General features: G+C 38.3%; 3 protein-coding genes and 1 pseudogene across 6 annotated transcripts; 1 reads left to right on the top strand and 3 right to left on the bottom strand.

The window, feature by feature from the left end:
- Positions 1 to 20,481: 20,481 nt before the first annotated feature.
- On the bottom strand, positions 20,482 to 57,619 carry IMPA1 (inositol monophosphatase 1). Of its 3 annotated transcripts, XM_046024663.1 has the most exons (10): positions 57,525 to 57,594; positions 56,955 to 57,221; positions 54,395 to 54,460; positions 53,885 to 54,018; positions 51,790 to 51,894; positions 50,018 to 50,063; positions 47,419 to 47,527; positions 45,590 to 45,698; positions 25,964 to 26,115; positions 20,482 to 24,082 (listed from the first exon to the last, which is right to left on the bottom strand). In XM_046024663.1, the coding sequence occupies exons 3-10, from the start codon at positions 54,455 to 54,457 to the stop codon at positions 23,967 to 23,969; spliced, it is 834 nt and encodes a 277-aa protein (XP_045880619.1). In that variant the 5' UTR covers positions 54,458 to 54,460; positions 56,955 to 57,221; positions 57,525 to 57,594; the 3' UTR covers positions 20,482 to 23,966. The 3 variants fall into 3 exon arrangements, with proteins under 3 accessions (XP_045880619.1, XP_045880601.1, XP_045880610.1); XM_046024645.1 differs by lacking the exon at positions 56,955 to 57,221 and having other exon boundaries at positions 57,525 to 57,619; XM_046024654.1 differs by lacking the exon at positions 56,955 to 57,221 and having other exon boundaries at positions 54,395 to 54,457; positions 57,525 to 57,605.
- A 4,843-nt stretch (positions 57,620 to 62,462) lies between these two features.
- LOC123927923 lies at positions 62,463 to 62,553 on the bottom strand (annotated as a pseudogene).
- A 2,875-nt stretch (positions 62,554 to 65,428) lies between these two features.
- ZFAND1 (zinc finger AN1-type containing 1) lies at positions 65,429 to 90,621 on the bottom strand. Of its 2 annotated transcripts, none has more exons than XM_045997085.1 (8): positions 90,495 to 90,621; positions 82,915 to 82,957; positions 81,350 to 81,389; positions 79,410 to 79,537; positions 79,231 to 79,322; positions 78,221 to 78,342; positions 68,266 to 68,421; positions 65,429 to 68,172 (listed from the first exon to the last, which is right to left on the bottom strand). In XM_045997085.1, exons 1-8 carry the CDS (start codon positions 90,619 to 90,621, stop codon positions 68,002 to 68,004), a joined length of 879 nt encoding a protein of 292 aa, XP_045853041.1. In that variant the 3' UTR covers positions 65,429 to 68,001. The 2 variants fall into 2 exon arrangements, with proteins under 2 accessions (XP_045853041.1, XP_045853122.1); XM_045997166.1 differs by having other exon boundaries at positions 65,430 to 68,172; positions 90,567 to 90,621.
- A 12,008-nt stretch (positions 90,622 to 102,629) lies between these two features.
- Positions 102,630 to 129,458, top strand: CHMP4C (charged multivesicular body protein 4C). Its single transcript, XM_046023176.1, has 5 exons — positions 102,630 to 103,005; positions 122,089 to 122,266; positions 124,915 to 125,029; positions 127,921 to 128,086; positions 128,518 to 129,458. The coding sequence occupies exons 1-5, from the start codon at positions 102,816 to 102,818 to the stop codon at positions 128,580 to 128,582; spliced, it is 714 nt and encodes a 237-aa protein (XP_045879132.1). The 5' UTR covers positions 102,630 to 102,815; the 3' UTR covers positions 128,583 to 129,458.
- The last annotated feature ends 14,721 nt before the right edge of the window (positions 129,459 to 144,179 follow it).

The following is a 144,179-nucleotide window of genomic DNA, read 5'->3' as shown; positions in this document are numbered from 1 at the left end:
CCCACTGAGCAGGGAGCCCCACACAGGACTCCATCCCAGGACCCCGGGATCGTGACCCGAGCTGAAGACGCTTAACCAACTGAGCCATGCAGGTGCCCTGAAGATTTAAAATCCTTAAACAGAATTTCATTTGCCTCCTCTCCTGAATTCTACAGCGAGAGGGGACAGGAAGAAGCCAAAGCAACATTGATGCTGGGCCAAGTGGATCCCCCTTTCAAACCCCACTGATGCTTTGCGGAGGAGAGCGGAGGAGGAGGGCGGAGAGAGATGGTGGAGCTGCCCCTAGGCCTGCAATAAACAGGTCAATTTCCATGGTATTGGTTATTTATTTTATAGTAGTTATTCCTGCAATGGCTATACACCCTGCACCATTGTTTGCCACTTGCCAAGTGACTTAAGAGCATGATAGCCATCATTCAAATCTATTAACCTTTCTTTCTGTGTTTGAAAGTAATCAACAGCGTTCTGGTCACAGTTGCCCAGGGCAGAATGGTAAATATTGAAAGAGTAATCTTGCCATTTGAAGTGCTTCTGGCTGGAATAAATGTTTGCTCAGGTTGCAGCAATGCCCAGGTCATTTCTTGGTGATGAAGCAGGAATCACCTTCAGGCGCTAGGGAGAGCAGGAAAAAAGTACTAGACGCAGGAACTGCTTGTAGGGTGGATCTCACTCAGCCTACCCTTTAGGCTTCTATTTTAAAGAGGAATTGCTGCTGTCTGCTCCTAGTAGACAAGACCTAGTAAATAAACCAAACCAAAAGGAGAAACAGAAGTTATTTCAGGCTGACCGTTATTACACAACCACAAGAAACAACCCAAGGGAATCCTGAATATCACAAGTCAGGAGGCCCAGCCTGTCGTCCAACCTTTCTTAAGATCACAGGGATCTTCCCTGTTTAAGTATTTGTGTATAGGGAGTAGTTCTGTAAAGGTAAGTTTGCCAGTTAATTCTACATGACAGTTCCTTCATTGCACACTTGTTTTTTTCTTCCCAGCCAGACTGTTGATAACCACCATCTATTCTCTCAATCTCTTCCTTCTGCCTTTCTGCGATTCCATCTTCTCCTACAGTGCGAAAATTCTCCTATGGACCTCTACGCAAACATTTCTCACATTTTACTAAATCTCCTTTTCCCAACTGTAGGGGGCTATCCCAACTGCCTTCTGGGCCCCTCTAAGTGAATTTCCCACTCTTGCTTGAAGCTCAACGTGTCCCAAACTGAACTCTTCCCCAAATCGGCTCCTACACTTTCTAATCATTACCAAAGTCCTGAGTTGGGGTTTTGGATCTGTCCCCTCCCCATGAGTTCCTGCTGCCCACAGTCAAGTTGCCCTCACTCTTTCTTCGGCATCTTTGAAATCCTTTTAATTGGCCTCCATGTTTTTCAGATACCATTCCGGTATGTAATCTGTGCATTCGCCTTTTTAAGCACAACTGCTGTCAATCTCTCTGCTGCCCAACACCTGTGAGTAGTCCATTAGCAAATTAGAGATACTCCCTGGCCCAGCTGCGCCTCCAGAGCTCTCCCCAATGGGCCCTTGGACTTACCCTGCATGCCCACTAAAATGGAGAACTGCCCCTCTCTTCAACCAACCAGTCCTCTCCTGTCTCCAGGTGCCAGTCTCCATTCCATCCTTCCCAATCCCATCCATTTCTTATGGCCTTCGACTCCATTCAAAAGCCAGTTTCCAATCCTTCCTGAGAGTGTCTCCTTCCATCTCTTCATAGCACCGTGTCGGTGTTTCTCCCATCATAAATCCTTATTTTCTTCCTCTCGGTATTGTACTTATTGAGTTACATACCTTATTACACACGCACACACGCCCCCCCCCCGATGCGCATGCACCCCACACACACATCATGCTGGAAGGGGTGCCTTCCATTGGTTAGGGGAAAATAGCAGCTCTGGATCCTATCTCTAACACCTACCTACATGGCTTTGGGCAAGCTTCTTATCCACTCTGGACTTGATTATCTTATGGTAAAAAGTGAGTAATGCTCAAATTCTTCAAATTAAATATGTGTATTAATTGCCAGTTTCTCACTAAATGCTGGCTAATGCTGGCTCTTGTTAGTAACTTCATGCCCTTCTTGCCTGCAGATCATCTTACATAGCCCATACCTTATACAAAGTAGGTTCTCAGAATGTTGGCTGCATCGAAGGATCTTGCCTTCGGGTGGCCCTTTTGCTTAAGACTTATCTCAAAATTTAGTAGCAGCTTGACAAACATTGTGTTGACCTACAGAGCACTGAAGAACATTTCCCAATTAGATTATCAGCCTCTGGGGTTTTTAGCTGGATCACACTGACCCAGTTCTTAGCCAATTCTTATAAATCTGATCTTGGTGTGGTGAAGACTGGCCATCACTTATGTTTCAGAACAGATGGAGCTGTGTGACAAATAGATATCCAAAAAGTGAAAAACCAGAAAATGCACTGGAGCCTAACAGCCTCAAGCCTGATTTCTAGACCAGAGAGCTGGTGTCTGGCTACATCAACCCAAAGGCTCCCTGAGGTCATTTAGCTGAGATGTCTCAAACTGTGATTTCACCAGAGCCTCCTCCTGGGAATGACTCAAGAGAGTAAAAGAGGAGAGAAAAATCTGGTTTCACCCAGCCACAGACACATGATCAGTCACTCAGCTAAATAAAGCAAACAGTTACCCATATGTTACAGTTCCCAGGCTCAGCCCCAATTACAGTAATTCTAAAAGGCTGATGGTTGTAGTAAAGACAGAAGGTTGTAGTAAAGACAGAAGGGCAGAGGGTGCATTTCCCTCATTGAAACATATCAAAACAACCTACAGTCCCCCTCCCTTCCGGTAATTCTGAGAATTGCTCTCTAAAATTCCTATAAATCGGTGCCTTCTTTGCCTTCTTTGGGGATTCAGTAAAAGAAGACAAGGCAGGGATTAAGATGCAAAGGGTTGGGACCAACCCAGAAAGGGTCCAGCGGAGAGAAGCATAGTCTAATCAAAACACCCATCCATGTTACTGTTTCAGACGTGAGTTTTCTAGCTGGTACACGTACCACAAATTTAATGAGGCGCAAAGAAGTACAGTTGCTTTTTGATAGAAAAATTAAAAAATGATTCCCTGAAAAGCTGAAGTACAATAGTTCTTTAATTCACACGCGTGGCCTCCTCTCCCCTTTCCCCCAACATGACTGAGTGTGTATGTGTGTACACGTGTGTGTGTGTGCACACACGCATGGGGCTTTCTCCACGTCAGCCAAGGATGGTAACTCTCACCAGCTGCCAAGAATATTTTTTTCTCTACAGAAGCTGAGTGTGATCATTATTTACATATTTGTCTGGCTCCTTGCCTATCATGCTCCTTGTCGTGGTCCAAAAAGAATTTAAGATGGCTTATGTGGTTATGTACTATGACAAGAATTTAAATCGGAACTGAGCTGAAAGAAGAAATAAATACAAACCAAAGACACAAACACAGGGAGACAGGAAAATAATTAAGAAGTATAATAAAATGGTCCATAACACCAGTGAACTATAAATTTGCTTTATAAGCTTTCCAGTGGCTGAATTTGAAGAGAAAATTATTCAATTACATAATTCTCATCTCTTAGAGGTATTCCCAAACTTCTGTGTACACCTGAATCACCCGATAAGCTTATAAAACTATAATCACTCAGGGCCCATCAATAGAATTTAAAATTTTACATACCTGGGGTGAGATCCTGAGGTTTATAATTTTAATGCATTCTTATTGAACTGTCAGATCAAAGGAAACCAGCTTCTCAGGACAAGAACAATTATTCTTGATATTAAGAACTGCAGGACTCAGTCGGTTAAGTGTCTGACTTCCACTGCGGTCATGATCTCAGGCTCCTGGTTTCCTTTTATCTGACAGTTCAATAAGAATGGAAACCATTGGGCTCCACACTCAGGAGTCTCCAGACTCAGGAGTCTTCAGACTCAGGAGTATTGCTTGTCTCTTTCCCTCTCCCTCTCTCCCTCCAACCATAGTGCTTTCTCTATTTCTCTTTCAAATAAACAAAAATCTTAAAACAACAGCAACAACAACAAACTACAGGACTTTCTTCTAGGGAGTGACAAAGAAGACCTTGCATTTCACAATGAATATTCTTAGATCCAAGATAAGTTTCAGAGGTCCATGGGCTGCTGCTTATAATAACCTTCAAAATGACTTTTATATAGTTATAGGAAAGTAAATTATGTTGAGAGTTGGTAAAGAGGGACCAAGAAACCTAATAATGTTCTCCAGGAACTTGATTTTTGCTAGTTTGCCTTGGCCCAGAATAGACACTAAAAGGATTTTGAATCTATTCAATCCCATTATCTTTATATGGAGCCAAAAATTAAGAACTCCTTAGTAAATATGTCAGCAAAGTATGCAAGCTACAGGGCTAGGTCAGCTCTGAGGCTTCTCTACAAACCATAATATGAGTTTGAAGAAACATAATCTAGTTAATCTTGTCTTTTATATTTATTCTCGAGGAATTGTATTGTTTCCTGGTTTGAACTGTGTAGTAGAGGAGGGAGGCAAGTGCAGTGTGGGGGCGGGGGTGGTGAAAGGAAGTGAGCTCATCTGTATTATGGAAATTGTTCTTTGTAAGACCTGAGTCTGTTTTTAGTGAACCCAAATCACTGAAAGTTCTCGATGTGGTGAAATTCTTGATACTCATAAACTTTGTGTGATCTTGTAAAGTTTCCTTTATTTCAATTTTGTAACAAAAGAGACAGGTTTTATTGTATTTTTCCTGTCTCCCATCTTGTCACCTTGAATCTGAAATGATTCATGATTTGGGGGTGTTGCATACATGTTCTGTCTTTCAAATCAACTAGTTGGGATGCTCTTTTGTTTTTCTAGGAAAGGGACCATTTGGGCTGGTTTTAGGCAGTTTATTGTTTGCAGGTGTGCATAAAGTTACTGCTCTCAAACCTGAGACATAAGAAGGGTGCTATTAGGTGTTGAGACCTTCCCTCACTTGTTCAGTAAATATCTATAGAGAACTTGGTATTTGCCAAGCACTGAGCTAGATAAGAATAAAAGAATAATTAAGAATGCCTCCATGGTGTTTGGGGTCTTTACAGAGAGGAAAGAGGTGATTAGAGCATAGTGTGGGAAATAGTTTGAAGGGGAAAATGCAAAATACTCAGGAAACAAAAGCATACTTCAGTGGTCAGGAAAGGCTTTCTGGAGAAAGTTACTTGTAAGCTAAGACCTAGATAGACATAAAACGTGTGAAGGTGGGGTAAGCATGGGTTGGAATGAAGTTCGAAATGGAAGATGGGACAGAAAACCTAAAAATCCCTCCCAGCTCGTTGTGAACGTTCATGAGACAGAAGAATGTATGTTGCTGAAGCTGAAATAAATCTGGTCTGACCTCTACATGGCATGTGTGGGATTGGGAGTGAAAAGTTTGGGAGAGAAGAAAGGGGGGCTAGATCTTGAATAACCTTATAATCCATATTAAGGAATCCAGACCATATCCGTGATAATGGGGGAGCCATTGGACTGGTGATCATTTACTTGTATTTAGGAAGATTACTTGAACTAAATCTCTCCAGTCCTATCTTTCATCCTGTGTAATTTTATTTTATTTATTTTAAAGATTTTATTTATTTATTTGACAGACAGAGATCACAAGTGGGCAGAGAGGCAGGCAGAGAGAGAGGAGGAAGCAGGCTCCCTGCGGAGTAGAGAGCCCGATGTGGGGCTCGATCCCAGGACTCTGGGATCATGACCTGAGCCGAAGGCAGAGGCTTTAACCCACTGAGCCACTCAGGCACCCCATCATCCTGTGTAATTTTAGATGAAGGATATTAATTGTTTAACACTTCAAAACCTAAGGTAGTGAAAGAAATTCAGAATGGAGAACCCCACTGCACCTTGAAAACGTCCAAGATAGGTGTACCTTGTCTTGGCTGCCCTGGGTATGCTGTCTTGCAGGTGGCTGGATCCCTTTGAACTTAGGAATGTGAAGGTACTTTGCTGGTTGTGAGGTCCTAATAAATGATCGTGTTAATGTACTCATATTGAGTCTCACATACCCCACTTTTGTAGCTCCATTTTCCAAGCAAACACCGCCTCTAAGAAGGGAAAATGGGTATATGGAACTAAGCACCCTCTGCCTTGCGGGCTGGAGATGTGACAAGATCCCTAAGAAAGTTAAGCAGAATATTTGTAAATGTTTTTATAATGGGCCAATTATTTGACAGGAACATTGAAATCTACTGGTGGAAAAGTATTCTCAAGTATAATAAGAACAAATATTTCATTTTATATATGTTTATGATGAACAAAACCCTTTTTAAAGCTCAAGTTAAAAGAGGACTAAAATCCAGGCCGTGCTATATACAGGGTATTCATGTCTCTGCTTAAAGTAATACAAATTGACCCATAATACAGAGTAATTCAATTTATGAAAAAAGTTACCCTGATTTTAATACTATATTGTTAAACTCGAAAATTGGCTAATGAAGTTATTTAAAGGAAAAATGTTTCTGAAATGAAAATGCTTAATATGATTCCCTATGTATTGTCTGCCATCTAGTGTTGATCTGTGGAAATAAAAAACGGCTGGTACGATAATTTTCAAATCCAGCTCACCAGGTGACAAAGGGATGACTCAAAACATTTCAGTGTTAAGACATCAGATTATATTCTGAGACTTTCTGAGGTTTATGGAAGCGAGAGAGTGGATGGGGGAGCTGGCTACTTAAAAGACATCAATTACTTCTGGGAAACAGTAATGTACAGCTAATGGTTCTCAGTTCTGTCCGTCAAATAGAATGGGAAACTTAAAAAATACGGATGGCTAAGATATACTGCACTAGAAAATCAGATTCACTCAAGTGGGACCCAGCAATGGTATATTTAAAAACTCCCAGGTTATTTTAGGGGCACCTGGGTGCCTCAGTAAGTTATGTGTCTGATTTGGCTCAGGTCAGGATCTCAGGGTCCTGGGATCAAGCCCCACATCAGGTTCCCCTCTCAGTGGAGATCCTGCTTCTCCCTCTCCCTTTTCCCCTCCCCCAACTTGTGCTCTCATGCATGTGTACACACTCTCTCTCTCTCTCAAATAAATAAATAAAATCTTTAAAAAAAAAAAACCCAACCCCCAGATTATTCTAGTGTGCAACCAGGGTAAGCAGCATCAGGTAATAGGTTAAGACTGTGGAATTTAGGGGCACCTGGGTGGCTCAGTGGGTTAAAGCCTCTGCCTTCGGCTTGGGTCGTGATCCCAGGGTCCTGGGATTGAGCCCTGCATGGGGCTCTCCGCTCAGCAGGGAGCCTGCTTCCTCCTCTTTCTCTGCCTGCCTCTCTGCTTACTTGTGATCTCTGTCAAATAAATAAATAAAATCTTAAAAAAAAAAGACTGTGGAATTTAGCTCTACCTCTATGAGTTTCATTGCTTAGTTGTGTGACTTTGAGTAGGGAAATGAGGCTACTTAACATCTCTGTGCCTCAGTAAAATGAGGCTAATAACCTCTCCTTGGGTTATTGTGAGGATTAAATATCATAAATGTCAAGTATTTAGCATAATGCCTGGTACACTGTGTTCAACAAATGCCAGATATTAATAGAAATTTCATTATCAAGGAAAATATTTTATGAGTTATTTAAGGGAATAAACAACCTAAGGGATATGAACTCATAATGTAGAGCGTATTAGAGATTAGAACATATTACATATGGCCTATTTCTATTCTTCTTAAACTGGAAGCCTTGTGGGATTGAATGCTGATGCCCAACTCAGCCACCCCTGAGAAGCATGTGACTTCTTTAGTGCCAGCCTAAAGTGTTTTATGGCATAATAAATTATTCTCAGTCACTCCCAGTCTTTATCACTGGGTTCAAGATGCCCAGTTCCCTGGTATATTTCATTTGTCCTGCTTGGGTCAGATGTCCTTTCCTAAATTAATAAGGGGACAGAACCACATTTCTATCTATGTTGTAACAGTAGTCACAGTCCTAGGTGTTGGTGGTAGTTCCTAAGGAATGGGAACTCATTGTGACTTAGGGTCTCTTTACAATCAAAAAATATCTATTATTACTATCATTACTAAAAGATCTACTACTATTATGACGATTTGAGGTAGAAAGAATATCATCTGAAAAGATTTAGAAGAGCCCAGTGAAGAACGAGAGTTTATTTGGCTGGGTATTTGATAGGAATATTAGGTGGGACCATATTATTAAAAACTTTGGTTATGATAAATTTGATGTCAGAGACTAGGGTCAAGGAAACATCAAATGTAACTGATTCTAAAAATGAATGAATGAATGAATGACAAATCTAACCAGTTCTAATTTAAGAGTGACAGGAGGTAGTGGTGGGGAGGAAATGCATACATTACAGGAAAGTAGCAGAAAATTCTGAGGAGAAATTAGTTTGGTTAGAGACTTGTGGAAGTGAGAAAAGGAGCAGTCATTCAGAAGGGAATGTCCAGCAAGGAGATGGAGAATCAGGGTGAGGACTCAGAAGGGAAATGTGGGCCTTGCCTCAAAATTTGGGAATCAGTGAGGGTGCCTGGATGGCTCAGTGGTTGAGCCTCTGCCTTTGGCTCAGGTCATGATCTCGGGGTCCTGGGATCAAGTCCTGCATCAGGCTCTCTGCTGGGCAGGGAGCCTGCTTCCCCTCTCTCTGCCTGTCTCTCTGCCTACTTGTGATCTCTTTCTCTCTGTCAAATAAATAAATAAAATCTTTAAAAAAAAAAGATTTGGGAATCATTAGGTGTGGTAGTTGAAGTCATGGGCATGCATGTGTTTCCTCAGGGACCTGAGAGAAGACCAGATGCGCTATAGAGCAGTGTCACTACCACAGAAAGAGAAGGCAGTAAAGGGGCTGAGAAATAGTGGGCGAAGAGCCTGATTTTAAGTGTGATATTTAAAAACACAGAACAAGCCAAGGGAAAGAACTACAGAGGGGTCAGGTTAAAGGCAGGAAAGATTTGGCTTCTGTAAAATAGGACCTCACTGCCAACTTCAAAAAGGGCGGGACCACTGGAGGGATGGATATATGCAGTCAATCACCTCCCATCCTTACCAGTTCTTATCACTGAGGGTTTATTTGGTTTGTTCTTGATGTTGCTGGGTTTGCTTCACTCTAATCACTCTGTGGTGTGAAGTGGTATATTATTATTTTAACTTGGATTTCTTGGATAACATATTGAGCACTTTTATATTTGCTTATTTGCATACATATTCTTATGGAGTATGTGTTCAAGTGATTTGCCTATTTTGTAATTATCTCTATCTTTTTTTCACTGACGTAGAGTTGGATACACAATGTTACATTAGTTTCAGGCATACACCATAGTGACTGGATCAGTGTGTACGTGATACTCAGCTCACAAGTGTAGCTGCCATCTGTCCCCATAGAGCCCTATTACAGTACCAGGGACCATATTCCTGATGCTGCACCTTTTAGCCCCATGATGTACTCATTCCATAACTGCAGACCTGTACTTCCCACCTCCTTTCACCCATTTTGCCCATCCTGCACGCCTCCCCTCTGCAACAATTAGTTCTCCATATTTATGAGTATGTTTCAGCTTTTTGTTTATTCGTTTGTTTTGCTTTCTACATTCTACATACAAGTGACATCATACGGAATTTCTCTGTCTGATTTATTTCACTTGGTGTAATACTGTCTGGGTCCATCCAAATTGTTACAAATGGCAATATCTCACCCTTTTCTATGTCTCCGTGATACTCCATTTACATATGTACCGCATCTTGATTCATCCATCTGTCAGTGGACACTTAGGTTGCTTTCATATCTTGGCTATTGTAAATAATGCTGAATTACACATAGCGGTGCATGCATCTTTTCAAGTTAGTGTTTTTATTTTCTTTGGATAAATACTAAGTAGTGGGATTACTGGATCATATAGTAATTCTGTTTTTAATTTTTTGAGGAAATTTCATACTGTTTTCCTCAGAGGATGCATCAATTCACTAGAATTTCTACTAACAATGCACAAAGCTCCCTTTTTCTTCACATCCTCACCAACTTCACTATTTCTTGTCTTTTTGATTCTAGATATTCTGATGGGTATAACTGCTATCTCATTGTGGTTTTGATTTACATTTTCCTGATTATTAGTGATGTTGAGTTTCTTTTCTTGTGTTGCTTGAACATCTATATATCTTCTCGGGGGAAATGTCTACTCAGGTCCTCTGCCCATATTTAATCAGATTGTTCAGATATTCTTCATCAAAGATTAGTTGATCATATAATTGTGGGTTTATTTCTGGGTTTTCTATTCTGCCATTGATCTTTATGTCTATTTTTGTGCCAGTACCACACTGTTTTCTTGTGGAGGAATTGTGATACCTTCAGCTTTGCTCTTCTTCTTCAAAATTATTTTGGTTTGTGCAGGTCTTTTATGGTTCCATCAAAATTTTAGGATTGTTTGTTCTAGTCTATGAAAAATTCTGTTGGTAGTTTGATAGGGATTGCATTAAATCTGTAGGTTGCTTTGGGTGGTCTAGACACATTAACGATATGCTTCCAGTCCGTAAGAATGGAATGTCTTTCCATTGTTTATGGCATCTTCAATTTCTTTCAGCAATGTTTTATAGTTTTCAGAGTACAGGTCTTTCACCTCTTAAGTTTTTTCCTAGGTATCTTATTATCTTTGGTATAGTTACAAAGGCAATGTTTTCTTAATTTCTTTCTGCTGCTTCATTATTAGTGTATAGAAATGCAACAGATTTTTGTTTTATGTGACTTTACTGAATTCATTTATCAGTTCTAGTATTTTATTTTTAATGGAGTATTTAGTATTTTATATACAGTATCATGTTATCTGCAAATTGTGAATATCTTACTGCTTCCTTAGCAGTTTGGATCCTTTTTATTTCTTTTTGTTGTCTGATTGGTCTGGCTAGGACTTCTAGTACTATGTTGCATAAAAGTGGTGAGCAAGGTGCCGGGGTGGCCTAGTTGAGCATCTGAGGTCAGGTCATGACCTCAGGGTCGAGAGATCAACCCCTGCATCTAGCTCTACACTCAGTGGGAAGTCTGCTCGAGATTCTTTCCCTCTCCGTCGCCCCCACCACACTTGTGTGTGCTCTCTCCCTCTAAAATAAATAAATCTTAAAAAAAAAAAAAAGTGGCCAGAGTAGACATCTTTGTCTTGTTCCTGACCTTAGGGAGAAAGCTCTCAGTTTTTCCCCATTGAGTATTCATATTCACTGTGGATTTTTAATATATGGCCTTATTATGTTGAGGTAGGTTCCCCCTAAACCTACTGTGTTGGGGGCTTTTATCTTGTTGTACTTTGACAAATGCATTTTCTGCATCTATTGAAATGATCACATAACTTTTATCCTTTCTCTTAGTAATGTTATGTAATACATTGATTGATTTGTAATATTAACCACTTTGCATCCTGGGAATAAATCCCATTTGATCGTGGTGAATGATTTTTTTAAATGTATTATTGGATTCAGTTTGCTAGTAAGTTGTTAAGGATTTTTGCTTCTATGTTCATCAGAGAGATTTGCCTGTAGTTCTCATGTTCTTTTTTTTTTTTTTTTAAATGTCTGTATCTGGTTTTGGTATCAGGATGATACTGGCCTCAAGAATGAATTTAGAAGTTTTTGTTCCTCTTTCCTTTTTTTTGGTAATATTTTGAGAAGAATAGGTATTAAATTAACTCTATTAACTCTTCTTTAAAGTTTGTTAACATTTTCTTGTGAAGATTTCTGGTCCTAGGCTTTTGTTTATTGGGAGTTTTTTCAATACTGATTTGGTCTCCTTGCTGGTAATCAGTCCGCTCAAATTTTCTATTTCTTCCTGCTTCCTGCTTCAGTTTTTGTAGGTGATGATGTTTCTAGGAATTTATCCATTTCTTGCAGGTTGTTCAATTTGTTGGCAAAAAGTTTTTCATAATCTCTCACAATTGTTAATATTTCTCCTATTTCAATTATGATTTTATGTGAGTCCTTTCTCATTGTGTCTATTTTTCCTTTTCTCTAATGAGTCTGGTTAAAGGTTTATTAATTTTGTTGGTTTTTCAAAGAACCAGATCCTGGTTCATTTATCTACTCTCTTGGGTCTTTTTTTGTTTGTTTGTTTAACAGATAGTTAAATCCATCTGGTCCAACGTGTCATTCAAAGCCACAAGTTCCTTGTTGATTTTCTGTTTGGATGATCTGTCCATCGATGTAGAGGTTAAAGTCCCCTACTATTATTGGATTACTATTGATTAGTTCCTTTATGTTTGTTATTAACTATTTTATGTATTTGGGTGCTCCTATGTTGGGTTCATAAATAATTATAATTGTCATGTCTTCTTGTTAGACTGTCCCTTTTATTACATAATGTCCCCCTTCTTTGTCTCTTTTTATAGACTGTTTAGAGTTGATTTTGTCCAATATTTCTACTCCTGTTCTCTTTTGACATTCATTTGTATGATGAACGTTTCTCCATCCCCTCACTTTCAATCTGCAGGTATCTTTAGGTATGAAATTCATCTCTTGTAGACAGCATATGTATGGCTCTTGTTTGTTTTTTGTTTGTTTTTAATCCACTCTGTCACACTATATCTTTTGATTGCAGAACTTAGTCCATTGATGTTCAAAGTAATTATTGGTAGATACCTATTTGCCTTTTTTTTTTTCCCTTGTTTTGTGGTGGTTTTTGTAGTTTTTATCTTTTTTTTTTTTTTTAAAGTAGGCTCCATACCAATGTGGGGCTTGAACTCACAACCCTGAGATCAAGACCTGAGCTGAATAAGAGTTGGATGCTTAGCTAACTGAGCCTCCCAGGCACCCCATTTGTATTTTTCGATCCTTTCTTCCTTTTCTCTCTTTTGTAGTTTGTTGACTTTCTTTAGTCATGTACTTGGATTCCTTACTCTTTATTTTTTGCATATCTATTACTCTTCCTGGATTTGTAGTCACCACTGGTTTTATACATAACATCTTCTAGTATAGCAGTCTATATTACGCTAATGATCACTTAATTTTGAACTCATTCTTTATTCCTTTCCTCCACATTTCAGATATTTGGTTACCTATTTTACATTGTTTTATTTATGAATCCCTGGTCTTATTTTTGTGTTTTTTACTTTTTATACTCACCTATTCTCTTTCCACATAAAGAGCCCCCTTTAAAATTTATTATAGGACTGGTTTAGTGGTCATAAATTTTGTTAATTTTTGTTAGCCTGAGAAACTCTTTAACTCTCCCTCTATCCTGAATGATAGCCTTGCTGAATAGAGTACCCTTGACTGCAAATTTTTCCCTTTCAGGACTTTAAATATATTGTGCCACTTTCTTCAGGCATGCAAAGATTCTGCTAAAAAATCAGCTGATAATCTTATGGGGGTTTCCTTTGCATGTAACTGTCTTCTCTTGCTATCTTTAAAATTCTTTATCGCTATTTTTTGCCATTTTAATTACTATGTGTTTTGGTGTGGACCTCTTTGGGTTGAATTTGTTGGGAAATCTCTGTGCCTTCTGAATCTGGATCTCTGTTTCCCTCTGCAGATTTGGGAAGTTTTCAGCTATTAGTTCTTCAAATACATTTTCTGCACCTCTTTCTCTCTCTTCTTTGGGGATCCGTATAATGTGAATGTTACTACACTTAATAGAGTCACTGGGTTCTCTAAGTCTATTCTCATGGTGCAATATTTGTTTGTCTCTCATCTGTTCAGCTTGATTGTTTTCCATTATTCTATCCTCCAGATCACTCTTCTTCCTGTAGCCTATTGTTAATTGCATCTGTTGTATTTATTTCATTTATTGAGTTCTTCATTTCATCTTTTTTATCCCTTTGTCAAGGGTCTCACTGATATCCTCCACCTTTTTCTGAGGTCCAGTGAATATCTTTATCACTTTAAATTCTCTATCAGACATACTACTTATCTCTGTTTTGCTCAAATCTCCTGCTGTAATTTTGTCATGTTCTTTCATTTAGGATTATTTTTCTGTCTCATTTTGTATTCTCCTCTGTGTCTGTTTCTTTGTGTTAGGAAAGTTAGTCATGTCTTCTGCTCTTGAGAGTAGTGGCTTTATGAAGAAGAGGTTCTATAGGGCCCTTCAATGCATTGTTCCCTGTTCACCAGAACCTCACACTTCAAGGGAGTCTCCTGTGTGTGTTGTCTGCATTTTACTATTGTGTCTGAGTCACTTTTCCACTCAGTTGAGACCTCTGCACTAACTCTGTGCCTGTTGTGGGTTGTGTTTGCACTGTGATATTAGTAAATGCCAAACAGGCTGGTGGGGTGGACCACAGAAGGGCTCAGGAGTGGGCAGGCCATCTTAGAAAAATTTGTGCTAATCCATGAGTCCCAGGCCAGATGGCCCAGATCTCAATGGCCTCTGGGAGTGTAGAGCATGGAGGGAGTGGCTGGGTGAGTTGCACATGGTGTTAAAAATTTTTGCATTGAGTCCAGGGCTGAGGCCAGCAGGCTTGAAGTAGGTGAGTCCTCAAGAAAATTCATGGGTGGGGTACACTACTAGCAGGTTAGATAGCAAGTATTTGTGCATTGTCACCTCCCACAGCTGGTTCTGTGTAGATGGGGGTTGGGGGGAATGGCACCTGCCAGTTCCTTTTTTCTGCAGAAGTCCCCCAACATGGTCTGAAATCCTTATAAACAGGTCTCCCTCTCATTTGTCTCAAGTGTTGTACAAAATATTGATTCTATGTTGCCACTATGTGGGCTGTTGTCTCTCTGAGAGTAGTAACGCAGTTATCACTTGCCCTCCTAGCTGTCCCTGCGCTGAGTCAGCTGACTTTGAAAGCTCCAGGCTCTATGTCCTGCTGGTTATACAGACTCCCTAAATTCATCTTCTCTGTTTTTTCAAAGCCAGATGTCATGGTGATTCATTTTCCCCACATGGGCTCCCTGGTGCTTTCCCCTTTCCATGCCAAGCCCACAGCTTCATCCCTCTTGCAGGCAGCTCCCAACTACCATTTCTTCCCTTCCTAAACTTTCCAGTGTAGCCTCTTCTCTACATTTAGTTGTGGAGTATGTTCTTCCAGTCTTCAGATTACTTACTAGTTTGACTCAGATGTCAGCAATATCTAGTTGTAAATGTGGGACAAGGTGAGCTTAGGGACCTCCTACTCTGCCATCTTCCCTCCATTCTGGTCCTGGACTCTTGTTTGTTGAGAGTTTTTTGATTATTGATCCAATTTCGTTAATAATTGGCCTATTCAGATTTTCTGTTTCTTCCCTATTTTGGAAGGTTGTACGTTTCTAGGAATTTGTCCATTTCTTCTATGTTGTACAACTTGTTGGTACATAATTATATATCAGTCTCATAATCCTTTGTATTTCTGTGATGTGGTTGTTACTTCTCCTCTTTCATTTTGATTTTACTTGTGTCCCATCTCTTTTTTTCTTGATGAGTCTGGCTAAAGGTTTATCAATTTTGTTTATCTTTTCAAAGAACCAACTCTTGGTTCTTCTTGTTGTTTTGGATTTTTTTTAAAGTCTCTATTTCATTTATTTCTTTTCTGATTCTTATTATTTCCTTCCTTCTATTAACCTTGGGTTTTCTTTGTTCTTTTTCTCATTCATTTAGGTTTAAGATTAGATTGTTTGAGATTTTTGTTTCTTGAGGTAGGCCAGTAACATTATAAGTTTCCCCCTTACCACTATTTCTCTGCATCCCAAATATTTTGGACTATTTTTATTTTCATTTGTCTCCACGTGTTTTATTTCCAGTTAGATTTCTTTGACCCATTTTCTGTTTCGTAGTATGTTATTTAGCCTCCATCTGTGTGTGTGTGTTTTTTCTTTTTCTTTTTCTCTTTTTTTTTTTTTCCTTGATATCTAGTTTCATACCTTTGTGGTCAGAAAAGATGCATAATATGATTTCATATGATTTCCATATTCTTGAATTTATTGAGATTTGTTTTGTGACCTAACATGATCTATTCTGGGGAATGTTCTATGTGCACTTGAGAAGAACTTGTGTTCTGTTGTTTTTGATGTAATGTTCTGTATATATCTGTTAATTCCATTAGTTCTAATGTGTCATTCAAAGACACTGTTTCCTTTGATTTTTCTGCCTGTATCATGTATCCACTGATGTAAGTGGGGTGTTAGAGTCCCATACTATTATTATATTAATGTCAAATTCTCCCTTTATGTCTGTTAATAACTACTTGATGTACTTAGGTGCTCCAATATTGATTGCATAGATACTTAAAACTGTTATACTCTCTTATAGGATTGACTCCTTTATCATTATGTAATGCTCTTCCTTTGTCTCTTGCTAGTCTTTGTTTTAAAGTCTACTTTGTGTGATATAAGCATTGCTATCCTGGCTTCCCCCACCCCATTTCCACTTCTATTTACATTGTATATCTTTTTCCATCCTTTCACTTTCAGATTGTATGTGTCTTTAGGTCTGAGGTCTTTTGCAGGCACCATATAGATGGGTCTTGTGTTTTAATTCATTGTGCCACCCTATATCATTTGATTGCACCACTTACATTTAAAGTAATTATTCAAAAAATTTTTCAAAAAAATTATAGGAATGTATTTGTCGACTTTTTGTTAATTGTTTCCTGGTTTTTGTTTTTGTAGTTTACTTCTTTTACTCTCTTTCCTTGTAATTGATAACTTTCTATAGTGTTTTGCTTGGCTCTCTTTCACCTTATCTTTTGGGTACCTGCTATAGGTTTTGGGTTTGTGGTTACCATAAGGTTCATATATAGGTTCCTAAGTATACAGCAGTCTATATTGTTGATGGTCATTTAAGTTTGACCACATTGGCCATATTATAAAATATATTTCATCCTCCTCTATACTTTTTTTATATGTAATATTTTTATCTTTTAGTTCATAATTAATTCTAATTATAGCCTTTTCCACTTTAAAGAATTCCCTTTAGCATTTTTTTTACATACAGCATGAGCAGGGGGAGGGGTAGGGAGGTATAGAGAGATAAAGAGAGAGAAGCAGACTTCCCACTGAGTGTAGAGCCCAGCGTGAGTTTCAATCTCATGACCCTGAGATCATGACCTGAGCTGATATCAGGAGTCAGATGCTTAACGGACTGAACCTCCCAGGGGCCCCAAATTCCCTTTAACGTCTTTTAAGTCTTATTTAGTGGTGATGAAGTCCTTAACCCTTTTTCTGTGCAACTCTTACCTCTCTTTCACTTCTGAATGATAAACTTGCTGGGTGATTATTCTTGGTTGTACATTTTTTCCTTTAAGCTCTTTAAATATTCTGTGCCACTCCTCTCTGGTCTGCAGTTTCTGCTGAAAAATTCGCTGATAGCCTTATGGAGTTTCCTGTGCTTAACTTTTTTGCTTCTCTTGATGTTTTCAGAACTCTAGTTTTATCTTTAACCCTTGCTGTTTAAACTATTATGTGTTTTTGGGTGGACCTCCTTGGGCTCATCTTATTTGGAACTCTGTTTCCGGAACTGGATGTCTGTATCCTTCCCTAGGTTAGGGAAGTTTTCAGCCATTCTTTCTTTCAAATGAATTTTCTGCCAAATAAATTTTCTTCAAATAAGTTTTTTCTAACTCCTTCTGGAACACCTATAATGTAAATGTTCACTTGATGTTGTCCAAAAGCTCCCCTAACCTATCATTTTTAAAAATTCTTTTTTTCTTTTTGCTGTTCAGCTTGGGTGCTTTCCATTACCCCCCAAATGGCTGATCCATTCTTCTGCATTCACTAATATTCTTGATTCCCTGTAGTGTATTTTTCTTTTTTTCTTTTTTAATTTTTTTTTCTCAAGGATTTTATTTATTTATTTGACAGATTGAGAGAGAGATAGCAAGAGAGAGTGGAAGAAGGAGAAGCAGGCTTCCTGCTGTGCAGGGAGCCTGATTTGGGGCTCGATCCCAGGACCCTGGGATCTTAATGACTTAATCATTAACTGCTTAATAACTGAGCCACCCAGGCGCCCCTCTTTTTTTCTTGATTATTAAATTTTATTTTTTCAGTGTTCCAAGATTATTTATGCACCACACCCAGTGCTCCATGCAAGATGTGCCCTCCTTAATATCCACCACCAGGCTCACCCAACCCCCCACACCCTTTCCTCCAAAACCATCAGTTTGTTTTTCATTTCAGTTATTGTATTCTTCAGCCCTGTTTTTTTCTATTTTTTTGGTCTCCTTGTCGAAGTTCTTATTTTATTCTTACACTCTTCTCCAGTCTGATGAGCATTACAATCATTGATTTTAAACTCTTTATCAGGCATATTGATCTTCCCTGTCTCATTTAGTTTTCTGGGTTTTGTCTTCCTTCATTTGAAACATAATCTTTTATCTCCCCATTTTGCTTGACTTTGTTTCTATGAATTAGTTAGAACAGCTACTTCTCCTAAACTTGAAGGAATGGTCTTGTGTATGATCATCCCCTGTGCAGATTGTGTGCCTGTTAACTTTGGCTGGCTGCCTTGAGCTGTGTGACTGGTATGGGGGTCCCTGGACACTCTGCTGGGGCTGTCCTGGTGGGATGTCCAGAGCTGAAGTGGGCATGGGCTGGGGTGACCCTGGGACTCTCTGCCCAGAGAGTGCCCTGGCAGGTCAGCTGAAGCTGAAATGAACATGGCCTGGGGTAGTCTCTGGATATTCTGTGTAGAAGCCATCTTGGCAAGATAGCTGAAGCTGAAGTGGGTGCAACCCAGGTTGTCCCAGGGTTTTCCACACACAGGGCACCCGGGCAGGTCTGCTGGAGGCAAGGTGAGCCAAATGCCAAGAAGTCCTGGGGCACTCATCATAGGGCCACCCCAGGGTGCGGGGAGCTGAAGCGGAGATGGGGCAAACTGGACAGTCCTGGGGCACTATACACAGGAGGAACACTAGGATACAGCTGAAGATCAAGTGGGTATAAGCCAGAGTGTGCTCAGCACAGGGGGTGCCTAGCAGAGTGACTGGAGCCAAGGGTGGTGCCACATTGGGTGTCCCAGGACAAGGTGCATAGGGGGCACCGGGTGGGGTAGCTGAAGCAGGTGTGAGCCAGGAGGCCACCTAGAGCCAAAGTGATATGGGCCTAGAAAGTTCTGGGTTGGCTTATACCTATTGCACCTTGGTGTAACTGCTAGAACTATATATAGTGAGCACTTACTAGGAGTGTCTCAGTGTTTGTCATGCTGGGGCCACCTGGTGAGACAGCTAGGGCTGGTATGGGCTAGGGACTGGGGACTCACTGAGGGGGATAAGGCCAGCTATGGTACCTGGACATTGCTCCCATCCACACTATTGAGGTGGAAGAAGAGAATATAAACCATGGTGTTCTCCAGCCCCTCTGACCTAGAGTGTTCCAAGCAGCTCCCTTACTATATGGTAGGATGCTATATTCTAGTTGCTCTATTAAACTGTTGCTTTTTTTCTGGGTCCCAGGGCTCACAATTTGCTCAAAGTCCTTCAGTAGTATCTCTCCCTACTGCAGCATGGGTCCTGGGTGGGAGTTCCCTTTATTACTATCTCCATCCCTCTTGCCATTCTTTATGTGGTCTTTTGTACAGAAGCTGTTTAATCAGCTCTCAGTTCTTTATGAGGAATTGTGTTACATATGAGTGTAGACTTGGTGTGTGAGCTGAGTTCAGGATCTTCCTATGTAGCCATCTTGGACCAGAGTCCCAATTATATTTTTCATTGATAAGGAGTTATTTGTATTATCTGGATAGAATTTGTCAGATGTATTATCGCAAACTTTGGGGGGCTGCCCTCTGACTCTCCTACTCGTATATTTAGATGATTAGCTCGATCAATCTTTCTTTAGGATTAGTGCTTTTTGTGTGTTTTTGTTGTTTACCACACAGACAAGAAGCTATTTTCTTATGTTATTTTCTAGAAGCTTTACTTTCATATTTATGATCCATTTGGAATGGATTTTTGTGCATGTGGATCAAGATTTTTCCCACTTCAGATATTCAAATTAATTGATTCCACACCTTTACTAAAAAGACCATCTTTTTCTTATTCTATTAATTATCATAAACTAGATAGCTCTGTATGTTGGTCTATTTCTGAACCTTATTCCACTGGGTCTATTTGAATATCCTTGTGCTAGTAGTACAACTGTTTTAATTATGGAACCTCTATAACAAGTCTTGATAACTAGTGATATAGTCTTTTAACTTCACTATTGTGCTTTAAGATGGTCTTTGCTATTTTTGGCTCTCTATATTTCCAGGTAAGTTGTTAGCCCTCACGCCCTCACCCAAACCATTAGGATTTTGGTGGACTGCATTCAATTTACATCAATTTGACAGGAATTAACAATGGAAAAGTAGTGTTCTAAACAATAAACATGTATATTATTACTATTCCAATCTTTTAAAAATTTGTTATGTTTTGTACTTTTTCTGTGAAGAGCTCTTGTACATCTTTCATTAGACAAATATCGGGTAGTATTTAATGAAGATCCATAGTATTTAAAAAGCTATCGTATGTGTTTCTAGCTTACACAAAATGATTTTGGACTTTGACCTTATCTCTAGTAACACCACTGAAGACACTAATTAGAAAGAAAATCCAAAAGGATCTGCAAATCTAAGTGGGAAATCAGACAGTGAATTATATTTATTTCTCCAATCAATCCATTTTTTCTTCTCATGTAATTTCTTACGTTAGTCACCATATAGTATGTCGTTAGTTCTGATGTAGTGTTCCAAGATTCAATGTTTACATGTAACACCCAGTGCTCCATGCAATATGTGCCCTCCTTAATACCCATCGCTGGGCTCCCCGAACCTCCCACCCTTTTCCCCTCTAAAACCCTCGGTTTGTTTCTCAGAGTCCACAGTCTCTCATGGTTCATCTCCCCCTCCAATTCCACCACCCTTCACTTTTCCCTTTCTTCTCCTTCTCCTAATGTCCTCCATTGTTATTCCTTATGTTCCACAAGCAATCAATCCTTATACTGTTTTTTGTTTTTGTTTTACCTTGCATTGAAGGCTATAGATTTCCCTATAAGCAGTGCTTGACCTGTACCCGCAAATTTTACTGTTATATTTTTCATTAAAATAAACCCTGAAAACTGAAGAACTTTCAAGGGATAATGACAGAGATAGAATTAAGGGATAGTATAACATTAAAAAAGTAAATAAAAGGGTAGGAAGATAAAGTTAAGGAAGTCTCTTAGAAACAAAAGCAAAGAGATGTTAAATAGAAAATAAGAGGATAAACCTAGGAGGTCCAATACCTGAATAAGAGAAATTCCAGAAAGAGGACAGAGAATGAGGAAGGGAGGAAACAATGAAAGAAGCAAAACACCAAAGGACTTAAATTCCCAGAATGAAAGGATATGAATAATTAATTAGCATAATGGATGGGAAAAAAATCCTATCACTAGGAAATTTAGGGTTTTCTTTTGATTTCTGGAGTTTTCTAAGATTTTCAATTAAAAAAGACTTGGTTAATGGATTGAAAATTGAAAGACTTCTCATCCTCAATTCTGAAGTAAGGCAAATTCTGAGGGAAAATTGTTTTCAAGCTAGCATTTTAGAACTACCCAAACTGGGTGCCTGGGTGGCTCAGTGGGTTAAGCCTCTGACTTCTTCAGCTCAGGTCATGATCTCAGGGTCCTGAGATAGAGCCCCACATTGGGTTCTCTGCTCAGTGGGGAGCCTCCTTCTCCCCCCCCCCAACCTGCCTGCCTCTCTACCTACTTGTGATCTCTCTGTCAAATAAATAAATAAAATCTTAAAACAACACAAAACTACCCAAACTATCAATGAAGGGATAGACATTTTCTTGTGAGATTCCAAAACCTTACCTCTAAGTATCTGGAAGATGGGCGCACCAAAATGAGAGAATGAGCAGGAAGATAAAGGACACAGATGACTGAACATAAGAGAAGCAAAGAGAAGGTCCAGGACTGTGGTGCAGCATACTTAGCCAGTAACCAATTTACACTGGAAGAAAAGGAAAAGGGCCCCCAAAAGTGTATCTATAGGAGGAAAAGAAAACAGTGCTAATAGAACAGAATACCTGATTAGGGTTGGACAAGTAGGAAACAAAGAGGTTTTACAATCCTGGGGAAAATATATTAATTTCAGGAAGAACAAAGGTTGCACAGGAGAGAAGATATAATCATAACACACTACTCGTTAGCTAACCAGTGAATAAAAGTCCTAAGTTAAACACGGAATATAAATTTAACAGTAACAAGAAAGATATTATTGTAAGAGGAGGATGAAAAGGAAGAGGTAAAGAGGTAACTCACGGGTGAGTTAAAAGTACAAAATCCTTATCTTCTACAACAGCAAGTTAACAGATAATGAATAAAGCCCATAAATATGTAAAATATATCCCTCTTTAAAAAGATGGAGGTAAATACTAGAAGAAACTGCTAAAAGAGTTGGAGAGATGGACTACTACTGAAATTTTCAAACTATTGTTGGATAACTCACTTGTCAATCCTTTTTCAGCATCCAAAGAAATTTCAGCCACTGATTATCTAATTTCATTTAGAATAAAAAATTAAGTCAAGTCTTTTAGAAAAGCTGGGAAAAAAGCAGGCAAAAAAACCCCCAAGAACATATATTCAATCACAACTGCAAATGTCAAATATTTACAACTCAACACAAAACACCTACAAGTATTTTAAATTACAAATTTTAACAACATCCAATCATACTGATTTAAAATTTTTCATCAGACTTAATTAAAATAAATTTAATTGAAAAATTAACCATAGAGTAATATAGTACAAGATATTTTTACTGCACATGACCAACAGCACAAATACAGTAACTATAATACTCAAATCTTAGTATATTTTTAAATATATTAGATGTGCACAACAATAAAATAACCTCCTACTTTACAGATGCACTTTTCATTCTATCAAATACAAGGCTCACATGAGACCATAACAAACCTCTGTTCAAGTGCCCAGGGACAAGACTAAGTAGTCAATTAACCTTTTAAAATATCTATGAACCAGAATAATTTTCTTTGAGTTTCATAAGCCAAAGACTATTAAGGAATATTTTAAGACTGAATCGAATCTGGTGGCAAAGAAATTAAGAAATTTGGGGAAAAAACATAGTTCAGTATTAACAATAAAGTATATCTGCCAGGTTCTAGGTTTTCCTTGGCATAACCATGAAGTATGAACATCTATAAAACATGAATATTGAATTCAGTACAATTTTACAGTGTATCTAATTATAGCAGAATAGTAGATAGCTGATGAGAATGCTTTTTTGAAACAGCTTCTTGAATCCAAACAAATACTGTAATGCAGGGTCTTAGAATATATATTAACTATAGAAATGCCCACAATTAGAAATGATATCTGGCAATATGGTAATTGAAATGGTATGGCAATGTGAAATGTTAAAAGGAATGATAATGTAAAATATGAAAACGATGACGGGATCATTTTTACTTTAAAACCTAAAGTAAAAATAAAGAGTGGTGAGCTCATTACTTTATGTATGTTATAATTAGGAATTGTTACCTCCAAAATATTTATTCTTTCAATGCTTATTTTTTAATTGCCCATATTTGACAGATACTCTGCTAGGTGCTATGTGTACACTGACGAGTAAAACTAGGTTCTCTGCAAAGAAAAATACCTTGGTCTAGGAAGTACCCATTATAGACTTACAAATTTAATTAAATACGGCTTTGGGAACTAAGGAGAAAATCTTTTCCAAAAAGTTACCTCTCTAATTAAGAATGCTATGCACATAGTCAATTTCAGAGGCTCATACATACTTAGAAACTCTAAATTGCTAACTATTGCAGTTGATGTGATTGATACCTTGTCTCATCAACTGCCTGTGTGTTTTTCCCCAAAGCACATTCTTACACACAAAATTTTTTAAAACAATGAAATATTTCCTCTGTTCTCTCATACTCAGTCTTAGTAAAATATACAACAAACTGCAATTTTTTTTATCTGGATATCAAAGAATTTAAACCGAACATATTACACAGGCGAAACAAACATCCTAAGTTTATAACACCGTCAGTGTGTCAGGAAGTATAGGGAGAAGCAGTTGTGACTACGTGGTGCTGCTGCAATTACTCTTCATCGTCTCTTTGAAGTGGTATCACCTGAATTTCTTTGGCTATCCTTTCTGCTAAGGTTTTATTATTCGCAGCAATTATTCTTCGTGACATCAAGTCAAATGGCCCACCTAAAATCAAACCAAACATGATTTCTGTAAAACTAGTATAGCAGATGTGCTATTGGTCAATCATAACATTTTAATACTTTCAGTTTTCTTAAAAAAAAAAAACTTGTCATTATCATAATGTTTAAGCTTTGGCAATACATAAATGAGTTTTAAGAATCGTTTAGTAAATACCAGAGTTTTTTTCTTGGGGGGGGGCGGTGTATCTCAATCATACCAGTCTGAAAAATGTCTTTTTTTTTTTCTAAATCTAAATTCATGAGTTAACATGCAATGTAACATTAGCTTCATCTGCTTCTTTCCTGTGTTCTTTTTCTAATCTTTTTATTACTTTTATTACCTCTTTCATGTTTGGGAATCTATGGACAGGAAATCTGACTCCACAGCACAGCATTTTCGTATCACTCTCCTTCCCATTTCTTTATTTCTTCATTGCTTTTCTCCCCGATCACTAGTGAATACTTTTAGCCCAGGTTCACTCTTCACTTAAAAAAATTTCACCATCAGTTCACAGAAAGAAGTTAACCTCTCTAGGCCCAAGGCAGAAGGGACAAGTTCATTGTCAACTACCACCGTGGTCACCAAAAAGCTCTTGGTACAAACCTCAGATTCAGTGACCTTCTATAATTTTCAGTAGCTTCTCAAGAGTTCCTGATACTCGGGCAACTGGGTGGCTCAGTGGGTTAAAAGCCTCTGCCTTCGGCTCAGGTCATGATCCTGGGATCCTGGGATCGAGCCCTGCATCGGACTCTCTGCTCAGCAGGGAGCCTGCTTCCTCCTCTCTCTCTGCCTGCCTTTCTGCCTGCTTGTGATGTCTGTCTGTCAAATAAATAAAATCTTTAAAAAAAGAGTTCAGTGTACAACATTTATTTAACCTGGACTAATGGGAAAAGAATAGAGGCAGCTTTCATATTTAAGTAATGTGTTCACGCCAGGGACAAAATGAAGATTTTGACAAACTGAGTCACGCTCCAGCTCACTATATAGAACACACATCTGAAAGTAAAAGAACTATGGCCACAGCAAGCACTGTTACAGATTCTGGAAAATATTATTGGTCATATTGAATAAATATTATACTTTTGAATTTTCTTTGTTGTATAGCTTGGTTTATTTTTAATTTGAAAATGTTTTGGCTTCATAGTCGTATCTTAAATTTGGTTTTATGTTTACACATGTATAACTGATTTTACTTTATTTTATTTATTTATTTTTTTTTAGATTTTTATTCATTTATTTGAAAGACAGAAATTACAAGTAGGCAGAGAGAGAGAGGAGGAAGCAGGCTCCCCGCTGAGCAGAGAGCCCGACGCGGGGCTCGATCCCAGGACCCTGAGATCATGACCTGAGCCGAAGGCAGAGGCTTTAACCCACTGAGCCACCCAGGCGTCCCTAACTGATTTTAAAATAAAGTAATTCAAGATGGAAAAAAAAAAAAGTTCCTGATACTCATGTCTGAAGAGGCTTAATCATTTATCATTATTAATCCCACATTATAATTAGCTTCTTATCCTTGCCTCTATCTCTCAATTTTTTTTTTTTAAGATTTTATTTGACAGAGATCACAAGTAGGCAAAGAGGCAGGCAGAGTCAGAGAGGGAAGCAGGCTCCCTGCTCAGCAAAGAGCCCAATGAGGGCTCTGATCCCAGGACCCTGGGATCATGACCCAAGCCGAAGGCAGAGGCTCAACCCCCTGAGCCACCCAGGTGCCCCTCAATTTGTTATCCTTATTTTGCAGAAAACTACATACCTTGTTTTTATTTTGCCTTTAAGAATTTATGTAATAAATATTAAGTAATATATATTCAACATTAAAAGAAAAAAGCTACATATAAAGGAAAGTCCAACAGAGAGAAAAAGGCTTTTACTGTTCCATAATTTTACCTGTCACGTCCAATAGTACTCCACCAGCTTCGGTAACAATAATGCCAGCTCCTGCCATATCCCAGCAGTGAATTCCCATTTCATAATAGGCATCTGCAACTCCAGCTGCCACAAGGCACATATTAACAGCTGCTGTTCCAACACCTCGGATCCTAACAAATAACATTTAAAAATAAGATTGAAAAATATCATTCAAAAAGGCTCCTCCTCTAGTTTAATTGTTGAGAGAATTTACAAGTTAAAAAAAAACTTATCTAATTATCATGATATATAATACAGATGACAAAATTAATCCCCACAGAGCAATCATTTAGTAAGCTAAACACTAAAAGATATTTTCAAGGGAAAAAAAATGGAAGAAAATGCCATCATTCTTCTACAATGGCATGCATGTATATTCATATTTGTCTCAACGCAGGGACTATAGCCCCATAACACAAGCAGTCTCTAGGAGGAGTAAAATATGTTATTGGTCATTGCCACATGTGTGCACATCAGTATGTGTGACTAAAAGGGTAACAGCACACCCAGGCTCTGGTGAGACAGGAGCCTACCTGAAAAGAGTTTACAGGTTTGTACCTCTTCCCTGGAAATATCAGTGTAAATATGGACACTACTTTGATAGCCATTACAGTAATAACCGATTCAAGAAAGAATCACTAATAGATGCCAAAATGAGCAAGAACAAGACTAGTATTTACATAATGTCAAATTACCTCCCCCTAACATACGTAATGCAGGCATATATCACTTTATTGTGTTTTGTTTTATCACATATCATATATATTGATTTTTTTTTTTAACAAACTGAATCTATTGGTACTTCATGTCCCTTTATCACATTTTGGTAATTCTTATAATATTTCAAAATTTCTCATTATTATGCTGATCAATGATTATGACTCACTGAAAGCTAAGATGATTAGCACTTTTAGTAATAAAATGTTAAGGTATGCACATTGCTTTTTTAGACATAATGCTATTATATACTTCATATACCATGGTATAGTAGAAACATAACTTATCTGCACTAGAATACCAAAAAATTCATTTGACTTGCTTTATTGAGGTAGTTGCTTTATTGCTGTAGTCTAAAACCAAACCTGTGATATGACTGAAGTATGCCTGTACCTATAATGGAAAAGCATCTTTATAATGGTCTACCAATATCAAGTGAACTAACTTATTTTCACCAATAATGGGACAAAAAGCTATCAAGTGCCTCCTCCTTTGATGCACTGAGAAAGATACAACATTGATTGCCTCTCTAGCATTCCTGACAAAAACGTGTAACTCCAATCTTGAGGAAACCAGACAAACCCAAATCAAGAGACTTACTACAAAATAACTGGCATACATTTTTCAAAAATAGCAAGATCATAAAAGACCAAGACCAAGCAACTGTTCCAGATTTTAAAAAATTGATGATAAATGAAAACTAAATGCAATGTTTGATCCTGGGTTGAATCTTGGATCTGATTTTTTTCGAAGTTTGAAGAAAATGTCACTGTATTAGGTAATATATCACTGTTAACTTCCCCATTTTTACAACTGTATTATAGTTATGTTAGTGAGTATCCCCTTTATTAAAGGACACTGAAATACTTAAGAAAAAGTGTTCATCATGTCTGCAAGTAATTTTCAAATGATTTTTACTCAAATTCCTTTTGTAATTATTTAAACTCCTTCATATAAGGCTGTGAGATCTGTTCATTAAAAAAGGAAATAACAGGAGTTGGGGGGAGCAGGAAGATGGAGTGGTAGGAGCATCCTGAGCTCGACTCCTTCCACAGATACACCAAGATAAGAGCTCTATCTGTGCAAGTCACTCTGAAAAATGACCCAAAGTCTGGCAAAACAGACCTTTCAAAGTTAACTGTGGAAAGACCAAATCTTCTGCCCTCTTTAGGGCAGAAGGGGACAGAGCTGCCATGGAACCAAACCCCCGGGGTGAGACTAACACAAACAGGAGCGACATCCCAGGTGTGGAGAAGTGAGATGATCAGACTCCATGGCAGGTACCCCAGGCACTATGGAACCACACTGCGAAGATGAGCTCCCATAACATTTGGCTCTGATAACCAGTGAGGCTTAACTTTAAAAGCTGTTAAAATCAGCAGGGTTTAACTCCAGGTACTTTAAAAATCAGCAGGCTTAGCTCTGGAAGAAGTGAAGTGCAATGGGAAACTGTCCTTGCCCTAAAATAACCCAAAACAAAAAACCTATAATAAATAGCCCAGCCTAGATACAGCATAGAAGCAGCAATTTGAATAGTGCCTGTAGTATACACAAAAAGAGACTTATTTACTAATCACAGAACAAGTGCTGGAGGGGCAGGAATCTTCAGGAAACTTCTCCAAGAACAAAAGTATAGGCAGGCACCACTTCACTTCCTCTCCCCTAGCCTAAGTAGCCTGACATGTGTGGGAATGTGTGTAAACCCTGTCCACCTATCTCACTAGCACTATATACCTCACCCTCCCATTCACCTGCAGATCTACCCCATATAGCCCCCACCCCAGAACTTGGTAGGTATCCCTGAAAAGCAGCTCCTGCCTACCACAACCAGCAAACAGCCTCAGCAAGGACTAGCATCACTGCAAAGTGACTCCTTGGCTAGAGGCAGGGATAACCCCACACACCAGCACAATCACCCAGCAATCAAACCTTTGAGCTGGCCACCCCAGGAGAGTGCCCTGCACTTGGTGTGCCTGCAACTACAGCAAACAGACTGGGTACAGATATCTACTCTGACTGCCCACCCCTCCCACCAAAAAAAGCTTCTCAGGGAGCCCTATAGGGAAAGTGCCCTGCCTTCTGAAGTGCCCATAGCTAAGGCAAACTAGACATAGACACCTCCCACATACAAACATACAGTAGTCTCAGGCCTCTCAGTGGTGCAGAGACAAACCTGGTATGATGTGTCCATAGCAAGCAAAATAAGCAAAATAAGACAGGTCACTGTAGCCAACTGGACTAAAGGCAAATGTGACTGGGCCACAATAGTAGGGTGCACAGAGCCCACAAAGACACCCCTGTAGTTCCTGGTTCTCATGACTAGGGGCACTGGGCTCCAGGGCACAGAAACTTTTCTTCATAAGGCCACTACTTTCAAGACCAGGAGACAGAGTTGACCTTCTTAATACACAGACCCAGAGTCTGACAAAATGAGGAGAGAGAGGACTATATCCCAAATGAAAGAGCAAGAAAAAAAAATTACAGCAAAAAAGCTAAATGACATGGAGATAAGCACTATGCCTGATAAAGAATTCAAAGTAATGGTCATAAAGATATTCCCCACTCAAGGGACTTGAGGAAGAAAAAAAAAAAAGAAAAAAGATCGCAGATCTTCAACAAAAGATAGAAGATAAAAAAAAAAGAACCAAACAGAGATGAACTCAATAATGGGGGGGTGGGGTGGAGAAACACACTAGAGGGAATCAACAAAACAAAGGATGCAAAAGAACAGATTGGTGATCTGGAAAACGGTAATGGAAAGCAACCAAGTTGCACACACACACACACACACAAAAGGAAGATAAATAAATTCCATGATTTCATCAGGCACAATAACATAAGCATTATAGGGATCTCAGAAGAAAGAGAGAGAAAGAAAACTTATTTCAAGAAATAATAGCTGAAAACTTCCCTAACCTGGAGGAAGAAACAGACCTCCATATTCAGAAGGCAGAGTGCCTAAGGAGATCCACATCTCCCTATATTATCATTACTTTCTGCCACATTATTATTAAAAGAATTGTAAAAGCAACAAGAGCAAAAACAGTTGCATATAAAGGAAACCCCATAAGGCTATCAACTGATTTCTTGGTAGAAACTTTGCAGGCTAGAAGACAGTGTCATGATATATTCAAAGTGCTTAAAGGAAAAAACCTGCAACCAGAATACTCTCTCCAGCAAGATAATCATTTAGAATAGAAGGAGAGATAGAGTTTCCCAGACAAACAAAAATTAAAGGAGTTCATTACCACTACCTAGCCTTACACAAAATGTTGAAAAGGAATTCTGAGTGGAAAGAGAAGGCCCTAACAGTAAGATAATTATGAAAAGAAGAAATTTCATGAATAAATACAAATAAATAATAAAGGTAGGCAAATCTCTTAAAAAACCAGTATGGAGAAGAAAACACAAAAGCAGTAAAATGAATTATACATACAATAATGAATCAAGGATACACAAAATAAAATTATATAAAATATAACATTCATAAAATGTGGGTGGGGAGTAAATATTTAGTGCTTTTAGAATCTGTTTGAACTTAAGTGACCCTCAACTTAATATAGACTGCTATAACCATAAGATGTTATATATTATCCTAATGGTAACTGCGAATCAAAAACTTATAATAGATAAACACACACAAAAAAGGAGATAGGAATTAAAAGTATAACACCAAAAAGCCATCAAACCACAAGGGAAGAGAATAAGAGAAGGAATGGAGAAAAACAACCAGAAAGTAAGTCACAAAATGGCAGTAAGAACATACCTATGAATAATTACTTTAAAGGTAAAAGGACAAAATGCTATAATCAAAAGATACAGGGTGACCGAAAAGATTTAAAAAAAGAAAAAAGAGAGAGACCTATCCATTTGGTGCCTATAAGAGGCTTACTTTAGACCTAAGGACATGTATACACTTAATGGATGGAAGAAGATTCCATGCAAACAGCAGTGAAACAAAAAGCCAAGGTAGCAATATTTAGATCACACAAAACTGTCTTTTGTTACAGTCTCTGTTTTAAAGTCTAAGAACGGCATTATATAATGATAAAGGGAACATTCTAAAAAAAGGATATAACAATTGTAAATGTCTATGCACCCAACATTGGACAACCAAATATATAAAGCAACTACTAACAGGCATAAAGGGAGAAACTGACAATAATGGTAGGTGGCTTTAACACAACACTTACATCAGTGTAAGACCATCCAGAGACAAAATCAACAGGAAACAGTATCTTTGAACAACACATTAGACCAATGGACCTAACAGATATATATACAACATTCTACCTGAAAACAGCAGAATATATATGTTCTTTTCAAGCGCGCACAGAACATTCTCCAGAACAGATCACATGTTAAGCCATAAAACGTATCTCAGTAAAATCTGCAAGACTGAAATCCTATCAAGCATCTTTTCTGACCACAACAGTATAACACTAGAAATCAATTACAAGAGGAAATTGAGAAAGAACACAAATACACAGAGGCTAAACAACATGCTAGTAGACAATCAATGGGCCAACCAAAAAAAAAAAAAATCAAAGAGGGAATAAAATCTATGGAGATAAAAGAAAATACAACTGTCCAAAATCTTTGAGATGCAGCAAAAAGCAGTTCTAAGAGGGAAGTTTGTATCAATACAAGCCTAAATCAGAAACAAGAAAAATCTCAAACACCTAGCCTTACATCTAAGAGATCTATAAAAAGAACAAAGCCCAAAGCTAATAGAAGGAAATAGTAAGGCTTGAGCAGAAATAGAGACTTAAAAAAAGAAAGAAAGAAAAAAAGAAAATGTCAGTGAAACTAGGAACTGGTTCTCTGAAAAGACAAAGCTGATAAGCCTTTAGCCAGATTCAGCAACAAAAAAAAAAGAGAAAGGACTGAATCAGAAGTGAAGGAGGATAAATAACAACTGATAGCACAGAAATGCAAAGGGTTATAAGAATATTATGAAAATTATATTGGGCAACCTAGAAGAAATGAATAAATTCCTAGAAACATATAAACGTCCACACCTGAATCAGAAGAAATAGAAAATTTGAACAAACTAACTGCTAGCAGTGAAACTAAATCAGTAATCAAACTCCCAGCAAACAACAGTCTAGGACCAGATGGATTCACAGGTGAATTGTACCAAACATTTAAGGAAGAGTTAATACTAAAATAAATTTTAAAAAATAAAAAAATAAAGAATACATATTCTTCTCAAACTATTCTCCAAGAAAATATAAGAAGGAAAGCTCCCAAATTAATTCTCTGAGGCCAGCATTACTCTGACACCAAAACCAAAGACACTACAAAGAAGAAAACTACAGGTTAGTATCTCTGATGAACACAGATGCAAAATCCTCAACAAAATATTAGCAAGCCAAGTTCAACAACACATTAAAATGATCATTCACCATGATCAAGTGGGATTTATTCCAAAGATGTAGGGATAGTTTAATAGTCACAAATCAGTATCATACACCACATCAACAAAATGAATAGTAAAAATCACATGATCATCCCACTAGATGCAGAAAAGTGTGACGAATTTCAACACCTGTTTATGTTAAAAACCCTCAGCAAAGTTGGTTTACAGGGAACATAGCTCAGCATAATAAAGGCTATATATGAAAAACCCACAGCTAACATTATACTCAATGGTAAAATACTGACTGATAGCTTTTCCTCTAAGAGCAGTAACAAGACAAGGATGTCCACTCCCATCACTTTTCTTCAACATACTAGGAGTCCTAGTTGTAACAATCACACAAGATAAAGGAATAAAAGGAATCCAAATTGGTAACGAAGAAGTAAAACTGTCACTACTGGCAGCTGCCCAGATACTATACATAGAACACCCTAAAGACTCCACCAAAATACAGTTAAAAATGAGACACGTTTACACCAAATCAATTTTTTTAAAAAGATTCAAATTATGTGATGCCTTTGATTTCAAATATGCTCTCCTGCCTATTTCTTACTGCATGTCAAATTTAAGAAAGAACTAGTAACAAATGTTAAACAGACACTTGACTGCTTTTCAAATACATAAAACCAAATGAACTTTAGTGGCTTTTGATAGTTTATATAAAGAATGGCATATGGAATTTCCCCTGTTTCTCATGGGATATGTGATAGTTCATAGCTCATGTCCTAGAAAGCAAATATCAAGCTCTTTCATAAATGACCCCTTGGTATTTCTATTCAGAGACAGAACTGTAGACTGGAAGAACAATACTGTTACCTACTGGCAATGTTTCTGTTCATTTCTAATAAATATCTAATAAATATCACGGGCTCTCAGGCAAGGGGCCTGATAGTCAGAAAAGAACATATTCTTTTATGGACAAATATTGCCAGAGAGTACTTACTTATCAAATAATCAAGACTGTGGTATATATTTTACAAATGTGTTCTGAATCCTATCTTAGTCTGATCCTTCTAGACAATTATATGGCATAAAGTAAAAAAGGACTATCTTTGGTATCACAGAGATTTGAGTTTGCACCCCTACTTAGCTGCTTAAAACTGTAATCTTGAGAAAGTTTCCTCTTCAAGTTTTACTTTTCTTGTCATCAAAATGGGGATACCAACTTACTCTGGACACTGTTGTTAATGGTTATAATAAATACATGCAAAGCCCCTAGGAGAGTGCCTAACATCTGAAAGGTCCTCAAAGGCTATATTTAAGATGAAATTATTCCCTAAACCATGATGCCAGAAGACATTACAGAAGCAAATGGATGTGCATTCACCTAAATAAGTCCCTAAAAATTAAACTAAAGGAAATAGACCTGTAATGATTTAACTTTGCTACACAAATATCATTTACTAGTTAGGAACTTATTAGACTGTTCCTACTTGTTTAAGACATTCATTCAAATTATAACTCTCTTTAGTTTCATGTGTATGTGTAAATAACCCTTTCAAATTCACACTGAAAAACTCAATCAGCAGAATGCAAAAGATCACAGAAAGAAATCAGTAAGTCAGCACTTCTTGGCAATATTTTCCTTGTTCTACCTTTAAGAAAATACAAAAATAAAAGGGCACTGTTTACTTTTTACTTCAGACCATGGAAGTAGAAAAGGTTAAAGTTATAAAGCACTTATAGCTCTCTTATGAACAACATAACCATTTTATTGCCCACAGTTAAAGTCCTTGCTTTAAAATAGTGCTGTAGCTATAGGCTTTTTTAATCATATTGCTCTTTCCTCAAAGACATCATTCTGGGACATTATATACCTTCTTTTCTTCTTCTTTTTAAGTAGGCCCCATGCCCAATGTGGGGCTTGAACTCATAACCCCAAGAACAAGAATTGCATGCTCTAGACTGAACCAGCCAGGCACCCCTAAGTCCTATACCTTCTTGTCAGGAACTTTTTTTACTTATTACAAAACAGATCACAGATCTACAGCCTAGAATGACTATTTGTATGAGGCTAAACTGTACATGTAATGTCCTGACTCCTAAAATGAAAGTCTAATGTTGGAGAAAGAGAAATGGTCTGGAAGCCAGGGTTCTAGTCACATCTGTGTGATCTCAGACTGTCACTTTACCTCTCTGAACCTCAGTCAAGTCATCTACAAATAAGTCTGGATTATCAGATGTTCTTTGGTCAGTTCTAAGAGTCTTTTAAGTCAATATTTTCAGAAGGCAAAAGGTAGGCAAAATTGGTAGTGAAATAAAATCCCCCAAATCTGTGGTTATTATTTTTCTCTATTTTTCTTTCTTTCTTTCTTTTTTTTTTTTTTAAGATTTTATTTATTTGACAGTCAGAGATCACAAGCAGGCAGAGAGAGAGAGAGGAGGAAGCAGGCTCCCCACTGAGCAGAGAGCCCGATAAGGGGTTCGATCCCAGGACCCTGGGATCATGACCTGAGCCGAAGGCAGAGGACTTAACCCACTGAGTTACCCAGGCGCCCCTCTCTATTTTTCTTCATGAAAACAACCATAATAAAGGTCAGGGGGATTCTACTTAACATACACATTAACTACACTAAATTTAAGAACCTCAAAACCCTAGTTTCTCTTTTAAGGACAAATGTATATATACCTGTTTAATATTTGCTTTTAATTTCTTCATCTACAAAATTTCCACTATAGAAGGACTCTGAGGTTTGGAACATAGCAGTGGCATTCTGATTTAAAACTCACTATTATCTTCCCCCCAAAATAAAAATAAAATCAATGAGCACAAATAAAACCTACAGGAACCATTCCTTCAGCAATTCTAGGAACTAGAAAACATAAATTCTCTGTAATTAGTGGGAAAAACAGAAAAATCCTAATAGAGCACTGCAAGCGTGAGGATACACAGTTGGGGAGGGAGGCAGAAAAGACTCCGTCACAAGGGGGAGAAGGGAGAAGAAAAGCCAGAGGGAACATAGACAAAGCTACCTTAAGAAAGAGAAAGTGAGGAGAGGAAGCAAGATGACGGAGGAGTGGGAGACTGAAATATCATAAGGTCCCAGGAGCTCAGCTAGATAGTTATCAAACCATTCTGAACACCTACGAACTTAACAGGAGATAGCAGAAGAGCAGCAATTCTAGGAACAGAAATTTGACTACTTTCCAGACGGTAGGACATGCGGAGAAGTGAATCCGAAGCAACAGGAAGATAGACTATGGGGGGGGGAAGGCCGGCTCCTGGCAAGTGAGAGAGCAGCAGAGCACAAAATTGAAACTTTTAAAAGTCTGCTCCACTGAGGGACGCCACTCCAGAGGCTAAGCAGGGGGTAGAGCCCTTGCAGGGACAGTGTGGTTTCAGGACCCGCAGGGTCACAGAAAGACCAGGGGTGCCTGAGTGTGGCAGAGCTCCCAGGTATCAGAGCAGGAAAGCCGGCTACAGAGATGGAGCTGAGGAGTACAATCTCAGCTTGGGGTTACCTTAATCTGAGATCCAGGGCACAGTCAAGCCACTGCTCTTCCAGTAGGGACCCTACAAGTGGCATATCCAGAAAGACCCCCTCCTTCCTCCTCTGGGAGGAGCGGCACGGGAACTCACTGCAGGAAGCTGCTGGGTTTGGAAAGTCCAAACGGGACCATGCACCAGAGACAGAAACAGTCACAGGCGGGATGAGCACAGAGTATGGCCAGAGACCAGGGAGATGGGAGGGACTGACTGCTTTTCTCTGAGGGTGCACTGAGGAGGGAGGCCCCAAGCTCTCGGCTTCTACAGGCTGGAGATTGGGAGGCCACCATCCTCACTCCCGTCCTCCAGAGCTCTATGGAAAGCGTTCAGGGAACAAAAGCTCCCGAGAGCAAACCCAAGCAGATTACTTAGCCCAGCCCCTGGCAAGGGCGGTGTAATTCCACCTCAGGCAAAGATATTTGAGAATCACTGCAAAAGGCCCCTCCATCAGAAGAGCAGCAAGAACATCCATCCAAGACCAAGTTTACTGATTAACGAGAACTGCAGAACTCCAGAGCTAGGGGAAAACAACACATAGAATTCATGGCTTTTCCCCCATGATCCTTTAGTCTTTCAAAAAGTTAACTTTTGTAAATTTTATTTTTTTCTTATTCTACTTTTTTAACTTTTCCTTTTTCCTATTTATACGTTTTTTAACTATTGTATCTTATCAATACCTTTTTAAAAAAATCTTTTAAAATTTTCATTGTTGTAGTCATATCCTCTCCCTTCATTGTATTTAACCTTATTTTTTGTATACATATAGGGTTTTTTTTCTTTAAAATTTTGGAATACAATTTCTTCTAATAGATTAAAATATACCCTAAATCTAGCACATGGCTTTGTTCTAGTCTCCAGCCTGATCACATTCTCTCTTTTTTTTCTTTTTCCAACCAACTTCTTATCAATTCCTTTTTCAGAATCATTTTGAATTTTCATCTTTACAGTCATATTCTAACCCCTTACCATGTTTACCCTTATTTTTGTATGTATATATATATACATATATATATATACATACATATATATATATATATATATATATGTTTTTCTTTCTTTAAAATCTCTTCTAACAGACCAATATACACCCAAAATCAAGTGGTGGCTCTGTTCTACTCACCAGCCTAATCTTTTTTTTTTTTCCCCTTTCTTCACCCCCCAGTTTGGGTCTCCTCCAATTGGGTTAGTGTACATTTTTCTTGGGTCATTGCTACCCTTTTAGTATTTTGTCCTCTTATTCATCTATTCTTATCTGGGTAAAATGACAGTAAAAAACTCACCTCAAAAAAAAGAACAAGAGGAAGTACTAACGGTGACTGACCTAATCAATATGGACATTAGTAAGATGTGAACCAGAGTTCAGAATAACAATTATCAGGGTGCTAGCTGGGCTCAAAAAAAGCATGGAAGACACTAGAGAATCCCCTTCTGGAGAAACAAAATCCCTTTCTGGAGAAATAAAAGACCTAAAACCTAACCAAGTTGAAATAAAAAAAGCTATTAAAGAGGAGCAATAAAAAATGGAGGCTTGACTACTAGGATAAGCGAAGCAGAAGAGAGAATTAGTGATATAGAAGACCAAATGATGGAAAATAAAGAAGCTGAGAAAAAGAGAGATAACTACTGGACCATGAGGGGAGAATTTGAGAGATAAGTGATACTATAAGATAAAACAATATTAGAATAATTGGGATCCCAGAAGAAGAATAGAGAGAGGGGCAGAAGGTATATTGGCACAAATTATAGCAGAGAATTTCCCTAATTTGGTGAAGGGAACAAGCATCAAAATCCAGGAGGCACAGAGAATCCCCCTCAAAATCAATAAAATAGGTCCACACCCCTTCATCTAATAGTAAAACTTACACATCTCAGTGGCAAAGAGAAAATTTTGAAAGCAGCTCAGGACAAGAGGTCTGTAACATACAATAGTAGAAATATTGCACTGGCAGCAGACCTATCCACAGAGACCTGGCAGGCCAGAAAGGGCTGGCATGATATATCTAGAGCACTAAATGAGAAAAACATACAGCCAAGAATACTATATCCAGCTAGGCTATGATTGAAAATGGAGAGATAAAAAGCTTCCAGGACAAACAAAAATTAAAAGAATTTGCAAACACCAAACCAGCCCTACATATTGGAAATATTGAAAGAGGTCCTCTAAGCAAAGAGAGAGCCTAAAAGTAACAGACCAGAAGGGAAAGGAAACAATATACAGTAATAGTCACCTTACAGGCAATAGAATGGCACTAAATTCATAACTTTCAATAGTTACCCTGAATGTAAATGGGCTAAATGCCCCAATCAAAAGATACTGGTTATCAAAATGGATAAAAAAAAAACAAGATCCATCAATATGTTGTCTGTAAGAAACTCATTTTAGAACCAAAGACACTTCCAAAAAAAAAAAAAAAGAGACGCTTAACTGACTGAGCCACCTAGAACCAAAGACACTTCCAGATTTAAAGTGAGGGGGCAGAGAACAATTTACCATGCTAATGGACATCAAAAAAAGCAGGAGTGGCAATCCTTATATCATTATCAATTAGATTTTGAGCCAAGGACTATAATAAGAGATGAGGAAGGACACTATATCATACTTAAAGGGTCTGTCCAACAAGAAGATCTAACAATTTTAAACATCTATGTCCCTAACATGGGAGCAATCAATTATATAAACCACTTAATAACAAAAGCATAGAAACACATCAACAATAATACAGTAATAGGGGACTTTAACAACCCCCCTCACTTAAATGGATAGATCATCTCAGCAAGAGATCAACAAGGAAATAAAGGCTTTAAATGACACATTGGACCAGATGGACATCACAGATATATTCAGAACATTCCATCCCAAAGCAACAGGATACACATTCTTCTCTAGTGCACATGGGACATTCTCCAGAATAGATCACATCCTGCATCACAAATCAGGTCTCAACAAGTACCAGAGGATTGGGATCATTCCCTGCATATTGTCAGACCACAATGCTCTGAAGCTAGAACTTAATCACAAGAAGAAAGTTGCAAAGAACTCAAATACATGGAGGCTAAAAAGAGTATCCTACTAAAGAAGGAATGGGGTCAACCAGGAAATTAAATAAGAATTTAAAAAATTCATAGAAACAAATGAAAATTAAAACACAACTGTTCAAAAAAAAAAAATCAAAAAACAACAACACAACTGTTCAAAATCTTTGGGACACAGCAAAGGCAGTCCTGGGAGGAAAGTATATAGTGATGTAAGCCTTTCTCAAGAAACAAGAAAGGTCTCAAACACACAACCTAACCCTACACCTAAAGGAACTGGAAAAAGAAGAGCAAAGAAAACCTAAACCTAGTGGGAGAAGAGAAATAATAAAGATCAGAGCAGAAACCAATGAAATAGAAACCAAAACAACAGTAGGACAAATTAACAAAACTAGAAGCTGGTTCTTTGAAAGAATTAAAAGATTGATAAAGCCCTGGCCAGACTTATCAAAAAGAAAAGAGAAAGGACCCAAATTAATAAAATCACAAATGAAAGAGGAGAGATCACAACCAACACCAAAGAAATACAACAACTATAAGATTATATTATGAGCAACTCTACACCAGCAAATACGACAATCTGGAAGAAATGGATATATTCCCAGAGACATATAAACTACCAAAACAGAACCAGGAAGAAACAGAAACCCTGAACAGACCCATAACCAGTAAGGAGATTGAAGCAGTCATCAAAAATCTCCCAAGAGACAAGAGCCCAGGGCCAGTCGGCTTCCCAGGGGCATTCTACCAAACATTTAAAGAAGAATTAATACCTATTCTCCTGAAACTGTTCCAAAAAATAGAAGTAGAAGGAAAACTTCCAAACCCATTTTATGAGGCCAGCATTACCTTGATCCCAAAACCAGACAGACCCCATCAAAAAGGAGAATTATGATCAATATCCTTGATGAACACAGATGTGAAAGTTCTTACCAAAATGTTAGCCAATAGGATCCAACAGTACATTAAAAGGATTATTCACCACGACCAAGTGGGATTTATTCCAGGGCTGCAAGGTTGGTTCAACATCCACAAATCAATCAATGTGATACAATACATTAATGAAAGAAAGAACAAGAACCATATGATATTCTCAGTAGATGTTGAAAAGCATTTGACAAAGTACAGCATTTTTTCTTGATCAAAACTCTTCAAAGTGTAGGGATAGAATGTACACACCTCAATATCATCAAAGCCATCTATGAAAACCCACAGCAAATATCATTCTCAATGGGAAAAACCTGACAGCTTTTCCACTAAGGTCAAGAACATGGCAGGGATGTCCACTATCACCACTGCTATTCAACATAGTACTAGAAGTCCTAGCCTCAGCAATCAGACAACAAAAAGAAATTAAAGAAATCTGAATCAGCAAAGAAGAAGTCAAACTCTCACTCTTTGCAGATGATACGATACTATGTGGAAAACCCAAAAGACTCCACTCCAAAACTGCTGCTAGAACTCAGACTGGAATTTAGTGAAGTGTCAGGATATAAAATCAAAGCACAGAAATCAGTTGCATTTCTATACACCAACAGCAAGACAGAGGAAAGAGAAATTAAGGAGTCAATCCCATTTACAAGTGTACCCAAAACCATAAGATACCTAGGAATAAACCTAACCAAAGAGGCAAAGGATCTGTAATCAGAAAATGATAGAATACACATGAAAGAAATTGAGGAAGACACAAAGAAATGGAAAAACGTTCCATGCTCATGGATTGGAAGAACAAATATTGTGAAAAATGTCTATGCTACCTGGTGCAATCTACACATTTAATGCAATCTCTATCAAAAGACCATCAACTTTCTTTCAAAGAAATGGAACAAATAATACTGAAATTTGTATGGAACCAGAAAAGTCCCCAAATAGCCAGAGGAATGTTGAAAAAAAAAAAAAAAAAGCCAAAGTTGGTGGCATCACAATTCCAGACTTCAAGCTCTATTACAAAGCTGATATCATCAAGACAGTATGGTATTGGCACAAAACAGACACACAGATCAATGGAACAGAATAGAGAGCCCAGAAATGGACCCTCAACTCTATGGTCAACTAATCTTCGACAAAGCAGGAAAGAATGTCTAATGGAAAAAAGACAGTCTCTTCAACAAATGGTGTTGGGAAAATTGGACAGCCACATGCAGAAGAATGAAACTGGACCATTTCCTTACATCACACACAAAAATAGACTCAAAATGGATGAAAGACCTCAGTGTAAGACAGGAATCCATCAAAATGCTTGAGAAGAACACAGGCAGCAACCTCATCAACCTCAGCCACAGCAATTTCTTCCTAGAGACATCGCCAAAGGCAAGGGAAGCAAGGGCAAAGATGAACTTTTGGGACTCCATCAAGATCAAAAGCTTTTGCACAGCAAAGAAAACAGTCAACAAAACCAAAAGACAACTGACAAAATGGGAGAAGATATTTGCAAATGACATATCAGATAAAGGACTGGTATCCAAAATCTATAAAGAACTTATCAAATTCAACACCTAAAGAACAAAGAATCCAATAAAGAAATGGGCAGAAGATATGAACAGACATTTCTCCAAAGACGACATCCAAATGGCCAACAGATACATGAAAAAGTGCTCCATATCACTTGGCATCAGGGAAATACAAATCAAAACCACAGTGAGGTACCACCTCACACCAGTCAAAATGGCTAAAATTAACTGGTCAGGAAATGACAGGTGTTGGTGAGGATGCGGAGATAGGGGAACCCTCCTATACTGTTGGTGGGAATGCAGGCTGGTGCAGCCACTCTGGGAAACAGTATGGAGGTTCCTCAAAAAGTTGAAAATAGTGCCACCCTATGACCCGGCAATTGCACTACTGGGTATTTACTCTAAAGATACAAATATAGTGATCCAAAGGGGCACATGCACCCAAATGTTTAGAGCAGCAATGTCCACAAGAGCCAAACTATGGAAAGAACCTAGATGTCCATCAACAGATGAATGGATAAAGAAGATGTGGTATATATATATACAATGAAATACTATGTAGCCATCAAAAGAAATGAAATCTTGCCATTTGCAATGACATGGATGGAACTAGAGGGTATTATGCTGAGGGAAAGAAGTCAATCAGAGAAAGACAAATATCATATGATCTCACTGAAATGAGGAATTTGAGTGGAAGGGTGGGAGGTTTTGGGGGGTAGGAAAGGCAAAAATGAAACAAGATGGGGTCAGGAGGTAGACATACCACAAAAGACTCTTAATCACACAAAACAAACTGAGGGTTGCTGGGGGTGGGGAGGTAGGATAGGGTGGCTGGGCTATGGACACTAGGGAGGGTATGTGCTATGGTGAATCCTGTGAAATGTGTAAGCCTGATGGTTCACAGACCTGTACCCCTGGGGCAAATAATACAGTATACGTTAATTTAAAAAAGTGAGACAAACATAAAAATGCTGAACAACATGTAAGGATTGCTAATTCATAGTCCTGCTATAGGGAAGGGGCTGGGAAAAAAAGCAGAACCTCAACTCACAGCCACAAGGAAGCTATACTTCTTGGGGAGAGTCATAAGGTTGGTTATTCTACATACATGTGCAATCTAAAAACAAAACAGGATAAAAAAACAACCTAGCTCTTAGAGAACATATTGGTGGGTGCCATGGGTGTGAGGTTGAGGGGGTTGGTAAAATGGGTAAAGGGGATCCAAAGGTACAAATTTCCAGCTATAAAATAAGTCATGGGGATATATTACACAGTGACCACAGTTAGTAATTTTGTATTGCATATTTGAAAGTTGCTAAGAAAGTAGATTTTAAAGGTTCTCACCACAAGATGAAAAAATCTGTATGTGGTAATGTTAACTAGACTTTCGGTGGTGATCGTTTCACAATATATCCAAATATGAAATCACTATGCTGTATACTTGAAACTAAAATAATGTGTCAATTTATTGCAAAAAAGAGAGAGAGAGAGAGAGAGAGAAGAGACGTGGCACCTCTTTTAGACAAAGAATTGAAGAGAAAGAATTAGGCATGAAAAAATAAGGATCCTGCAGAAATGAAAGAGAAATAAGACAGGCCGTGCTCGCTTCGGCAGCACATATACTAAAATTGGAGAAATAAGACAGGCCAACCCTCACTGCCCACCACAATTTAATATATTATCAGAAAGAAATTGTACAAAAGGTCAGAACTGACCGCAAAAACAGGTACCAGAAACCCTGATCATAAAATAGAATAGAAAAAAGGAGACCATAATCACATAAAACTACTATAAAATATCAGATATTTGCTAATGAAAGTATTTGGGATTTTTTTTTTTTTTTTTGCCTGATACAGTCTCCCCCAAAAAGTCAACAATGAAGCTGTAAAAAACTGAAAATGAAATCAATCCAACCTGAATTAAATATCCTCAAATAAATATTGGTAAATATGGGGGCAGGGGAGGGTGTTAAATGAGAAATACAAAAACTACTGCAGAAACTGCAAGGGGAGGATATGGATAAAGAAATAAAACAAGAAATGAGTGAACCCAGAAAAGGTGGTGGAGGGGAGAGACAAAATTAAATCAGGAATGAAAACCCAATCATAAGGTACCTGAAGGACAACATATACCAATAAAAACCTAATCAAAGGCAATAAAGAAAAGCAATACAGGAAAGAAATAAAAAGGGCTAGAGAGAAAGTAGCTGAAAAAGAAGACCCAAGGGAAACTGAGCATTCCTACTAGTGCCCTGATGAAAATGAAAACAGAACAGAAAATGAAAATGAGAACTGAACTAGTATTTAAAACTATACCTCAAAAAAATTCTCCTGGATGAAAAAAGACCTGAATATACATGTTAAAGGAGGAAATTCTGCCAAAATGAGCAATTCCAAGATCTGTCCTTGTAAAGCTATTAGCCATGGAAGATTAAAAGAAAAAAAAAAAATTCTCAGAGTCTCCAAGTAAAACATGAATTTTTTTTTTTAAGATTTATTTGTTAGTCAGGGAGAAAGAGAAAGAGCACGTGTGAGCAAGCATACAGAAGCAGGGGGAGCAGCAGGCAGAGGAAGAAGCAGGCTCTCTGCTGAGGAAGGAGCCTGATGTGGGACTGAATCCCAGGACCCTGGGATCATGACCTAAGCCAAAGTCAGACGTTTAACCAACTGAGCCACCCAGGCATCCCAAAATATGAATTTAAGAGCCAAGAAAATTAGAATGGCACTGGATTTCTCAAAAGCAACATACAAAGCAAGGCAACAGTAAAATAGCATTTTCAAGACATTTAGTTCATACTGTTTCTTAAGGATATTATATCCAGCCAAGCTGTTCAAGTTTCAAAGCCAAAAAAAAAAAAAAAACAGTACGGAATGTGCTAGAACTCATGGAGTCTTATGCACATGTGCTCTTCTTAAGGAATCTATAGAGGATGAGCACATACAATCTAAGGGTGACTTGTAAAAGTATAAAATGTTTGCCGTCCTTTCCTAAAGTCAAGCAAAAAACTAAGACCAATGTATGAGACAGGTGAAGTAGACAAAAAAATAAACAACATAACAAGGTTCCTTTTTAGGCTATGTATCAAACACTATACCCTAATAATGGAGAATATACTTTTTTTAGTATGTACAGAACCATCCCCAAAATTAATCATATACTAGGCACAAATAAAATATTAGTAAGCTCAACAGCAGATTCATTACATTGTAATAAAACTACTAAAATTAAAAATGAAATTTTAAAAATATTCCTTATGTAAATTTAAGAACACAACTCTCAGGTAAAAGAGGAAATAGAAATTACAGATTTTTTGAAAAATAATTAATGAAAACCCTACATATTAGTATCTGTGGGATACATTTAAAACAGCAGTAAGATAAAAATTCATAGCTTAAACACTTATATTAATAAAAAAATTAAAGAATAAAAATAAATTCGGGGCGCCTGGGTGGCTCAGTGGGTTAAGCCTCTGCTTTCGGCTCAGGTCATGATCCCAGGGTCCTGGGATCGAGCCCCGCATCGGGCTCTCTGCTTGGCAGGGAGCCTGCTTCCTCCTCTCTCTCTCTCTCTGCCTGCCTCTCTCCCTACTTGTGATCTCTATCTGTCAAATAAATAAAAAAAATCTTAAAAAAAAAAAGAATAAAAATAAATTCAAGGCAGAGAGGAGAAAAACTGTATATCAGATTAATAAATCATAATCCTGGTTCTCTAGGGGGAAAAAAATGACAAAACACTAAGTAACTTAATTAAGATTTCCAAAAAGAAAAAAGCACAAATATAAAAAAGAACAAGTAATAAGGGAGAAGTAACTATTGATAGAAACCAGAAATAAATTATAAGAGTCTACCTTGTATTCTTCTATGCAAATAATTTGAAAACTGAGAGGAAGTGGGTAATTTCTTAGGCTGTGGAAATATTCAGATCAAAAGTGGCTGAAGAGATGTGACAACTATATTCATGCTTAACCGTACACTGACTTGCACTGGAGAAGAAAATGCTACAAAAGACACTGTTAGGTCAACTGCCAAAACTAAATATTGATGGTAGATTAGATAAAATGTAAATTTATAAAGTCAACAATTGTATTGTGGTCATGAAAAAAAATCCCTAATCTCAGGAAATAAATTGAAGTATTTGGAGTAAAGAGCCATAATATATGTAATTTACCCTAAAACAGTCCAGAGGAAAAAAGGTGTATATGCATTTGTTTATGCACGCATTCATGTATGTACACACACACACAGAGGAAATGATGAGATGATAAAGCAAATGGAGTAAAATGTTAACAACAGGTGAATCGGAGTAAAGGGTATCCTTTTTTTCCCCATTATTTCTGCAAATTTTGTTAAGTCTGAAATTGTTCTCAAATAAAAAGGTTTTTTAAATTATATTACAAAATTATAAATATGGGAGTGATCCCAAGCCTGTTAATGGAAAATTTATTCTGAAAATGTTAAATTCTCTGAAGCTTTAGGGAAGAAATGAAAAGAGCTTACCCATGAATAGGAATGCACAAAAGCTTTTCCAGATTAGAAAGAACAATTCTTACAGTCTCTGGTGTTCTGGAAGAGCCAAACTCTGTCACCAAAAGTGATCTGGTAATATCTAAAAGAAAATGTTTTAAATAATCACTAAAGTTTAGTAATAAGAACTCTGATTTAAAAATGTGATACTTGTAATTCAAAATAAAAGAGGACCATTTTCATCCCTCGTCCTAGTTGTACCATATCTCTTTCATTCTAAGCCTTTAAGTATTAAAATTCTGATAAATTTATTATCCTTAAGTGGTTGTTTTCATAATCAAGGAGTCTTCTTCTTTGATCATGCCCCCAAAATACAAAATATAACCAATTTGCTTGCATGCATGATACCTTTAGTGGGAACTAAGCAAATACCTTAAATATTTAAAAAGAATTTACAAAATAAATAATTTAAATATAGGTTTGAAATAAAACAAAAGTTTAAACTGAATGGTGGCTGACCTCCCTTTACTAAACTGAGGGATTACCCAATGCTTTCCACTCTGTCTTCGAAACAACATGATCAAAGCTCATAACACACTCAACACTCTTAACTAAGAGACTCCCTGTGTAGCTTACACTACACTTCATCTCCTTCCACCAGTGTACGCTTACCAGCTTGTTCTGAACATATTCACAATTACTGTTTCTTCTAATAATCTGATAATCTAATTAAGAACTATAAAATGCAAAAAAATTATAAAAAGGGAAAGGTTTAGTTTCTACAAAAGCTACACATTACTTTTTCTTTTTGCATTTGAAATGCTTCAATTTTAATTTTTTTTCAGTGTTCCAAGATTCATTGTTTATGCACCCCACCCAGTGTTCCATGCAATATAAGGCCTCCTTAATACTCACCACCAGGCTCACCCAACCCCGCATCCCTCTCCCCTCCAAAACCCTCAGTTTGTTTCTCAGAGTCCACAGTCTCTCATGGTTTGTCTCCCACTCCGATTTCCCCCAACTCACTTCTCCTCTCCATCTCCCATGTCCTCCGTGTTATTCCTCATGCCCCACAAGTAAATGGAACCATATGATAATTGACTCTCTCTGCTTGACTTATTTCACTCAGCACTTTGATAAGATGCATGTTTTTCACATGTTATCTTAAAAATTAGGATATGTCCCAATCTTTAGGGTCTTAGAGTTCAATAAAAAGAAAAGGAACTAAAAATCTGCTCTCAAGTGTCTGAGGAAAAAAATTATAAAAGTGTAGGGGAAATCTGAACTTAGACTGATTTGCAAGTATCTTTAAGTTCTTGCTGCACTCAAAAGAATCTGAAGTACAAACTGTGGGAAATGTTGGACATAGTTTATGGAAAAAAAGGGACTCAAAAGTTCAATGAGCTGTCACATAGAAGACAAAATGCCAATCATCAAGATCATAAAAAATGTACAGACCTCATTTTTAATGATTCCCAACATTAATAGACTTTTCCCCCCTAGATTTACAGTCTATCAACTGGTCCCGGTGACATCAGATCAGAGGAATTTGACAAAGAATTTGAGATGTAGTGGCTGAAACAATAAACCATGAACTTCACAGGGGCACGAAGCCATTCTTATCATCTTTCTATCCCCAGCATTTACCAAGCCAGTGAGTCTGAGTGGTGTTTGCTGGACTATACTTTCTTCCTTGCTTCCACTACCACGTTCAAAACTGTGGTGGAAATAAAAATGTAAAGGGAAAAAACACATAATTTATGAATCTGTTAAAAACCGGAAGAACTCCATTGGTTAACTCATAAATAATGAAAAACATGTATAGAGTATCAACCACACCAAAAATTAGAGGATAAACCTACCTTCCTGTTGTGAAACCTGTAATTTTTGACCATTACAAAAGGCTCCCTTTCCTTTCCTGCCAGTATACATCTTATCCTCCAGGCAACTGTATACCACTCCAAATTCCATCTGCAGAAGGAAAAAGTTTCCTTTATCAAACCTGAGTATTTTTCATCATTAAATCAATATTTTTTTAAGGCAGTAACAAAAAAATCTGTATACTGAGAATGTTTTCAAATAACTATTATGGGATACTTAAAATGCTAATTCCCAACTTAAACAGAGGAAAGAGGTCATCAGACTTGAATCCTTGACTCTTGTCCCATCCATTTCTCAAGTTAAGAGGACCCACCTTGACTTCTCACCCTCCTGCCTCAGATAGGTAAGTATTTCCTATCTAAGTATCTATCTAAGTATCACCTTTCTAAGGTGAATCTTCCTTCCATATTGATTCCAACTCTCTCGAATGTCTTTGAAATACGCCTCTACCAACTGATCCTCCTTCTCTCAGATTTCCATTCTGATACTTTCACACCAAATTTCTACCTCCCCCACAAAATTTTCAAGATGTTATCTTCTCCTTTTCCCTTCACTGCCTAAAGGGTAGTCTATACTTCACCTCTTTTATTCTCCTCTTAACAAAAATTACAATTTGGCTTCTGCCCTGATCATACACACTTCTAAAACTTCCCCGAAAGAGATTACCCATGAACTCCTACTAACCAAATGCCATCTCTAAATATTGGAGACTGCTGACCATCATCCATACTTTATTACTTAATCCAGTACTCCCATGTTTCTGGCAGTATACGTAGTCCTACCTCTTTCACTAATCTGTCTTTGTGTCACTTTTTCTGAGGACCTTGTTCTCTGTCCAACCCTTAAAAGTTGTGTAGGTCAGGATTTGTTCACTCTTCCATTTCTTCCATCCCCTTCTTGGCTGTCTATATTCTTAGAGGTTTGTTCTTTCCAGTTCATAAATTCAACTACCACCTTTAACTGTGGCCTGTACCACCTACAACCCCACTATCACAGGGAAGAACCTATGCTTCCATTAATCTTGCAGAAACCTCAACCAAAGAGGTCAAAGATCACTCATTACCTGATCACACATCATTCCTTCCCCAAATGTCTTCTTCAAATTTTATTGTGAAAGTACTTTTTGGTTTTGGCATTTCCTCAGCCACTTTCACTGCCCCATCTTAGTTCAGAATCACCCACCCTGCCCCTCTGGTGTGATCTCTGCATTGCTAGAATTATCTGTCACCCAGTACTTGAAGAACCTCTACTGGTTTTCTACAGCTTAAAAATAAATGTTCTGGCATAGACAAGCCACAGTGCCTCACAATAAAACCACAATTAACTCGCCTCATCATTTCTGTTCCTGCCACTTTCAGAGTTCACTCACAAAGAACATCTCGTTCCCTACACACATCATGCTCTTCTCCAAGCTGTTCTGATTAAAATACTTTCCTCCGTTTCTTCTTTATCTGAAAAATTCCTCCTTTTCTAAAAGTCAACTCACATGACCAAACTCTAAAGATCCCTTCTGGTAGGAAGATTTTTTCCAAACCACTCTTGGGCATAACTGGATACATCCTCTTCATGTTCTCACAGCATTTGTTTCATAGTTCCACTATGTATTTATCTGTTTGCATATCTAACTTCTGCATGAACTGTGAGTTAGTTCAATAGCAGGGACAGCACATAGCCCGAGGCTGATTATAGGGTAAAGGCTCCTTTAGCTTCTTTCAGAAGTTCTCATAATTAGTGCAACCCTGTGCCTAAGATGTGTTTTTATTTTCACAGATTTTTAAACTCTCCTGTATACATACTGATTAAATACATCACAAGCTCCTGGAAGTCAGGTATGTCAGATACTAGTAAACATCATTCATTGTTGGATCAATCAAATAGCCAAACAGCAAGGAAATGCAATAGCTACAGCTTGTATTCTACTAGGTTTCGGATAAAGCAAGTATTTGGATTCCTGAACATACTCAGCATTTCCCAACCACCTTCTAGCCCCTACCACTTTCTGGTCGTTCAAAGTCTTCCTTCACAGACACGTTAAGGCATTCCTAGCTCAAATCCCACCGCTTCCATCTAGCATTTCAGATCACACATCAGCTCCTATCACATCTGACTCTATCACATATATAATGGTGATTAAATACTGAATTGTATTTCAGTTGTCTGTATTTTTTCTTTTAATTATTGCTTCTCAGACATTAAATTTTCTTTTTTTTTAAAGTTTTTTTTTTAATGTTATTTATTTGACAGAGAGAGAAAACAAGTAGGCAGAGAGGCAAGCAGAGAGAGAGAGAGGGAAGGAAGCAGGCTCCCCCGCCGAGCAGAGAGCCCGATGTGGGACTTGATCCCAGGAACCTGAGATCATGACCTGCGCTGAAGGCAGAGGCTTAACCCACTGAGCCACCCAGGTGCCCCAGACATTAAATTTTCTTTACTGGAAAAAGTATCATGCCAATTGTAACAGTTATGCAGCTTACTTTGAAACAATGCAGCTATATAAATTGAATATAGAAACAAACCTAAATTTATGTACTCTTTCTTAGAAAATGAGAGCAAGGCATTTTACTATAAATTTAAACAGCATACCTTTTTATTTACAGTGAAGCCAATTGAAACAGCTACAAAAGGAAATCTTAAAAAAAAACACACACACATATATACAAGTTAACCAAGATAAAAATTACTTTCTTTTTTTTTTTTTTAAATATTTTATTTATTTGACAGAGAGAAATCACAACTAGGCAGAGAGGCAGGCAGAGAGAGAGGAGGAAGCAGGCTCCCCGCGGAGCAGAGAGCCCGATGTGGGGCTCGATCCCAGGATCCTGGGATCATGACCTGAGCCGAAGGCAGAGGCTTTAACCCACTGAGCCACCCAGGCGTCCCTAAAAATTACTTTCAATAAAGATGTTTTTTAATAATGTAAATGACTACAGAATTTTTCATATAGTTTCAACCATCCTCCCATAGAACAGTGTGTATAGTATGCAGAGACTATGGGGACAGGTGGTACATGTATATACATACATACATTCAAGATGCTTCTAGTTTCTACAGACATGAAACATCTTTGAAAGAATTCACAAGAAAGAGATAACAGTGGCCACCTCCAGAGACTGGTCCTGAGAAACTGGGGCCAGAAGTGGAGGGACACTTTGCACTGCATAACATTTTATATCTTTGGAAAGTCAAATGCCACAAATATAGTAACCGTAAACTACTTTTTTCAAAAAATACAAAATTAAAAAAATTTTTAATTGTTCATGGTTAAGAAATCTGTTTCCTTTGGTTATTTCTTCCATAGTCAGGACCTATAAACACAAATATCAAATTGTACAGAACAAATTGTTACTTGTCTTTAATACCAAATTTGGAATTTCACATGTGAAAAGTAAACTGTTAGCCACAACTATTGCTATGGCTGCATGACAGTTTGAACACATACGTTGTAATTTTTGACTCAAGAGTCAAGATGAACAAAATAAGACAAAATGTGTTCAACTACTGAAAATAAAAAGTTTAATATTTAATAATTTTCATTTTAACAAAAATGGGACCATAGTATACACTCTGTATTAGAATCTTGTTATGTCATGAGCATCTTTCCACATTAACACTCCACATACAGATTGTAGATCTTAGCTTTACAGACTTTAACAATTCTGTACTAGTAAAGATATGTATAGCTACACAGCAACTTCAAATATAACATTTATGTGTAATCCCAACAAACTAGGCTACCCATTTTAACTGTCACTGGCAAATCCCTCGGGCTTTCTTTTAGTGCTAATATACTGAGTTACATACTCACTTTGTCCCAGGCACTACACAAGGTCTTATATAAAAGTATTACTCACTGAATCCCATGAACAAACAGTTCTATAAGGAAGGTAGCATTAAAATGTCCATTTCACACATTAAACAACAACAGAGGCTTAGAAAGATTAATAACTTGCCTAAGGTCACAAAGCCTATAAAAAAGCATCTGAAATCAAGCCCAAGTCTGTTGATCCTAAAGCCCACACTCTTTTTAATAGTTTCTTCTCCTGGACTGAACCCACTCTATATAGACAACACTCTCTATGACCCCCAAAATTGACTCCATTAGTTCCTTAATCTCAAAGCAGCAATATTGCTTGCTTACATTTCTATATGGCTCCACAAGTGAGAAAAAGAATGGTGAACAGGGCCCCTCACTGCCTAAGTCCACAGCATGAATATTTCATCATCTCTTTCATATCTGATGAAAATTCTGCATGATCCATTTCACTCTACAAATTATATAATTCTCTAAAGTATCTGGGTCCATTTAGTTAATATACAAACAGTAATTACAATATTAACATTTTTTAAAAACATACCTATGTACAAAATTTGTTGTTCCGTCAATAGGGTCAATGATCCATGTAGGGCCGTCAGTTAAGACACTTTTTTCCCCAGCTGCCACAGACTCCTCACCAATGAAACTACAAGCAAGAATGACAAATTCCAAATCTTCACACTGCATTCAGCAATTTTCAAACCTAAATATGTCCTTAGATTCAGAGTCTACTTTAATACATAACAAAAGTCCATACACCACTTTTCTATTGTTGTTCCTTCTTCCTTCAGACTGATAAAGTGAGAAAACTTTATTTCCCCCAGAGCAAAGTCATGTGAAAAATAAAACTCAGATTCTCAAATGTAATACCAGGGTTAAGTAAAGGCACTCACATGTGAGTATGCACTCACATTTGTTGCAGATGAGAACTTACTAAGGAAATGTGGTGGTTTTAAAAACAATAACTCTACAAATTCTCTCATGTTCTTCTCTTTAAGAGGTAGAACTTGACACCCCTTGCCTTGAGTGTGAATTTGAACTGAGTGACACTTTTCCAACCAACAGTCAAAGCAGAAGTTACAATATGCAACTCTGAAGACTTGTTCACAAAAATGGTACTGTGGTTTCCATCTTTACTCTATTTCTCCCTCTGTCCCTTTCCCCTTCTTGCCCCAGGGGAAGTTGTCACAACATCAAGCGCTGTTCCATGGAGAAGCCCAAATGGCGAGGAAATGAGGGGAGCTACTAGCAGAAAACCCTTGAGGGACTGAAGTCACCAACAATCACATACATGAATCCTTCAGCCCTAGTTGAGGCTTGAAATGCTACAGCTCTGACCAGCAGTTTGACTATAACTTTATGAGACCCTGACCAGAACCATGCAGCCAAGCTACTCCCATATTCCTGACCCTAGAAAACTCTGAGATAATGTGTTTGTTGTCTAAAACTGCAAAGTTTTTAGGATTCAGAGTATATTAGCTATACAGCAACAGACAATATAGAAAACATTAACTAAATCAGTGAGAAAGCAAATTACCCATCAAAATTACTGTGTCTACATGCCTTCCCAGAACATGCTATGCAATAAATCTCAGGTGAATCTTGTAAATGATGTCTGAGTTCACTGGTTTTCTTTGTATTTCTTTTATTCATTATTTTATTTCCTTTACTCAATACTGAACTGTCCTAACTGTCCTATAATCCTTATGATTCTCTTTTATCCCCTTTTCACTTAGCTGTAAACCTTTTTACTAAGAGGGAGTATATTTAGCCACAGCTTTAAACATTTTTTTCTTCTCAATGGCTAAAATACCAAACAGATAATGGCATGACCAAGAAATTAAGAATGAGGGGTGCCTGGGTGGCTCAGTTGGTTAAGCATCTAACTCTTGATTTCAGCTCTGGTTATGATCTCAGGTTTGTGAGCTCGAGCCCTGCATCAGGCTCTGTGCTCAGTGGAGTCTGCTTGAGATTCTCCTTCCCTCTCCCTCTGCCCACCCCCGCCACATGCTCTCATACTCTCTATAAAATAAATAAATCTTTTAAAAAAAAGTAGAGAATGACAATGTTAAAACTTTAAAATGATGACGTTTCTGCTATAGGTTTCTGTAAGGGAGCCCTGATCTTAGTTTCTCTCAAACTCGTTGAGGTTACCATCCCTCTATCACATAAAAGGGTTTGCAATATAGAGAATAAAATTTCTAAATCATACCTATAGCAGGTGTTTGTCATATTAGCTTTTCAGCATCCAAACACTCCTCTTACTATGAAGGAATCAAAATACCTCCTGTTTATTCCTTCCTGGCACTTGATCTTGGGCAAACAATCTGAGTTCAGCAAGACCTTCCTGCTTAGGATTTGCAAACTTGAGATAATGAAGTAAAGATATACAAAACCAGCAGTCATGAGACTACCACCAGTGGCATCTGAAGCAATGGCTCCTGGGGCACCTGTAGCTCTGCCTTTCTTCCTGATTTCTGCCTATGCCCTAGGGTTCCTGAGCTGCCCAACACTCCAAATAAATTCCTTTTCAGCTTAAGTTAAAGTCAACTTCTGTGTCTAGAATCAAAATTTGTCTAGTACATTGACTCTAACCTAAGTTTCAACTTATCAAGTGAAACTAAAATAAAAAATACCTGTGAGATGGATACTTTTCTTTTATGGAAGAGATAAGCATTTTTTCAATTTTTTGGTCAGTAGCGGTTACCAAATCAGCTGGAGAACTTTTAATCATGACATTCATTTCACCTTTTATGGCTTCACGAACCACCTAAAAAGATTTTTTGATAAGCAAATAGAAAAGCATAAATCATTTTAAATCAAACTAAAAGATAAAATATAGAAATGGTTTAAAACATTCACTCTGTCTGAAATGATGTTCTTAAAAATGTCTTACCAAAATGTATATAAAATAAACTTTTAATGGTTATGACCTGGATACAAAATCATACAATCTCACATCCTATTTTAGATTCACAATTGTCATTAGAAAGATTTAACGACAAAATCAGAGTATTGACTCCATTGAAAATGTTTAGTAAAATGAAAACAAATGCAAATTAGTCAAAATACATGTTTTATTTCACAGGACAACCACATGCTGTACACATCCATCACATTACGGCTAACAAGATTTCTGTTCATACCTCTCCAGCTTGTCTTGCTAGGGTTATTGCATAATCCATGCATTCCTGCCAAGGATCAGCCATCTTCTGAACAGATTTAACACAAGTCAAGACAAAGCAATTAAAAAACTTTAAGTCTTAATTATAGAAGTTAGTTCACAAAAACATCTCAATTAGCACAATACTTTCATTCAGGTAATCAATCACACGTGTACAAAATCACAAATGTAATAATTGCCTTAGAGTTCAATGTTTTTCAAGATTCACTCATAGGTCCATTAAAAAATACTCTTACCTAAACCACTTCTATTGTAGAAACATTTACATAACAAAAAAACTCTATAAAAGTGTTTCCCGAAGTGCTCATAACATCATGTTAAAAAACAAACAAACAACACACACTGGTTTGGGGGATGAACAAGAAATGACTCATAAGTACTTTAAAACATAGGTGCATGTTTGGGTAGAGAATGAAGTGAAAATAAAAGAACACTGGGAATGCCGAAATTAAAGAAGCTTTGAAAGAAAGGCACAGAAGGTATATACTTAATTCTTGTATTTAAGTCGGCTATCTTTCTATTATAACATGAGGAAAAGAAAATTCCAGGACTAAAATATAATAAATTTATTTCCCAGAAAAAAGTAACATTTTTCTCCTCCGAACTGTCCAGCTTTCCACTGACTTCTGAAGAGAATATCAAAATAACTCACCACTGGCTTGACTACACTTTAAAATTGGAACCTAGGACAATGAAGCTCTTCAGGAGATCAGAAGAATGTGGCATCACTTATAAAGCAACCCCAGGGATGCCTGGGTGGCTCAGTTGGTTAAGCATCTGCACTCAGCTCACATCATGATCCCAGGGTCCTGTGATCCAGTCCGGCATCAGCCTCCTTGCTCAGGAAGAGAGCCTGCTTCTCCCTCTGCCTGCCATTCTCCATGCTTGTACTCTCTCCCTTGCCCTCTCTAACAAATAAAATCTTTAAAAATAAATAAAATATAACGCAACTCCAATTTTGTCACCTTTATAATTGAGAATAACCGACAGTTTCACCTTAAAGACTACTCAGAATTCCCTACCCTGTTGCTCACAGTGTAGGAAAGAGGAGAGGAAAGGAGGAGAGTGCAAAGGGCAGAAACAGTAAGCTGTTTGTTCCTGCTAGTAGGTTATTTTTTTCCTAATTTTTTTTTAAATGTAAAAGGGAAGCCACTTTTCAAGTTACAGAAGTCACTGCTTAGAGTAGCTCAAGAATTGTTTCCAAACTTTTTTTCTCCCCTCCGTTCTTACTCCATTCTTCTCTTCTAGGCTTAACAAAACTAGATTAACCGAACAGTGCATTTGCTTTCTTGCCAGAAACTTTGCTCAAGCCTCTCCTATCTCTGCCTTCTAACAGCAACAGCACTGATATAACTCCTACCAATTCTTCAATGCCCATTTCAAAAGCTACCCCTTCTTCTAGGGATTCTCCAACTGGAATTCATTATTTGTTTAATCATTTGATAGTTATTTGCTGAATACCTGTGATACCCCGTGTACTGCATCATAATGAGGAAAACAGGCCCAATTCACTTACTCACTAGTGGGGAGTCGGATATTAATAATAAAAAAATCAGACTACATGCAAATCGCAAATGTAATAAAGCGTAAGTAGGAGAAATACTGTGAGAGAACCATGTTAACAGCAGAGCTTTAACTGGGCCTTAGGTATCAGATAAGGTTGCCCTGACAACATGATTAAACCAAGCTCTGAAGGACAAGTGAATAGGCGTTAACTAACTCAAGTGCAGGTAAGTGAAGAGTAACTAAAACGCCTAAGTTTGACAGTTCAGAGATCAAGGGAAGGGGGTAGGGATGAGACTGGGGAGATAGTAGGCATCATCCCAGGGAGTGCCTTAAAGGTAACATTTTGATTTGAGAGCCATGAAGAATCATTTCACCATGGCTATTTAAGAGAACAGATTGGAGGGTGGAGGGAAGAGTGGAGAGTGGGTACTGGGTAGACACTGGATTGGAGATTTAGATTTAGGATGCAGTAGTCCAGAGGAGACCTGAAGGTTGGCTTAAACCTGGGAGAGTGGAGGGAGAGATGTTTATAGAGAAGTTTAGAGAATGGCGAGATACTTGCTTTAGGAGGTAAAGTTGGGGGCACTTAGTAATAATTTGGATATGGGTATGAAGGAGAAGAAGAGTTCAGTGATGCCCAGATTTCCCACTTCTAGCAACTGAATGGATAATAGTGACATTCAGTGAAACCAGGAGTAACAGAAAAGAGTCAATTTGAAGATCTGTGTAGGAGGTGGAGAGATCAAAAGTTTAACTGGTAGAGGATGAGGGGCTTTGTGAAGCCAAAAGGATGCCAATTTGGCAGCTGCACTATGGATCCTGAGCTCACAGAAGAGATAATGACCTTCAGATATAAATACTATGTAAGCCATCTGAGTAGGCAACACTGAGTCCTGAGCTTGAACGACAGTCCCAAGAAAGGAACCCACAGTGAGAATCTGGGAGGACGCCTTGGCCTGGAAGAGCCCATAAACTCTGTGCATCACACTTAGGACACTCAGGAATGTCCTCCTTACCTTTTGATCATTTGTGTAGGTGCCTAATATTCACAACCACTTGGAGCCTATCTCTTGATGGAAATGAGCATATTCTATTCACCTTCACTTTCTTAAAGACAAACGCCCGAAACATTCCCAACTGTTTCTGTCCACAGCCTTCCTGACAGTGGGAACCATGCGACCTTCCTATCACCTGTCCCCAGCGGCGCGACTGCAGACAGCAGGAAGTGAGGGGCTCGCACTGGGACTGCAAGACCCTGGGAACATGCCAGGTCTCTGAGCTTCCTTGAAATCAGTAAAATGAAAAAGAGAAAATTATTCTACGTCAGCTGCCACAAGGGTTCAGAGAGAACCCGTGGGCGAAACCGCTACACGACGTGGGGCCTGTTCCCCGTTGTCACCCTGAGGAAGGGGCTAAGGTAACACTGCAGGGATAAAGCCCCCACCCCCCAGCCGCCTGCGGCCTGGGTCCCTGCGCGCCCACCCACTTCGGCTGGGGGAGGGGAGTGCTGCCTGCAGCACCCACGCCACAGCTCGGACCCACACAGCCCGACGGCTGATACGAAGTCTCAGGAATGCAGCACTTACCTCAACTTGGGGGCCGTCAGACCCACTAAGCTGCCCGCGGGATCTGCCGCGGAGCTCTTCCTGAGAGAGCGAGAAGTCTCCCCGACAGGAAGTCCCACCCCTGCGGCCCCGCCCATGTGGGCGTGACTCCTTCGGGCCGCAGCTCTGAGCGTGCTAGTGTGAGGCTCCTGCCCCACCTTTCCCCGAAGGCCCTGACAAGGGATTATAGATTTAGCCTCATTACTTCTGGTTCCAACTTCCTTTCTGCAGCCTGCGCTTTCTTCAGAAATTTAGAAAAACTTAAGAAACTAGCTTTTTGGTTCTTCATTGTCAGTTACCTTAAAATAATCTTGCCAGGCGCTTGGGTAGCTCAATCATTTACACATCTGACTTCAGCTTAGGATCCCAGGATGCTGGGATAGATCTTTAAAAAATTATCTTGCCAACCGCACACCGACGACGTGCATTGATCTAACTAGATAATATTTTCCAGGCTTTTGAAGAAATGTCACCAGAGTCCTTTTAACGCCTCCTTTAAACGAACATGGTCCCACTGCTTTAGCAAAGCTGCTACAACTAAAATCAATGTAAGAAATGTTGAGTCAAAAGATCAAATCTTACTCCTTATTCAAATTAAAATCACTTCACACTTCCTACCTCAAATGAACAGGAAGTCCAATCTTTTTCTGGGGGCCTCAGCTGCTACCTCACAATTGTTCTCAAGTAACTCAAGAGTGTTTTCAGTCCAAGGAGACCATTCGACTTCCGAATGCCTGAAAGTGAAAATCCTGTAGTGCACAGCGGAGATCGGCACAGATCTGCACAGATCCAGTTTTGGCAATGTTGCAAATTGGTCCCACACAGTCCAGACAATTTTTATTCAGTGCTATGAGTTTAGAGGGCTGCAGAGGTCTCCATACCTGTTATATTATTCTTGGCTTCCCAAAGGTACAATTTTTAAAGCTATGTCATATTTACAGCCATTGTTCCCACTACCGAAGGTCATCTATTGTTCCAAGGTGGTTGGGAGTTAGGGAGGGGTCAGGTTCCAGCATGAGCCACATCCTATGCCAGGACAAAATCTGCTTCCTGATGGGGCATTCAAGTCACCATTCCAGACCTCCCTAAAGGCAAGTTCCCTCTTCTGCCTCTTTGAGATATCCTTTCCTCCTGGTTGACTTCCATCCATGAGAAAGGTTCTGATTGGGCTAAGCTTCAAAGTAGAAAAGAGGTGAGATCTAATGGCCTTGATACTTTCCCAGACACCTGACTATAACAAGAGAGGGTGATTTGGGGGAAGGTCCTTTATCAAGCCACAGAGTTGTAAGGTCACACATCTGCAGGAGAGTAAGTGTCCATCTGCCCTGTATTTGAATAGAGGTGATTCCTTTCCCAGCAATCTTGGGTATCCTGTTAACTCTTAAGTGTTAACGTAAGTGTCTGGAGCTGATTTCCTTTAGATGGCAACTCTTTTCACTGGAGGAAAAAAAAATCAGATGCCACATACCAAGACTTTACTATTTAGTGGACTTTGATTTTAAGATGATAAAAATTTACACAATGTGCAGGTCCTTAGGGACAGAGTCTCCAGAATACCTAATAAGGTTTCATGTTTTGACATAACAAATTAGAATTGCAGATAGACTTTTCACTCTTGGAACAAGGTATCCTAGAATCACCCCCTCTTGAGGGTTGGAAAGAAACTATTAAAAAGCGTCTTACCAAAAAAAAAGAAAAGAAAGAAAGAAAGGAAGAAAAAAGCGTCTTACCCCTCTACCTCTGGATCTTTGTCTAACCAGTCCTGGCTATATAAAATGATTGGGGCGAACTCAAGCAATCAGACATGCTTTATGCCTCATTCTTAAAAAAAGAATAACTTGAGGGGCGCCTGGGTGGCTCAGTGTGTTAAAGCCTCTGCCTTCAGCTCAGGTCATGATCCCAGGGTCCTGGGATCAAGCCCCGCATCGTGCTCTCTGCTCAGCAGGGAGCCTGCTTCCTCCTCTCTCTGCCTGCCTCTCTGCCTACTTGAGATGTGTGTCAAATAAATAAATAAAATCTTAAAAAAAAAAAAAAAAGAATAACTTGAGTAACTTCATCCCCAACCAAATTAAATGAATTTTACCATGTAAAAACCTGTCTTCCGTGAAAGATCTATGAGATATTATATCCCTACCTCCATCATGCACATTTAGTTGCTCTTAAGGTTACAGATCATTCAAATACCTATAAAGTAACAACAGAGTTTACTATGTGTTAAGCATTGCTCTGAGGACCTTACTAATATTAGCTCATTTAACTTTCACAACAATATCATCATACTATCATTAACCCCACTTTCCATATAAATTTAGGCCTAGAGAGACTGACTTGACCAATGTCACCCAGCTGGTGACAGCTGGAAGTACAGACACAGGAATTGTCTGGTTCTAGAGTGTATGATCTTGACCTTTATAGATATTGCTGATTAATTCAATGTTTAGTGAGAATCAACTCTATTTAAGGCACTGAGGTAAACACTGTAGGGAATTCAAGAATAATATTTGGTCCCTCCTCTCAAGAAGCTCTTTTTGTTGTTACCATCCCTAGAAAAAACAGGAACCGTGATTGGTTATTCCTTGTCAACCTGAACCTTCCTCACTTTGTCCCATCACACTGCCTATGGTATTAGGTCCTAGAGTTTCATGCCAGAACCACAGACTTAAGGAATTGAGCAAGATCTTTTTTTTTTTTTTTAAAGATTTTATTTATTTAATGACAGACAGAGAGAGATCACAAGTAGGCAGAGAGGCAGGCAGAGAGAGGAGGAAGCAGGCTCCCCGCGAAGCAGAGAGCCCGATGCGGGGCTCGATCCCAGGACCCCGGGATCATGACCTGAGCCGAAGGCAGAGGCTTTAACCCACTGAGCCACCCAGGCGCCCCTGAGCAAGATCTTAAACATCAGTTGAATACCCTCATTTTACAGATTTGAAAAATGAAATGCAGAGAAAGGTCTTATTCAAGGTCACAAGGTTAATGATAAAATGTAACCAGAAAGGCAATTTGTCTCCCAATCAATAAAGTATGTTCAGGGGCACGTGGGTGGTTCAGTAAGTTAAGTATCTGCCTTTGGCTCAGGTCATGATCCCAGGTCCTGGGACTGAGCCCCGAATTGGTCTCCCTGCTCAGTGGGGAGCCTGCTTCTCCCTCTCCTCCCTGCTTGTGCTCTCTCTTGCTATCTCTTTTGCTATCTCTATCTGTGACTCTCCCTCTCTCAAATAAATAAAATCTCAAAAAATAAAGGGTGTTCATGAAAATGTATGTAAGTTAAGTTTGTGTAAGCTTAACTATAAACGCCTAAGTGGAGATTTCTGTTTAAAGGAGTCAGTAAAACATTCCATGTAGGTGATTATTTTATAAAGCGAATAATAACCATCTACCACCATGCCAAACCAGGTCTTTTATAAATCTTGATATCCATATACTGGGTTTGGTGAAATTAGAAAAAAAGAACTCTTTTTGTTGTATTAGCTGGCAAATTAAAAAAAAAATTCCCTAATACTATGGGAATGTGACAGTAAATAATGGGAATATGACAGTAAATATCACTGATAGGAAATGTTCAAAGTTTTAGGCTCCATACAGACTTATCAAATTCACACTTCAAACCAGTAGATATTTCAAGGTCAAAAGTTAAATAGCTAACAGCAGCAGCCAACACTGAGCATGTACTATGTGCCAGGTACTACTCTAAGTAAGTACATTATAAATATGACCTCATTTAATTCCGTGGACTTGCATACAATATCTGAACATGAAAGACTCCATTTTGAAGCTTCATTTTCCTTTCTAACTAGGGAATTCTTGAACTGGGCCAAAAGTGGCAACTTTTTATAAGGAGTTGCTAAACAGAACAACTGGCATCAAGACATAAAACTGGTGGTATGAGCTTTATGAAGACAGAATAATTAAAACACACCAAGATTAGTTTCATTTGATAGCACCAATTAAAGTCAGGGTAATCAAAGCAGCTAAACTAGTTAGCACCAATTAACAGGGTTTTATTTTTCTCTCTTTATCAAAATCATGTGATTACCCCAATTCTTCTTTCTCAGAATAACCTCTTGTCTTCCCCACATGAGTGGGACACTTTTCTGGTTGCTAACAAAATCGGTGCTCTCTGAATTGCAATTCGGAGACCCCAAATTAAAAAAACCTTTCTTATTCTCTTTTGCCTCTTTTTCTTGGATGATAATTCCTACAACAATTTGACAGAGTTCACATTATTACCTCCATTTTTTTCAGACAAGGAAACTGGACTATAGGAAGATTCATTTGCCTACAACTACAGGGTAAGGAAATGTGGGAAGCAGAATTACTTAAGAGAGATTTCTCATTATTGATGCCCATACCATCTTTGGAGAAGAAAGCAAACTCAAGCTAGATACTGAAACTGCCACTGAACATTCAAAAGTGGCATAAAACAAGCACACTTTTCCTTTGGGGCCCAGTCTGTGCTTTTAGCCCTTTATTTGAGTAAGCACATAAGAAATGTGCTAGATATAGGGAGTATCAAAATGAATACTGTTTATACTATTATATTGTTTATATGATTGTAGTTCTCATGTTCAAGGATTTATAGCAAAATAGGGTATGACAGGAACATACAGTTGTAAAACAAGCCAAGCTGGCTAGATATGATATATAAAAAAATTGAGCATTTAGAGAAAATTTCACTTACAGATTGCTAAGCAGGATTAACGGAAGTTTCATGGCAATATTGACACCTGAGCCAGGTGTGCAGGAGTAGTCAGAAATTAGGTAAGATGAGGCCTGCCGCTCAGGTTAACCATGTGAACAAAGGCGTATTCGTGAGCTACCAAGTCATCTAGTTTGAATGGAACAGGCTGTATATAAAGAAGTGGGAGTGGAGATAAAACTGGGAAGTGAGAACGAAGTAAGATAGTACAGTGTAAGAAAGAAATGGATTGCTAAGGAATACAGACTATTCAATTAGCAATAATCGCGCCTCGGATAAACCTCATTGGCTACGATACTGCCACTGCGCAAAGCTGAACTCTATAAAACATTTCCAAACTAACACAGTTGAAAAGTGGTCTCCTTCCTCTGAATTTCTGTACATTTAACTGTCTGTACTACTCATGAGGTGTTTAGCACTCCCGTAGTGTCAGATTTTCAATCAGATCATAAGTGTTTTGAAAACAGGCATCATTTTAGGTATTCTTTGAACCTCCCACAGTACCTCATTCAGAGTAAGAATTCCATACATAGTGCTTTGTTAGGGATTTCTTTTTCCTTTTATCTTCTATGATAAGGATACATCTTTCCTTAGCCTTGTAGAAAAGAGAGGAACAGTAACATTTCACATCCAGAATGCATAACCACTGTAAAATGAGTCACAGAAGCTAAGTCGGTCTTGGACTGTAAAAAAGCTGAATAATGGCAAGGGCTAAGAAACTTAGCATCCCACTTTTGATAGCAACAAGTTTACAAACAGGAAGAGGCAGCACAGAAATTTTAGCAAAGGAGTACCCAAACAACAAACCCAGAGCAGGAACTAAGACACCCAATAAAGGCACCTCTAGGTTAAACATTTTTAGAAACATTCTAAGAGTCAAATAAATCCTTACAGACATTAAAACAGAATTCTAATTATTCTCTCCAAGAAGTTTGCTTTTTCAGGTATTCTACACTTGACTATTCCAACTGATGTAAGTATAAAAAGGTATATATAATTTTAGAAACAAGAATATGAAATGTGCATGATAACCCTAACGCCCTACTGTATATATATAAGAACTGGCAAACATCAGGGCACCTGGGTGGCTCAGTCGGTTAAGCATCTGCCTTCAGCTTGGGTCATGATCTCAGGGTCTGGGTCTGAGCCCAACGTTGGGCTCCTTGCTCAGCAGGCAGCCTGCTTCTCCTCCTCCTCTGCTACTTCCCACTGCTTGTATTCTCTCTTTCTCTCTCTGTCAAGTAAATAAAACCTTAAAAAATTGGCAAACACCAATATCAGGGCCAATAACACTAAACTGCAAGTTATCTAAATGGCCAAATGACAACTCCTTCTAGAAGCAGAAGACATTCATTCCTCCTGGGCATGTGGAGGTCATTATAAATCCAAAAGCCTAGATTTTGCCTTCTGTGATACCAGATCTGCATCAAAGGCAATCCATAAAGTGGCATAAGAAAAAAATTGCGTAACTGACCCAAGAATTACTGTAAAGGTATCTCTCACACTGTCTCAAACACCTGCAATTCAATATTGCAACCAAATGCAAATCGATAGAATGAGCATTTAGGATATTTCAGTCAATATGCATTGGTGCCTTAAGAAGACCATCTTTCTTTGTTTAAGCACTTTAACATTTCTTGAACCTTGCCTACCTTCAGAATCCCACAGTTGAACAGTTGTCTCTCCACCTTCATCTGTCACAAGGTTTTTGATAAGGTTTTTGTCACATTCACCACTTGCAGCAGTTTAAGATCATCTATTTGGAAGAGGAGACAGCTGGAGTTTGGCCAATCATTTTCATAACTTGATCTTCAATGACTTTCTTCAGTTTTTATGAAAAATAGCATTTCAGTCTTTTCTATATTTGGAACACTGAGAAATGACTTCCTTGCTTCTCCCAGTGCCACAAGTGACAAAAGCAGGGTAATAACAAGTTTGCTAATTGTTAAATAAATCACATATGCAAAACCATTAAAAAAACTAAAAAAAATTCTTCGTGCAGGTTCAAGTGACAGTCTGAGGTTGTTAGGTAGTTATTTTTGCTGTACTGAAGTCTAATAGGAGGGACTATCGTGTTTTTCAAAATATAAAGCTATCTAGTGGGTAACACAACTTATTTAACCTGTAGTTATGAAAATATAAAAGCCATAGCAGAAACCTCTTTCCTCCGGACTTCTCATTTCTGCTAATGAAAAAACAATCTCATATTTACCTGAATTCAAAACCTTAGTGTCATCATTTTTTTAATTCTCTTTCTTACTATGGAAAACCCACACTAAAAGCATTCATATCCAAATCTAAAATAGAGATTGAAGAGGACTATAAATGGGTATTATTATTCATTCAAGTCAAAATCAAAATATTTACTGAACATGTTTGCTGGGGCACTGAGCTAAGAGCTGGGTATACAATAGTAATCTATTCAGATGCAGTCTCTGCCCTCTTGGAGCTTAGTCAGGTAACCCCTTACTATCACTTAGAAACCTACAGTGTTCAGGGGTACCTGGGTGGCTCAGCTGGTTAAGCATCAGACTCTTGATCTCAGTTCAGGTCTTGATCGTGGGGTTGTGAGTTTGAGCCCCCTACTTAAAAAACAAAACAAAACTGTAGTCCTCATATACGAGCCTCGTGGCATCCTTAGTTTGATAATAGTTTCCTTAGACTGATGAGAGTGATTGTTATCAGGCAAAAACCAAAACTGTTTTTGATGTCCTTAAGTAATGGAAAAAAAAAAAATTCCTGGAAGATTACCAGATAAGCTTGGAAACCTAGGAAAAGCAGATGGCTGGATCCATGGCCAAAGGTACAACCTGGTTAAAGGGCCACCACTCCTGGACACTTGGGTAGTGACACAGTGGGGCACAGGAAGGCCACTGGCATAATTCTAATCTCTTACTCCTTCCTATAACACTATTCCCTATTCACAGCTAGGACAATGACATTCAATTAACCCACCTTAGGTCATAAGCCTGTGTCTTATGAGGAATAAGGAAGATATCAGGCTTTTTTGGATTTCAACCCACAGGCTCACAAACCCTTTTGTATTTCCCAAACAAGAGGAGGGAGTTCTGATGCTAAGCCAAAATAAAGAAAGAAAGGAAGAAAGAAAGGAAGAAAGAAAGAAAGAAAAGAAAACTACTGCAATGGTCTACTACTGAGCCTATAGATCTAGTAGTCTCCAAACATATAATCATCTCAGTGGATCCTTCATACAATAATGACACAATCTTTATCAAATGAAACTATGAAGGTTATGTATTAAGTATTACAGATAAAATATTTGCCCCACTTTTGACAAGAAGTTGTCAAACCAATTTTTATTGAACATTTTTATAGGTCTTTTAAATATTCCATTTATACAGGCTACTCTTTCAAATGCAATAGATTCTGTATGTCATACCTCTTGTTTCCATGTACCACATTAGGAAAAACATGACACATTGTACCAACCTGAAAATAGGGAATGGAACTGATGTTTCTGCAGTACCTCACTTAAATTACCAGGGAAGTTGCCTAGTTTACAATTACAAAACAAAACAGACATAAAAACTTAATGAACCCAAAACTATCTTTATACCTGTATGACTTAATATCTTAATTTGTAATTTTTGTTGCCCAGGTCAAGGGTGTGAAGTATATCAGCTTTGTTCCCCTTTCTATCAACAACCTTTCCCTTTGCTCATGTTCTCCAAGCCTTCTCCTCTCCTTACCTGAAAACAGCCAGGAAAAAAACCTGACAAATCTGAGAAAAATCTGATACTCTTATCATTTACACGTATTTATTGGCTGATTACATTTAAACTGAGGTTTATATCATCGTGGTTTAAAAACACATATCTAAATATAATACAGCCTCCCCCCATTTTTGGGTTTCTACTTAGAATTCTAATTGTCCACAAGCAGGCAGAAAGATACTAGGGTTAGGTGGGGCATCAAACCCCAAAATTTCATTAAGCATACTCAAGCAAACCCCAAAAGAAAGCCTGAGAAAACTGTCTGATTTTTGTAGTTTAGAAATGAGAAGCTAGAGAGACTTTCTTACCCACGATCTTGTTTTCTAGATGATTGCTCATGCTGAAACCCCTGGTCCCTACAGTCTCTGAGGATGGTGGTACCTGTGTGTTTCTTCTAGACTAGTTTGCTACACTATCTGGGACCTGATCTAACTTACTTCTCCTTTGCCTGCTGACATAAGTCTTTTCCTCCACGCTGCTTTGTCTTTTCTCTAATCACTGACAAGACCTCTTCTTCATTCTCCCTGGGTATAATTCAATTTCTGCCCATCTTACCTCCCTTCTTCTCAAACCCCCATTGCTGTTTTTTCTGGTATATTTAACTTTAATTCAATTCATGAGGCATGTGTTGATCACCTATTACATGTAAGTAATTATGACAGATGCTAAGGTCTGTATTAAAACTTTCTGGTCTCTGGGAATGTATTTAAGGGTTATTTCTACTTCTGGTCTTCTAGTTTCTAATAAAATAACCATTGGAACATCTATATTTACTGTCTATCTACTCATTTGGCATTTGCTACACAGCCTTTTTTGTAAGTATGCATACAACTCATCATTATATCCACCGTGGCAATTACAATCAAATTCTTATATTTGGTACATACTCCAATAATTACCTTAATAAATGAACATATAAGTAGCTGACAGAAGTCAGAAGTTATCTCCATTCCTTTCATGAAAATACAAAGAGATGAACATTCTGAGTTTAATTCCTTTATTTAATTATACGTAAAGCTACTTTGTGTCCATGACAATTTAAACAGAAAAGGGACAAAGTCTTTCCCAAAAAGAACAAAATAGGGAAAAGAAGAAATCACTTCTATTTCTTCTATATGGTAGTACTTTGTTGAGTACTGATGGAAGAGACAGATCAGTCAGAAGCATTCATTTTAATGGGCTGGTAAAATATAATTCCTTTTGGTATGTATTTTGCTTTAATATATATAAAGATACTGTAATGAAGTTGTGCTACTTCATCTTACTCTCATTTGTAATACATTTACAGAAACAAAAAAGGTAAATCCTACTGGAGGAGGACCTTTATCAGACAGATATGCCCCAAGGCAGTAAAGAGAACACCAAGAAAATAATTTCTTCTTCCTGCCCCTGAGATTCGTCATCTAAAGACTTAGCAGAATGAATTAGATGGTCTCCAAGTTTCTATGAATCATGTACACACATCAATTTATACATCTGGATATATAGCTAAGACTATATACCCTAGCTTCATAATACAAGGCTTGGCCAGGTTACTTACTTAAAGCAAAAGTGATACATGTATTTTCTCTTTTTCTTTCTCTCTCTCCCTCTCTCTCTCTCTCTCTTTTTTTTTTTTTTGATACATGTATTTTCTAAAAACCATCTCTTTCTTCCTCTGCCTTAAAAGTAGCAATGTCCCAAACAGGAGTCATTCCTTCAGCTTAGATCCGAGAGTAAAGAGGATATGCAGCAGCGTCACAACAGCTGACATTAACGAAATGAAATACACCTTTTTGTTGTACTAAGCACAACCTAATAAAAGCTAAAGATAAGAATTTGCTAATAATTGAATGTCTGCTCATAGTTAAACTTTAACACAAAAATTCAAATTTAATTTAATAGAAAACTGATAATGTAAATTATGACACAATGGAAATAAGTTAAAAAGCAACTTTTAAAAATAAAATATATATATATAGAATTTGTAGTAAAATAAACTGACTTAACAAAATTTTCCTCATCATTTCTGGCTTGAATCCTTACAAGACTATTCCAGGTAAGAATCAACATTTTTTAAAAATTGTTCTTCATCATTAAGATATTCCAAGATAATATTTCCACCATTATATAAAGGACAATCCTCCTTAGCAATCCAGGTTTCCAAAGTATGGTCCAAGGGTAAGGCTTCTCCTGAAGTAATGTGACATAACCTTAATTTCTGTTAAGGGAAATAAATCATACTGTAATAAACAAAAATGCTGGTATACAGGTATCCTAAAGCTTTTAAAGAAAAATTATAACCAGTTGTTACCTTAGCTGTTAATTTGTTATTATCATTTTTAAGACTGGTTAAAGAAGCTGCAAAGTCTATGACCTTCCCAATGCTCCACCGGTGGCAAAAGAACATTGGTTTGCTCTTCTCTTTGCTCCCCTTAGGTAAGAAAACGTGAAAGTAAACTCTTTCTTTCTGTAAAAATAAAAAGTTAAAATACAGATTACACACACACACACACACACACACACACACACACACTCACATATATAAATAGAGAGCATCTGCTTTTGTTCGGTGACCTGTCTTCCTCTCTTCTTGTGGTTAGATGATTACCCTCTAATGATGTATCTTTTAGTGGGAATATCAGTCACAGTACCCAAGAATCCACCTAAATGCATATAGCATAGGACCTAAGGCCCTAGGCTACGGTGGTCTGTGCAAAGATAAGATGTGACATAAGATTAGGTCAATCAAGGTCTTTTCCTGGGATTTTATGTTCAAAAACTAGAAGGGAGGGGCGCCTGGGTTGGCTTAGTGGGTTAAAGCTTCTGCCTTCAGCTCAGCTCATAATCCCAGGGTCATGGGATCGAGTCCCACATCGGGCTCTCTACTCCATGGGGAGCCTGCTTTCTCCTCTCTCCTCTCTCTCTGCCCGCTTGTAATCTCTGCCTGTCAAATAAATAGATAAAATCTTTAAAAAAAAAAAAAAAAAAAACTAGAAAGGAGTGGGATTTTTTTTTTTTTTTTAGGAGTTTGGGTTTTTGGGGACACCTGGGTGGCTCAGTTGGTTAAGCATCTGCCTTCAGCTCAGGTCATGATCCCAGGGCCCTGGGATCAAGCCCCATATCGGGCTCTTTGCTCAGCAGGGAGTCTGTTTCTCCTTCTCCCCGCTGCTCCCCCTGCTTGCGCTGTCAGATAAATAAAATCTTAAAAAAAAAAAAAAATACAAAAGGAAAAAATTTAAAAGCTACAGCCTCACCCCCCCCCCAAAAAAAGGAAAGAAAGAAAAGAAAAAAGAAAAAGACAAGCATCTGTGAGGATCAGAAATGAAACAAACACACACAAGTGACAGGTAGGCAGGCTGAGCCATAGACTTTCAAAGCTCCAGAAGAGAAAGCAGTAGTCAAAAGTTCAGCTGTGGGTTAGTGGGAAACAACCGTGGCACACGGGGATGAAGTACCTGGATGGGACTCACTGCCTGGAAGCAGAGGCTAGCACTGGGTTTGTGCTCCAGGAAAGGACGCTGAAGAAGGTGCTGCTGAATGCTAACTTAAGATACTGCTTACAAAAAATAGTATTTAGGAAGGCAAAGAAGCACAGAGAGAACCTCCTGACAGTGAACAAAGCCAAGGTCTTCCAACTGAGTAAATGGGTCCATAATAATCTGCAAAGCTCTGCAGAGCAAAAGCACAATCTGAGTAGACTGGCCAGTGGAAGAAAGTGCAAAATTGCCAAAGAGGGAGAGGTGAGTGACCACATTGAGCAATATAGCAGGAACACTTCCTACTTGAGACAGGCATGTGGAATCTATAAATGGATATTCAAAACAAAGGTTAACTTACCATAGGCAGATGAACTAAACGAACTTGAAAACGATACTTTTATGGATATAACCGTAAAAACGGACCAAAAAGGTATGAATCAAAAATAGGCAGAAACGAAACAAGGCAAGCTATGAAGATCCAATGAGAAATATAAAACTTTTAAAATATAGTTTCTGAAATAAACTCAAACAGGAGAAATTTCAATAATATTCAAAGAAAAGGTTTAACTGATTGGAAGAGGTAGTTGAGAAAGTCCTCTAGAATGTAGCACAAATAGACATAAAGATAGAAATTATAAATCCCAAAAATATATCTAACAAAAGTTAAGAGAAAGAAGCAATATTCAGAGGTAATGACTATAATTTTCCAAAAGTTAAAAAAAATAAGTCAAATTAAAAATGTACTTCCAGGGCCAACTTGAGTAATCAAAATAAATTCATACGTAGAAACACTGCACTAAAATTAGAAAATATCATAAACTCCTAACTACCAAAAAGAGACTGATTACCCATAAAGCACAAGATTGACAGATGCTTCCTCAATAATAAACAGGGACCAATGAATAGTGTATTAAGAGAGTTGAGAGAATCTAATGGACAATCCAGCTCAAGTGAGGGCAAAATAAGAGCTTTTCCAGAAGACTTGAAGTTTACCAGTGAAGACTCTTAAGGAATGAACTATAGTACTTTAGCCAAAATAAAAGTGAGTCTTAAGGAAAGGAGAAATTCAAAAAATATGTTGGTAAATTTTAACAGCTACTATTTTAAAAAGAATCCTGTGTGAACAAAGATGAAGAGATGAGACACACTCAACTGGGCATGAAAGCATGTCAAACTCCTTGTCTTATTCAAGAGGATACAATGCTAAGTAACTTTAGATTCTGAGAGAAAAATTGGTAATTATATATTTTAAAAGTGAAAAATGTAAGCACATGCCTAATATGCTATAAAACATTACAGTGGAGATTCTAGATAATACAGTACAGAAGATGAATTAAGCAGTATAATTACTGAAAAATTAAAATTGAAACTATCCTTATTTGTTAGTGGGGTGTGATTGTTTACCTAGGAAATGAAGGCAAAGAAAAAAAAATCACAGAATTTGGTGATATGACTGAGTAAGATGAACAGGAAACACCTTTTTTTCTCTATATAGGCAGTAAGTACCTGGATATAGAGGTAGATGGAAATATTCTGTTCACAACAGAAACAAAACCCATGAGATAATTAGGGTTGAAAATAAGGAATAAGATTTAATGAAGAAAAACAAAATGTTACAGAAGACAAAACAGGAGCTAAATAAATGAAAAGACTTATAGGATTCTTAGACAACATTACATATCCTACAATGCAAATCCAAAGTGAATCCCTCAGAATGATTTCAGTCATTCTTGTAGTCCAAACTAGCTGGGAGAGTGAATTTTACTTTACCTAACTTACAGAAATCACTAGATAATGTATTTAGGACCTTTTACGTCAGTTGCTTACACCTAGTGGTAGGAAGGAAGCCAGAATCTCCACTACAAAGAGGAAGAGTTCAAGAGGGTATAAATCCTCCTGAGAATACCAAAGAGGGCTTCTTATAAATGGCCAAACTTTGACATCCTATTGGCGCTATTACTCACAGCTTATATTCTTGTGGGAAATTGGGGGGGGGGGGCATGGGAAGCCACATATCTAAGACTATGCTGTGTTCTCTCTTGCTATTTATAATGATTTCTCTCAGTTTCTCCATTTCACCTTCAAAGAGCCTAAAATCTTTAAAGTTACCTACTGAAGTCTGTCACTCAAAACCTTGTCCTATCAAGACAACCATGAAAATCCCAAGAGGTTTTTTTTTTTTTATTTTGTTTTGTTTTTACTATAGTTGACATACATTACATTAGTCTAGGTGTATAGTATAGTGATTTGACAAGTTTATACATTATGCTATGTGCACCACACAGCTGCCATCTGTCCCCACACAATGCTATTACAATATCATTGACTATATTCCAATGCTGTGCCTATTCCCATAACTTATTCATTCCATAACTGGAAGACTGTATCTCCCACTCCCATTCACCCACTTGACCAACCCCCCACCCATAAAGTTTAATTTGAATATAATAAGGATGAATAATATGGGTGAATAAAGAATAAAACTGCTAAGAAAAAATACAGATGGGACTTACATTATTATATTAGGACTTTCTATAAAGCTATTGCATCATATCAAGTCGGTACTGATATGAGAAAAAATGAGTGGAATAGGAAATACAAAAATAGACCCAGTAAAAATAAATCTTAAACTTATTATGAATTGAAATACCAAATAACACCTTCAATAGGAGAAATGATTTAATAATTGGTGATGACAAAATTAGCTAAAAAACTGGAAGAAAATAAAATTGGGTCCTTAGCTCATAGTTTATGCTAAAAACAAATTCCAGGTGGATTTTGCAAGATGCTAAAAAATAAAGAAAACCAGAGCAGAAAAAAAAAGGCAAAGCTTAGAAAAAAATAACCACTGATAATGTCAATGAGATACATAAGCAAAATCAATGTATTAGATTTTGAAAAAAATAATTTCTAAAGCAGACTGATTATAGATAAAAAAAATTGAACATCTATTATACTCCAAGAATTTTCATAAGTTGACCAAACAACATAAAAGGATATGAGTATGGATTAATAAATAACCAGAGAGAAAAATAATCAAAGGATATGCATGGGTGACTAAAAGAGCAGTTACACATGGCCAACAAATATATTAAAAGATGCTCAAACTGTACAGTAGTCAAGGACATGCGAATTAAAGCAATTAGAAATATCTTTTTATAGCATTAGATTGGAAAACACTAAAAAGGATAACAGCTACTTGCAAACCAGGGAGGAGGAAAGGGTCCTTTCATGTCTGGCCCCAAGAGGTAATATATTAAACTGGGTAGGTGGGCAGCCTCATCCTGAGTGATTTTAGACAACTTCAGATTATTCATCTGTGAAATGAGGACACAGAATACAGAATATTCCAGTATTTCCAGTTATGGAATATACCAGCAGAGGTGTGTGTATTAAGAGATTAAAAAATTTAAAGCCACAAAACAATGCTTGGCATGGTGTAATCAGTCAATAAAGGCTGACTTAGTAACTGCTGCTAGTAGAAATGTAAATTGTTACAACTTCTTTACAAAGCAGTTTGGCAACACCTACAAAGATTTAAAATACACATACCCTTTGACCAAGCAAACACTCCTCGGAATTTAGCTCACAGAAATAAGAAACCAGATTGAGACTATTTAGCACAGTAGCCAAAACTAGAAACAAACTGAATGTTCATCAAGAGAAAAATGGCAAAAAAAATAAATAAATAAAAAATAAAAACCTGTATATCCACACTGGAGTATTTACCTAGTTTTTTAAAGAACTATTTAAAGCCACACCAGCTCCCTTGAGGGAATTTCTGCTGGGCATGAATGAAAAGAATATACAGAGATAATGATATATAGCCCACCTAAACCTGCCTTACTTTTATTTATAGACATAATCACTATTTGACATGGCATCATATATAATATTTAATAGCCATTCTCACCTCTTGGAATATAAACTCCATGTTGGCAAGGACTTTTATTTACTCTTGTATCCCCAGGGCCTGATATATACTGAGTATTAAAAAAGAAAAAAGTGGTGACTAAATGATATGATGCCATTTTTATAAAATAATGAAATAATGACCAAAAGATACATTGTGTTTGCATACATATACAAGTAAACATTTCCATTTATGTAAAATTATATGTATACACATATACACATGGATGTGTGTGTATATATATACACACATATACATATATAATATACATATATATTATATATACACACACATATATATGTGTGTGTGTGTGTATATATATATATATAAAATATATGTAAGTACATGTGTCTAAACACAAACACGCATTAATGCAAGGAGAAAAGTTACAGCTACAGACCTGTGGCATTCCCCACGATAAACTATCACCTGTGTTAAGAACATGGTTTCTGAAGCCAGCCCACCTGGTTTCAACTGGTAGTTCCCCACTTAGCAGCTATGCTACTAGCGAATTACTTAACCTTTTTGTGCCTGAATTTTCTTACCTTTTAGACAGAAATAATACTGCCTACAACAGAAGCTCCTTGCAATGATTAAATGCGTTAGTAGAGGGCCTGGAACAAAGTAAGCGCTATACAAATTTTTACTATTATGTTTCAGTAATGAAACAACTGCAAAGTAATCTGAACAATATATTATTGGATACCTTAGGGCAGCCCTTGTCAACCTTGTCACTACTGACATTCTGGACCAGAAAATTCTTTACTGTGGCCATAGTCCGATGCATAATAGGAGGTTTTACAGCATCTCAGGCCTACATCCACTAGATACCATAGGATCCCCATGTCCGGTTGTGACAAGCACCTCTAGGGGACAAAAATCACCCTCAATTGAGAACCACTGCCTTAATGGGAAGGACATGGGCTGAGGATGGTGTGTTGGTTTTTCCCTTTATACATCTTTTAAAAGTTACACTTGTAAAAGCATGTACTACATTTGTAATTTTAAAACCATCAAATCAAGTTTTCAAAAAAAAGGGAAAATATTAAGAAATAATCACCCAACAATGACTATAATCAATGGTTTTAAACCAGCAGACTAAAAAGGAATACAGAAAATGTAATCAATATAAAAGCTGTGAGGAGAGAGGAAATAATCAAAGGAAAAGGTTGATGATCAAAATAAGATGAAGAAATACGTTCAAATGTATCAATGATCACAATATAAATGGATTCAACTCACCTATAAAAGATACTATCAAACTGGATTAAAGAAAACAAAGTCCAGCTATATACTGCTTACAAGAGACACCCTAAAACAAAACAGAAAAGTTAAATATAAAGGGATTTTAAAAAGATGTAATAGTTAAGTAGTCACTAAAAGAAAGCTAGTGAAACAGTACTATCATTCAAAATAAGCTTTAAGGCAAAATTCATAAAGATATAAGAAATTCCATGTACCTGATAATAAATATGTATAGAGAAACCATTAGAATTACAAGAAAGAAATCCGACAAAACCAGCTATAGTGGGAGATTTTAGCACCCTCAGTCTCAGACTGATAGATCAATCAGACCAAAAATTAGTATGCACATACACACACAGACATGCATATGAATACACACAAATGGGTGAGAGGTGGTGGCAGGAGAAAGACTGCAAATGACTAAGCAAAAAGGGCAAGATGTAAATAATCGGTACCTTCGGATAAAGAATATGGAAAAATTCTTTGTACTCCTCTTGTAACTTTTCTCTGTTTAAACTATCAAGTTAACAAAAAACCCCACACCCAAACAAGTATGCTGAAAATAAATACACTGCAAGAAAATGGAAAAAGATCAGAAAATCTAAACAAAGTAGATAAAAGGAAATAATATAAAAGAATCCAGTGACACAGAAAAGAAAAAAAATAAAGGCAAAAACAAAACAGTAAAGAGAGTACTAAAACCAAAATATGGTTCTCTAAAACAACTAAAACATAAATTAAAACACACATACACAAACCTCTAGCAAGATTGTTCAAGGGGTAAACAAAATATCAATAAAAAATATTAACAATGAAATGGAATGACTACTAAAGGCACAAATAGAGATTTTGGAACATAAGAAAATAACTTGAACAACTCTGTAACAATAAACTAAAAATCTACACTAAACAGGAAGTTTACTAATGTTTACTATAATTTGGGGTGGTTCAGTTGCTTAAGTGTCCTGACTCTTGATTTCAACTCAGGTCATGATCTCAAGGTCCTGACACTGAGCCCAAACACTGGCTCTGCACTCAATGAGGAGTCAGCTTGAGATTCTCTCCCTCCCTCTCCATCAGCCCCTCCCCTACTCCATACTTGGGTACTCCAATTCTAATAAATAAAATCCTTTTAAAAAAATGTACCAAAATTTTGAAGAAAGGACTACTCAAATAAACCACAAACCACGTAACACATTGAAATAGTATTCAAAATTCTCCCCTCAAAAAAGGCAACAGATTCAAAAGTTGTTAACACCCTTTAAAACAACCCCACTCACTGCAAAGATTTCAAAGAATAAAAAAGAAAGCTACTCAATTTTATGTGTATAATATTGGTACTAATATCAAAAACTAAATAATAGCTAATCACTTAGCAGTGCATTTTAGAAGAATTACATACCAGAGTCAAGCAGTTTATTCTGGAATATATGGGTGATTCAACAAAAATATCGATTAATGTAATTTAAAACATTTGTAAGGTAAGAAAAGACACCCAATTATCCTACTGGATGTAGAAAAAACTTACAGTAAGAGTTCAAACCTATTCATGATATAAATTCCTTGCAAACTAGGAAGAGAAATAAGTACTGCTAACCTGATAAAGGCTACTACCAAAACTTATAGCAAACACACATTTAATGATAAATGTTAAAGTCATTTGCAATAAAGTCAGAAAAATGATGAAGATGCCTACTCTCACCCACATTATTTCAAGACTTCTGGAGATCTCAGCCAATGCACTAAGATAAATTAGGAGAAGAAGAAAAGAAAATTTGGGGGGGGGGAAGAAAACTATGAAACTGTCATTCACAGAAGACATAGCTACACAGAAAACATCCCAGAAAATCTACAAACTATGGGAACTATTAAAAAGGTTATTTGCTAGACAGAAAGACAACATACAACAATGAGCAATAACCATTAGGAACATGTAATTTTTTTTTAAAGCTGTCACTTAAAATGGCAACAAAAATGATGAGGAGCCTAAAATATATAAATATGTATAAACATTATAAAATGTTAAAGACATTTTAAAAAAAGACCTAAAGAAAAACTGGACATCATTAGATGTGGATGGGAAGAATCAAAACTCTAAAAGATGTCAATTGCTGCTAATCTAAAATTTAAGAATTCCTATCAAAATTGCAATTTCAAAGAATAGGACAAAGTGATCCTAAAATGTTTACAAGTGAATAAATTGCCAAGAACAGATGTGGTTGGAAGCAAAGAATAAGGTGGAATGACTTGTCCTACTTATTATAAAACTTAATTAAGACAGTTTGCTCTTAATGCAAAGACAGACAAACAGACCAAAGGAACTGAACTGAGATCCATAAATTAATCCTAAATGTATAGAACAAATGTATAGAACCCTACTTGGGGCGGGGGGGGAGGATCTACTTCACTTACAACTAAGTTCCAAATGGAACAAAGAGTTGATAATTTTTGTTTTAACTTTTAAAAGGATGATATAAGAAAATAACTTATTTCAAAAAGTACAAATCTTAAGGAAATTAAATTTGAGTACATTAAAATTCTAAAGTCTGAACCACTAAAGAGTCAAAAACAAAGTGAAAACAAGCCATAGACTAAAAAGATAAGTGAAACTCGTGTACCCAAGAAAGCATTGGAATTCAGAATATATAAAAAATCCTATAACCCTTTTTTAAAGTGTGGGGGGAAAACACCCAACAGAAAAAATGTGCAAAGGACATGAATAGTTCAGACATAAAATGGCCAATAAATCAATGCAAAGTAACTGAACCTTATTAGTCATAAAGGAAATTCAACTTCAAACTTCAGTAAGATAGAAACAAGAAACACTGAAAATTCTCAGATACTATAGGAAAGAGATAATCTGTACAACCACTGACAACAGAAAGTTGATACTATCTAGTAAAACAGAAGATGAGGAAATCCCATGACCCAGCTTTTCTATTTCTAGATATATTCCTTAAAGCAGCATTTTTCAATCTGATTGATGGTCTCCATCCTTTAAGGGTTGTAAGATCAACAATATTTAAAATGAAACAGAACAAAAAACAGCAGAGTATGTAACACATAAGGCTAGTATACAACAGAACTAGGTATTACTTACTGAAACTGTGTTAAGGTACATATATACATATGTATGCACGTATGTACATATGTACTGGGATATTATATAAAATATAATTGATATTATGGAGTCTTAAAGGGACCAGCCTAGAAAAATGTTCTCACACATACACAAGGATGTTCACTACTAGAACAGTTTGTAATAGCAAAAAAATTTGAAAAAATCTGAGCCTATTCATTAGGAAAATGGATAAATCGTGGTATATTCATACTATGGAATAATGTGCACCTATCAAAATGATATCAAAATGAATGAACTAGACTAAATGTATCTGCATGGGTAATTGTTAAAAACATGATGCCAAGTGAAAAGAAAAGGTTGAAAAAGAATACAGATGGTTCACTGACACTTTGTAAAGTGGAAAAAATTCAAAAGTATATACCATATAATACTAGTAACAATATGTATCAGGTTCAGATTAGCTGTTACTTGATGGGTGCGAAGAGTAAAAAGGGAGCTTCAGCCATATTTGAAACATTTCTGTTTTCCAAAAATCTCTGAGACCCACCTGTGGCAATGACTTATCTCCATCAGCATGCATTTTTAATTTCATCAATGCTACCTTTGCAGCTGTTTCACTATTTTTTGCACCTTTCCGTCGTTTACTTGCTATCTCTCCGGTCTTAGAATCTAAGAAATAAGTATAAGTATATAGGCACATAGAATTTTTATATTACATTTTCCAGAGCTCTACTAATTTAAAAAAATACAGTGAGGTTGACTTAAGCAATCCCCATATCAAAAAACTCACTGTTACGTGATTTTTTTTTCTTTTTTCTTTTCTTTTTTTTTTTTTTTTTAAAGATTTTATTCATTTACTTGACAGACAGAGATCACAAGCAGGCAGAGAGAGAGGAAGGGAAGCAGGCTCCACGTTGAGCAGAGAGCCCGATGCGGGGCTCGATCCCAGGACCCTGAGATCATGACCTGAGCTGAAGGCAGAGGCCTTAACCCACCGAGCCACCCAGGTGCCCCGTGATTTTTTTTTCCAATTTAAACCCATCTAATCCAAAACAACCCCTAATACTTCTGCAGAAAACTTTGAGATTTGGCTCTAAAAGATCTTAAATGAAGGTACTATGCCAATACAGAATGAAAATTCTGAACATATTGCCAGAGAGACTGGTCTAAGTCACAGACACATTCTTCCTGGTGCTTCAGATTATCAGCAGCATTCATAGGACAGCTGATGAGACTTAAGATTCATATTTAAAGAAAGGAAACCATTACACTGGCATTATGAATACCATGTCTAGCCATAATTAACCAGATGATCTAAGTGGCCCAGTAAAAGAGAACATCTGGTAGGGCACATCCATAGAATTCCCAGTTTTTCACGGGTCACATAGCCCTTGTGAGGAATATGGTCACAAAAATGTCATCAAAATCTATACCAAGTTACAAACATTGAGGCCATAAAAACACCTTCCATAATGTGTGAGCTGATCAAAGAAGCAATACTCTGTAACAAATATACAGTGGTAAGGAAACAACAAAACAAGCTTTCTAGATACTTGCCAATAATGTCTTTAACAAGTTTCTGAGTGGCAGCCATACGAGGCTTAGGAATTTCCAGTTTTTCACATTCATGATCCGACTGATGACGGTGCCTATGAGCAACAGAAGAGTGACACTAGTTCATGTATTTGCATACAACTTAAACAGATACACAGAATTTGAATGATCTCAGTGATCACCTCAGGCAAAAATTCTTCTCACAATAAGGACATTTAACTGGCACAAGCTCTCTTTCAGCACAGTCCTTGAATGAGCATGGGTAAGATGTAGGCTTATCTGACTTCAGTTTCTCATTGATTACAGTCACCTGAAAAATGTAGAAAGGGGAGAATGGCATTATATATTTCACATTTAAAGCAAATCAACATCTATTTTGGAAGGCAATATTCATATCGCTTTTGCTTAAACTTGTCAGAACAACTTACATACTCTCACATAACAGATTATAATAAGGTGTGAGAAAGGATTACTCTGCTGACTGTTCTACATTTTCATAACTTTCTTACTATGGTATATTTATCTTCTAAGTCAAGTTAAAATGACTATTCAGTTACTCTTCGTAATTTTAGTCTTCTAATCCGAGGATGCCCCCATAATAATATGTTTAGGTGATCATTTCATCAACCCTCAAATGGCAAGTCATAGCTACTTTCTATGCTGATTTTAGGAAGTTAAATATATATTATATATATGTATGAGAAAACCTAAAAGTATATTTATCCATGATACAGAAGGTTAAGGATGGCTTTTACAATGATACATTCTCTACATGCTACATGCTCTATTCTGCATTTATTATTAAATTACCAGCAAATATTGAGGAAGAAGAGATTTTACAAGACTAAAAAAAAAATCCAGGTCAGGCTAGTTTGAGTTTTAAGTAACTAGATTTTTAGAATTGAATGAATTTAGTGAAATAATCTCTTAAAATCTACAGCCAAAGGGCATTCCTCTATAGAAATGGTAGTTATATCTTGTTGGAATTGACTATTTTTCCAAATTTGATCTAATGGTAAAATTATTTTCATTTCATCTAAGGAGATCTTAATTGACATTCTATGAGAAACACAGAAATCAAGTGATATCGTAAGAAAAAGGAAAGCACAGAGATTAACAGGCTGAAGAAACATCAATGTGTTTACTATATGACTACTCTCCAATTAATTTGCACAGTATCAAAACGTTAATTTTTATTTTCCTAACATAAATCACCTAAACCTCAAAGGACCAGATTTGGACTGAAGCTCATTTAACTTTCTATAAGTGAGAAAACAGATATAAAAATCCTTAGTAAAGTGCTTGGTAAATGTTGGGCAGGAATAAAATATCAACTGAAAAATGTGAGGCACAAGCTTTCTGCCAAATCAACCGGCTTCAGTTTAACTTCCTTCCTTTCTCTGACAAAAGGAGATGAAGCAACTTATAAATTTAAGAAAATTACCTTTGGTATGGTGGGCTCAGCTTTTTCTCCTTCCCTCTTGGAATTGAACTGCTCTCTAGGAGGAGGCCTAACCTGGTGAAGTGCAGCTGTGACTAGTAGGAAAATCTGCCTAATTCTGGATTTCCTTTGCAGCCTGCATTACACTACACTAAGCTTCATCACTCAGTTTATCCTCTGTGAGTAGTAACAGTGATATTTTGGCTTTGATCTAACTGCTCTTATTAATCTTTCAATTTGATCAGAACTGGAGTGAGGATTTTATTGGACTAAAGTTTTGTTCCTGGTGATCTAAGGCTGATTGAGTCAGAACAATCTGTAAATACCGAATCCTAACACTAGGAAATAAGGACAATGAACAAAACAGTGAAGGTTGAAGGAATATATGATGAAAACGTTAACTCCATTGTAGATTTATAAATATAGAGCCTAAAGCTGTAAGTAGGCTACCTAAACCTAACCGTAATATTTAAAATTGATAACAATTTATAAATACCAAGGAAACCAATTTTTCTTTAAAACAAACTGAGCAAAATAACAGAAAATGAACTAAGAAGAGCCTCTTTACATAACTGGTTTAGTATGCCAAATTTTAATCTGTGGTACCTTGACTGGTTTTAAACTCAAATTCTAAATGAAAGTACATTAAATACAAGCATTTTATTAGAACTAGTAACATACCTCAGGACAGCTGTGTGACTCCCTGCTTCTGTGTTCAAGGCTTAAATAATTAAAAAAAAAAAGTTTAAATTCAATCCAGTAATGTGCTTAAAGATAACTGTAGTAATTAGATAATATCCTTAAGAATACTTACACTACATTAGATGGTTAATGGTTAGTATCATTAAGAATACTCACAACACATTAATTCTGCATATAAGAATAAACTGCAGACAAATTAAAGACAGAGCATCTAGGGGCACCTGGGTGGCTTAGTGGGTTAAGCCTCTGCCTTCAGCTCAGGTCATGAGCTCAGGGTCGTGGGATGGAACCCTGCATCAGACTCTCTGCTCAGCGGGAAGTCTGCTTTCCCCTCTCTCTCTGCCTGCCTCTCTGCCTACTTGTGATCTCTCTCTGTCAAATAAATAAATAAAATCTTAAAAAAAAAAAAAAGAGCATCTATAGTCTCAAAAGTTTCAAAACCCAACTGTTCGACTTCAATATGAATAAAAACAATTCACCACTCTAAACTGCCTCTGAGTGCTTCAAGGTGGATGCAAATACAAAGAGTCTTTTCATTCTTTTTATTCGTCAAAAACCATCAGGAATAAAATGTCAAAGAAATGCTTTACTTCTGAAAAATATGCATTATTTTTATTTAATCCTAATAAATCTTTGAGTTATCTTCTGAAGATAATTAATTTTTTCCATGTTCTATTTAATAAGTTAAATGCCTAAAACACGGAAGCACCTGGGTGGTTCAGTGGGTTAAGCATCTGCCTTCGTCCCAGGTCATGATCCCAGGGGCCCTGGGATCCAGTCCTGCATGGGGCTCCCTGCTCAGTGGAGAGCCTGCTTCTTCCTCTCCTCCTTCTGCCCATACCCCCACTCATGCTCATGTTATCTCTTAAATAAAATCTTAAAAAAAAAGGCCTAAAACACCAAAGGTTAGTTACAAAGAAAAGAACTTTTTCAAAGTCTTTGGTTAGTTCCCAGGTTTTATCTTGCATATGATATATGTGCAAAGGACATGTGATATCCAATTTAAGAAATGTATAGGCTAGATTCTTCATTTTCATTAATGAAGTACCTGGATTGTTTTCTACCCTACTCTTGATCTTTTTTTTTTTTTTTTAAGATCTTATTTGTCAGAGAGAGACACAGTGAGAGCACACGTGCACCAGCAGGGGGAGCAGCAGGCAGAGGGTGAAACAGGCTCCCTCCAGAGCAAGGAGCCAGATGCAGGACTCAATCTTGGGACCAGGAGCCAAAGGCAGATGTTCAACTGACTGAGCCACCCAGGAGTCCCTTCTACCATATTCTTTATATTGTCGCTATGTTCTCTCCTTATGATTACAAGACCACAATAAAACTTTTATATAAAATCACACAGACAAATTCATTTCTGAAAGTTTAAAGTTTACCCACATGTATGCGCAAGTAATCAGAGCCTAGGACTATATTTTCTAAGTAATTACTATAATATATCAGTGACTATTTAACTAAATCATTCTGCTTTTCAGAAATAAATCTCATATTACAAACACTAAAATTACTCCCAAATCCTGTATAAAAATTTAACTTACCAAAATACTCCTGAACAACCATCACATACAAAAGGAAGAAAATCTAAAATTGAGGGGAAAATGTTATATGCATTGGTCAGTATCTGATTTTGACGTAGTTTTCTTAAACAAAAAGATCCTTAAAGTACTGAACTACATCTATAGAAGAACTCTTCTTTTTGACCTATATCCTAGTGTAGGAAGTAGTGGTTAAGTAAAAGCTATCACAACCTCAAGCACTCCGGGAATGACTGGATTATCAGGAGATTAAATGTTCTTTGTAGTAGTGTGCTAAATCAGAAAAAAAAAAAAGTACTGGAGTTTTTTGGATGCCCAGATTTATTATGTGTTGTTTCTGAGTACTGTATGCTGCAAAAATCCTGCATTTGAAGTGAAAATCCTAGGTTTCAATTCTGACTTCACAGTTTACTAACCTAGCAATGCTAAGCCAAGTGTTTAATAGTGAAGTTTTGGGGCAATGAGAAGATGACAGTGTAGGAGGACCCTAAGCTCATCTCCTCCCACAGATACACCAAGATAAAAGCTACACCTGAAAAACACCTGAAGACATGAAACAGACTTTCCATGCTTAGTGCTACAGAGGGAGGACATGCTGGAAGGGTAGGAGGAGTGGAGACACAGTTGGGATCCAAACCTGCAGTAAGACTAGACATAAATAGGGACACAAGCACAGAGAAGCTAGAGGATCAGAGCCCATACTAAGCACCCCAGCTACTGGGAACCTGCACTGGGAAGAGAAGTCCTTATAATATCAGGCTTTGAAAACCAGTGAGACTAAACTTCACAAGCTTTTAAAATCAGCAGGGGTCATCTCCAAGTATTTTAAAAATCTCTTAGAGCTGGAAGCAATAGTAAACGGAGTCCTCACCCTTAAAAAGCTAGAATAAGTAACTGCTGGCAACTAGCACAGAAATAGTTTGAAAAACACCTGGGTATTCATGAAGGCAATTTATTTACTAATCTCAGAATGTGCGCTAGAGGGACAGGGTCCTCAGACTTCTCCAAGAACAGAAGTGCTAGAGGGCACCATTTCTCTTTTCCTCTCCCAGGTTAGACAGCAGGGCCCTTGGAGAAACCAGCACTAACACTCTCCAACTACCTTGCTAGGAGGGTTCCTCTGTCCATGCATTCACCTGCCTTCCTACTCCATCCAATCCGCTCACCTCAGCAGACTCCCTCCAAAGTGGCTCCTCTCCTGCCGTCTCTCCAAGCAGTCCCAGCAGGGACCAGTGCCACTCCAAGGTGACTCCTGCCCTAGGGAAGTGGGGGATAATCCCACACAGAGCACACCCAAAGTTCTAACAGCTTTTAACAGGCCACACAGGGAGAAAGCCCCACCATTCAGTTGGACCATAGAGGCTGTCTGCACACACCTACTCTGAATGCTGGCTCAGCCACTTCCAAGCCCACCAAGGCCTCTCAACAGTGCAGGAACCAAACTCTACCCAGTGTGCCCACAGGAAGCAAAGTAGGTCACTGCAACCTACAGGGCTAAAGGCAAATGAGGCTCAGCTACAACAGTAGCGCACATGCAGCCCACAGGGAAGACACCCCAGAGCACCTGGTTCTGGTCACCAGGTGACATTGTACTACAAGCACCACAGGACCTCTTCAACACATGTACACTAACTTTCAAGACCAAGATACATAGCTGACCTCCTAAATACATGGAAACAGAGTTATACAATATGAGAGAAAAATATGTCCCAAATTAAAGAACAGGACAAAAAAGCACAGCAAAAGAGTTAAAAGAAACTGTGATAAGCAATATACCCAATAATGAAAACAAGTAACAGTCACAAAGATACTCACTGGACTTGAGAAAAGAGTGGATGAAATTCAGAGAACTTCAACATAGTTAGAGAAAATGTAAAATAGAACCAGTCAGAGATGAAGAATTTAATAGCTGCAATAAAAAACACACTAAAGAGAACAGATAAGGGGAGCAGTGGAACAGACCACAAATTCAGAAGACAGGATAATGAAAAGCAACCAAGCTGAAGAGTAAAAAAGAAAAAATAATAAAAAATTAAAATAGGATAGAGGAAATCAGCATCATCAAGTATACTAACATTCACAGTATAGGGATCCCAGAAAAAAAGAGAAGGGGGCAGAAAACTTATCTGAGGAAGGAAACAGACATCCATATCCAAGAAGCAAAGAGAACCTCCAACATGATGAACCCAAGGAGGTCCATACCAAGACACATAATAATTAACATGGCAAAAAGTAATGAAAAAGAGATAATTTTAGGTTCACCTGGGCGGCTCAGTCGGTTAAGCATCTGACCCTTGATTAAAGCTCAGGTCATGATCTCAGTGTTATGAGATCAAACTCTGCACTGGATTCTATGCTGGACATGGAGCCTGCTTAATGTTCTCTCTCTTCTCCTTTTGCCTCTCCTACCCCCTTCCCAAAAGGGTAATTTTAAAAGCAGGAAGAAAAACTTAAACAAACAAACAAAAAAAAAAAAAAACAGGTATATACAAGGAAAACCCCATAAGGCTATTACCTAACTTTCCAGCAGAAATTTTATAGGCCACAAGATAGTGGCATGATATATTTGCAGTATTGAAAGGAAAAATCTTGCAACCAAAAACACTCTATCCAGCAAAGCTATCATCCAGATAAACAAAACTTAGAGTTCATCACCACTACATGAGCTTTACACAAAACACTGAAGAGAATTCTGAGTAGAAAGAAAAGGCCCTACTAGAAGAAAGTTATGAAAGGAAAATATTTCACAGGTAAGAGTAAACATATAAGGTAGTAGACAAAAATCACTTATAAAACCAGCATGGAGGTTGAAAAGCAGTAACATGAATTGTATCGACAAAAATAAGACAAATTATACACAAAATGATGTAAAATATGACATATACATACGTGGGTGGGCGAATAAAAATATAATCCTTTTAGAATGGTGTTCAAGCTTAAGCAACCACATCAACTTAATATAAATTGCCACATGCGTGTTACGAACCTCAAAATAACCACAAATCAAAAACCTATAAGAGATATATACAAATAAAGAGAAAGGAATCTAAACCTAACACTAAAGAAAGCCATCAAACCACAAGAGGGCAAGAGAAGAAAAAACAAGAGAACTACAAAAACAACCAAAAAACAAGTAACAAAATGGCAATAAGTACATACTGTTCAATAATTACTTTAAATGTAAGTGGAGTCGAGGGGCCTGGGTGGCTCAGTGTGTTAAAGACTCTGCCTTCGGCTCAGGTCATGATCCCAGGGTCCTGGGATCAAGCCCTGCATCAGGCTCTCTGCTCAGCGGGGAGCCTGCTTCCCTTCCTCTCTCTCTGCCCACCTCTCTGCCTGCTTGTGATCTCTGTCAAATAAATAAATAAAATCTTTAAAAAAAAAAATGTAAGTGGAGTAAATGCTCCAATCAAAAGATACAGGGCAACCAAATGGATTAAAAAACAAAATCCATCTAGATGCTGCCTACAAGGTACTCCCTCCAATGTGAAGGACACACATACAACTGTAAGTGAAGGGCTGGAAAAACATACCATGCTAATGGAAGCCAAAATACTTACAGCACACAAAATAGACTTCAAAACAAGCATGGAAGCAAGAGACAAAGATACATAATGATAAAAGGAACCCAACAAGAGCATATAACAAGTATGTATATACCCAACATAAGAGCATTCAAAAACATAAAGCAATTACTAACAAAGGGAGAACTGATAGCAATACAATAATAGTGGGGCATTTTAACAACTCACTTGCATCAATGGGTTAATCATCCAAACGGAAAATCAATATGGAAACAGTAACTTTGAATGAAACATTAGACCAGGTGGACTTAATACATACATAGAATATTCCATCCAAAAACAGCAGAATACATTCAAGTGGACATGGAACACTCTCTAAGACAGTTAACCTATTAGGCCATAAAACTGGTCTCAATAAATTTAGGAAAACTAAAATCATTATCAAGCATCTTTTTTTAACCACAAAGGTATGAAACTAGAAATTACAAGAAAAAAAATCTGGAAGGAACATAAATCCTTGGAGGCTAAATAGCATGCTACCAAACAATGAGTGGGTAACCAAAAAATCAAAAAGGAAATTAAAAAATACATGGAGATAAATGAAAATGAAAACAGTGGTCTAAAATCTTATTATGGTCAACTAACTTACTACAAAGGAAGCAAGATTAAACAATGGGAAAAAGACAGTCTCTTCAATAAATGGTGTTGGCTGGGGCACCTGGGTGGCTCAGTGGGTTAAAGCCTCTGCCTTCAGCTCAGGTTATGATCCCAGGGTGCTGGGATCGAGCCCCACATCAAGCCCCACATTGAGCCCTGCATCGAGCCCCACATCGGCAGGGTGCCTGCTTCCTCCTCTCTCTATCTGCCTATCTCTCTGCCTACTTGTGATCTCTCTGTCAAATAAATAAATAAATAAAATCTTTAAAAAAAAAAATGGTGTTGGGAAAACTAAACAACTACCTGTTAAAGAATGAAACCAAAAAAATTTCTTACACCAGGCATAAAAATAAACTGAAAATGTATTAAAGACCTACATGTGAAACCTAAAACCATGAAACTCCTAGGAGAAAATACTGGCAATAATTTCCTTCCTTGCATCAGCATTAGCAACATTTTCTAGGTAAGTCTCCTAAGGCAAAGGTAAAAACAAAATAAACTTGGAATTATAACAAATAAAAAAGTTTTTGTGCATCAAAGGAAACCATTAACAAAAAGGCAGCCTACTGAATGGAACAAGATATTTGCAAATGATGTATCTGAGAAGGGATTAATATCCAAAATATATAAAGAGCTTATACAATTCAAGATAAAAAAAAAACAAACAACCTGATTTTAAAAAATGGGCAGAGGCCCTAAATAGACCTTTCTCCAAAGAAGATATAAGAATGGCCAACAGATACAGGAAAAGATGCTTAAATCACTAATCCTCAGGAAAATGCAAATCAAAGCCACAATGAGATATCACCTTATACCTGTCACAATGGCTCTTTAAAAAAAAATTAGAAATAGAAATACCATTAAAAAAAAGAAAATAGAAATACCATATGATTCAATTATTTCACTACTGGGCATTAACCTAAAGAAAATGAAAACACTAATTCAAAAAGATATATGCACCCCTATGTTTACTGCAGCATTATTGTCAATAGCCAAGATATGGAAACAACTCAAGTGTCCAATGATAGATGAGTGGAGGTACGTAAGGGACGCCTGGGTGGCTCAGTCGGTTAAGCCACTGCCTTTGGCTCAGGTCATGATCCCAGCGTTCTGGGATCGAGTCCTGCACCGGGCTCATTAATCGGCAGGGAGCCTGCTTCTCTCTCCGCCTCTGCCTGCCCCTCTGCCTGTTTGTGTGCGCTCACTCACTCTCTCTTTCTCTGACAAATAAATAAATAAAATCTTAAAAAAAAAAAAGATGTGGTACGTAAATATATTACAGAATAATACTCAGCCATAAAAAAGAATGCGACCTTGCCATTTGTGGCAACATGCATGGACTAGAGGGTATCACTATGAAATAAGACAGAACAGACATACCATATGATTTCACTTACATGTGGAACTTTAAACAGAAACAAACAAAAAAACTGACTCTTAAGTACACAAAACAAACTGCTGGTTGCCAGAGGAGAGGTGGGTGGGAGAATGGGTGAAACAGATAAAGGGATTAAGAGATACAAACTTCCAGTTATAAAATAATCAAGTCACAAATGAAAAGCATAAGGAATGTAGTCATTAATATTATAATAACATTGGATGGTGACAACGATGACTGCATTTATCATGGTAAGCACCGAGCAGTAAATGAATTGCTAAATCTATATATTGTGCACCTGAAACTATATAGTCAAGTGAAGCTAGTATGTCCAATCACACTTTTATAAAGTGAAAACAAAAGGTACATTTTAGAGAAGACTACAGTTGCCCCGAAAAGGTCTCATCCTATAGGGGACCTTAACCAAAACAGAAAGAGGTCCTATCATAACCCAAAGGGATCCCTGGATAATTGTGCTTGTAAGACCAGGGGGTCTGAATACAGTTCTTCTACCTCAGAAGTAAGCTAAGTGAATTGACACTGTTGTTCTGAGGTATGATACTGTGAGCATGTTGCATACCAAAAAAGGTATGCATTCATTTGTCAACAAGAAGAAACTGAAGCATGTAATATTCTAACTTCTATGTCTCTTTCAAACTGGAAAAATTATACATGCTTGCTATTTTGAAACTCATGATGATGAATTAGATATTAAATGCAGACCAAAAGGACCTAGAGGGAAGAGTTAAGATCAAGGTAGGAAACTATCTTTCTATCCATACAGAAGCTAAGTGAGATTTAGGATACTCACTTAATACTCTCTAAAACCTAACCCTCTCTCAATTACTCCGAAGAGGTAAACCCTGGACTCATTTCATATATATTTATATTTTAAAAGATCCCTGAATTTGGCAGATACCACGGACTTAGCAATCAGGTATATCAGAGATAAACATAACTTACAGTCAAAACCAATTGGCTAAGCTTCTCTATGAGAGATCTCTATGAAAGGAAATACAGGTTTTCTGAATGGCTGGCGATGACAGCCAGTGGTAAAATATACACATAAAAACTGTAAGTTAGAAGAACATAGAGGGTAGTGTGCCCTTCCCCACCCCCCCAAAGCAAGTACCACTAAACCATTGTGGCATTCCCAATAAAACTGGGCTAAATCTCGGGAGTCCTCTTTTCACCTACAACCAATAACTGAAGCTGCAATGAGAGATGAAACCTATTTGCCACCCTATGTAGTAACTGTCAACTGTGACAGCACACATTGGAAACAAAACCCAGATACCAAAGACTGAGCATTCTGTATGGCTCTAATGCTTTGGAAACTTCCCTGTCCACGTGTAGGACATCTTAAAGCTTGTGCCACACTACCACTGGCTATTAGACTGGGCTCTCAGTTAACTGTAGAGAGAACATCGCCTTACTAATGCTCCAAAATGCACATTATCCTGAAAGATTTTCTATGGAAAAGACTGTATTTTATACTCTCCCATGTAGTTCCAGCACCAAAATTGATGCTTGGTAAATGTTTGTTGAGTCAACAATATTCAATCAACGAATGGCAGAACTGAGTGAGCATAAAGATCATTTAGCAGAATAGTCTGAGGATGAGAATCTGCTAAAAGCTAAGGGCATTCTCACGAGAAGCCACGAAGACAGGTGAAAAACTGGCCTTGCCCAACTCCATCTGACAGGTAAGTAACAGAATAAAAAGTTTGGAAAGTGGCTTGACCAAGGTTGTAGTGGCGAGACCAGAAGGGAACACAAGTCTCCCGACATCAAAAAGGAGTAGGAAGGACACAAGTTCTTGGCCAGGCACACTCGAAAAACAAAGGGAACACTGCAAGGCATGTTTTCGGAAATTGCATGGTTCGCTTCTGAAGAGACCACAAGTCTCTTCCAAAGGCTCTGGGGCAAGAAAAAAATACCAGCACATCTCACTGTAGACCCAAGAAAGACGAATCCACCCTGCCTCAGACTTCACCCCGCCCCAGCATCCACCCCCGCCTCACCCGCCACCACTATCCGTGAAGACACAGTGGGACCCAGTCTACCATGCCCGGAGCTAAGGACTGCTAGATCACCTCGCTGCCGGCAATGCTCCACCTGACAGTGCTGCCCTATGTCCAATTCCGCCATCACTGCGCCGCAAGAGGCGGGGCTACGGCGCACGCGTGGCGCCTGCTGGGAATGTGGCGGGTCTCGGGGCGGAGCCTGCCGCCGGGCTGGTGCATCCACCGGAAGGAGTCAAGCTGTTGGGAGTGCGCTGAGTTGTGATTGTATGTGCAATCCAGGAGTCTAATGAGGCGGCGCGAAGAAAAGGGAGTTGGTTTGTTTGTCTTCTTGGGCAGAAGACTTCGCATCCTGTCCTTAAGGAAATATCCAATTATTCACCTGGAAGACTGTGCATGCTGAAGTTCCCTCCAATGCTGCAACCCAAATCGGGGACGACCTCACGAGGATTGTCTTTTTTTTTTAATTGATGTAAATCTCCGAACCGGCACAGTGCTTGGTACAATTATTTGCAATCATCAAGTGAAGGACCTTGCTCAATTCCATATTTGTCCTGCACCGTTGTTACTTAATAATAAGTAAATACCTCTTGCAAGGGAATCATTAAGCTTGTTAAAAGTAAAGTTTTTTTAATTTTTTTTTTTTTTAATTCTGGGAGACGGGGAAGTCTGTAGTTCTTGAGGTCCCGAGTATGTACTGAACCGCGTTGAGTCCCTCAGTTTAGAGAGCCCCGTCTCATTTAAAATAACTCCCTGAAGAAAGCTTGTGATTCTTTTGGGACGAAGGGGAGTCTCATGTACTTGATGAGCCACTTCAAAGGCACCAAGGAAATAGAGGCTCTTCTAGGTGGAGTACGAATGGATGTCATTCCATTGGTGTGACACCAGACACGACTCAGAGTGGGATGAGCGGGATCAAAAACGTACTCATTTAAAAAAAAAAAAAAAAAGTACTCATGACATGAACTGGAAAAATATTCAATACCTTGTGTATAACAGGGTCTATCTAAATCAATATTCATTGAGAAGGGGAAAGGGTGAGATTGGGAAACAGTTATTACTTAAAGGTTTGCTCTTGCATAAATCTGTTTAAGATTTCCATCTCAGACTTGCCTGGGTCCCTGGAGAAACTCCAGATTTTATAGCTAGAAGCAACCTAAGATATCATTTCGTTATACCAGCATCAGTTTTGTTTTTAAGATGAGAGAACAGGGTCACAGCATTTAAATGATTTGCCCAAATTAATGGAAGAGCCAGGACTAAAATTCAAGTATCAAAGACTTCCGGTATTCTTGAATTTAAGAATCATTTTTGTATGTTTTAGATTTTGTATGTTTCTTTTAGTTGGTTGAGTCAATCAATAACAGGTTTTCTTGAGTTTTACTAAATGTTTAGAATGTCCTAAATCGGTGGCAGGTATTTTATCGGTTGATTCATAAAATTAAAATACTCTTATTTTTTCAGTTCACTTACCCTGGGAGTATAGGGAACATCGGATAATTAAAGTAGCCAAGATTGCCGTTGCTAGCTCTTTCATCTGTAGTCTCCTTTGCCAGCTTCTCCTCTAGGTGCTACTTCAATGTGTGTTTCCTTTTAATTTTGTGTTTGGCCCGTTTATCAATGTACATCCTCATAGAAGTGAAATTCCCCTGGTTGCAAATGACTCCCATAACCATATTATCTTGAGAACTTTCTCCCAGACTGAAGGTCTCTATTTCTGTCTGTAGGCATATTCACTTGGTATCATCTGTCATATAAAACTTACATCAAAATGGGATGCTTTCTTACTCCTCCCTAACAAAGACAGTCTATCAAATTAGAAACCCTAAATTTACTCTTCACCACTCCATTCTTATTTCTCTCATGGAAGTACCATTAAACTCTATCAATTATTCCTCAGAAAGTTCTCAAACCTATACTCTTCAACTTCTCAGGTTATTTCCTCCCCCGAAAATTCACTTCCTTACCTAAGATCTTCTGATGGTTCTCCATTATTCATAACATTAGTTTAGTAAGGAAAGGCTTTATTGGTAAAGTTTTTTCATGATCTCAGCCTCAGCAATAACTACTTCCCCTCAAGCACCTACTCTCCAATAATTTCCTAAATGTATCTTCTGGTTCTTTCGTATGTACATGTCTTTCCTTTTCCCTTGAATGTGCTCTATACCAGGGTCTTCCAAGCTTTGAGAATAAGAATCAAGTGGGGTGCTTGTTAGTAAATACAGCTGCCCCTACCCCTCCCTGGGTCTAATTTAGAGGGTCTGGGATGGGTCCTGGGAAGCTAGATCTTTAACAAGTGCCCTTACATTCATTCATATCAGATCAATTTGAAAAACAGGTTTCTCTTTTATTCCACCTTCAGAATATAATTCTGTTATTCTTTCAACTGGGAAAGCTTGGAGCGCTCAGCCAAAATTCAGTCCTCCAAGACATCAGGCCCCTGTTATGGTAGTAATCGCTTCGTACTCTCCTTACTAGCACTAACCAATCAATACTGTGATTTACTGGATTAAAAACTTCAGTGGATTCTATTAGCTAGGAAATAAAATCTGCACTCAAGTTAATTCAGCAAACCTATTCTAGATTTGATACAAAATTGAATAAGACATGGTCTCTGAACTCAAGGAGCTCACAAAGTCTGGGGAAGAATATCTCTGCTCAGCATTTTTTTAAAAAGATTTCATTTATTAATCTGACAAAGAGATAGTGAGAGAGGGAGCACAAGCAGGGCGAGTGGAAGAGGGAGAAGCAGGTTTCCCACTGAGCAGGGAGCCTGACATGGGGCTCGATCCCAGGACCCTGTGATCATGACCTGAGCCAAAGGCAGATGGTTAATGCCTGAGCAACCCAGGTGCTCCCACCAGTCACCTTTTAAAAATTTTTTTAATTTATTTTTTATTTTTTTATAAACATATAATGTATTTTTATCCCCTGGGGTACAGGTCTGTGAATCGCCAGCTTTACACACTTCACAGCACTCACCATCCTGCTTGGCATTTAAAGTCTTTCAACTCTTTGCACAACCTACCTTTCTCACTGTCACTCAAAGGACTCTCCACAGTCTGTGCTCAGCATAGCCTCAGACCCTTAAAGGTGCTATTCCTCCTTCTTGGAATGCTCTTTCACTCTCCCATTTGAGCTGGTTTATTTCTGCTTTTCCTTTAGCAGTCACCTCAAGTATCTTTTCCTTGGGAAATTCTTTGTTCTCCGGACTAGGGTGAATCCTGCTGTTATTATGTTTATTTGCATCTCCTTCAAAGTATTAGTCCCAGATTTGACCTTGTATTTGTATGATTATTTGATTAATATTTGTCTGCCCATCTCAGCTGTAAGCTCCATGAGGACAAGGGCGTGGTTTTGTGATTATATAGTTACTGTAGAACTCTTTGTTAATATGTCTCCCTATGTTTATGCAGTCTTCTGTAGATTTGTTGTATCTCTGAATAACAGTTTATCTTGTGTACCATATTCTACATTAAATCTTCGAACAACCTAAGTTCAAACCTGAACAGTTATAACAGCTAAAATTCTTTGAGTACCTTATTATGTACTAGGCACTTACATGGATCATTTAATCGTAACACCTTTAGATATTCTTGTTCCCATTTCATAGAATGCCTTTTAAAAAGTATTCAACTCCTGCCTCCTTGCCTCCATCAAGAAACTGCTCTCCCTCTTCATCTCCTCACTGACTTAATTGATTATACTGACCAGCTATCTTCCTGGTGAATCTCATGAACTACTCTCTTAGTGTGGAATTCTTTTTCCTTTCCCCAAATTTACCTGGCTATTTGCTCACCTTTCAGCTCTCAAAAGAGGCTTTTAAGATCTGGCCCCCTCCAGTTTCCCATTGTTGCTACAACAAATAACTTTAAACACTGTAAGTTAGGGTTTTTTTTAAGACTTTTTTTTAAAAGATTTATTTATTTGACAGAGATCACAAGTAGGCAAAGAGGCAGGCAGAGAGAGAAAGGGAAGCAGACTCCCTGCTGAGCAGAGAGCCAGATGTGGGGCTCGATCCCAGGATGCGGGGCTAGATCCCAGAACACTGGGATCATGAACTGAGCCTAAGGCAGAGGCTTTAACCCACTGAGCCAGCCAGGCGCCCCACCGTAAGTTTTTTATATTACCTTACTGGAGGTTAGAAGTCTTAAAACACATGCGATGGCATGGCTGTATTCCTTCTGAAAGTTCAAAGGGAGAATCCAATTTCTTGTCTTTTTCAGCTTTAAAAACTGCCTGTGTTCCTTGGCTCAATGACAACCACTTCCTCCATCTTCAAGGAGGACAAAATGAAATCCTTGAATATCTGTGCTCCTGGACTTCTCCATGCTTCCCCACTTCCATCAACCTCCTTCTCTTACTCTGACCCTTCTGCCTTCCCCTCTTAAGAAGCCTTGTGGTTACATTGGGCCCACCTGGATATTTCAGGCTACTTTCCCCATCTCAAGAGCCTTAACTCAATCGCATCTGCAAAGTCCCTTTTGACATATAAAGAAACAGTTACAGGTTTCAGGCAATGATGTTAGTTTAGCTAACTGAATTTAAATATAAATAAATAAATAAAATGCTTTTGGAGGGGTTGTAGGTCAATGTTGATTTTCTCATTCACTAATTCAATAGATGTATTTTTTGAGGCCTTACTATGTTTCAGTTCTGGCAAGTATGAGAATGTATATTGGAGTAGGTAAAATAATGGTCCCAGAAAGTTGTCCTCATTCTAATCCCTGAAACCTTCTTCCCCCATTCACCTGGTCTCTCTCTTTCTCTCAAATAAATCAGTCAATCTTTAAAAAAGAGAAAAAAGTAAGGGAAGGCAACAGGATAGTGAAGAATGAGAAACAGCATTCTGTAAAAGGGCATTTATAATGCTTAGGGCTTAATCAGCAAAATTGAGGAACGATGTGAAGCAACAAAAACCCAATCATCAAGACTACCATGACCATTATTATCATATTATCATATATCATATCATATCATTATTATCATATTATCATATCATATCATATCATAGCCGGTGTGCATGGGTGTGTTTAGAAAGCATCATGTTTTTTAGCAGCAGTTTGTTTCAGAAGGAACTTTGTAACATTTTTATAAGTAATTACTTTTTAGAGAGATAATTTAGTTTTCCTGATAAGCATACATAAAACTATTTTGAAATGATGGCATAGATTGTGTGTGGGCACAAACTGGATATTCACCTGTAATTAATTAGCTGTGAAGTTTTCTTTTCTTTTCTCTCTTTTTTTTTTCACATTCATGGAGCTTTATTTTTCCCGCAAAACAAATCTGGACTTCCAAGCTTGGCACATCAGCATCTTTGCCCCTCAGACCCAGGTGTGGAGTCATTTTTTTTTTTTTTGCCCTTTATTTTTTATTTTAGTTTTTTCCCTGTGGGCTCCACACTTAGCATGGAGCCCAACTTGGGGGTTGAACTCACAATCCTGAGATCAAGATGTGAACTGAGACCAAGAGTCAGACCATTAACCAATTGAGCCACCCAGGCATGCCGGGAATTATTTCTTAATAAACACCTCTACCCCTCAGGCAGAGATAGTGGGGAAGGAAAAACCCCTCTACATTAGCCTGCACGGTGCTAACTATAAGATTTTTTGATGTGTAGGGACACATGGGGGGCTCAGTCGGTCAAGTGTCTGACTTGGCTAAGGTCATGATCTCAGGGTCCTGGGATCGAGCCCCTGAATCCAGCTCCATGTTCGCTGGGGAGTCTGCCTTTCCCTCTTCCTCTGCCCCTTCCCCCTGCTCATGTTCTCCCTCTTTCTCTCTCAAATAGTCTTTTAAAAAGATTTTTTTGATGTATAATAATGGCTATTAAGTTTACTCTTTGAAATTCTCACCAATAAAGAGGAATAAAATATTTTAATATGTGAATTAGTTTCTAGAGAATACATTTTGAAAATATGAGAAAGTGATTACCTCCTTCTCAAGTGCTAGGTGCAACATCTGTCCAAAGTTTTTTTCCATTGCCCCAAATAACATTGCCAGAAATTTTGTGAGAACCTCTGCCTACTGGCCTCAGAGTATAGGTTTCTCTTCTGCATCAGAATGATAACACAGATGACTGGATCTAGAAAATGTGCTTCCCAATAGTTTAATATTTTATACCACCATTTGAATATTTTATCACTTACGTTGTATTTCCTCATTCACTTATTCAACAAATATTGATATAAAGCCTTTGATGTGCCAGGATCTGTTCTAGAAATTGAGAATACACTGGTAAACAAAGCCAATAAAGATCCCTGCTCTCGGGGCTCCTGGGTGGCTCAGTGGGTTAAACCTCTGCCTTCCGCTCGGGTCATGATCTCAGGGTCCTGGGATCGAGCCCCACATCTCTGCTCAGTGGGGAGCCTGCTCCCCCCCTTCCGCCCCCCCCCCCCCCGCATACCTATGATCTCTGTCTGCCAAATAAATAAATAAATAAATAAAATCTTAAAAAAAAATCCCTGCTCTCATATGGAGCATTCTTGTTGGGACGGGCATGGAAACTAAGCAGAATAACAAAACTAAAACAGCATATGATAGATGGAGGTAAGTGCTATGAGAAAAATAAAGCTGGGAAAGTGAGTAGGAGTTCTGCAGGAGTAGGAGGGTGGGAGGAGAGCCATGCAACTTTAAATAGGGTGGAGCAAGAGGGCGAGACAGAAGTCAAGGCCTACAGAAAGTGAAGAACTGAACAACATGAGTATCTGGGACAGGTTTCCAGGCATAAGAGCCATGCAAAGCTCTGCTGCAGCAAGAATGTGCCTGGTGAATTCCAGTCAGTATGGGGAAGCCAGCATAATTGGATCAGAGTGGACAGGGTGGGGGGTGGGAGGTGGGGTAGCTGGTAGAATGGCTGAATAAGTGGGCAGGGAGGTCCTGGTGATGTGACAGTAGGAGTCAGTAGCACTCCCTGTATGGACTTGAAGACATGGTGAAAGGCTTGGCTTTTTACTGAAGTGAGGTGGGAAGTCAGCCGGTGGGGGGGGGGGGGGGTCTGACCCAGGCTCACTCTGGCTGCTGATAGGGAAATCGATGACCACAGGGAGGTCAGTTGGAAGTGATATCTAGCTGAGAGATGAGAGCGGCTGAGAGCAGGATGGTAGCAGTGTCGGTGGTGGCAAGCGGTCAGGTTTCTGCAGGAATTCAGCACACGGGGCTTGCTGATGGATTAGATAGGGGTGAGAGAAAGAGAAGTGTGAAGGATGACTCCAGGGCTTTTGGCCTGAGCAAAGGAAGGCATCATTATTTGAGAAGGAAAGGAGCTGAATTAGAAACTTGTGTGTTCCTCAATGAGGTACAATATCTCATGTGATTGCACTCAGGTAGAAGGAAATTCTGGAGGTAAAGGAAGGTGTTAAGAATCAACTTTGGGTAGATTATGCAATAAAGGTGATAGTGAGGTAGAGAGCTACATCTCATGTTATATTTATTAAGTGGTTGGTATAGAAAACATTCTACAGCCAAATCTGATAACTCTTAGATTCTGTAACTTCTTTCTGATCAGGGATAGGCAGAGATATGCAAAAACATGCATAAAGACCTATGCAGGGAAAACTGAGTCACAGGCACCATATGTCTTCATTATGAATGAGGGCAATAAAAGTTATTTTTGCAAAATTATTATTTTTTCATCAGGGCTACTTTTGTACTCATTATTGTGATTATTATGTACAATGAATATTTGGTTCTAAGAAACAAAAGGAGGGGCACCTGGGTGGCTCAGTGGGTTAAGTCACTGCCTTTGGCTCAGGTCACGATCTCAGGGTCCTGGGATCGAGTCCCACATTGGGCTCTCTGCCCGGCGGTGAGCCTGCTTCCCTCTCTCTCTCTCTGCCTGCCTCTCTGTCTACTTGTGGTCTCTCTCTGTCAAGTAAATAAAAAAAAAAAAAAGAAAGAAAGAAACAAAAGGAACTGCTGATGAAAAGAATGTGTACATGCTTGTTGAGCTGCTTAATAAATAACTATTTGATGATGATTCTGCAGTATGTTTAAAGGGTAATTCTTCTTTTGTTGCTTTAGAGAATTCATTTGGCATTCTAAAAATGGATGTAATTTCAAGCAGTGGCCAAAATGTATCAATTAGCCTGACATCTAGGTCTTTTTAACAGATCTATAAATTTCCAATTTCCTTTGCCATCTTAACCATGGTAAATCATCCTGAACAAGATCATTCTTTTGAACAACAGCCTCCTTATTAACTGAGATCAATTGAGATTAGAAAATGAAAAATACACTAGATGCTGAGAACTCTTTATGAAACCACATTGGTAGGATGAGTATTGAATGAAGATAAATGTGTTATTTTCAGCTTCTACATCATCGATTTAAAACTTTATTCTCTATATCCCATTGCTGGATTAAACACTAATATATATTTGGATGGTTTACTTGCTTATAAGTGTTATCTTTTCCCTATTGAGGTTATGTATTAATGCAAGGGAATTATTTTAATTCAAATGTATCATGCTTTGCACACCACATGCATTGCTACACATTAAATTGTTTAAAATTGATTTTTTATTGAATTATAAATTAATGACTAAATCCTTTGTTTTAATTTCTGATTGATTTTTATTTGCTCTTTGGATAAAATACATGATGCTTTGCCCACCATGTGGACTCTATGTGATCAGGACTCTGCCTACCCTTAAAGGCAGTCTGACAGCATTGTCCTCTTCTATCTCCAAACCCCATCTACCCTGGCCTTCTTTTAAATCCTAATATTTCACACTCAATATTTTTGCACATATTGTCTAAAATTTTAGTTCTTTAGCACTGCCTGCCTTATTACTTTCTTAATTAATGGATTGCCTGTCTTCCCTTAACTAGAAAGTAGCCTCCAAAAAATACATGGATTTTAGTCTTTTTTCTTCACTGCTGAATCTCTAGCATCTAGAATTGTGTTGGGTATATAGTATGTACTGAGAAAGGATGATGAATGAATGAATGATTCATTCATTCATCCTGGAATACCAATTTCCCTTCTCTACATCTAGGTAACTTCTATTCGTCATCTGATTTCCAGCTTAAATGCCACTTTTTCAAGCCACCTTTTTAAAAAAAGTTTATTTTATCATGTTTAGTTAGCCAAAATATAGTACATCATCACTTTTGATGTAGTGTTCAATGATTCATTAGTTGTGTATAACACCCAGTGCTCATCAAAATCATGCCCTCTTTATACCCATCACCTCGTTGCCATCCTCCTATCCGCCCCCTGCTTCTGTAATCCTCAATTTGTTTCCCAGGAGCCAGAGTCTCTCATGGTTTGTCTCTCTCTCTGATTTCTTCCCATTCAGTTTTCCCTCCCTTCCCCTGTGGTCCTCCATGCTATTCCTTATGTTCCACTCCATATGAGTGAAACCATATGATAATTGTCTTTCTCTGCTTGACTTATTTCACTTAGCCTGATCTCCTCCATGTTGATGCAAATGGTAGGTATTTATCCTTTCTAATGGTTGAGTAATATTCCATTGTATATGTGAACCACATCTTCTTTATGCATTCATCTGTTAAAGGACATCTTAACTCCTTCCACAGTTTGGCTCTTGTGGGCCCCTAAGACAAGATCAGCTTTCTTTTATTATTTGTTCTTACAGTTCTCAGTATTTCTAAGTTCTTCATAGAACGTATTAGAACTTTAGCTTATAAAGTCTACTTCTTGTGAAGGTAGTTTGCTTAACTCCTATCTTCTCCCCTAAACTATAAAATAGCTCTATCTTTTTCTTTAAAAGAAAGATTTCATTTATTTATTTGAGAGAGAGAGAGAAAGCACAAGAGCAGGGTGAGGTATAGAGGGAGAAGCTAAGCAGGGAGTCGGATGCATAGTTCAATCCCAGGACTCTGGGATCATTACCTGAGCTGAAGGCAGATGCTTAAGCAACCCAGCCAGCCAGGCGCCCCTCTATCTTGTCCTTAATAGTCTATCCAACATCTAGCATAACGCCTGGAACAAAGGAATGCCCAATGCTCAATAAATATCTGTTAAATGAAAACGTGGATGGAAGTATGGTAAGCAATCCTCATTATAACTTTCAGTTCTCTGTTCCGCTTGTTCAATATCCTCCCAACAAAAAAAAATAGTTGTTAGTGAACCACAAAAGAATGTGTTGCTATACTGGAGAAGTTCTTATTTAAATATATCCCTCAATGAATTCAGTAATACTTGGAGGATCCCTTAATGTTAATGCCTCATACTAGGCTCTTCATCCCCCACTTTACTTAATTAAATAAGTACTTAATGAGTTTCTCCTCCGGACCAAGCCATATAGAGGGAAAGAAAGTCATGTAAATAACGAGAAGACCATATGCTTAAAATAGAAAGATCTATTACCCTCTAAATGCCTGTGTGAGCTTGGCAAAGTTACCAGTTGAGCCTTTGGCTCCTTATCTGCCAAATAGAGATACCAATATCTATTTTGTGTGGTTTGTTTGGGGGTTATGAATGATGTAGGCAATGTGCCTGCCACATAGTAAGTGCTCAAAGATGGCAGTTGTTACTGCTATCACTAGAAGGTAAGCTCCTAGAAGACAGATTATACTTGCATTTCTAGTATCTTATATATAGAATACTCTTGATAAAGGTTGGTTAAACTAACAAGCAATGGGAACCGTAGCAGAATATGTGCTCCTTCTGAACTCCCATGGAGCTTAAAAGCTAAGCAAGAAATTAAGTTCCAAAACAGATTCACGAAATATTTAGATAACAATGAAATACAGTACTTACTATAGTTTATGATACATAAGAGATTATAGTAACATATGTGTTCTAGACCATAAGCGCTTTACAAGGCCAGGCAGGAAATGATCAGAGGTGGCTGGCTGGAGTTATTGGGAAATGATAAGTTCACATGTTTGTGTGTTTAAGATCTATACCAGTGAGCCTCCTGTGAAAATGTTCTATTTCTTTGTCAAAATTGATGCTGGCTACACCGTGTTGGATAAAATGGATCAACCTGCTGCTTCTGTGTTATTATAATGGCAGACAAAATTGGGTTATTGATCTTGGGTAGCACAGTGTCTTTGTTATAGTAATGGCTGCTTTCCCCCCCTTTAACAATCAGAGGTTAGCTAACATCGCAAACAGGTTTTGATGATGTTGGGTAATGTTCCTCAATATTTGGTGTATTATCCTTCAAAACTGGAACATGGGCTCAAATCCATTTTCCATGTCTTTGTAGCAGGCTCAGCACCGGTTTCCCTTCGTATCCATCATCCATAATCATTACCTGCGGCTGTCCTTTCATCTTACCAAACTCTCTGCTCGCAGCTCTAAGAAACAGGGCTGAGATAGTGGGCATGAACAGAATGTTTCTTTTTTCTAGGATGCGCTCTTTTTCTTCTTAGGTGTCTTTCTAAAGATATTTACAAACACACGGGCACTCCATTAAAGGGTTTTGATACACCACCATCCACACTGAAAGCTGCAGATACCTACTTACAGAATTGAGTGCAGCCATCACACTCAGTCCTGACATTAGGAAGAGAGGAGAATACCATCTTTCACCCACTTCAAACCATGTGAGGATGATCTGGAACCGCTCCGTGCCAACTGGCAGCCAGGCACATTTCAACCTGCCCAGAGTCTGCATCTGCAAAGACAAGCTCAGTCAGACCAGTTGCTCCCAGAGTAAACTGTTGGCCCCCAGACCTGCTTCAGAGTGAAGGGCCTGGAAGTCCTTGCCTCACACACCATAAACACCCACAGGAACATACCTGAATATTCTTATTCACAAGGACAGAGAGCTGAATACAGAAACACTGTGCTCGCACACACTCGCAAGCAAAAACACATGTGTGGAATGAAGTTTTGTTTGTTTGTTTGTTTGTTTGTTTGTTTAATTTAATCGGGGTCGGTAAATCTCACTTTCAGGACTCACAGGAGACCCCCGGAAAATTGGTCCGCTTTGCTCGGAGCCATTCGCAAACCAGTCAGTCCTTCAATCCTGGGTGTGTCTTCCGTGCGGATCAAGCAGCAACTTTGCGGCAGTCATGTTGATCTTTTCAACTCTTTCCCCTGCCCTCCTTGAACTCCCAGAGGGCCGGGTGGCGCCGGCCGGGACGGGCACGTCCGACCCGACTCCAGTGCCCTCCCCGCCCCAGCCGCGCCGAGGGGCGGGGCCCAGCCGGCCGCCAGGAAATGCCCAGGAGTTTGTGTCACCTGCCCCCGACGACTTGTTGGTTCCCTGGAGCGCTGCCTTCTAGCTCTGGGCGCCCCCCGAGACCAGGGGACGGTCTCGCTTATCTGTTCCCCCGGCGCGGCCCGGGGAGCTGCTGAGACACTCCCGGGACCGCTCGCCCCTCTAATCCACAGCCATGAGCAAGCTGGGCAAGTTCTTTAAGGGGGGAGGCTCTTCTAAAAGCCGAGCCGCTCCCAGCCCCCAGGAGGCCCTGGCCCGACTTCGGGAGACCGAGGAGATGCTGAGCAAGAAACAGGAGTACCTGGAAAATCGAATCCAGAGGGAACTGACCCTGGCCAAGAAGCACGGCACGCAGAATAAGCGAGGTAGGCTTGGGGTCTGGCCGCAGGAGTGAGCTCTCACCCTTAGGCCTCCAGCTCTTTCCTTGGGGGCAACCAGGCCCACAGCACCTGTTCCTCAGGAGGCCAGATTTACTCCCACAGCCTTTCTAGGAACCGGTATTGACCCCCAGGGCCAAAACTCTGGAGTCAGCTGAGCAAGGCACAATCCTGGATGGCAAAATGTTAGGGAGTTCCAAGGAAGACCAACAACAAAAAAGCTCAGAATTAATGTAAAAAAAAAAAAAAAAACAAAACCAAACTAAACAAACAAAAAAGATTATGAACAAAATATAAAAATTTTAAATAAAGACAGAATTTGGTATTATTGATTTTTTTTTTCTTTTTACTTCTGGCTCTTATGACGTTCTACAAGGCACTTTTTTACTTTCTTTTTAAAAAAAGTGATATTTTGTCCATCGTGAATTTTGTTGCATTAATTTTGAATTATAAAAGCTTTGCATTAAAATATTATTTATCTTGATTACTGACTTTTTTTGCCCCCCCCTTACATTTTACTCCTGTCTTACCTTACCCTAGTCCAGCCCTGCTGACCTCAAATATCAAGTTTTCTGTTATGTGCTTATGTATATTGAATCACACATTTTAACTTGACTGGAAATCTTCTGTGAAATGTATTCTAGTATGTTCTGGTTTGCCTTAATCCTAAGCCATTGAAGAGTTTAGTTGGCTGTTCTGCAGTTGAGATGTTATTTAAAAAAAAAACAAAAACCAAAAACTAAACTAAATATTATATTTCCTATCACTGATTTTTACCACACAAAGGACTTTGAACCAGTAATGATTCTTGGTGCTCCTGTTGCACCTTGAACCCTTTGTTATTTTCCAGAGTTAATTGGTTTCTTCAGTGTACTGCTCTCTTTATAGAGAATAGACGTAAACAATACAGTGACACATAAAAACCCAGGGAGAGGTTAAAGTGATTTGGTCTTGTAACACCAGAAATAAAAGTGGTTTTGTAATGGCAGACTCAGAAATAGAAGCGGCAGTCCAGGACTCTGCCCACCACCTAACCCTGAACTTGCATCCACAAGTCAGACTTCTTTAGTCGAAACAAAGCTCTGGGAAGATTTACTTAACCCTAAATGATGCTGCCATTGTTTAATGCAGGAAAGGAATAATGCCTTCTTGAGTTGGCCTTGAAAACTCTGCCGCTTCCCATAAAAATGTGCCTGATACATTTGTGTCCACTTACTACCAACGATAAAAAGGCCAAGTTTCATTTTTCTCTGGTGCTGCTCTGCTACGGTAGTCTAGCCTGTTTTAGAGTTAAATGCTGGTTTCTATTTTTACTTTTTGTCCGAAAATATTTTGGGAGCCTATTTAGTGGCAATTTCTAGAGAGATACCATGCTATTATGACCTGCTAAAAAGTCATGGCCATTTCTGTTTCTCTGTTCTTTCTCTTCTGTTTGATATGCACTCTGAAATTTGCATAATGTCTGTCAAGGGTTGTCTGTCATCCTTTTGTGTCTGTATATCCCTTTATCTACACTGGTGGCTCTGTAAATACTGGTTTAAAAAATCTTAAAAATTGAACATCTGCTTCTAGGAAGTGGTAAAAATATAGAATTGCTTTCAGAAGATAAAAATGTAAGGTAATATGCATTTTATTTTTTTCAGAAATGTTCTCCAATTGGTAATGCGCTAAAGTATACTACAAATTGGCTTTATTAAGACCCTCTCCCAACATTAAAGACAACATTAATTAAGAGCATCAATCTAACTTCCTTAAATCAGAGACGTAACAGATGCAGGTATCATGTGCAAATAACCAATTGGGGTTAGAGAAGCCACTTATTCTTTATCGCTTATCCTTGGGTATTAGCCCAGGCCGGGTTCTACAGTGGTTCTGGGAGAAGAAGGAGGCTAGTTAGCCTGAGTTCATCTGTACTCTAAATTATGGAAAGAATTCAATCACAGGCCCATGTATTAGAAACCTTGTCAGTATCAGCATTTTTCAAATAAATCAGATAACCCATGTACAGATAGTTTGTTTTCTATTAGCTACCAAGAAATATTTTCACATACACAGTGTAATCAGGCCTCATATAGTTAGTACAAAATGGGCCTTGTGTTACACAAGGCTGTATATTATACAAGACTGTATATTGTCCTATAAGGGCTGTAATTTATAATCTGAATGACACAGTGTATGTGCAGTTAAAATTTTACTTCTAGACATGGTTGGTCAGCTAGCATGCTGCCAAGAATAATAGGTTGAATGGCCAGCTAGCATTGTATCAGAAAGAGGCACACTCCTGGTCATTACAAAGTCTTTAGTGGTCTATTTCTTTACAACAACAGAAGCTTTGACAGCATTCTGAATGTAAAAAATGGGACATTGGCTAAAATAGTTTAGAGACACCTTCTTGCTTCCCATGGCCCAACAGGCTTAAGAATCTACTAGGTGTATAATGAACTTAACATTAGAAGGGTAGTGAGGCTTGATCTCAGATGCGCACCAAGTCCAGTTCTTGGTTGGGGTGTATTTCTGACAGAGGGCACCTCCCACAGGACTCAGCACCCTACAGGGGACATTGTTGCCTTGAGTGAGATTGTCATATGGGGTGGATCAGAGCCCCTGAAAGGACGAGTCAGGACTTCATTGAGCTAATGGAACAAGCTAACAAACTGTTTTTGCTTGCCAGTGTATGTTTGGTTATATAGAATTTAGTCTGAAACTTGCTCTCATTGTATCTCATACCAAGTTGTGCAGGCATAGCTAATTCTTCTCACCTCAGACTTCTTCGGTAGTTACCGTAATCTACTAAAAAGAACCTGACTGTGCACCACCAAATTGGTTTTGCAACACCTATGATATGCAAGGCTCTGTTGATCTAAAAGTTTAACACTTGGAGCAAGATTTATAGTTTGGTTAAAAATTTTGGAGGTCTGTGAGGGTGGAGATGTGGTAACTGGGTGATGGGCATTAAAGGGGGCACTTGATGGAATGAGCGCTGAGTATAATATGCAACAGATGAATCACTACATTCTACCTCTGAAACTAATAAAAAAAATTTTTTCTAGTAGCCGTATTAGAAAAAGAAAAAAGAAAAAAAAGTTGGAGCTTGGAGATTCTTTAATGCAGTTTATGTAGATTACCTCGCTTTATGGTTATACTGGTCATCTGCTTTGTGGAAAAGCAAACTTTTTACAGACCACTTAGTTTTTTTCTCTTGAGCGCTGTCATCAAGAGAAGTTTTCTTTTCTTTCTTTTTTTTTTTTTTTTTTTAAGATTTTATTTATTTATTTGACAGAGAGAGATCACAAGTAGGCAGAGAGGGAGGCAGAGAGAGAGGAAGGGAAGCAGTCTCCCAGCTGAGCAGAGAGCCCAATGCAGGGCTGGATCCCAGGACCCTGGGATCATGACCTGAGCCAAAGGCAGAGGCTTCAACCCCCTGAGCCACCCAGGTACCCCCAAGAGTAGTTTTCAATCCTGGTTGTATATTAAGTCACCCTGCTGCCGGCTCCCAGTCCCATAGATTCTGATATAAATGATGGGAGTGAGGCTCAGGCACCAGTATATTTTAAAAGGTGCCCCCAGGGGGTGCCTGGGTGGCTCAGTCTGCCTTTGGCCCAGGTCATGATCCCAGGGTCCTGGGATCTAGTCCTGCGTTGCACTGGGCTCCCTGCTCAGCGGGGAGCCTGCTTCTCCCTCTACCTCCCCCAACTCCTCCCCCCTGCTCATGATCTCACACTCTCACTCTCTTTCTCTCAAATAAATAAAATGTTGAAAAACTAAATAAAAAACAATATCACTAGGAGATGGCCATAGGTTATCTTTTGTTTAAATATAATGTTCTGATCCAGGTTTTACACATTTGATAGGAAGTAATTTAGTGTTGTAGTCAGGAGCCTCGGCTTCAAAGCAGACAGACCTGGGATTGATTCCTAGCCTTGCCCTGTGGCTTAGACATTGTGTGGCTTCAGACTGTTTACTAGGCGCATCTAATTCTCAGTCCCCTCGTCTGCATAATTGTGAGGATAAGATTGATCCTCAGAGTTGTCTGGATTAATGACATTATTGTATAAAACTCTTAATTCAGAGCTCCATAAATATCGGCCATTGTAGTAACAGTATTTTCTTTTTCAGCTAAAATTGTTTTCCTACTAAATTCCATTTACTGGTTCAAATTTTGTCTTCTGGAATAACAGAATAAATCTACTCCACCTGTCATGTGAAGACCTTTCATATATTTGAGGACAATAGTCATTTCTTTGTGTCTCCTGTTCTGTGACCTTGACTCCATCAGTCACTTCTCAATTACCCCTTACTGTGCTGAGGTTTGCTTCCCAGGGCCGGGTCTAGGGGGAGGTGAGAGACCCCTAACATGCACTGTGTGACCCTGAGAGTGATTGTCCCCTTAAATTTACATCCTAGGTGTCTCTGTTACTTACCTTGTCCTAGGCTGAGCAGGAACATCAAATATGTAATTACGTGGAGAGGGATAGATCCAGAATGGGTTACCCATGGCCTTAGGCTATGGGAAGTGGACTGAGAGAGATGAAAGGTTGAGACCAGGAAGGAGTGAATTTGGCCATAACCCCTCCTCAGGGTCATTACACGTGATTCTGGTGAATCCTGGCAGCTGAAGCCCTTCCATCTCTTCATCAGGTATCTGATGAATGAGACCCTAAGGCAGAGTCAGTCTTTTATTGGAGTAAGCCCACTCACTCTGAAGCCTGGGATTTATTTTATTTTATTTTATTTTTGCGGAGGGTTGGTGGGGGAAGGCTGAATTTGCTTTCAGAGTCAGACTTGGTCTTCCTTGGAGTTGGGGGTGTGACCATGATCCCATTGGTTTAGCCTGGACTCTTAAGTTTGCTTTTTACTATAGTCATCACATAGCTGAATTCTGCAGTCTCAGACATCAGGGACCAGAAGGATTTCTGTATAAAAAGAATCACATCTGTGTCAGCTGTGTGTCAGCTTTGCACCAAAGTAGTGAGGGCACAGCATGCGTGGCTCAGGTAATATGAGACTGATGCAGAAGGCCCTGGTGGATGGGAGCTCCCTTGGGAGATATCACTCCCTGGTGACCTCGTTTCTTAAGAGAGTTTCTCAGATAGGGCCCTCAGATCACCTACATCTGAATTCCTTGAGGGTGTTTGTTATAATGTACACTCACAGAGACCCTCCTCAAAATTCTAACATAGTGCGTTGAATGTAGGGCCCAGAAATCTGAACTTGGAACTGATAACACAGTGATTCTGATGCCCACTACAGCTTGGGAAACTGAAGAGGTGCTTAATATTCGATGAGCAGCTAAACTGGTGACCTGTACCCTCTACTGTTTTCTTCCCTCCCCATGCCTGTTGTTGCTTCCTTCCTCCTCCATCTCTCTGGGACCCAGATGAGCACTACCTATCCACCTGCCTTCTGTTTCCTGCTGAAGACACATTTCTGAAGTTTCTGAGAGATCCCCTGTAGCCGGCCTGAATCAGTTTTCCTGATGGAAGTTCACATGGTACTGTGACTCCGTAGTTCTCCAGTATTCAAATTACAAGCAAGCGTCATCATAGAGGGTTTGCTTGCCTCCGGTTATCTGATTTTTAAAAAGATTTTATTTATTTGAGACAGAAAGAGTGTGTGTGTGTGTGTGTGTGAGAGAGAGAGAGAGAGAGAGAGCACAAGCAAGGGGAGGGGGACTCCCTACGAGCAGGGAGCTGTATGGGTCTGGATTCAGGGACTCTGTGATCACGACCTGAGCCAAAGGCAAACACTTAACCAACTGAGCCACTCAGGCGTCCCTGATTATCTCATTACCATACTCCGTGTATTCTGGAGCCAGAGAAAAGAAAGAGTTGTGGTGTTTTTTTGTTTTTGATTGTTGTTGTTCTTAAAGGTTTTATTTATTTGTCAGAAAGAGAGAGCACAAGCAGGGGGAGTGGCATGCAGAGAGAGAACCAGGATCCCTGCGGGGAGACCAATGTAGAACTCCATCCCAGGACCCTGGGATCATGACCTGAGCCAAAGTCAGACGCTTAACTGACTGTGCCAACCATGCATCCTGAAAACAAAGAGTTTTATTCCTGGGGCATTAAAAACCCACATGCAAGTCAGGTCTTATTCTCCAGTCAACTGTTCTGCTCTCTTCTGGAAAACATAGATCAATGAAAATGTGACACTTCCTCAGTTTTTACCCCCAGTTTCTCTGCCCCAACCTCAGGAGCCCCCCTGGGGCTTTCACCCTATGATTGGGGAAACCTAAAACATCTGAGTGGTCCCTGGGAGCCTATTCACTTAAGTTGCTGTATTAAAACTTCTCACATTCCTACTACCTCCCTTTGCCCTCTGAGCCCTGGCACGACCCTGGTAGACTTATACCTCCATTCACCCACTTAGATATCGACCAGCAGAATACCCTGGGCTTGTTATCTCTTTTATCTGTTAATATTGCCTCGGTTTGTTTGTGCTTTTTCTGATGAGGATCAGTTGCTTTTCCCCAATGGAGTTGGAAAGAGTGAAAATTCCCAGCCAGATTTACCCTCTCCCTGTTTAAATCAATATGTTAGGCTTGTGTTCAGTATTTTACATTTCTGTTAAATATCATCGTCTTTTCAATTAAATCTTAAAATTCTACTTTTATTGACTTATGTGTGCACTATTTCTTTTTGTTGAACCAGTCACAAATTTGATCAACAGCTTTTTTTTTCTTTTGTTAAAATAATATTGAATAAGACAGAACCCAAGGACAGAGCCTCATGGCATGCTTCGAGACTTTATTCCAGGATAACCTCTGCATTATAGTAACAATATCTCATCTCAGATTCAAGTAAGGCATGATTACCAATTTGACAGATCAACACTCCGTGAGTTCTGTTATCCGTCTCACTATCCATCTCAGGAAGACACCTGATCTGCATTTCTTGCCCATATCATCTTATTTCTCATTCCCTTTCCCCTAACAATGCTTCAGTATACATTGTGGATTATATTCCTGAAACCAAACTACATTCACACACTTCTGCTTCACAAATGCTGATTTATGAACTGAGAGTGTATGAGCTTCACCAGATTTACCAGGAGAGCTTTTTAAAATGACATACCAGGAGATTCTATTTCAAGAAATCTGGGAAAAGCTCAGGAATGTGATACTCAGGCCTTTCGGTTGATTTTGATGTGCTAGAAGGCTAGTGGGTGGTCTATGGTGTTTTTTTTTCCTTCCTTGAGTCAGCATCTCGTAACCCAAAGAAAACAGGCCAATGAGGTTAGTTTGATATTTTTCATCTTTGTGAGCTCATATTGGCTTCTAGTTATCATTGTCTTCGTTTCTAATTTCTCAGAAACCAGAGTGTAGGGTGTTTGTGCTCTAGAAGCATGCTTCCAAGTATCTGTGGCACACATTTTTACAGTTTGCTGATGTGTTGTAGCTACTTCTAGAAGGGTAGTTAGTACCGTTTCTTGTGTTATATAACTACACTGAGTTTTTCTTTTCCTCCATGAATTTAGGGCAGCATTGTACATTCTGGAATTGTCATTATTATTGTTCTTCATTTAAGTTTCACAAAGCTGGATAGTGGAGCTTTTCACCAAATACTTACATTGTACAAAGAATATAATTTCTTTGATATATGCTATTTTGCAGTTAATTGAATTAGACACAATAAGGTAGAAAATTTATTATTAACACCATGATTATGCCAAAGTCATATGATTTATACAGTTCTGAGAAACTATAGCAGGAGATTATTGTAAGCTTGCCCTCAGCTGTAGTTAGAATTACTTGTGTGTTTCTCAGTATTTAGAACTACTAATTGCAGGTTAGATTTCATTTTCAAGAAAATGGAACAAATGCAGGATAGTGTAATTGATGAGATGTCAGGCAAGTTCTAATACCAAGTTTTTTAAGATTATAGTGCTTGGCTTTGGCAATCAGGTTTGGAAAGAGCAAGCATGATTTATTTTGGGATTCATTTTTTTTGTAATATGCTTAAGTACATGTGACGATTTGTACTTTTTAAAAAAAAGATTTATTTATTTATTTATTTATTTTGAGAGAGAGAGTGAGAGAGAGTGAGCACACAAGCCAGCGCACATACAGCAGGGGGAGGGACAGAGGGAGAGACTCTCAAGCGGACTCCCCGCTGAGCACAGAGCCTGACATAGGCTCTGTCCTATGACTCTGAGACCATGACCTGAGCCGAAATTACAAGGCCGATGCTCAACTGACTGAGCAACACAGGCGCCCCTCTATTTGTACATTAAAGGGACCAAATTATTACAGGTACTTAAAAAATATTTTTAAAAATTCAATTCTCAATCTTTTGCCTTTGTAAACTGTAACCAGAACTTTTAATATACACTGGTAATTTTAGTTTCTCCTACTTTTTTTCTTCTTTTTTTGACCGTCATTTGCTAGAACTCAGCAAACACACAATTGGCTTAATAAAGTTTGCAGAAGGAGAAGGAGCAAAAAAACAAGAGTCTGGAACGAATGAAAAGCAACTAGTAATCTTCTTCCTGACTAACTGGCTTCCCTATAATAGAGATCTTGCTTTCTTACCTCAAACAGCTGGTTCTTTTTTTTTTTTTTTTAAATATTTTATTTTATTTGACAGACAGAAATCACAACTAGGCAGAGTGGCAGGCAGAGAGAGAGGAGGAAGCAAGCTCCTTGTGGAGCAGGGAGCCCGATGTGGGGCTCGATCCCAGGACCCTGGGATCATGACCTGAGCCGAAGGCAGAGGCTTTAACCCACTGAGCCACCCAGGCGCCCCCAAACAGCTGGTTCTAATAGGGAATGCTTATTGGAAATATTTGGGACTTAGTCCAAAGTTTTTGCTTTAAAGCAGTGAGAGTCCTAAATCCAGGCCCATCAGTCTTTAAGCCCACTGCTAAGTCCTTCTCCCAGATATCTCTGACTTGTGGGTATTTCCAATGAGAGGATGGGGGCTAGCCAAAGCCTACTGTGACCTGCTCTGGGCAACCTCTTTCAACTCTCCCTCTTTCTAGTGACTTAAATACCAATGCTGTGATTGCTACCTTTAAAACAAAATCACCCCCCGAAAGCAAGCAAACAAGAATGGTGATTTTAAAATAACAGGAAAGGAGAAGCTGATTATTCTCTGTTAAGAGTGGGAATATTTGCAGTAGAAGTTAAAGTATTTAAAAATAACATTTAATGTCAACCATCCAGCTTAAATAAAATAAAGTGCATACTTTTACAATTGGCTCACATGTAAATTTAGAGGAATAAAAACCTGCAACCAAATATTTGACAGACACGTTTGACATTTTATTCTCTATTTAAGTATCAATTTCTGGTGAATCTTTTTGGTTCTTTCACATAGTATTATATGCTGCATATCCATAATGGGTGTGTCTTATTTGCTTTAGCAATAATAACATTGTTCAATGGGCCTTTCTCAGCAAACAGTGCAGATTCCATGACCACTTCTTGCCATATATTTATTACATGTAACTGAAAGTCAATATAACCTTGGAGTTAGAACAAAGATACTATCCTAACTCAAAACTTAAACTTCATTAACTGCAGCAAGAAAAAAAATATTATAATTATCTTAAACCAATTTATACATATTTTAAAGATCACATATATATGAGCCTTTGGTTTATCTTTTTGTGAGCAAATGAAAAATTTTATTTATATTAACTACCTTCATTTGTGGAGTATTGTTCAGCCACTTAAATTGCAAAGTTAAAGAATAGTGTAGTTCATCACCAAAAGCAACGTAAACCTATTCTTAAAGAATTTCAAATAGAAATAGTGATCTCAAGGGTAGGAGCTATATTTTCTAGATTTGTTGATCATAGGATCGCAAGGCAATTATCATAAAATCATAGACGGTGAGGCCTGAAGGGCACTGTAGAGACAATAGTTTGGTGGTTCTCAGGAGCACCTGTAAGCCACAGACACAGTAGTAGGAGATATTGATGCAGTGAATGAACAAGGAATACTTCATACAAATAGAAAATAGAACTATGTTACACATGCAGACACACACATATATACACATTTATACATACACACTTATTCATACATACATATATGCACACACATACATACAGATACATATACACGTGTATATATGTACACATGCAATATAGAATTACATTTATAGGTACATATGTCTACCCTCTAGAATTAAGCATAAATGCTATTTCTGACTTTTTCAATTTAATATTTGCTGCTCTGGTATTCATACTATTTCCCTGCATTTTAGGCAGTAGCAGGACCATAGAGGTTACCAATGTGTGTGAGGTTATTAATAGGACCAGTAGCAAGTGAAAAACTCATCCAACCCATTCTATGTTCTGCCTGGTCAAATATTTAGTTGGGTTTTTACAAAGAATATCAAGTACATTCTAATGACTGCTTTGGTATGTTGTTCCAATAGCAGGTTAATTCGACTTGCCTGGCAGTCGACCTCAGAAGCAATTATAAGAAATAAGAATTTCAGTGGATATATAAAATGAAGTCTTATGCAAACATTCTTCCTTTTTTGACAACTCAAGGCTGATAGCACTTTTTGGTCATGACTTTTCACTCTCAGATTTAATAATCTCTTGTGCGATATCCTGGCAATAAGAACTGCTTCATCTCCAAAAGTAACTGTGAGCTTTTTAGAAAAAAAAAAAAAAAAAAAAAAAAAAAAGAGTAGCGTCATTTCTGTTGGAAAGTACCTTTAACTTCCTTTGTCCATTTCCTTTCTTTCTAGAGATGGGAGAAAGTGCTAATTATCTTCTTTCTAATCTTTTCTACTTCATAACATTAATCAGTCACTCGTTCTCTTTCTTTTCCACAGATTTCGGTCCAACATTCGCTTCCAAATGTCCTTTTCCTCAGAATATCTCTTATTTACTTTCTCCAATCTCCTTCCTTTCCACTGTTTTCTCAGGCATCTGCTGCACCATTGTATAATCCACCACGTCATTGTTGTGTTCTAATCTTTTAACTTGCTCTTTACCCTTTTATGACATTTAATATTGGTGAGACCTCTGAAAATATGGAGGTTACTTATAAAATCCAGCCGGTGTGGCAGGCTGGTGTGATTTGCTCTATTTTGGGGTGGATGGTTTCTGGCTTCTTGTATATCTCAGTGAGAAAATTCACATTGTCGTCCAGCAGGAGATTTGCATCAGGGAGAGCACTGGGGGCTGGGAGGACTCCATCCTGTGACACCTGTTATCATTCATGCTCTCTCCTGAGCTGTGTGTTTACTGTTTGTGTCTACGTGTAGACTGTCACCCTGGCTTCATCCCCATCCCCTCCTCTGTGATGCCCTTCCTTACCCTCCAGAGAGAGCTTGTCCGTTCCCTCTGTGCAAACACCTACCTCCTATGTGGCGCATTATTCTCTCTCTGTCTCTCTTCTGCTACTGAAATGTAACTTACACATGTTAGTATCTGCAGTCACAGTTTCTGGAAGATAGCGTGTGCTTACTAAATGCTTGTTTCACGATGAATAAGTGGTTGAACATTCTCTTCGTATTTGACCCTCTGAGATTATAGCCTTATTTCTTTGTCCCTGCGGTACCCAACATAATGGTGGTCACGGGGTAGATCTTCAGCACATACTCCTGGAGTGGCTGAAATGAATGGATGAGAATATTTTTTTCAACTGAAGAAGGCCAGGGGAATTCATGATGGGGGGGTCCTAGTCAAATCAACCTTCAGTTTTTTAGTATTCTGCCAGCTGTTTTCAATCTAACCTGTGACTTTGAACAAAAGCATTTTGTTTTCATTCTGTTTGCAAAAAGCTTACCATGAATGATGCCTATTCAGATGGTGTTTTTCAAGAACTAAAACAAGGTACCATAAATAGAAGGTATTCTTTAATTGATGAAGTGATTTGTATGTGAGTAAGAACAGGGATCACCTTTAAGGTTCTCAAATAAAACAACATGATTATGGCACTTCCCAGTTAAAAGCAAGAGATGACACAGTCGATTATGTGTGACGTATGTCTCTTAAGCACTCTCTGGTAGTTCTTCTAGGCCTCATCTTTCAGGTCTTCTCTAAAGATCATCCATTCCTGGTAGAGAGAAGAGCTATCATAGTGCAGTTTCATATTTCACACACGGGTTTGTCTTTCGTCACTGGATACGATGGTTTCTGAAAGGTTCTTCTTTTTTTGGCAACCAATAGATTAACAATACACACATGTATACACTCTTTTTTTTTTTAAGACTTTATTTATTTATTTATTTATTTGACCCACAGAGAGAGATCACAAGTAGGCAGAGAGGCGGGGGCGGGGGGAGCAGGCCCCCTGCTGAGCAGCCCGATGTGGGACTCAATCCCAGGACCCCGAGATCATGACCTGAGCCGAAGACAGAGGTTTAACCCCTTGAGCCACCCAGGCACCCACACATGTATACACTCTTAAATGAATGAAGAACAGACTGACCTTTAAAACCAAGATGGCCTAGGGGCACCTGGGTGGCTCAGTGGGTTAAAGCCTCTGCCTTCGGCTCAGGTCATGATCCCAGGGTCCTGGGATCGAGCCCCACATCTGGATTTCTCCTCCGTGAGGAGCCTGCTTCCTCCTCTCTCTCTGCCTGCCTCTCTGCCTAGTTGTGATTTCTCTCTGTCAAATAAATAAAATATTAAAAAAAAAAACCAAGATGGCCTATATGTTATATGAGCAATGAAGCTGTAACTTTTTTTTCTGCCATTTTTAGTTACTTTTCATAGATGACTGAAAGCCTTCCTCGTCTGGCCATGTAGTAGTGGAGTAAAGTTGTGTAAGGCTGGTGGAATTTTGGTTCAAGTGAGTAATTCTTAAGTTTCAGTGTCTTTCCTCATGAGGAGGTAGTAAGGGCTCTTCATGTATCCCTTCCCAGCAGTCCGTACAGGTCATTGTTCCGCATCTCCATTGCTGAAGGAACGTCACTGTGAAGCCAAGAGACAAAACCCCTGGCTGTTTCTCCACCACAAAAGAACACAGTAGATTCCTTTGTTTCAGAAAGAATGCTGTCCAGGTCGCACCTGCTGCTTAAAGGCACATACAGGAGTTTGAAGATTGAATTGCACCTCCTGCATGGGTTAAATTACATGGCTCTGAAAACATCCTTCTTTGCCAAATCAGGAACACTGCTAAATTTGCAGTATTTGTTCCTTGTCTTTGAAAATAGGCAGCTATGTCTTTCCCAAATTGTTTATTAGAAAAAAATCAAAGCCTTCTGACTCCTGGTGGGCCTGAGGCATCATCATTTCATGTGAGAACAAGATCACGAGTCTCTTCACATATATTTCTTGGCTCTTTGGAACATAAGGCTCTTGTCTCAGTGTTTGGAGGAAATATACCAGACCAGGAAGAAGGCACAGGAAGTATCCGGTGTCCTAGGGGGTCCAGCTACACAGGAATCACTGGGTTTGTTCACACAAGGTGATCTGAAACATGGAAGTCAGATTTTTAATTTGGAGGACTTTGCATGTGAATCCAGATGCTTCTGGTAGATCAGGCTTAATGCTTGGCTGGTTGCCAGAGTTCCTGCTTCTTCCTGTTGACCCCCTTATCCTGGGGCCAGGGTCCACTGCCATTTATTATCATTCTTATGCTATTTTTTATTACAGTAGGCTAAATATTCCTCTCTCAGTAGACTAATATTCTCTCTCACAGGTGAGAAAACAAAGAAGGCCTTTCTCCCTAACCTCTCTCTGCTTCATTTACCTTTCATTACCTGCCTGGCTCCTTCTGAGATTAGGACTCTGGTGTAGGCCAATCCGTAGTTTGTGGTATGGGAATTAACATGTAAGTTGAGATCCCAACTCTTAATGAATTTTCAAATTTCTCCCACATAATTTGAGGGGCAGAAACCATGTTAACATAGGCATTTAAAACTGTGTTCAAACCAGAACTCATTATTATCAACAACAAACATTTACGAGGTTGGGTATTATACCATGTGGCTCCCACCATATGGTTTGGACAACCCTGCAAAGGAAATAATGATGGTGATTGTGACGATCCTTAGTAGTTAGTAATCACTCATTATGTGTCAGGCACAAAATACTTTGCATATTTTATTTCAATTAATCCTTAACCTTAACCACAAAATGAGTTATATCTTCATTTTCCGATAAGCAACCTATGCAAGGTCACTCAGCAATGAATAGATGGAGCATAGGTTTGAAAGTAGGCAACTTGACTCCAGAGTACAGTGGTCTGTTGCCGTCTGTATTATTGCTGTTGTTATTATTATTATTATCCAAGTAGGGAAGATCACTTAAGAGTTAAAATTATACCCCAAGCTTATTATGGACAGTTATTAATTGGTAAGGGTAGGATTAAAATGTAACGCTGAAGTCTCATCCTTTATATCAAGTTGCTTTTTTTTTGATTTTTAGAAAGTAAGCTAAAATTATTTCTTACCAGGAAACATGGTATATTTTTAAATAGAGAAATCTAAAGTTTTTCTAAAAAGAAAGAAAAAAGAAAATGCTTTTGGGTCAATGGATACCGGTTAGGTTCCAAATAAGTATAGACCCTGAACCAGCCTAACAGGATAAGGAGGAGACACACTTGGAACACTCCACTTCTGGGTATGTTGGGTGGAGATGTGTATTTGAAGTTTAGCTTCCTAATATTTTCTAATGTTTTCTAATATTATGTTCCTGTTATGGTGAGTTACAGCAAAAAAGCCAGTAACTTGTTGCTCATTGGCCTCAGAAATAAGATACACAATTACATTAATTAATAAATGTTAGGTAATTGCTATTTTTAATAATAATATCTAATTGCTAAGTGTCTACCTTGCATGGGGACTGTATAAGGTATTTGCCATAAGTTATCCCTAATTCTTAAAACAATCATCCAGCCTTGTGGGCATTATATCCCCATTTCCAGAACATCACAGTGAGGCTCAAAGAAGGGAAGTCACTTACCCAAGAGTACACATCTATTAAGTCATGAGAGAAGAATCACATTCTGGCCTTGAAGGCCATACTTTTCCTAATATACCATGCTGTCATTATACTGTGTTAACAAAATTATCAGATTTGTTTATTTAATACTCCTTCATTTCATCTTCTGTAAGGTAGATCAGTAATAGTATCTACTCTTGGAGTTTTTGTGAGAGTTAATGACCATTCACATAAAGCACTTAGCATCAGTTTAGCATATAACAGATGCTCAATGTTAATTTTTGTTATGTATTTTATTGGCCTTGTGCCAGGGCCTGAGCCAGGTACTGGGGAAATAGGAGACTAGAATACTACATCTTTCTTCCAAGGGCTTATAAATAGTATAGGGGAGATGGGGTAGAATAGGTTTTACCAATAATTATAATCCAGTGCAGCAAGATATATGGATCCACAGGCAGGGTGTTAGCATGGAAGGCCAATTCCATTCTTCCCAGGCTGGGGAGAAAACCCCTGCACAGCTCTGGTCATTAATGTGATGAGAGCCTCTCTACAGGGTGATATTGTATGATATCATAGAAGGGACTTTATGAAGAAAGATTTTAAAAAATTGTTTTAGTTCTTTCCTAGAGGACAGGTTAAGCAAATAAAAACTCTTTTCTAAATAAAGTATCAGTGCTATTCAGCGGGGACTTAAATTGTGATTTTTGCACCTGGAGAGGGAGCCAAGCGGAACCTGAGAACTCCAGACTTGCACAGTGTGCAGGCTGGGGAAGACAGTTACCACTCACCAGGGAGAAGGAGAACAACGCTCTACACCTAAAATAAAGGCATTCTTTGTCAAGCCTTTCTACTTGCTCCCTCCCATGGAGTACCACACCCACTTCTTCTAGAGCTTTGGGCAGCCTTGCCTTTCAAGAGACCTCATGGGAAAACACTCTTAAGTAACTACAAGAAGCCTAGCTACTTACACTAACTATTCTGGTCTTTCATTGATAGATATCAACTTCTAACACAGACTCAAAAGAATTTAGATGAAAGGTAATTGCAAGAAAGGATTAAAATAAGCAATGCAAACAGCCAAACCCAAGAGAAGAGAGATAATGTAGGAAATGAAAAACATTAAAAACAAAACTTGTGTTAGTATCTTTAGGGAGATTCAAGAGGCTATTGAATCATAAGGCGAGAATGGACTGCCATAAAAATGAGCAGCTAGAAGAAAAAGTTCTTAGAAATTAAAAAATATAATTGAAAATAAATAAATAAGTGGGCAAAAAGTAAAATAAATGTAGTTGAAGACTACTTAGTAATTCAGAATATAAAGTTAAGGAATTATCCTAGAAGATAGAATAAAAAGAGAAAGAAATTAATAGATTGGAAGATAGCACCAAGAAACTCTGTTTCAAAACAGAGAATGGTTTGGACAAGGGTACAATTCAGATTATAATACAAAAATAAATTGGGACTTCAGAAGAAAGTAGTCAGGGGCACCTGGTTGACTCAGTTGGGTAAGTGTTGCTTTTGGCTTAGGTCATGATCCCAGGGTGCTGAGATTGAGCCCCTTGCTGGACTCCCTGTTCAGCAGAAAGTCTTCTTCTCCCTCTCCCTCTCTCCCTGCTCATATTCTCTCTCTCTCTCTCTCTTTTTCTTCTTGAAGAAGAAGAAGAAGGAGAAAGTAGGCAGAAATAATGGAGGGGAAAGAAGTAATAAAAAACGTAAAAGATACAGTTTCTCCAAACTGAAGGAAGACTTAATTCTTCAGGAAAAATAAAACAAACAAAAACCCCCTCACCAAATATTTAGTTGGGAAAAGCAAAAAATAAAAGACACACACTTAGTCCTGTGCTGCTGAGATTTCATAACTCAAACATAAAAAAGAAAACTAACTATTCCCAAAGAGGAAATAAGCTAACAAATTTTCTACAAAGGGATAAAAATAATATTATTATCAAACTTTTGGAATATTGATTACCCAATGACAATGAAATAGTCAAATCTTTGAACTATTTCAAACCTAGAATTCTGTAAAAAAAAGTTCCAAGTATTATTCAAGTTTGAAAAAAAACGACATTTTTAGACCTCTAGGTATTTAGAGAATCTATATCTATGCACCTTTTATGAAAAAAAAATTTAAGATTTATTCCGGTAAAGGAAAAATAATCCACGAAGTAATGATGTAGGATACAAGAATCAAGAGTAGGGAAATAAGCCAGCTACTATAGCTTAGTGTAAATTGTTGAAATTGTATCTGCCAAACTTAATGCAATTGTTAAGAAAAGTTTCCTTAAAAATTGGAAAGGATAGTAGGGGGCACCTGGGTGGCTCAGTGGGTTAAGCTGCTGCCTTCAGCTCAGGTCATGATCTCAGGGTCCTGGGATCGAGTCCCGCATAGGGCTCTCTGCTCAGCAGGAAGCCTGCTTCCCTTCCTCTCTCTGCCTGCCTCTCTGCCTACTTGTGATCTCTCTCTCTGTGTCAAATAAATAAATAAAACCTTTAAAAAAAAAATTGAAAGGATAGTAAAAACAACTAGTAATCATCTAGAACTAATAAAATTTTAGACTATTTCAATCAAATGTATCAAGTCAAACTGAGAAAGGAATCTTATTTGGGAACAATAAATTATAATTAATTTTTAAATTAAATTTAATTTTAATTTTAATTAATTTAATTTTCAACATGGATAGAAAACTCAATTGTATATGTCTTTTTTAAATATAAGAGTATTCTTTGGAGAATAAATTTAGTATATATAACTGTCCAACAAATTATAGAGGGGAAAATGGACAAAGAAAATTTGATCAATATACATAAAGATAAGACAGCAAAAATAAACAAAAAATATAATAGAAAACAAAAAGGATGATAATAAAAAGACAATTTTAGATAACATATCAGTTATTACAATAAATAAACATGAGTTAAAATCTTATATTAAAAGATAAAGACTATTTGAATCTGTTGAAAACAGTTACACAAACTACCTATTCAAGTATATGCTACTTGTAAAAGGTGCAATAGAGCAAATGGAAAATAATTTTGAAATAGAGGTCCCCATAAAATTATAACAGGCAAATTGTAACAAAAAGAAAACTGAAACATTAATATAAAACAAAATGCAATGTAAGGCAAAGAGGATTAAATGGGACAGAGAGTGATATTTCATATTGATAACCAGTAAAATCTGACAAGAAACTATAATGACTATGAGTCTTTGTGCACCAAACAAAAAGCATTAGAATAAGTAATCCAAATCTCTTGGAATTATAAGAATAAATTGATCAAAACAGTTTGAAGAGAGCCTTCTTTCAGAAATCTCTGTTGAAGTAAATTGTATGTGCTTTACTCTGAAACCGTAAAGCTATTTGAGTTCTTTTGTCAGTTCCATTTAATTATATTTATATTAACATTCTTCTGCTGCTCTTTTCCTACACTGTCCTTAAATACCCTATCAAAACTCATATTTTAAGGTCTTTTTTTTTGCAGGGGTGCCAGAGTCAAAAGGACTCCATTAATTTTGTGATTTTCAAATGAAGCAGGTAAAATTTTTTTGCTAAAGAGCTAATGGGAGTATATTTGGATATTTCGCTGAAAGCAACACTTTTCTTTTACCAGCATGCCATCATCTAATCCTTGAGTATGACTTTAACGGTATTGATTTTGTGGATGCTCATGGTTAGATGTAACCTTGCTAACCATCTCATAATCATTTTAGACCAAGACATGAAACTCATCATCCTAGGTTTTGGTTCCAGCTGCCACTCACTGTCTACCTTCAAGAAAGTCACATAACTTCTCTGGATCTCAACTAACTTATCCCTGAAATAAAGAAATTGGACTAGAATAGTTATTAAGATTTCTTTCTTCCTCTAAAGTTTTATTTTTCTACTGCATGATTTTTGCTCATATTTTTATCTATTCTTTTTCTAAAATCCTATATTGACAAAAATACTTCTGAGAAATATTTTATGAATATGAAAAATGACTTTTCTTTTTCTTACCAGATCTTTGGAAGAAAAGAATAGCAAAACATTCGAGGGAGTGGTAGTTGGTGCAGGTGATTGAAAGGACAAATGTTAGTGTTAGTTTCTCAGCTTTCTTTGGCGCCCTCGTTGTCCGTAGGGATCAACAATGCTGAGTCTATGGTTGGTGTGGAGCAAATGTCTCTTGAGTAAGAGGCTTGGGCTTTCTCCTTATAAATGTGGCTTCTCCCTTATTTAGCTGCATTGCAGGCACTAAAGAGAAAGAAGAGGTTTGAGAAGCAGCTCACTCAGATTGATGGCACACTTTCCACCATTGAGTTCCAGAGAGAAGCCCTGGAAAACTCACACACCAACACCGAGGTGTTAAGAAACATGGGCTTTGCGGCAAAAGCGATGAAAGCAGTTCATGAAAACATGTGAGTGACTTTGGTCTTCCTCCAAGTCATAAATTCCCTCAGTGTTGAGAAGAGCCTTTGGAACTCCATGATGATTTTGGTAGGAAGGGAGTTAGTTATTCATTTGAGGATTTTTGACATGTTGGAATGGAATGCCCCCTCAAAGAAGGATTAGAAGTTAGAATAGGGAAGAAAGAAAGAAAAAAAGACCATGAGAAAATGAAGACATTCATTTCGCCCTTATGTTTCCCAGTTGTCTCAATATTGTCAGATACTCCAACTATAAATGCTTTTACACTATAGTTTTGTTTTTAGATGACTTTATTTATTTCAAAGAGAGAGGGATAGAGCTCATGAGCAGGGGGAGAGGCAGAGGGAGAGGTACAAACAGACTCCCCACTGAGCAGGGACCCTGACAAAACAGGACTCAATCCCAAGACCCTGAGATCACTACTGAAGCCGAAGTCAGACATTTAACCAACTGAGCCCACCCAGGTGCTCCTCACACTGTAGTTTTTAAAAGGCCTAAATGTTGACACCTGTGAGTGTTAGAATGATCAAATAATGGTTGCCAAACTTTGGTTATCAAACCTTTTGGAAAACCCCAAAAGAACACAGATGCCCAGGTTCCTTGAAGCAAGGTAGGGATTGGGCCTTTTGGTTTTGATCACCAAGTTCCCCAGGTGATTCTATTACTAACAGGTGTTTGTGAAACATTGACCTGGAATAATAACTATGAGCATGGATTTAAGGTCAGATTTTTCTAAGTTACAATCCCAGTTTCATTACCAGCTATCCTTGAAGCAAATTACTTTGTCTATCCCTGATTCAATTTCCTTAGCTATAAATTGGAAGTAATAATAATACTTACCTCATGTAGTCATTGTGAAAGTCAATGAGATGCTAGATACAATGCACTTAGTTTCTGGCACAAAGTAAGCATTCAGTATCAATATTCATCATGGTAGTGGGGCTGGGGATAATTTGCTTTGCATCTACACTAGGAAATCCATGCTTGGGACCTGATCCTTTCTTGAGATTGGATATGGTGGTGAAGTCTGGGTCAAAAATGCATAAGAACAATGAGTGGCTGAGGGATCTAGAGAAGTGTCCATGGATGGGAAGAGTGGTGGGCGGGGAGGCTGGGGCCAGGGAAGACTTCTTTGCTGACATTTTCTTGCCTTGATGATTCCTTGACAATCAGCTATCATTTTGACAGCTTCAGAAAGATCATTAGAGTCGTTATCACAGTCAAAGTCCTCTCTCACTGCTGTCAGCGGTGTGCTGTGTCACAGAATCACAGCCTTTCTCTCCAGGTAGTTGAGCAGCTGCATTCCCCTGAATTCCTTCCAAGAAAAATTCAACCTCAGGCCCAGACTTTACTCCTAGTTCCTTGTATATTTGTTCTAAATATAATAATTGGAAATAAGGGGTGGTAGGAGGATGCTAAAAGAAAACTTTTTATGTTAAAAAAAAAACCCCAAACCAAAAAACCTTGGCTTTTCCCATATAACAGAGTCTGGGAAACTTGCAAAATATTTATTCCACTGGAAGTCACAATTTCAGTGTTTAGGTTGCTTAATAATAAGGAAAATTGTCACTTCTTTGGTATCGCATCAATTTGCCCTAGTTTCAGAGTTGGAGGAATGATTCAGAGATGGGGTGGTAGAGAAGCAGTCCAGATCCTGGCCTTAGGCAGGTGGTTAGGTCTGGAGGGAGGGGTGATCAGGTGCTAGGAACTGTCATCAGAACAGCTGTCCGTCATGGGCCTGTGGCGACCTGGGTTTCTGTGCCCAAGTTGCTGACTCTTCTGAGGGCTTCCCAGGCCTCACCCTTTTCTCATTAGTGTTCTCCCCCCTGGCATCAGCAGCTGTGGGTAAGCCCTTAGGAAGTCAGGATCTCAGAGCCATGAGGCATTCTAGAAAAATCTCTCGTTCCAGAGTTCAGCTTCTCTAAAAGGCTGCTGTCAGATAATGGCTGATGAGAGTTGCCATAGCTTATCTTAGTCATGGTGGTCCTTGGTGGTCCATGGCACCATTTCCTGCTGACTTAATATAGAGCAGCATATATTATTAAATACATTTGCCTGCCTACCAGACAAAATTTCAAAATGCATCTACAAATATTGTTAGTTTTAGTCTCTAGTGACTCCCGAATGTAATGGCTATCTATCACATATTTAAAATATATGTGCATATGCAGGATTATTCATTTTCTTGCAATGCAAGTGATTTTTTTTCCTATTTTATTTATTTTTTTCAGCATAACAGTATTCATTGTTTTTGCACAACACCCAGTGCTCCATGCAAAACGTGCCCTCCCTATTACCCACCACCTGTTCCCCCAACCTCCCACCCCTGACCCTTCAAAACCCTCAGGTTATTTTTCAGAGTCCATAGTCTCTTATGGTTCGCCTCCCCTCCCCAATTGGGAGAGGGGGAGGGGGCTATGGACATTGGGGAGGGGAGGCAATGCAAGTTATTTTTAAAGTTGATAAATCTTATCACCAGAAATTTTTGTTATTCTACTGAAATAACTAAGAGTTTACATTAAATTACCTCCTTTTCCATATAGGATTATATCTAAATTCATAATTTTAAAGTAAACTTCTGAAATATTTCTTCTTTTTTTTAACTTCTGAAATATTTCAACAACATATTATCTCCCAGGGATCTGAACAAAATAGATGATCTGATGCAAGAGATTACAGAGCAACAAGATATTGCCCAAGAAATCTCAGAAGCCTTTTCTCAGCGGGTCGGATTTGGCGATGACTTTGATGAGGTATGTAACACAGTGTAAAGAATGGAGGATTGTGGTTGCTGGAAAGGATAGCTTCCTTCCATACGTAGCAGGTGGGGGTTCTTAAATATTTTCTTAAATATCATTAAAGAATAAGTGGTATTTGTTAGCGATGTATTTCTCTTAAGGAGGCAAAGAAGTGCTGGCAACCCTGATTTAAAAGAAAGATTAATATGGTTTAGCAAACTACCCCCTAATTAAGTTTTCAGCTATTAAGGAAAGGCTGCATGTGATTATGTAGAGTTAGTGACTTTTAATGGCTGAAGCCTAAACAGCCCCATTACAAGGAATCAAGTGCTCACGCATCTGGGCAAAACAAAGCAGATTGTGTCACTCTGCAAGGAACAGACATATCACGCTCTGCAGTTGTTAAATTAGAGGTTAGTCTGCCTCTGTTTATTACGCAGGCTATGAAACAAAATAAATGTAGAGTGGCATTATTAACACACACATTCCGTTTAGATTAATCAGTCCAATAATAGAGACTCTAATTATAATGGTGGTGTCTGCACTGTGAATTTCAGTTGTTCTACTCAGAGCACATATAAGTAGGACTAGTATGTTTCGAAATGTTTCCAGTTCTCTGATTAATATGGGAAAGAATCTGACTTTCTGCATCTGCACTGTAGTAAAAATGATGCATCTATGAAGTAAGATGTGGTTGCGTAGAAACCTGGAAAGTGAGAATTAAGTGCAACAACTTTTAAAAAGGTTTCTACACCCGTGGAACTTAAACAAAACAAACAAACCAACAGGGAAAAAAAAAGACAAAACCTCCAGGCTCTTAAATATAGAGAAGTAACAGGCGGTCGCCAGGGGGCCTGTGGATGAGGGGAGGGTGAACAGGTGAAGGGGATTAGGAGTGCGTTTATCGTGAGGAGCTCTGAGGGACACATACAGTAGTTGAGTCACTGTTAATGTTAATTATACTGGAATTAAATAAAAAACTCTATCTCCTCCTCCCCCCCCAAATGGTATAGACCAGGGGTTAGAAAATTTGGCGTTGAGGTCAAATCCTTCCATGGTCTTTCTGTATGATGCCTGAGCTAAGGATGTTACATGTGTAAAGGACTGCAGAAAATAAGAGCAATGATCATAGAAACAAAGAACGCTGTGCAACAGAGACTGTATGTGGCCAGCAAGCCTAAAACATCGCTATCTGACCCTTTACAGAAAATGTGGCCCAGCCCTGGTTAGGCTAATAAGCATCTAATGAGTGCATTACGTATGATATGGTGAGAGGGGCTCTGGACTCGAGGACATCTGGGTTCTGCCATTTGTTACTTTGTGTAAGTCTCTTCACTTTTCTGACCTTTAGTTTTCTCATCTGTAAAAGAAAAATTACTGGTTTGCTAGATTATCTCTGAAGTTTCTTAAATTCTAAAATTATTTTTTCAGTGAACAAGTGTTCGATACTCAAAGTCTATAATCGATGGGGGAGATGATTATTCTCTCATATTGGCTAAAGCAAATATCAATATCTTCTTGGTGCTGTTGAAACTAGCGGGTGCTATTGGCAGTTCTGGGCACACATTCAGTGTAGGCTGGAGTGGGCAGCCATTACTGTATCGGCTATATTTGTTCCCATTTACTTTGCGAGCAGAAGTAGGCATCACAATATTCATTCTGCAGGCATGTTATTCATATTGTCTGTGGAAAACTGAAAGCACACAAGTACACCGGCCATACTATTTCAATCGCCCTGATGACATACACGTTCATGATTTATTTCCTTTTCATGAGGTAGATTTAACAGTGGTCAGACAGTCGTTAAGCTTGCTGCACATCTGATATAAATTGACTTGATCCAATATTGTGGTTGGCTTAAGTATCTCCTGTCATGGCCCAGAGTATTGTTACTCTTACTTTAATAAAAGATAATGATTGGTTTATTACCTTTCTCCCACAATCGATAATGAATTCCTGAAGTGTAGGGACTGTTGATTTAACTTTGCATCCCCAACACCGAGTTCAATACCTAACCATGAGTGAGATCTCAATAAATTTGTTCAATGATGAATGAATGAATAAACAAAGAATCTCCTTGGTCAAATGTAAGAGTGCCTTAGGTCATTTCCAGTAGCGACAGTCTTAGAATTCTAATAACAACAAATTTAGTGTTGACTCCCAACCTCTCTCAGAGTGGGGGGCGGGGAGGGCTTGGACTCAGTAGGCATGGCCAGTTAGATCTGAACCACCATAGTTATATCTGACATAAGGTGACTTATGCCTTTAAAGTCTCAAACTGGTCTTGCCTCTCTAAGGTTCTCAGGGCAGAGAATAGTTTAGGATTAAACCAGACTCTCTGAGACTACAGCTGAAAGAAGGAAGTACAGTGTACCTACCTTGAGTGGAAGTTTTCTAAACCCAGACACACAGAATGATTTATACTGGCTTTGGTAAGTTAACAGAGAAACCATAGTATTTTTTATTCTTTTTACTTTCTGTACATTATGGTTTTGCTATACTGGTTGTTTTATCTTCAAAAGCATTAGCTGAGATGAAAATATTTATTTGCTCCAATTAAAGTTTTACAGATTCTTAATTTGTTACAGTAAAAAGATACATTGGAAAATAATGGGCAAGGTGTAAATTTCCTAGAAATTGTGGAGGTTATATATTCAGCTAGCACAAATTACTTGAATAACTGTTTACTGAAGTATTATAAGATTAACTACGACAAATTTGCACAACCCAAAATATTCATTTTTTAATCATTGCTCAGTGTTGCAAAAAAAGACTTAGTCTTAAAATAAATATTCCATTTCACTGGCTTCTCACATCAATTGGGTAGCAGATGTTCTTATTATTGTGTTTGAGGAAACCCACTTCCTGAAACGTTAACTCCGTAATTTTCTTTCTCCTATGTTCAGGATGAGTTGATGGCGGAACTTGAAGAATTGGAGCAGGAAGAATTAAATAAGAAGATGACAAATATCCGACTTCCAAATGTGCCTTCTTCCTCCCTCCCAGTGCAGCCAGAGAGGATGCCAGGAAGAATGTCAGCCACGTCCTCCACTGTACACAGATCCCGAGCAGGTCTGCTGCCCACCTCAGCTGCCTGTGGTCAGATAGTTCCCTGAGATAGTTAGCCAGGTTGATCCCTTTTAGCACTTATTTTTGGTTTTATAGATACACACCTTTTTTTTTTTGTTTTGATACATACCTTTTTTTTTTTTTTTTTTAAGAATTTACTTATTTATTTGACACAGAGAGAGAGAGACACCACAAGTAGGCAGAGAGGCAGGCAGAGAGAGGGGGAAGCAGGCTCCCCGCTGAGCAGAAAACCCGATGCGGGGCTCGATCCAGGACCCTGAGATCATGACCTGAGCTGAAGGCAGAGGCTTAAACCACTGAGCCACCCAGGTGTCCCTGATACATACCTTTTAATACCCATATGCAAACCCGTTTTTTTGTGCTGCAGGTGTGAATGTCACCAATTGCTAATTTTTATCCATTTTATGTTTCAGCATCATCCCGGAGGGCAGAAGAAGAGGATGACGATATCAAACAATTGGCAGCATGGGCAACTTAAACTAAGATGGAATTCGTGGACACCTGAATTAATGAGCTGTACATAAGACATAAAAAATGTTTTTGCCTCATTCAGAAGTTAACAAAGGCCCTGTTTTATATTTACACTGGATGAGTAATTGTCTTCTAAGCCTTATAAATAAAAGTTACAAAGAATCATGTGTAGACGTCCAATCAGGGATGGAAAACAACTTCCTGCTAGCATCTTGGAGGGTCTCCCCATGCTGATGGGAGGGGGCATTCTATCTTGTTACATGCTACTGTATTTCCAGTCCCGACACATACTAGGTGCTCTGTGTACATTTGTTGAAAGAATATGGATTCCTGTTAACATACAAAACATGTAACAGTTTATATGCCATATGAAAGTGATGTGTTGATAGCTAGAGAAAATTACTTTCTTTTCTAAGGGAATGCAAGTTTACTGTGTGCATCTGTTAGGACATATCTATCGCATGGTAAATGTACATATACCATGTCTCTTGTAGGAGAGACTTCATGTAGGGAAGTCTTGTGTGAGTCTCTACGTCAGTAGTTTCATTTGAGTTTTGCAGTTTAAAATCTTAAAGGAGCTTTAATTGACATTTATTATGGCAATTAAGCCTGGAATAGGGCAATGGATGCACTTCCCAAAATGTCTGAAAGTGCTAACAGCTTACACTGCTGAACAAGGATCTCCTGGGTATAATTTAGCCACTTAGGAAGCCATGTTAACACTCCCAGGCCATTATGATGCTGTTATGGCTTCCGCGTGCTCGATGTGTGAAGGTTCATTCTCTTCTATTCTGTGCTCTCTTGTACATTTATTTACCCTTTACATCATGTTCTTTGTAAAGACATAAAAATGGAGGCAATTAAAAGTATATGATGAATAAAATTTGGGTCATAATTATTTTTAAATGAAAATAAATGACAAAATTATGTATTGCCCATATGTCATGGACCATAAAATGACAAATGTCATTATATAAGATATTCTAGAATTCCCTACTTTTGCTGGGCTACATAGTGGAATGGAAAGAACACAAGAGCTGGAGGTAAGAGTCCTGGATTCCAGCCTCTGCTCTGCTGCTAATGCAGTATGATCAGCCATGTCATAAACTCTGAACCTCTGTTTCTTCGCTGGGAACTTTAAGTGTTGGACTTGATCTCTAATTGGTCCATCCTGCCACAGGCCTTTTGCATCTGCTGTTCTTAGCAGTCTTCCTGCTACCCACACACAGATACCAAATCTTACTTATTCCATGAACCTTAGTTAAAATGTTCTTTATTTTGAGAAACTTTTCTTGATTGCACAGATTAAATCAAGTCTCCCTGTTATATGCTTTCACAGCACTATGCTCTCTCTCTAATCACCTATCAGGGTTTATATTGCTTGATTGTTTACTTAATTATTTTTGTTCTTCCCTGCTGGGCTGGGTAACCAGGAGGGCATGAACTCTACCTCTTCCAGTTCAATAGTGCATCCCAGGACTCTGCACAGTCCCTCATATACAGTAGGTATTCAATAAATATTTACTAAATGAATAACTATAAACTTTTTACATCTTTTGGGCCATGAGAAATAACAGGAACTGGATTTACTTCCCACCCTCAAACAGCTAGACAACTGGACAAAATACATGAAGTAATAGTTTACAGATAGGACAACAGGCAGCACTAGACTGTGATTCCTGAGAGGGAGACAAATGACAAATGAAGTGAACACTTCTGCTGCCCCCTCCTCTGAGCCCCCCATCACCCGCTTACTGCCTTAGCAGGGAAAGCTTAGTAGTCTGAGTAGAGGAAATCTGTGGAGAGATTCCTGCATGCACACACACACACAGAGTTTAATAAAGCATGGTCCTGTCATGATGTCTATCTCTTGCCATGCGCTCTAGTCCAAGCTCCAGTCAAGTACAAGTTAGAGGTTTCCTCTGGGTTTCCTGCCATCTCTTCAGTATTGACATCTTTGTGTTACAGCTCACTTTGTTTGATATTAATATAGCTACTCCAGATCTCTTTTGGTTGTAGTTTGCATGAAATACCTTTTTTCATCTTTTAATTCTCAATCTATATCTGTGCTTGAATCTAAAGTGAGTCTTTTGTAGACAGCATGTCTTTCAAAAATCTATTCAGCAATCTCTCCCTTTGAACTAGAGAGTTTAATCATTTCCTTTAGTTCTTTAGAAATTGTTTGTTTTAGCTCTTTGAGCATATTTAAAATAGCAAATTTAAAGTCTTTGTCCAGTAAGTTTAACATCTGGGCTTTTTAAAGCATAGTTTCTATTCTATACTCTTGTGGGTTTGTTTTTCTTTTTCTGTGTGTGGACCATACTTTTTTGTTTCTTTGTGTGTGTTACAATTTTTTGTTGAAAACGGGACATAGTGAATATTATGTATTTGAATAGTATAATCCACTCAGCGTTTGTTGTGGGTTGATTCTTATACTTGTTTAGTTACTTTTCTGAACTAATTTTATGAAGTCTGTTCTCTTAGTTGTGTGTGTCCCTTGAAGTCTCTATCCCATGTATTGGTCAGCTAGTAATTGGCCACAGCTTTCCTGAAACATTTGGAACTGAAATGCATTGTGTAAACTAACATATTTAGCATAAAGTGGTGTGTAACACTCTGTACATTTTATGAATCCATACTAACAATCTACACGACTTCTTAATATTTCACTTCTTTGTATGTGACATGTGTAAAGTCTGCACTACCTGGAAAAAAAAAAGGCTTATATTTCATTTATATGTTGCCCAATTCATTCATGCTTTGTTCTTGTGTTCATTCACCAAAGACTACTCAATGACAGATGATGGGAATTTAAACAAGATACAGATCCTGCTTTTAGGTAGGTCACAGTCTAGCAGTGTGAACTTCGGAAAGTTTCTTAATCTTTCTGAGGCTGAAATTCTTTCATGAAATAATAGGAATACTACCTTAATCTCATCAGATTGTCATGAGAATTAAATGGGAATATGAGTGTAAAGGCAGTGCAGTACTTGGCACAAAGTTAATGCTTAACAAATGCTTTCTTCATGCTCTTGTCAATTCTCAGAGCAACAGAGGTATATTAAATAACAAATCTCACCATCTGTCATATGCTATCCACATGCCAAATAAGTGCAAAGGGTCTTATTTAATATTTTATTTAGTTTGTAAAACATAGTTATGAAATAGGTTTTAATATAGTAGGTAATACAATGAGTAGCCATTAATAGGTGAAAGGCGCTCAAAGACATTAAGCAACTTCCCGAGGCCACACAATTGCTAAATTAAAGTTAAGAATTTGAATTTAGGTCTCCTTTAGTTTAATACCTATGTCCTTAACGTCTTCCCTACATCTCTGCTGATACTAGCCCTTGCCTCACAAGATGACACACACAGGCATAAAATCCTTGACGAAATTGTTCTGAGCCAGTAGTAGAACCTAAGGGACCATTCCTTGCCTTTCCTTGACTGTAGAGGGCAGCAGAGAGCCAGAGTGTGAAGGGGGTGAGCACTTCATAGTAGAACATTAGACTCTTTACTGGTATTTCTCCTAGAAGTTTATTTTAATTTAGATAATGAAAAATCGCAGAAGTCTACAACTTTGGAAGGATCTCCTAGGAAACTGAGCCAGACAGCATTCTTGAAACTTATTTATCTATCTATTTATTCTTTTTATCTGCTAATTTCTTAAAAAGAACACTCCTCCTTTTTTCAGAGAAAGAAAGCAAACTTCAGCCAAAAAGATGAAACCAATAATAGTCCAAATACTTGTAAGAATGTTCTCCTAATTCCCTAGTTGAAAAGTTAGCCCTTCTGTAGCTTAGTTCTTAGTCAAGATGGAAGAGTTCAGGATCATATCTTAAAACTAAAGTTAAAAGGAATTTGAGCTGTTTTACCTGAAAATGTTTGATGACAGGATCTAGAGCTCTGCTGTAGCCAAAGGCTTCAGATGGCTGTGGTGCTTGAAGTCACCCAGAGCAGATTTTAAAGTGCAGGGAAGCTAAATGTGTGATTGGACACTCCCTGTAGACCCAGGATCATTTTTTTTTTTCCGTAATCTTTACAACCAACTTGGGGCTCAAACTCATGACCCTGAGATCAAGAGTTACATGCTCAGGGCACGTGGGTGGCTCAGTTGGTTAAGCAACTGTCTTCAGCTCAGGTCATGATCCTGGAGCCCCAGAATTGAGTCCCACATTGGGCTCCCTACTCAACGGGGAGTCTGCTTCTCCCTCTGACCCAACTCCCTCTCATGCTCTCACTCATTCTCTCTCAAATCAATAAATAAAATCTTTAAAAAAAGAAGTGACTCTGTGGGACATTAGGTTTACTGAGAGGCTAGCATGAGCTGAGAGCATGGCAATGGGGTTTGGATATAGAGGAAGGTCAAAGGGGACCAAGGAGTCATAGATATTCCTTGATGTCTTGTTTGAAGAATTTGGCATATAGTTGTTCCATTTCCTATGGGTTAAGGAATATCAGAAAAGGAGAAGACCTGGGGTGGGAATTGGGGAAGAAAAGGATCATTTTGGCTTTGGACATCAAAACTGAGGTGTTTGGAGCCACTTGATCATTAGAGGGCTGTAAAGCAAAGGATAATCTGTAGAAGAGTCAGAGTTTGGAGTAAAAAAATTGCAGAGGTAGAGAGAAGAGGAATGCTAACCTCCAGTGAGCGGAAATTCAACTGAGGAAGGAATGGGATAGATACAGAAGATCCAGGAGGTTTTCTAGCTTCTGTGTTTTCACAGTATGGGAAAATGTTCTGTTTCTATCTAGTTAAATAGCAGCTTTCCATCTTTTAATTATTTGAACAAAACTACTACTCTCAGATTATAAAACTCCTCCTCAAAGGGAAGATATGGAGTAAGAGCAAAAAAATCTTTTTAAATAAGGTGACAACAAATCAGACATACCACTTTTAGAAAACTGAGGTTAAAAAAATAAAAAATGAGAAATTTTTTGGTAAAGGTATAAAGAGCACATGAGAAAATGAAAACGTAGGCATGAGTTCTGGTACGGAATTATTAAAAACTTAAATAAACAGGCACCTATCATCTTGTGTAGTTTGCATCCCATGTTAAATAGGTAAAATAACAGAACTGAATAAATAAAAATGTCATTAAAATTTGATAATGGCTTTTTATTTTTACTAATTTTTAAGATTTTATTTATTTGTCAGAGAGAGAGAAAGCACAAGCAGGGGTTTCTACTACTACTACTCTTCTACTTCTACTACTAGAGAGTAGAGGCAGAGGGAGAAGTAGGTTCCCCACCAAGCAAAGAGCCTGATACCGAATTCCATTCCAGGACCTTGGGATCATGACCAGATCTGAATGCAGACACTTAACTGATTCAGCCACCCAGGTGTCCTGATAATGACTTTTTAGCATTTCATATTTAAAAAAAATGGGTAAGGTATGGATCAATTTCATGTTCCTTCCTTATGGAGTTAAATAGAAAAAAATACTAAAATATATCTATGGTAAATGAAATACAATCCTATTTAGGTTAGTTGAGACCTAGTCAGGTGAACACCCTCATACAGGTAACACACTTTCTTAAATGAGGTATTCAGTTGAGATAAATCTTGAAATATACCTCCGTTAGGTCTGACAAATCCGTAAAACAGCAGTCAAATACTGAGATTTGGGATTTTCAATTTGTTGCGTTCCTGCCATCTCCTCTACGGAGTATGAGATCAAGTGCTACTACACATCCTTCCCACTAGGCGGCACTCTAAGCTCATCGGAAAGGCGAAGACTAGGCACCTGCTGAAATCGACCGCAGGCTGCTCCGTTTGTGGGAAATTGATAGCAATTTGGATTTTATTAATTGAAACTTTAGAAATGGAAATGGTTCTTTATACACTAGGCAACAAGACAGGCCATATGGTTTCACCGAAAGTAAGTGGTCTTTGGAATCCTTGCTTTAGTTTCATCTCACCCTCCAATGTATCTTGCAGACCGGTCAGGAGACATTGCCCGGGGCGCCAGATGGATCAGGGTGGCAGTGAGGCCTGGGCCGATCCTCAGGAGATATCTTGGTTTACTCACGGAATTGATAGGACCCAGCAACCTTGCTCAGCGATACATACGAAAGAGATCACTTCTCTAACAAGCAGCCTCAGAAGGAAGTGTTTCACTGCTCATTGGCAGAGAGAAAGACTGCGGGACTGTAGCCGTGACTGAGGGGGCTCACCTCTCTATTACTTCAGAGGAACAGTTCTCCTCATGAGGTTCCAGGCATCAGAAGGGGCAGCAATCTTCAAAGACTTCGGAGAAGTGGGTATGATGCATGCAGCTGGGTTCATGTCAGAAGTCCTTCATCCTGGCTGTTGGTATTAAAGTGTGACTCGTGACCCTTCTTCATGAACAACCTTTGTCAACCCCAGCCCAGTAGGGAGAACTGGAACCTGGGCTCAGGGACAAAACTGAGAACTCTCCCTTCACTGGCTGCGGAGAAGAAGAATTCACAGATAAGGTTATGAAACATTGTTCACGAAGTCTTTATGGATATAACCAAACCTAGGAGAGAGAAATACCATACTGAGAGCCACAGAGACTTTTTTCCGTGAAGCTCCGCCACTTGCTTACTGTATTCCTGTCATTTTTCTGGGTAGAGGCTTCATCTGCCAGATGGGAGGTTTGGAGCAGAAGACTTGATGGGTTTTCAGGCATACAAGTTCTAGGATTTGTGTCTAGGGAAGCTGAGTCTCTCTGCAAACTGTCACCCTACAACTACGCAGAGAGCCTTCCTGATCACTGTTGCTTCTGTGGGCATAGCAGACTTTCTATGAAGGAGCTTCGTGCTTGTGGCTGTTTGGAGCAGCTGATTTCTAAAGTACTCCTAGTTAGAATAGATCACCTGGGTCCTTATGACATGTGAGTAGTCTATAAAGTATTAACTGACTGGGAGCTAAGAGTTCAAAATACCTCAAAATGTTATTTCCAAGGTTGGTCATAATTCATTCATGTGCAACAAATATACCAAGCCCCTGGCATGTATATCCCAGCACTACGGCATAAGCAGTCAAGGGCTGCTTAGAGTCTGTGTGGTGGAGGGACTGAAAACAGAGGAGGACAATACGAAGTAGTAAGTACTCTGCTGGAGGAATGTACCAGCCACTATGGGTCTAACCTCCTAGGCATCCCAGGAGGAAGGCCACACAAAGAGCTGGGTCACCAAGGGACTTATTCATTGCAGCGCATGTCAAGCAGGTGCCCTTCCACGCAGTAGGCAGCGGACGATTCCTGCTGATTAAATGCCTGCGTGTATACAGATGACAAAGCGTTGGGTAACTGAGGGCAATGCCTGAAATGTTTGAGCACTTGGCACCTGCTTTTACAGGTAGTCCTTTCAGCATACCAAACCGGTGAGCACTGTTATTATCTTCATTTTATATGAGCACCAAGACTCAGAGAAGCAAAATAATCCACCCCACTTGGTAAGAAGCAGAACCAAAACTCAAACACAGGTCTGTTCAATTTTAAGTTATATTATTAACTGGAACTGGAAGAAGCAAGTGAACTTGGAAAGTTCTGGGGCTCTAAGAACTGGAGAAAATTAGGAAAAGTTTCATAGATACAAAATGCTCAGAAAAGTAAAACCCAAGTTTTTTTTTTAAAGTTTAATTTTTTCTCTTTTTAATTATTTAATTTTTTTCTCTTTTCAGTGTTCCAAGATTCATTGTTTATATATTCTTAAAAAAATATTTTGAGGAAGGCATTGTAAATATATATCTATCTAAGCTATGTCAGCTTTTATTGAGGAATTCATGTATTATCTGGCTTAAAAAATGAAAGATGTTCTTAAATGTATTTCTCTTTTGGTACATACAGCTGAAGTCTTATTTTGAACATAAAGTTGTTCACATATTATAAAATCAACTTCTCCAAGACCCAATTAAATTAATCATTGGCTGAGTAGCCGAAGGGCAGAGGTCTGACACGTACTACATTATGGACATTATGGACGTCGCAGATGGAGTGCCTGGCTGCTTCTCTCTGCCCCGTGCATCTAGCATACTCCTCTGCTCAGCTTTCTGCCCACGGGGGTTTGAGACCATGCACTCTTGTTGCTTTGTCTTCTTTTACATGTATACTTTAATTAATCCAACTGTGGGCATCTTCTGTGTGCTGGGTTGTACACTAGATACGGTAAAGAGTTAGGAGGAACAACAAGTATGGTCCTTGTCTCAGGGAACTTGTGTTTAGTAGATGTGTATAAATCATTTGTTTACACATGTAAACCAATGCTCACTCCTTTCTGTTTTCTAATTCCTACCTAGTTACCACAGTAAAAACATTATTCTGTTTTAAGCAAAAACAGATTCTATTTTGACTAACAAGATTAGAGCTGGTGATTGATAGACTTAGGCCCAACAAAGAAATTCTGTGCCAGCCTCCTTCTTATGAGCCAGGGCCAAGCAGAACAGGACTTGGCCGCTGCATGCAAGAAGACACTGAAGGGGCTCAGTGGGTTAAGCCTCTGCCTTCAGCTCAGGTCATGATCTCAGGGTCCTGGGATCGAGTCCCACATCGGGCTCTCTGCTCAGCAGGGGGCCTGCTTCCCTCTCTCTCTCTGCCTGCCTCTCTGACTACTTGTGATCTCTTTCTGTCAAGTAAATAAATAAAATCTTTAAAAAAAAAAAGAAGTCACTGAAAATACAGAATTGTCAGGTGTTTCAGAACTGCAAGGAATTTCCTTATATGGCCTGAATTAGACCTTCATGCGTGACAGGGTCCCACTGCAGCCTGGTGGCACGGAGGGCACAGAAGGCCAGTGATTTCTAGGAACTGCCATGTAGGAGGCTGGTCTTCATGAGTTGCTGGGGCGAATGGGGGAGCCATCTCCTTCCTCACTTATATCCTTAGTGTCAAACTTTTGCACTGTTTGTTGGCCCGTTTTGTCGAGGTGGTCAGAGTTGTCATTTTTCGGCAGACTTCAAAACTGTGTTGTCTCTTTGTGCTTGACCTGGCTCACTTGGCAATCTCCCATTAGATTCCTGACAGAAATCTCCACTTACCTTTTGTCACCAATTAAACCGTTTCCCTCAAGCATGTGTCTAGAGAAATGTTACTATGTTATTGTTTAATTACCAGTTCAAAACTATTTTGTTATTGCAGACATTATACAAATTTCTTATGGATTAATCTAAAAGGCATTTTAAGTTTAGTCTGTAAACTGGATAAAGCCTATTCGACTCTTCCAAATTTAAAATCTAGGGTATGGGGTCCCTGGGTGGCTCAGTTGGTGGAGCATCTGACTCTTGGTTTTGGTTCAGGTCATGATCTCATGGGTTGTGGGACTGAGCTCTGCGTTGGGCTCTGCACTCAGGGAGGGGTGTGCTGGAGATTCTCTCTTCCTCTTCCTCTGTCCCTCTTCCCCCCTCTCTCTCTCTAAAATAAATAAATCTTTAAAGAATAAATAAAATATAGGGTAGATGATGGAATAACATGGTTAATTAATTCTGTCCACTAAAGTCATTTTTAATAAAAGATAAAATAAAAGGTCCCAGATGGATTCCTGAATGGCCAGTGGGTGATGGTATTTCGGGCAGGAGGCTGGATGTCAGCTTCTGCTCGTTTATGAGTGCCTACACTGTGACAGACTGTAGTCAGCACTTAACTACTCCACTTAGACCACAACAATGCTGACTCGGGATCACATTATCTTTTTCTTTCAGGAGACAAGTTGAGGAATTTGCCACAAGTCAAACAGAGAGTAGATGGTAGGGCAAGACATGTTAGTTGTTAATTTAAAAATACTTTTAAAAATTACAAAGTAATACATGCTTGTAGAAAATTCAGAGATTCATGAAAACAAAATTCCTTCATAATTCCAACAAGTAGTTAGCCATGGCTGTCAATGTGCTGTATTCTTTCTGTATACAGATGCATAAATGTATAACTTTTTACATATAAAAAGTGAGATCATTGTTTTGTAACTGGCTTCTTTCAATTAGTGGTATATCATGACCATCTTTAAATCTTCTTGGCAACATCACTTTATTGAATACAAGAGAGTCTCCTTTTTTTTAATGTCATAAATGTTTAACAAATCCCCTTAGCACTAGAAACTTTGGTTAAGGTGTTTGCGATAAATGTGATGCACATCCTTTGAGCAGATCTTTACACATTGCATATATTTCTTTAGTTGGAAGTTTCTAGAAGCATAAATGCTAGGTTGAAGGCTATAAACATTTTTATTTTATTTTATTTTTTTTAAGATTTTATTTATTTATTTGACAGATCACAAGTGGGCAGAAAGGCTGGCAGAGACAGAGAGGGGAAGCAGGTTCCCCGCTGAGCAGAGAGCTCGATGTGGGGCTTGATCCCAAGACCCTGGGATCATGACCTGAGCTGAAGGCAGAGGCTTCAACCCACTGAGCCACCCAGGTGCCCCGGCTATAAACATTTTTAATGGTTTTGTTGTATGTAGCCAAATTAGCTCCAGAAATACTCTTAAACCAATTTATATTTCCACCAACAATGCAGATTTCATTTCTCCATACTCTAGTGAAACTACTATATGGCAACTATATTTCTTTGATTACTAGTGTAGTAAAAGTTTTCCATTCTATTGTCTGACTTTCTTTTCTTAATATTTGCTTTAAATACTAAATATTAAATAGGAAAACACAAACTTTGTGATATTATGCTATTTTTATATCTCCTCTATGGGAAGAAGAAAACCATAATCTTCTCTGATGACAAATTACTTATGGAATGAAAAACAAATTAACAGAATGAGACACCTGGGCCCATCAGACATATTTCCATGATACTTGTCACCATGGTACACATGAAGTCCTGCACTATTGGTCTTCTTCATTTCGGTACTGCTAATGTGAGTCCTTAACAGGTTTTAGACTACTGTATTATGGACAAGGAATATGGAGAACAAGTAATTTTATTAATAAAATTAATAAAAATAAAAATAAAATAACATTTTAAATATAGTTAGCATACACAAATTTGGAAGCAAACTGATGCTTAGAAATCACACAGTTCTCTTGGGAGGAAAGAGGGGTGTGCCAGTGTTCTAAGAAGAAACCAACTAGCCACAAGCATTCAGGTTGCCCTGGGTATCATTGAGCACATTTTATGCAGAAGATGCAGAACTTCAGCAGGTCAATTATAATTAATACCTGCCCTGATTCTGGATAATTGTATCAACTGCCTTGGATTGCCTATAGTATTTCAAATCCAGCATGTCCCAAACTGAATCTACCCCCGAAATTTCACTGTTTTCTCTCTCTTCTTCAGGTACTAGCATATCAGTCTACCCAGAGAATATCAATCCCCAAGACTCAATTTTATTTCAAATACCTCTGTTTTCTCTAATATTTCCCTAATTCAGGCTTCCATCTTTTTTTTTTTAAAGATTTTATTTATTTATTTGACAGAGAGAGATCACAAGTAGGCAGAGAGGCAAGCAGAGAGAGTGAGAGGGAAGCAGGCTCCGGGCCTGCTTTGCAGGCTTTGCAGATGCTTTGCATCTTCTGCATAAAATGTGCTCAATGATACCCAGGGCAACCTGAATGCTTGTGGCTAGTTGGTTTCTTCTTAGAACACCGGCACACCCCTTTTTCCTCCCAAGAGAACTGTGTGATTTCTAAGCATCAGTTTGCTTCCGAATTTGTGTATACTAGCTATATTTAAAATTTTATTTTTAAGATTTTATTTATTTGAGACAGAGAGAAAGAGCACAAACAGGAGGAGGGGCAGAGAGAGAGGGAGAAGCAAGCTCCCCACTGAGCAGGGAGCCTGACAAGGGGCTCAGTCCTAGGACCTAAGATCATGACCTGAGTCAAAGGCAGACACTTAACTGACTAAACCACCCAGGTGCCCCTAAAATTAAATTTTAAATAAGATCATTAATATTATACAAAACAATGCAATGTGAGAACAAATTATCATTTCTAGGGAAAACTAGGTCAGTTTAGAAAGATAGTACCTGATTAAAAAAAAAAAACAGTAAAAATCGTGCTTTCTGCCATAGGTTCCTTCATGTCCATCTTATGTCTTCACTCTACAGAAACTAAAGCTAGAAATCAGAAAATGCATTTAGGAGTATGACTTAGAGAGAAAACCAGAGCACTCATTAGTAAAAACGTGCCAAAGATAGACTTTCCACCACTGTTTGAACTTTGGCAAATGAATATATGTGCATTAAGTTAAAATAAACTGCTTAAGGTATGCAGTGTGGTTTGTGTGTCCCTCTTTGGCCTGTCACATCAGGTGAGTGGGCTTCTACTTTGGAGCTAGAATTGATACACTGGATAAGGGAAAAAGAATCAGGGATAATAATGATCCTTGCCACTTGCATGGGCTGAAGCAGATCTGCTCGGCACACCCTTCTACTTTTGAGAAGCTGCTAACGCTCTACACTTTTACTGCTGACCAACATTTGTCCTCTTTTCCAGCCTTCTCATTTCCATAATTCATTACGAATAACACAATTACCACCACACTTGCCACAATGCTGTACAATGTACAGAGCAGCCTGTATAAAAAGCTATATTGGTCTAAACTTTTTTTTTAAAGGATTTTATTTATTTATTTGATATATAGAGATCACAAGTAGACAGGCAGGCAGAGAGAGAGGAGGAAGCAGGCTCCCCACTGAGCAGAGAGCCCGATGCGGGGCTCAATCCCAGAACCCTGGGATCATGACCTGAGCCGAAGGCAGAGGCTTTAACCCACTGAGCCACCCAGGCGCCCCTGGTCTCTAAACTTCTTGAAGGGATCATGTGCTTAACAATTTGTATCACCCAGTGCTGACATGTGGTAGATGGTCAATGTTTGTTCAATGGACAAATGAAAGAATAGGCTATCTACTTTAATTTTTTGAACTGAGAAATTACTGTAAGCATTAAATGATAATCCATCCTATACTGTTATGTACTGAATATCTGTGCCTCCCTCAAATTCATATGTTGAAGCACTAACCTCCTAGTGTGACTGTATTTGGAAATGGGTCCTCTAAGAAAGTGATTAAGGTTAAATGAGATCAAAGCGGGGGGGGGGGGGGTGTCCTGATCCAACAGGGCTAATGCCCTTATGAGAAACACCAGAGAGCTTGTTCTCTGTAACCCAGAGTATCCTCATCAGACACCAAGCCTGCTGGCACCTTTATCTTGGCACTGTCTCCAGAGCTGTGAGAAAATAAATTTCTGTTGTTTAAGCCATTCAGTCTGTGGTTTTGTTACAGCAGCCTGAGTGGACTATACATATGTGTAGAATAGATTGTTTTCTCCTTCATATTTGGTTTGGAGTCTCGGGATTAAGCAAACTTTGATATGTCTAAGAGATGGTTCTCTTTTAGCTTTCAAGAAAAAAATGTTTCTCCTCTGATTATTTTTTTTTTTTTACTAACAAAATACATAGCACCATCGCAGGAGAAGAAGCCTTTTGTTTGAAAAGCCTTTTACCCCCTAAGGTTAAACCTATAATTCAAATTAAAAATAGCTTTTATCTTGATACAATGAACAAAAAAATTTTTTTTAGTAGTTTCACAAGTGGCTAGTCTCTGTGATGCCCTGACTCTTCCCTCAGACTTGTCACACCTCGTATCTGCAAGATGGTTTCCAGAGTTCCTCTGCACATTACCAGAGAGTAAAACAAGAGGAAGGGGAAGAGGCCGTACGAGCAGCATACTTACCCTCTTACAGGAAAAGCGAGCAATTTTCCAGCAGCTATCAGCATACTTCTATCCATGTTACTGGCCGTAATCCTGTCACAGGCTCAAACCTAGGTGCAAGGGGAGCTGAGAAAACACTATTTAGTTTATCCCATTCCCATTTTGAAGGGGGTAAGGAAACTTATGGGCTAGTCAATGAATGGTGGTATTTGCCATACAGGGTTACTGGAAAACGACTGCAGGTGAGCTAATTTTAAAGAAATAATCCTCCAGGTATGGGCTTAATCACCCCAAGGTGGGCTTTTCATTTCACACCTTAGCAAAGAACTTTAACCAGCATCTAACCAATACTTTTTTTTTTTTTAAAGATTTTATCTATTTATTTGACAGAGAGAGAGAGAGAGAGATCACAAGCAGGCAGAGAGGCAGGCAGAGAGAGAGGAGGAAGCAGGCTCCCCGCCAAGCAGAGAGCCTGATGTGGGGCTCGATCCCAGGACCCTGAGATCATGACCCGAGCCGAAGGCAGAGGCTTTAACCCACTGTGCCACCCAGGCGCCCCTAACCAATACTTTTTTGATTACAGCTAGCTAGGCTGCAAACATTTCATTAGGCAATTCTATACCAAGTCTTATCTGTACTTATTACAATATAATACTGACTTCAGCTATTGAGTATACATTAGCTGTATTGTTTATTGTTTTGTGCGGGGCTAATGACATTATTCTACTTTTCTGTCAATGATACACAAGGAACTGGCAAGTGGGGTCTTCTAATTTGAGGTTATGGTTAAACACATAATCTGAGTTTATCAATATTGTATTTTGACCAAGAACCTACCCATAGCGTACCACTAGTTAACGTTTCTAAGTTTGCATCCTACATTCACTGGTCCTACTTACGAACGTCTTTGAAAGGGAAGAATAATTTATCTTTGTGTAATTACTGCTATCCTTAATGGTGCAGTAATGGTGTTAGGACAGGCTATGGCAAGTTTTTACCTAATGTAGTCTAAAATACCATTCGAATGGAGACTTTATCAGAACAAAAACATACCTGTTCTAATTGAGACCTTAAATAGGGAGGAAAAGTGGGGTTGAGAAATAAGAAAAATAAAGTCATGTTTACTACACAAAAGTAGAGCTCCTGAGGTTCTATATGGTAGCCATGGTGAACACAATTTGGCTGAAGGTTGCCTAAAAAAAGAAATCAAAAAAGGGAAAGACAGTAATATAGTCTTTAAGAAAAACAACAACAACAATAACAACAACAACAACAAAACCAGATAACTTCTTTAAGAAAAGCACTGGTTTTACTGCTGCTGAGACCTAAGAGAATTTTCTCTCATGAATCCTCATAAAGGTACTCTGTGGTGTAGCAGGCATAAGCCTTAAAATAAACACATGTGTTGAAAATGCAATTTCTGATGATTGTTTTGCTAGTAGACGCCAACAGCACAGAAGAAAATTGCAATGCAGTGAAGATAATTCTATTATCTTTTGGAAGAACTAAAATGTGGATCAAATATGTAGCTTTTTGAAAATCTCCCAGAGGATACAATTTAGATTCCTCTCTTTACTAGTTGAGAATACAGGCTTGTTTTTAACATAATCCCCAAACCGCTCTCTTCCCGTAAGTAATAAAACCTGTTTTAAAACTAGACAAATTGTTTTTAGATGTAAGACCACTGTTCCCTTTTAATATCACAAACGGATGAAGTAGACTACGTGGATTATTTATCTGAAGAACATGGTTTTCTAAATAATGTGCTTTAAATGTCTATACTCTCAGAATAGACATATAAAGCACATTTTAAAATGCTGGTTTATGGTTTTACTACCTACACATGAAGTTAATTTTTAAAAGGTTAAAAGAGTACTCACAGAAGTGTTTCCTGTTTGAATTATGTTCAACTTTTTTATTAATATTGTTACATTTGTAGCGCAGTGCACCTATTCACAAAGACTTAAAATGATCATAATTT

The sequence above is a fragment of the Meles meles genome, chromosome 1, assembly GCF_922984935.1.
Source record: "Meles meles chromosome 1, mMelMel3.1 paternal haplotype, whole genome shotgun sequence".
Taxonomy (NCBI): Eukaryota; Metazoa; Chordata; class Mammalia; order Carnivora; family Mustelidae; genus Meles; species Meles meles.
This window is presented reverse-complemented; position numbering and strand designations above follow the sequence as displayed.

Excerpts from the sequence above, each read along its gene's own strand:
- CHMP4C (XM_046023176.1), top strand. The coding sequence starts at position 102,816 with ATGAGCAAGCTGGGCAAGTTCTTTAAGGGGGGAGGCTCTTCTAAAAGC. Across the intron at positions 122,267-124,914 it reads AAAGCAGTTCATGAAAACAT|GGATCTGAACAAAATAGATG; the intron begins GTGAGTGACTTT and ends ATTATCTCCCAG. Across the intron at positions 125,030-127,920 it reads TTGGCGATGACTTTGATGAG|GATGAGTTGATGGCGGAACT; the intron begins GTATGTAACACA and ends TCCTATGTTCAG.
- ZFAND1 (XM_045997085.1), bottom strand. The coding sequence starts at position 90,621 with ATGGCGGAATTGGACATAGGGCAGCACTGTCAGGTGGAGCATTGCCGG. Across the intron at positions 82,958-90,494 it reads TTCACGGATAGTGGTGGCGG|ATTTTCTTCCTTTTGTATGT; the intron begins GTGAGGCGGGGG and ends CCTCAATTTTAG. Across the intron at positions 78,343-79,230 it reads ACTTGTTAAAGACATTATTG|ATTCTAAGACCGGAGAGATA; the intron begins GCAAGTATCTAG and ends CTTATTTCTTAG.
- IMPA1 (XM_046024645.1), bottom strand. The coding sequence starts at position 54,457 with ATGGCTGATCCTTGGCAGGAATGCATGGATTATGCAATAACCCTAGCA. Across the intron at positions 47,528-50,017 it reads GCTTCACTGTAAATAAAAAG|ATGGAATTTGGAGTGGTATA; the intron begins GTATGCTGTTTA and ends TTCCTTCTGCAG. Across the intron at positions 26,116-45,589 it reads TTGTGCATTCCTATTCATGG|GATCCGAGGTGTTGGAACAG; the intron begins GTAAGCTCTTTT and ends GTTATTTGTTAG.